The following is a 141,449-nucleotide window of genomic DNA, read 5'->3' as shown; positions in this document are numbered from 1 at the left end:
AAAAGTGTTTACCGTGGAGGCTGTGTATGCTGAGTGAAGCAGGCTGAGTCATGCTGGGTCTTTTCTGGGTTTCCCCCCTCTCTGATCCTCTGCTCCTCCCCCTCTGGTCTAGGAGCAGGCTCATACACCCAGCCGGCTGTTGGTGGCGTGTTGGAACATGCCTTGACTTGTACTGCCTGAGAGAAGGAGAGAGGGAGAGGGAGAGAGCAGAGGCTTGTGGTCAACAGTTTCACCATGCCAGCGTGTGAAGTGACCCGCACACCGAGAGAGATCCAGCACCAGTGGACAGACTATTGTTGGTGTCAACTCCAGAGTGCACTCACTGCAGACGAGCGAGGATGGAAGACCACAGTGCAGCCTCCCTGCTTGGTGAGTGTCAATATTACGTTTGAAGAAAAGCCTCGAACATATAGGCCTATAATACTGCAACTGTGTGTTAAGTGAACGTTTAGGTTAATTGTTAATGCATAGAGGAGTATGGGGCACCTCTACTTTGAATACAACTTCAGAAACTCTAATTAGTGTGGGGAAATCAAAACACGCACAATTGAGCTCTGCAGTCTAGTTTGCCGTCAGATAAGCTTAACAAGGCCTATAAGTTGATTGATGTAGAAATGAGAAAATGTTCCTTTGAACTGTACGATTTGCAGTATTGTGAAAGCGTCCGAGCTGTGTTTTGATGCTAAGATGATGCCATGGTAACTATACAAAAGGTTAGCAAATGCACAATTGCCGTACACCCAAACACATATTGTAAACAGCACACAGTGGCACAGTAACCTCCACACAGAGCAGCACCAGACCCCAGTGACTCGGTGATCATTGGCTGACCGCAGTTTGAGCTTATTTATGAACAACAGCTATTTTTGTTATTTCTTCTCCTCTGTTCAGCGCTGAAAGCCGGCTTCCATCAGCAAACCCAGCGGGCCTCCTCTCCTCTCCTGACAAACCAGGACCAAAGAAACACTAGGTAAGAGTTCAGAGTTCCTCATTTCTCAAAGCTGATTTTTATCTGTTGAAATACAGAAAGGAGAGGGAACTGATTTGAGTTTCTGGTCACAAAGCAACAGTCAATCATGACTCACAGTGTGAAGGGAGATTCAAATAGACTTCGTTTTCAGAGAACCAGAGGAGAGATGACATCAGCATTTGCTTTTGTTTTTTTCTCAAGGTGAGAAAGGGTCATAAGACTACACATACACAGAGAAGCAGATAAAGACCCCCTTAACTGTCCATGCTGTCATATATAATCACAATATGTTACTGATTAGCTCTACGGTGAAAACTGCTCGTCATATGGGCTTGTCAAAACTCAAATACATTAATCACTTAACTCAAGTGATAATCATTTAGTGTCCTGTGTACTATGATCTGTGTATTTTACCTGTGTGTGGTCAGGCATGCAGATAGTTACTGGGGCAACTCTGTTTTCTGGTAACCAGGGGTGGTGCGCACTGGGTGTAAAAGACTGATGCAAAACCCCTGAATTATTAACACATTGCAGTTTGACATACAATACTGATAGGTGAAGACTGATGCAACCAACTCACACCAAAAAATAAATAGAGGTTTTTGAGAATTGGACATAAAAACTAAAATTCAGAAAAAGTAGGGTCTTTCTTATTCGGCAGTACAGAATAAATGGCATGCCCAGGTTTTATTCAACAACGTCTAATTAATTTTCTCTCTACTTAAGAACCCGTAACCAGCAGTAAGCATCTGAAAGAAAAAAAAGAAACTTGCCCATGTGTGAAAAAAAAAAAAAAAAAATCAAGGTCCATGCTTGTATTACAAAAATCTCATGAGAAGCTAAGCTCGCTAAGCATGCCATCAGGGAGCATGTCATGTGTAGCATTGTTCAGCAACATGGCTCTACAGTAAATACTAGATGTCATTGTTAGACCATAAGATGATTAGGTCTGTGGAATGGGACCGGAGCAGGGAAGCATGACTGTTTGAGCGTTGTTAGCTGACACAGGAACAACCAAGAAATGCATAGCAGAAGGGAGGGAGGAAGGGAGAGAGGAGGGGCGGAGGGGTGGAGGGCGGAGGTCTGAAGTAAAGTGCACAGGATTGGCTCATCCTAGTTAGCTGGGTGTGTGTTTTTAGCACACATCTGGGATCCTGGGCATATTCAGATAATTAAGGTGGGTTGGGGTGTATGTAGGGCTGGGCGATACTGACAAAATCAAATATCACGATATTTTAGACCGAATACCTCGATATGGATAATGTGACGATATTTTGGGGATGAGTATTTGTGCTTTCAAAAGATATTTACACACAAGAACATTTTTAGTAGTGATCATTAGTAATCAGTAATGTGTAGTCAGTAATGAGTAATGCGGATATGATGAGCTGGTAAAGCCAATCATTGCTCATTTATTACAATAACCAAAATCCAAGTGTTATATCACGATATCGCTATTATCCGATATATATCGCCCAGCCCTTTGTGTAAGTGTGTGTAGCCTATGTGCGTCCGTATTTGTATGATGTGAGATCCACCGTGTTGCCGAGGACAACTGTTGCCTGTAGGTTGAACTTGTCATAAACAGTAGGCTTATTAGGGAGCACTGATGTTGTATTGTTACAGCAGAGTCCCATGGTTACTGAAACAAATGCCACTCCTAGAGAAATCACTATGTGCGGTATGTGCATATAGTTTGACAGCATGGATGTTAGAGGTCGTCGTTCTATATCAATAACTTTACTGATACCTTGACAATAATCAGTTTTAAAGAAAGACTACAATATCATCGGCAGTTACACCTTTTGATGACTATTTTGATCATTTGTTTAGTTTCTGCTCATGGTTGCAACTAAAAACAAATGGTATTCATCATCTAATGTCATTCATTCAAAATCTGGTTATAAACAACAAATCCATACTTCAGAATCTGTTTATAAACAACAATTCCATACTCAACGCCATCAACTATAACTTTCATAATGTTGTTTCGTCTGGCTATCTCTCTAGCTCTAAATCCAAATTAGGGCCTATATCCTGCTCATCTGCCCACTCTTACAATCTGATGAGTACTGGCCCACACCATTTACAAGTTACATGTGTAAAGATTTGAGAAAGACAAATACAGCACTACCCATTTTCCACATTGACATCTGTAACCTCAACCAATACAAGTGTCATGTACCCACCATTAGGAAATATCTGAAAACCAGTTTGCAGTACCTTCCTGTAATCCAAGATATTCTGCTCTGGCCCATACTAAAAGAAGTAATACAATATAACCCTCAAAAATCAGACCCAGCCTAACCCAACCTCTGGCCTGAAACTGTATTATTGGAGTGTGTTTGCCTCGGCTTTGTGAGTGGAGGCTCACTGCTGCTGCTGCTGCTGCTCTATGTGCTGTGTAAAGCAGTCAGGCAGCCAGGCATTCAGTTAGCAAGCAGGGTGTTGTTTTCACCGGCATTCTTCAATCCTGTATTAGGGATTACATCAAGCCGTGAGCAGGAAGGAATTCCTGTCATCATGTGCTCATTGCAGCCAGCGTCTGGCTCACCACAAAGACACACAGGGACACGGACGCAGCCATTTAGCAACTGCTGCAGAAAGCAGGTCACGAGGTGTCCCTGTGTTTGTGTGTGGACATCACTTGTGTGTGTGTGTGTGTGTGTGTGTATGTAAGAGCGGGGTAGACAGAGAGATACTGTGTATTAATAGTGAGCTTGTGTGTGTTGTGATGGTATTCCAAAGAACATTGATGCATCAGAGCAGTACAGATGTTTTTCTAAAGAGTAAATTGTTTCCTTGACATCAAATGAGGTCAATGTGCCCCTACCAATCCCCTTGCATGGGAAATGACAGTATCTCCAGTTATAAAACTAGCATTCATCATAAAAAAAAACACCAGCCATCGAAAACTGTCATGGGGCGACTAATATGCACGGCCCAGCTGCGGATTCGAACGGCAATGATTCACTAGATAGCGCGCATTCATCATATACTTTCCACCTCATCTCTCTAGGATTCTATACTACCTCGACCTGCATCTCCTTCATAATTCTCTCTCTCTCTCCCCTCACCCGCTAGGTGATGGCAGAAGGCTCTCTAGTATCCATGTTGTCCTGTCAGCAAAGCATATTCCACAGGGAGAGGACAGTATGGAATGGTCAGCCGGCCCAAAATAGCACTGCAGTGAGGGAGAGCAACTGATAGCAAGAGGGATTCAGCTTCTGTCCCTCATGTACTCGCACACACGAGACACTTGCATATATGGCGCTCCTGTGAATCAGACACACACACATACACACACACACACACACACGCACACAGACACACACACACACAAATAAATGAGAGCTAAATCAAACCGAGCTTTTTGTTGCAAAATCATGAGTCATGGCAAGTCTATTCTTAGTTCGGGGGTGTTTGTGTTTGCCCAAGTTGTGTGCACTTAAAGTGATGCTGCACAAGAGGCCAGACTCCCAACAATCTCTTTGGGAACACGCTTTGGGTCACTTTGGGCAACAGATTGTAGACTCATCTATGCATCACGGTTATATAAAACTCAGGTGGGTAGGAGAGGACCGCGATTCTTAGACCTCTTTAATTTGTAATTTAAGATTCCTCAAGAAAAGACTCAGGAGGTGAATCCATCCAGAAAGTGTTTCATTGTAATGTGGAATTTTATCAAGCCATGTTAGGTTTATTCCATTAACTACTACCCAGCGGATTCCCTGTTATTCAGCCATTATCTCCCACTTCTCTTTCAGAGTTTCCGGGCCGTTGGCACAGGACCTGGTGCTTTTAACGAGGCCGCGGCCTTCCAACAACAACCACAAAGCTGGCCGTGAAAGTGTGAACATCCATAGTGCCAGACTCACAGGTGGAAAAGCGTGGCAGAGACACCAGTGAGGATCCTGCGGGCGGAGGGAGCCGGCTGGACGCGCCTGTTGTGGGTGTTTCTCTGGCAGTGTCTTAGCTGGTTGTTGTGAGGAGTGAGAACGAAGCAATCAGCAAGTATACTGCCGCAGAAACTCTTCGCACTAAGAGGCCCCGGGATCACACCCATCAGAGGAAGAAAACACTGAGAGAAAGTGGAGAGAGAAAGAGAGAGAGAGGGGAATGAAATGCATACTGTATTAGCATTGTAACTCATGGGACGCCTGCATTGTTTTCACGTGTGCTGACACAGTAGAAGTGAACGCTGATCAGATTAATAAGAGCTGAGGAACTGATAGAGAGTTAAGTGAAGATACTGTGAGCGTGGCGTTTTGTTTACAGCTTCTACAATATTCACAGTGGGATCAAACTTATGATACTACAATATGTGTTATACTACTATGAGTCTCTGCTGCCATCTTGTGACCGAAAGCACACTTGAGCTTTTGTGCATCCAACACTGCAGCAATTTGTAACACCATGTTCATACTGTTTTTCCGTTCAGATAGCCGACGTTCCCTTTCATTCAGAAAACATGGTTTGCCAAATTAGCCATGATTGGGATGATTTATTTATCAATTATATTGCAATTGCATGTACTGTAGACATTCATTTCTGTTTAAATCTATTTCAAATGTATTTTTGTGTCATGAATTGTAAGCAGTTGTCTGGTTGCTAACATGTTAATAATAGTTATGTATTGTTAATTATACTTTTAGATTAATAATTTATCACCTGCTATGTCTCTTCAATCATAATTTCTTCATGTCAAAATTATAATTGTAAAAAAAAAAAGAGAGAAGGAAATAAAAGTCAAGGACAGATTATTTATTTCTTTTCTTTTGTTCGTCCCCACATTGCACATTCTATTTGTAATTATGTGGATAACTTGAGTTGTATAAAAGCACTTGAAGTCCTTGAAAAACTGCCCTTGCCGTGCCTAGGCAATAGACCTAATTAGTGCAGGTGGGCCAGAGAGGACCTGAACGCCAGCACACATTAATTTAGACTGTAAGCTTTTCACAAACACACAAAGCAAGCACAGGCTCAGTTTCGTATACGGTCTGCTGTTGATACTGAAGACAGGCTTAGTAATCAGAGGCTCCAAGAGCAGCTTTCGCCTACAGAATCACAGATCTGAAGTTGATTTATGACGGACACTGGACAGGAACTTAAGTGTACTGTAACATTGATTTTGAGTCTTGGGTGATAATGATGATGATGCAGATGTGCTTACTGCAGACTGAAGGAAAATGAAACACTGCAGTCCTTTGTAAGGCACTATGCCACTGCATTGCTGCAAACACAAAAAGGGGTCGCAGTTTTACTCGGGTGCAGCAGCACAAGAGCAGTAAAATCCTGCTCTCACACAAGGTCAACGGTTTAAAACATGGTTTTAAATCTCTCGAGTCCTGAAGCACTCTTTGTCACACCACAGATACAAGGCCACCAAAAAATGAATGACTGCTCGACACAAGGCGTACCAGATACTATTGATTACTTGGAAATGTCAGAGAAGTTTATTTTATAATGGAGGGCAAGCAAGCCGAATGAAATGTTTGACAAGACACAAATTGCATTACCTTCAAGGGAAAAGGGTGAAATTTAGTAAAATTTGTGTAATATATTTGTTTATGATCAAATTCCCTCATTTTTCAAAATGTCAAGACAGACCTGAGCTTTGCAGTCTGGCTGTGAATTGATGGTTTTACTGCGCAGAGGAAAGCTTCTATAGGACGGACAATGCAGTGTATTACTCTGAAATGCACTGAATTGAAATTGAATATGTGCTAGATTTACATACTGATTAAGATAAATATAATGTTGCACATATTTTTACATTAGTTACCAATATAGAGTGGGTCAGTTTGTTACTCTCTTGTGACATTAGAAGGTTTAAGGACACTTAGAGACATTTAGTCTTATATTAGTTATATTTTGTATGTTTTAATGTTAAATAACCTTACTATTACTATTGTATGTGTATTTTTGTAAGGGAATAAGTGGCATAACAGGATCAATAATCCAGCCTGGGACAAATGATTTAATCCCTTTAAATCATCTGCTTGTGTGTTATAATGTGACATACATTCACTCGGGTCTTAAACCTCTTAGGGGCTCAACCAGTAAAGATCATCAGGGCCAAAAATAGACAATAGTGAGTCTGCCTGCTGTACCAGCTGACTCTGAGTTCTTTCTTTGGGTTCCGCTTGGCTCACCAACGACAGACAGGGAGGGGTTAAACACCGGGAGAAAGTTTTGTCTGGTCTGCCACTCCGTAGAAAGCACTTGCGGACCAAGTTTGTAAAGTCATATGGCTCGACTCGACATTCTGTTTTTAATGTCGCCTGACCTGAAGGGAAAATAATGCGGAGAGAAGTTGGTTGTGTCCAAAATAACAGAAGGACATGGAATAGTCTGGTCGTCCGGAAGACTGTTTGGAAACACTGTTGCATGTAAGAAACTAACAGTAACGAGGTGAACGCGCAGTATCTACTCTAATATATGTAATGGCAAGCGGAAATCACACTGTTGTGTACCTTTCTGAGCAGGTCGTTGTTTTGGTTTCATGCGCTCTGTCGTTTCTGGGGTCTTCGCTGATTATCTGCACCTACATCGTCTGGTCCGATTTGAGGACAACTCCGCGAAAACTTCTGGTCTATCTCTCGCTTTCTGACTGGCTGTCCGCGGTCTCTTACGCGTATGGAGTTTGGAGAGTTTTTGACACAGACTCGGCGGACTGCGTCGCCCAAGGAGCAATATCCACTTTCGCCAACACAAGCTCTTTTTTCTGGACGGTGGCCATCGCCGTTTACCTGTACGTTTTCATCGTGAGGACTAACCAAAGACTTGCTGACAGCTTGGTGTTGTTTTTCCACATTGTCAGGTAAATGCATGCGCTGCACTTTTTTTTTTTTTGTCTTTTCGGGGATTTATTTCGCTATGCTGCTTCCATAAATAATACGAGCCATGAAGAAGTGAATTCTTGTAGGTCGAGGAGTCAAATGAAATCACTTCGGATGGTGTTTATAACTGCAGCTTAACCAGTTGTGCCAGTTAGAGCCCCGAGGCATCATGGGATATTTACCTGATGTTGACTGCCTCCACCTTTATAAAAGAGCCTGGGTATCAACAAAACTTTTCAGGAGCAATGGTTCCCAAAACCCCGAGTCATTTACAGGGTTTAAAGCTAAATGGAAAATAGTTTAATTTAATTTCACCATTATTTCACTCAATAGACTCAGTGACAGAGTGTGTAAGGATGCCTGTTTTTTTGGGGGGTTTTTTTTATCATAGATTTCAGTTATCACCCCACCTACAATACAGACAGTTATGCACTTCTACATAATTAGGAAAATCTTCTCAGTTGGGGTTCCTTGGAACAAAATCTCATTAAATAGAGGTCCATGGTCTAATAACTTTAAGGGTTCTTGACATTCAAATGTTTGAGAACCAGTATTGTAGGCTAGATATTTACTTCGAATACTCTCAATCGGCATATACTGTATGTCATCCTTTGTGTCAGTTTACACGCTGCACATAAACGAGCTGTTCATGATGATTATGAAAAGGTTAGGTGGAAGTTGTCTTGCTGTGTTTCAGCGCTGTAATTGCTCTATTTTTGGAAATAGAAAAATTCTTCCCTTTGTGTACGCCTCATCACAATGTCTGTATTTGCCATTCTAATTTTGCTTTTGTGAATTCCCCGTTGTACTGAAGCTCACACAACAGAGCCATTCATCGAGGCTTGTATACATAACACACAACTAGGACTTGAGCATGATGGTGTTTATAATGAACTCATGGCAATTTGCCATGAAAAGTCAAAAGTCAAAGAGTGCGCTTTGAGAAAAGAGGTAATGGTTAAAATGACAAGATCCTTCCCAAAGTGCTGAAATCATTCTTTGGTCTGATGATGTACAGAGGTAAAGCAACACAACTGATATGAGTTGGCAGTGTGCCTTATGCAACACATAAGCTGCAAGCTCAAGATTAACATCACATGATGACCTTCGCAATATATGTAAACGTTGAGTCTACCAAACATGTTGACTTGGTGGAGCTTTTTATAAGATGACAAGTTGACTCAGTCAGGAAGTCAGAAGTCAAGGTTGGAAGTTGTTTGTTAGCACTCTAACACGTGGTTAAAACGGTCTATTCTGTGGCCTAGCTGGGGCGTGCCTCTAGCCATTACAGTTGCAGCCCTGTGCCTGAATAAGATCGGCTACAATGCGTCAGAGGTGTCCGTGGGCTGGTGCTGGGTCAGGATCCACGCTCCGGACCGCGTGCTGTGGATGCTGCTCACCGGAAAGATCTGGGAGTTCCTGGCTTACCTCACCCTCCCTGTCCTCTACATCCTCATCAAGAGGCACATCCATAAAGCGGTGAGGGTCAAAAACACTGAATACATTTCATGTTACTAGTGCTTATGACAGCCATTGTAAAACCATATTATGGCTTCATTGCAGGGGCATCAATGGGAGAATGAGCCATTTTTCACATTTCCCAAAAACACTTTTTCGAGATACAAGATTATCTGAATTTGACTTCAGTCTAAATTCTGTCTATCCCACAATGTCTTGAAATGATTTTTACCAGTTTACTATAAATCTAACCCATGTTTTGTGTCTAACGCAGCATGCGGCCCTGTCTGAGTACCGTCCCATCTTGGCCAGCAGCCCTCCGTCCCACTCCTTCTCTTCCATGGCTGATAGGAAGCTGACCCTCATTCCCATCATCTTCATTGTCCTGCGCATTTGGAGCACAGTGCGCTTCATACTGCTGCTAGCCGGCTCCCCCGCCAGGCAGAACCCGGTGCTGGTCACTCTACATGTGAGTCTAGATAAAGTGTTCGTTATTTACCCCAGGGTGTCCAATGTAGAGGATGTATGCTAATCCCCTATAATCCACAATTTACCTCTCGTGTAAATGCTGCCTCATCCTATGGGGCGTGTGTGTGTGTGTGTGTGTGTGTGTGTGTAATGAACTTGTGATTATGTGATTGCTTCTGTAATCATAGTGAATCAACATCATAATGTAATAAGTGACAGATAATGTAAGAACTTGTCAAAATGTTATAATATGTCCCTCTAAATGGGCAGAAATCAAACCTGTTAATGCAATAAATTTACGGATAATGTAATAATACACTGTTAACTGGTGATTATTCATTCATAAGGAATGTGACATATTTTTAACTGAAAATGTAATAATGAAATGACTCATAATAAGAAGAAAATATGTTGTTTAATTATTAGTCAATATATCACCAATTACAATTGTTACACCCCAATAAAGTAACAATCACCAGCTAATGTAATAATGTGATGCTGTCACATTATCCAGCAATTAATTACATTAACAGATTTTATTACCTTTTCAACCCATTTAAACAACATTTTGACAAGTTATTAGATTACCTGGCACTTACTACATTCAGTTGCTACACTCCCCTTAATGATTACTCTTAAATACACCCAAAACAAACACTGCGTGCTTTTCCTCTGACCCACCAGGGTATTGGCAACACATTACAGGGAGCAGCCAACTGCATCATGTTCGTCCTGTTCACCCAACCCATCCGCACACGGCTCTGCGCCGCGCTCTGCTGCTGCTGCTCCAAGTGCCGAGCGGAGGCGCCACACTCACAGGACCCCGCTCACAGGCCGCTGCTGGGAGGGGACGCCCCGACCCAGAGAGAGGACAGCGGCGGCCGAGCCTGGGCCGATAGATGATCCTGGATGCCGGGGAAGAGAAGGTCAATATGTAGAGAGCGGAGGATAGTCTCCCAGTCTTCGCACCAGCCTCATTACAGCAAGTGCCTGCAAAGAGGGTGGGAGATTGTGCAGGTGCATGCACATCGTCTCACAGGACGAGTCACACACATGCACTTTGGGTGATGAGGATGATTGAGCACCCGCTGCTTGACCGTCCACCAGCGTTTGGTGAAGCCTTTGAAATGTTGCACATTGACTGTACTGTACATACATATTGTGTGCTAGTTTTTTCATAGATGCCAGATGCAAGTGAAACCGCTTTAAAGTGCATTTGCACTGTGAATTGTTCTTTGTTCTTTGTATGTGTTTCTTTATGTTTGCATTTTTGAAAAACAATACACTCCTTGGTTTACAGTTTAGAAACTTTATCGTGCACTGTATGTATTCATTTACATTCTGAGGTGATTGTTCTGAAGTGAGTAGTAGTTCAGTATTTTTTACTCCTGCTCAGTGTTCTGTTGATAACTGTGTTCTATTTATAAAAACCTAAACCTAAATTTCATTGTTTGAAAGAAAGTGATGATGATGAACCATTGGATACATACAGTATATAGCATTCATACCATGGATAATGATATGAATTAGTTTAAATGTTTCACGTTTCACAGAAAGTTGGAGAAATCTGCTGACTTTGACATCAAAATAATGTTCTTTTCTATATTTCTTAACTTGGTTTTGGTTTGGCTGTGTGCTAGATTTTTTTGTGCAAGAAACTTTTATACACATGACCACTGATCAGTTGAAATATAATAAATGAAATGATGATGTGGGCACTACTATGCATGGTTTGCAGCTACACAGATTGCTGTAACACAGTGTTCAATTCACTCAAATAAATACATGGAGTTAAATTAAAACAGAAAATTCAATCACACTATGAGGCTTACATCAGGTATTGATTCCCTTTATAGTTTTTCTTCAAGATTTCTCTCAAAACCCATCGATTCTTGCATAACCACAGAGTTGCAACTTTTTTCATGCAGCAGTTGCAAAAGCCCATCAGCTTTCCACATAACACCAAAATAAACTTGCCATCGTTAGCTGTCATTGTGGTCAGGATGCATGACGTGTCATCACATGCGTCCACCTTCCTTGAAACTCGAGGCTTTTTGAGCGAGCCTCACTTCTCCTTTGACCTCCTCCTGTTGTTGGCTCCCGTTCACCCGACTTAGCTACAGGCCACAGACCGGGCAGAATGCATTCCAATGAGGAGGATGAACCCACTGAACCCCTCTGACCGCGGGGTCCCGGGACCTCACATGTATCACAATGCTACCACACGGTCTTTCACAGCTCCCTCAAGTCTTTACAATCTCGTCTCAAGATCCAATGAATCTTAATGAGCCTGTCTCGGAGATGATGAGCTACAATCAATAAGATTCATTAGCATGGGGGCCGGGAGAGAAAGGGGGAAATTCCACTGTGCTGCGTTGCACGGTCAATTTTCTTTCATCCACAAGTGATTATTGTTTACTCGACCCTCTCAGAGGTCAAGTGCTCATTTTAGAATTCCCTTTGTGGAGGCATGGTAAGTGGATTTATATATCTTTTATGTTCTCTGTTTTAATTAGGCCATGTATAACCATATGACATTGTTGAAATAATCCTTTTTCTCGGGTCAGACTAAATGCTAGGCTTGAGACTAATCACAGACTTTTCATTACACTGCAACTACACTGCATCATATGAGGACAGTTAGTTGAATGTGACAGCACTATTACATTTCCAGAACGTGGGGATTTATGAAGTCAATTAATTGAATGTTTAGACTGAAAATATTAAATGGAAAAATATACTCTGTTTTCTTTTAGATGAAGAGTTTTCCCTCAACTCTATCTAATTTTATCTGGCATCTAAAGTAATGGTACGCAGTGCAGAGGTCCTTCTCCTGGGACCATCAGTAACACTGGGAAAATGGGGGAAGAGAAGGCAGTTTATGCTGATGACGTCCAAAAAAAAGGCCAGTAAACAGTTTTTTGTCCTTGAGGACAGTATAGACCGTATGGAGAAATGACACATACCTTCATTCCTGCAGGAGTTAATCCATTGTATTGGTTTTGGAGATTTGGCTGACATTGAAGCAACTTTAGCCTGTGGAAACACTTAAGGATGGGGTTTCTGCTCTCTCCTTTTCTGCTGGCTCTCTGCCCGCTTAATTCATTAACTTAAGAGTACTAGAGGGCCACGCTGCATGCGGTGACCATTCACCAGGCATGTTAATGGAAATCCTTTATTCAAAACATAGGCTGTTCATTTGGCTGTGTTGATGGCCCTTGGAACCAGTGCCAAAACACATTAACCACCAAAGGTAAGGGGGAATTTATTAGGACATGCAACTTGACATTTGAATTGGTAGTGCGGTACAGTGATAGAGCAATGTTTATGCACATACTATTACCTAACCCAGGAAAGATATTACACACATCCAGACAGTGGTTAATGTTTGATTCCCAGAGTTATTCAGTTTGTGAATGCGGTGTGCCAGTAAGTGTCCACTTTGACAAAGCTCACATGCTCTATAAGCCCTTCCTTGCATTGTCTATAGTAAGCCTATGCAGGGGATCTTGCAGATACATAGCTCCATCTTCTGGAGCAAACTTCATTATACAAGGTTTCACTGCCAGGAATAGCTGAGTTTCTATTTGCAATGTCAATATAGTCGACTGTCGTAGTGAAAGGCCCCATCCAGAACTAGAACACACCACCAGCTGTGATCCCACAGTCATCCCACTGCTGGTTTTGTTTATGTTTATTCCACTGGATTAAGTACATTTTTCACATGGTCTTTTTTAGCTTTAGCTTATGATTAAAGAACTTACAGGATGTGACAGCCAAACATATATTTTATTTGACAGCTAAACATATACTTCATTTTTAATGTGAATAGTTTGATGATAGTTGTATTATTTATAAACACTGGAACAAAGTTGATTTATATTTTGAGTTATGGTGATCTTAAAGTTGGAGAGGTTTTTCCTATATAAGTCTATGTGAGCATGATTTATATACATACGCATGCACAAAAATCCAGGTTGGGTCTTAAACTCTTTAACTACAGTGTTTTTTTCAGTTGGAAGAATAAAAATAAGTGGGCTACAAAAACAGGTTGAAACCCTGACCCTAAAAAATTCTAAAATATTTTGTTTTGATGATACCCACCAGGTCATAGTTGACCCTGCTCTATTTCACTGGTTACAGTTTATAGCTACATATCTGTAGAACACCACACTTTTCCTTGAAATTATCACATGATGTTTTGCTCTGAGCCTTGTTCTGAAGTGCAATTATTCACTGTGCCCACCAGCAGTATCAACTCACAGATCTGCACTGTAGCAGCTCCCTCTTTTTGCAGCGGGGTGGCTCGAAGCAAACAACATGCAGCTTTTAGATCAAACAGCCCCAGGGCCGTCATATTGACAAACAGACACAGCATTAGAGATGAGAGGCAATGCAGCACATGATAAAAACAAGAGAAAGCAAAAAAAAATGAGGCTCACAGCTGTGTTGCTTTTCCAGAATATTAGTCTGTTGTCTGCAGCGTGAGAACAGATAAGTCCCTCAAATTTCACAAGGATCAGAATGCAAATCGACTGTTTAATGTAGATGTTACCTCTTCTTGTGTCGTCATTTTGTAATAAAACGTCTTCAGTGATGCAGCCCTCAGGTGGGTGAGTAATAAAGATACTCATCTCTCAATAATTTTTTTTATGTTGATAACATTTATAACGTAAGCACTTTCCCGGCACCTGTAGACCTTATCAATTGAACCTGCCAATTTACCTGACTGTAGAGTGTAATAAAAGTATCAAATATCAATACTCAGCACATGGCTCAGTATTTATATTCCCGGAAGTTCTTTCAACAGTAAAGTCAACAACATGAAAATTATGGCCATGGCGAAGCAGTAAACTACTGCTACGCTCTCTGATCTAAGATTTACTTTTATTGTCCCCTTGGGGAAATTTGTCTTGGTGTCACTTCATAAAAACATCAGTTCCATACTTAGCATATTTCACAATAAACATACATATTCCTACATACCAATAAAATAAAATAAACAACCCATTGCCCCACCCCATCGCCATACTGTTGCACTGAACGCACTGCTGCTATAGCCTATTTCTGAGAAATGATTGCACAACGTCTCCAGGCACATTTAATATAATATTGCACAATAACTATAGCCTCACACTACACTGCTATTAAGAATTTTAGTTGAGCTAGGCACAAAGGAATGTTTAAAGCAGTTGAGTTTACAGCGAGGCACTCCAGAGGGTAGGAGCTGATCTCATGTCCAAAGGGCAGCTGGAATGCAGCGGTGCAGCAATAACACTGCTGCACTGCTATTATTGTTGAAAGTGACAACAGGATCAAGCACAGCCATGACGGAGAATGAAGACTGGGGAACACCTGTGGAGAGGAGAGGGGTGAGTTAGAAATCATCATCGCACCATGATCACATTTCAAGTCTTATTCTGTCTATTTTGTGTGACAGTGTGCTAATAGTGTAATCATGACAGATGATGTTTATGTTATAAGAAGAGATTTTAAAATGTGCACTGATGTCCCTGGCAGAGATTAACTGCTGTCCTGGCACTGGCAACACTCATATCTGCATTTGGTTCATCCTTCCAATATGGTTACAATGTGGCTGTGATCAACTCTCCATCACTGGTAACCCAAGTTTTATTGTATAGTAATTGTGTGATTACAGTAACAAAAGCTACACAGTATTGCACAATAGTATAGGGGGGCAGTATCATGGCTCCAGTGTACAAAATATCCAATGATGATGACATTCTGGTTTGTCCTGCTCCGTCCAGTTCATGCAGCAGTTCTATAACTCCACCTACCTGGAGCGTCATGGCCGACCGATGGAGGAGAACTTCCTGACTCTGCTGTGGTCCCTGTCTGTGTCCATGTACCCTCTAGGAGGCCTCTTTGGCTCTCTGATGGTTGCCCCTCTGGTCAACAAACTGGGGAGGTAATACTGCATTGTATATCAGGTCACATTCATGCTGAGTAAAAAGTGTGTACGTTTGTACGTTTGTACGTTTGTTTGATGTGACTTGATGTGTTGAATCGCACGGCAGGAAGGGCACGCTCCTCTTCAACAACATCTTCTCCATCGTTCCTGCTGTGATGATGGGAGTGAGTGAGATTGCCAAATCCTATGAGATCATCATTGTGGCTAGAATTATAGTGGGCATCTGTGCAGGTCAGAAGAACTAATGCATTCAACTATTCAAGTAATCCAGACTGACTAGGCACAAGAGGAAGTTGAACTAAAGTCATTAATGCCTCTAAAGTTGTTTTATTGCACCTGCAGGTCTGTCATCCAATGTGGTGCCAATGTATTTGGGCGAACTCTCTCCAAAGAACCTGCGGGGAGCGATTGGCATCATACCGCAGCTCTTCATCACCATTGGCATCCTCAGTGCCCAGGTGCTGGGCATCAGAAACATACTGGGCAACAGCACAGGTAATGACTGGAATAAACGTCTGACATCCTTTGGCTCATTTGTCAGAAGTTGAAGCACATTTGACAGATGTTTTAGGAGATCTAGGAGAGTAGGAGAGTCTTTGGATGGGTCCACTGGTCAAAAGAGGTGTCTCTGTTCCCTCTACACAGGCTGGACCCTCATGCTGGGTCTGACCGGTATCCCTGCCCTAATAGAGCTACTGCTGCTGCCCTTCTTCCCAGAAAGCCCCAGGTACCTGCTCATCCAGAGAGGAGATGAGAAGACCGCAAGGAAAGGTGAGAACACAAAACAGGCCTCACACGGCTGTTGGAGAGAAAGACAGAGAGAGACCGAGGCAGAGAGAGTGGTTGGTAAATAATAAATAGTAGCAATGATGTGAGAGACAGATGGACCTATATTGTGATGTTCTGATGCCGCCGACCCCCTTAGCGCTACAGCGCCTGCGTGGCTGGGAGGACGTGAATGAAGAGCTGTCGGAGATGCATCTGGAGGACCAGTCGGAGAGGGCCGAGGGCCGCCTCTCCGTCGTCACCTTGCTGTCCCAGCGCTCCCTCCGCTGGCAGCTGGTCTCCATCATCATCATGAACATGGGCCAGCAGCTGTCGGGGGTCAACGCGGTGAGACACGTTGTCCCTGACCCTGACCCACAGTAGCCCACACCATGTTTCAGCTACAGCACCAGATGAGACTGTTGTGTTGTGTCAGAAAGTCAGTTTTTCTTACTGTCTTGTGGACAAAGCATCAGGATACAAAACAAGAGCTACTTTCACTTCTTTGGCTTCATTCTTTCCCTGACTCATGTAAAATACTGAGGCCCGATGATAGATCTAACCCTCCCAATGTCTATTTTAATCCATTATTTATATAATCGTCTCTCCACTATTTCTATAACCATACTGCCTCTCTCCCTCCCTCCCTCCCTCCCTCCTCAGATCTATTACTATGCAGATAGCATATATGCCTCTGCAGGAGTCAAGCAGAATGACATCCAGTATGTCACAGTGGGAACAGGAGCAGTGAATGTCTTCATGACCATAGCTGCTGTAAGTACAGATTCAAAAGAGTTAAGAATTAAAACCTCTGAGTGGGAAGGAGCTGGAATCTATGAATATATCGCTCAGTAGAAGAAGCTCTTTGCACCTGATAGTTTTGTCATAACAGTGAGTTTGTAATCCCAGGTCTTCATAGTGGAGGCCTCAGGACGGCGGCTGCTCCTCCTCATTGGTTTTGGGATCTGCTGCGGAGCGTGTGTACTGCTCACCACAGCGCTCAACTTCCAGGTACCATGTGAGAGCTACAGTGAAACTCACATCCTCAAAATGTTACTCTTCTACCCTCTAGTGGCTGTTGTTTATCACACAGCAATAAAAATATGTGCTATAGGTAACATGACTGTTATACAGGACATAACCTGTGCTGCATCCCTTTAATCTCACCTGGATCCAAAATCATTGGACTGGGATCACGTCACTTTAAACAGCACCACGGTTTTAAATCTGTGCCTGCTGATGGGAAAATTGAGAGGATTATGTTGCATGTTTGTTACTGTTTGAAATAAACCTCATCAATACAGCTGCTTGATAATAACAGCAGCTGTTGGTCTGTGTTGACAGGAGAGTGTGTCCTGGATGCCCTACGTCAGCATAGCCTGTGTCATCATCTACGTCATAGGACATGCCATAGGACCCAGTAAGACTGGCCGACCCAATGGGTGTTTATACACACACTGATTACAACAGGGTGCTCCATTAGCTGAAGTGTTGTTTGGATGTGACTAGACACGTAATGATATATGTTGAAAAACTCCAGCTCAGTTGTTTGAGATGTGAGCTTCTTCGACGTAACCCGGAAGAGTGATGATGTGTCTGAAGTGTTTTGGTTGTGGTTAAACCTCATGTGTGTTCCAGGTCCCATTCCTTATGTGGTGACCACCGAGATGTTCAGGCAGTCGTCCAGGCCGGCCGCCTTCATGGTGGCAGGGTCTGTCCACTGGTTGTCCAACTTCATCGTCGGCCTGGTCTTCCCCTTCCTAGAGGTCCGTCACACAACTTCTTGTAGCTCTTTCATTATTTTCAAAATGTAACTGCTTACAGATTATATGTTTCAAAGTGTAATCAGCAACATAATCCTTTGACGTACTCCAGCTCCTTAATGTACAGTAAGATCATAATTTTCAGTTATTATTGGATTAGTTTACTACAAAAGGTCACACTTTAGTTGGATAGTCCAATGTTGATACTCAACTTCCTATCAAGTGACAACAAAATGTCACTAAAACGTCTACTGAGTTTCAAATGATACTCACAATTGTGTGAAAAGTAGTCTTGTATAGATAGTCTAGTATAGATATTCAATGTCTGGGCTAGGGTTAACTTAAAAAGATGGGGTTTGAGTTAGAAATATGGCCAGGGTTAAGTGAACCTTTATTGAACATCTACTTTTTGAGTATCAACACTGGATTATCCAAATAAAGTGTTACCATAGAAATGTATTAAACATGAAGTTAAATGGGGAACCATCATGCCAAGTGTCAAATGATAAAAAGAGAGCAGATAGGCGAGCTCAGCTGAATTCCAATGTATGTAGTAAGCTGCTCTTTGGGTACAAGACTTGGTCATCAAACAAGGGAAAAAAAAGGATAATTGTGCACTCCAAAAAACCAAGGCAACCAAGGCATTCTTATGTGATAAAAATAAAAATCATATAAGTGGGGATGTCAGTTAGACGTCCCTCCTTGTTGGACATGCCAAGATAATAAAAGCATTTTAATATACAAGTAAGAGTGCCTTGGTTTGGAGTGCACAATTCTCCTTTTTTCCCTTAAGTGTCAAATTATGTTTCTCTGTATAGTTTTGCAATCAAACTTTCAGTTTAACCCAACAAGCAATCACATTTTAAGTATCCATGATCTGATTACTATATTTTTAGTAACTAATAGATTACAGCTGCTATTTTTGTAACCACATTAATTTAACACATGTAATCCTCTACTACCAAGCTCTGTTCTTACTCTTACCAAGGAGAACTAGCTACAGTTTGGTCTAGGTTGATAAAGAATTAGTCACTGGCTATTGAAAACAGTTTTGTCATTTTGGACTTTTTAATGGATAGATGCCAACAATGGTGTAACCTTAACAAGAGATAAACATAAACACCTCCTCTATCAAATCTTCATCTGCAGCCCAAAAAAGGACAGGAGGAGGCTGTGTATGATGGAAATGGCGATGTTTGAGTAACAGAAACCACATTTCTTGGAAAAGCATTCCAATAAGAGCACCGTCCAACATCAAACCCCCCTTCACCTTGGCTGGTGTTTATGTCCCCAAACCGTTTCTGGCTACTTAGAACGTTTAATATTAAGAACAGGCTGATCCCATTTCTGTCCCTGTTCCTCCAGAGAGGCCTGGGCTCCTACAGCTTCATCATTTTTTCCGTCATCTGCCTGGCCACGCTGATCTACATCTGGCTGGTGGTCCCAGAGACCAAGAACAAGACCTTCCTGGAGATTAGCCAGATGTTCGCCAAGAGGAACAAAGTGGAGATCAAACTGGGCGACGGGGACCTGCCACTGAAAGAGAGCAAAGACAGCCTAGAGGATGTAGTGAAGGTCACCGCCTTCTGAGGAAAAATGAAAGCATTCAGAGGAGAGGAAGTCTCCTCTCTGGGGGGGGATTGTAATGGAATGGAAATGGTTTAATTTAGCCTCCATTTGTTACATCAAATCTCTACACAATCTCTTTTTATAGTTTGTTATGTGTCTGCTATAAAAGATCAAAGAGCTTTGAACACATTTCTGCACAGACTAGGAATACTGTGCGACTGAACAATTGTGGTTTACACAGTAAATGCCAGTACAATCATTAAAACCTTAAACAGGTGTTGGTGGGTGCTTAAAGTAATTAAATAAGCCAACAATTCACTTTATAGGGCTTTATTGATGATACAAAGATATGAATACAGTACAAGGCCGATGCTGTGATAGATATTGCTTAACTGCTGTTGTGCATTAAATATTGACTTACAGATGTCTCAGAGATATTTGTTATCCTTCATTTCATATGCAATACACATGTTCCATCACTGCCATCAGCACTGATATTTTGGTATAGATTAATCAATGGCTTTCTCAAATCCACATCTCCAGCTAAACCACACAGTATATTGGCATGGTAAAGCTCATATAAACAGAGCCACTATGGACATCTGTAGTCACTCTCCAGCTGCACCCCTCCATACAGGCTGAGATGTGTGACCCCCCAGCTGAACACGTTGCCCATCACTGTGCCGTTCTTCTCACATGACATCTGCTCCCGGATATCCGCCGTGGTCAGCACATAGTCCCACACGTTGATGTCCGTCATCTTACCCACAAAGGCATCTGAGTCAGAGATGCCCAAGAAGCCGTCCTGGTCTTTACCCAGGATGAACACACCGCCGGGGCTGACCGTATAACCGCCTCTCAGGTACTGCTCCTCCCCCACCATGCCGTTGATCCACAGCTCCGCCCCTCCGTTGTGGGATGACCAGGTGATGCAGTAGTTGGCCCATTCGTGTGACTTAAAGCTGTGCGGCAGGTTGACGAACTCATTGTTAATCCAGAGGCCCACTTCATAGCCGATGGTGATCATCAGCTCGTTGTCGTTGCCGGCACTGGAGTAGGAGAGAACAGTGTGGATGCCGCCAGGCTGAGGATGGACGTGCATGCAGACAGTGAAGGAGTGAAGGTCCATGGGATGGTTAAGGCGGGCCATCGCATAACTGCCAGCATTCCTCTCTGGGAAGTTGAGCACCAGGGGAAACAGAGCGCGCGGATCTGAGGAAGACAGGAAAGCTATAGCGCTGGACTGCAGAGATAGAAAATACCACTTCCTACGCTTATACATACAGTCAAAACTATGAAATAACACAAATGGAATTATGCAGTGACCAAAAAAGTGTTCAAATCAAAACTATCTTATATTTTAGATTCTTTAAAGTAGCCGCCCTTTGCCTTGATGGAAAGGCAAAGGCTTTGGAAAGAAATTCATACACAGGCATCAACTTCAATGTTTATATTTGTCAAAAAAACAAATTTCAAGCATTTAAGCATAAGAGCTTTAACATAAGCTTTAACATAATGAAAAACATGGGGGAAAAATGGAATCACACTGAAAACTAACCACTCACCATTTCTGGAAGGCCTGGAGTCACGAGGTCCACCTAAAGGGAACAAGAAATAAGGAGAAAAATCAGCCGATTCTGCAGAGTAGCTACATATGGAAAATTCATTTCATATTCAGCCATCCGTTGCAGTTTCCAGGATATAGCTCACACTCCACTTACTTGAATGTATGTGCTTTCCAAGAGACGTTATCAGACCCTCAATCCTCAGGAGCTTGGACTCGATTTCATCTTGCCGACAAAATGCTGAGAAGAAACGGGGTGAATGAAAATGGCCTCTCAGGTACTTATTTGGAAAAATGTTATTTACATCAAGGATCAGGCCTTTTATAGTGCTGTAGCTCAGTTCCAAAGATATTGCCCTGTTGTGTAATATGATTTCGTATGTACGAAGTTACAACAGGCTACATACTTCCTTTCCCGAGGCGTGGCAGGAAGGAAGACTCCACCACACGGTCGTTCAGAGGCTGAGCCATGCGGTAGTCATTCCACAGGGTCTTGTTGTCGTGGTCCATCAGCGTACTCTCCAACTTCTTGATCTGAACACAACAGAGAAGATGAGAAACACACGACACGGCAACACCACCATCACCGACCCGCTTCCATCACATGGAAACAGTTCTTTTCCATACATGAGCAAAAATGGAAATTGAAGGATTACAGAATCAGGAGGCTCTTTCGGTTGGGTATATACTGAAATAGTTGAGACAGATGCGGGACGCATCTGTCTCAACTATGATGAAAAGTCACGCTCCCAAATAATGCTGCATGAAATTCCCTGCTATTCCATTCTCAAAATGCTACCATTTTGTAAGTAACTTTAATTTAAACTTTTAAGATTTACTTTCTTTGTTAGATGTATTCTTAAGAAGAGCCGGTGTATGTTTTTTTCAAATGGCAGAATTTTTTTAACAAAACTCTTCATGTAATGACTAATATTGATGCAGCGGATGTCTGCTGTTACCTGGGTGTGGGAGAGAGTGATGGGCGTATCGAACACAGTCCAGAGGATGCTCTCGTAGCAGGGCGGCGTGGTGAGGGAACCCTGGTATCTGAAGAAATGGTTGAGGTTCTCGGGAAGCATGTCGCGCACATTGATGCTGGATATGTTCATGGCCTGACCTGGAGGGATCGCATTAAAGTCATGTCAGACTCAAAAAGGAAACACGGCTCATGAAACTTCAGTAGTCAATTCCAACATAATAGAGTAACTCACCTGCATACTTGATTTTGGCCAGGTTGGAGATGAAATCGCTATAGTAGGTGTTCTCAAAATGCCCATCCTGAAAATATACCAAAACTAAGTTAAACACTGGCAAGCTAAAAGGCTCAGTCAAATCAGAAGACTTTATTTGGGTAAAGAGCACTGGATGAGAATCTTTTTTTTTGTTATTAAAGTTTTTATTTATTTAAATATACACAAACAGACAGTATTATTACCTTTAGCTATAAAACATCCAAAGGCCCATGGTAAATGCACATATTTAGAGCAACCAAAATAAACATTTAGCAGTTACAGCAATACAACCAGATCATCACCGTGTCCCAGCAATACTATGAGCGAAAAAGCGATCCCATGACCTCTTAAAGTTCTCACCTTCATCATTGACTCTAGCTAACATGTGTTCATATGATACTATTTCTAACATAGATTCTACTGGATGAGAATCTTGAACTTAACTTGCTTGAATATCAGTTGGGAAAAAGTGCACCAATAACTCTCTGCCTGAGTCTCACTACACTGCTATCATGGTGGATGCCTGCAGTAGTGTTGCTACAGCGATGACCTCTCACGGCAGAGAGCCACTGACTGCCCAAGACCCTGGGCATTCCTTTGGAAACAAACACTCATTCAATATGCCGTCACGCAACCGCCCGCTCAATAGAGCCTTTTACCCACCAGGATGACCGACACAATTACAGTATCATACACTGGAAAGGGCATTAGGTCATTTGGCAACTTGTCCATTTTCACCACAAAGGTTTTTGTGTCACATACAAGTTCATATTATATACTACCAAAGGCATTCATGAAGGTCAGACATCAGAAAAGGCCCTGGATTTCCCTAAATGCTCAAAATCCCAGCAGTGCATGAAAGAGGGGGACAAGAAGAAAGGGAACAAAAGTACTTGTGGCATACATCACCTCATAGAAAAAGGCAAGTACTGCCAACCCATCTGGTTTGTCTCTGGCTTCAGTAAAGCTCTTGTACTTGTCAGAGTTGTAATGGACAACATGGAGCTGAAAGACAGGGTGAAAATGCAAAACAAGTAAGCTGCCAAATTATGCCCACGAACTGCTTTCATAAGGTAAACTCTTTAGAGAGAGGCAGGTCATCTAACAACAATATAAAATATAAGAAATTTCAATTCAATTCAAACCTTAATTTAAACAGTGAGCACACAAACTCGATTTTACAGCAGTGTTCTATTTGACATGGGCAGCAAAGAGATATATAAAGTGAAAATGTCCAATACAATGCAAAGTTAATCAATGGCATGACAGGACAATACAGAGAAGTAACACAACATTAAGGACCTTACATAAAACAAGAACAAAGGCCTGTGTCAGATAAATTTGCATGAACTATGCTCTGAAATGGGGTAGCAGAAGGAGTGAGACTAGGTTTATCCTTGAGTTTGTTCAACTTATAAGATGCATAAACACTAATACTGATTTTCTTATTAACAAATTGGAATTCCAGAGCTAGATAATCCCATGATCTGGTTATAGTACAGGAGTGAATCGGGCTACTACAGTAATTTCTGTAGCAATGCTTGGTAGATAAACACTAAGCAGCAGGAGATTGTGTTGCCTGATTGTGTTGATGTCCAGTTTAGTCTCTGATAGCTACACATTACATATTTGTGTATAAAAACTGTCACCATTTGATGAAGCTGCACTCTGCTAGAGAGAATCCCAGAGTTTTAATGTATAAGATGTTTATATTGTAAATTGTAGGCCTAACATCACTGCACTGCTGCACCAGGGCTTGTATACAGAATTAGACTAGTTGTTTTCTGTCCTGGGCTGGTGCAATTGTTTCTTGCTTCCCAGAAATGAGTCTATTTTCTGGCCAACCTCTGCCATGTAACGGATGCCGTCTATTGTGTGCTCTGCCCCGCTCTCCTCCAGGTCCCAGCCGCCCCAGTGAAGGTGCATCTGGACAGCGGTGTACCGTCCTGGGAGCCCGCTGGTGATCACCATGGTGGGAGGCAGGTCAATTTGGACTGATGGAAACAGGACAGACATTCAAGTGTCTATTTGAATTACTAAAAATTTAGTGAAAGTAAATACTGCATTTTAAAAGTAGGTCTATTTTGAGTTTGAACACTTTATGCATCATCCTCATCTTGCCGTCCCATACCTGAGTGCCCGTTGTTGGACATGAGGAAATTCCCTTTCAGTGCTTCATATCCTTTGAGCTCCAGCTGTAACATGTGGGGGTTGTGTCTGACGCTGCGCCGCTGGATGTCTATGGGAGACTGCTTCTTACCGCCGCAGTCAGGATACTTCATTGGCCAGTGCATCTGGTCCAAAGCTCCCTCTATATAGTGTGGCGAAAAAACAACAACATATGAGCAAAAATCACACTACACACATATCTCCATCCTAACAAATCATTTAGTCTAGTTGAGTCCTAAAATCGTAAAGCAAGTGAAAAAATGCCAATGGATTGAGATAACTTCTTATATCACTTATATCCGACCTCTTGAACAGCATTGGAAACAAGTGAATTTATCTCACCCCAATGGCAGAACTGTAGCCTTTATTTGTGTTCACTGACTTGTCAGGATGGATATCTTTGCAGCGCAGAGCCAACTTGACTCAATTACCCCTCCTTATTCACTCTCCCACAACTATTTGATTTGGGGCCATCAGTAAATAATTGCCTACTGTAGGCTATATAGGTCTACTGTTCTCTGTGTGTCTTCACAGCCCCTTGATGTAACCAAAGTCTGACCGGTGGGTATCCGAAATATTTTGTCAACGCAGCGCGTCACTCAGAAAGCCCAGAAGGCAAATGGCAAATCGGCTGAATGCTGTATGAAAATAACTTGGAAGAATGTTTGAATTAAAAAAAAGATATGAACATGATGGGTAGCGAGACTTCTATAGAAATTTTACTCTGCTTCTCTCTTTTGTTATTTAAAAATAAAGGAAACCAAGAACCAAAACATGCATTGAAAAGTGTGCTACATTTTACGCATCAAAAGTTCTCATTGGTCGGTCGGGCAGAAGCGATGCATTTGCATAAACTATTTCTAATAAGTTTTTGCAATCATTTGGTGTTTAACATGCTCAGTTATACTCATAACAAATTTGAAAAAAAAAATCTAAATCCTCAAACACAAAAGCCTACCTGTGTATGTCCAATGAATTCCATCATGCGGTATCCCGGCACTGACAGCACAGACCAGAACGGCAGGGACGAATAGAGAGAAAAGCTCCATTGCAATAGAAATTCCTTTACTTTGACTTAGGACTCACACTTCGCAGAGGTTTTCTCTCCAAACTCCAACTGCAAGTGAAAGGAGGTGTTGAAACTTCTGCTGAAAACGCCCCAAGCTCTTCCCAGCAGCTCGATGTGCCAAGAGAGAGAGCAGCTCTGACCGACTATCGATTATATGAAAAGTTTTTACCCCCCTGTGTCTTTGAATACGGAGGCGTGTGTTGAAATTGTCTGATGAGATGTCGGCACGAAACAGTTGAAAATCCCTGCAGGTTATTCTACTGTTTCAGTATTAAGTTATGGAGACAGGTAATGTGGCATTTTCTGTAAATAACCACAAGTAACCATTTGTTTACTATGAGGACAGAACTTTGATATTTTTTTCTGGGACATGCTTTCTGTATACAGTCGAGTTCATTATCATGACTTTTTCCATTATAATTCATATAAGCTTGGACAATTACTGTATGAAGCTGTAGAGGAGCTATAGACCCAAACGTAATATCAATATCTTTTTTTTTCTAGTTGTTTTTCATACATTTGGCATGCAAAATCATTCTTGTGTATCCAACAACATGGTCTTAACACTGTTTTTAATACTTTAAGTGCGTCATGTAGGCCTATTCATGCCCTTTTATTTGTATTCTCCTCAAATCCCCTAAAAGGAGCTGCTGACTCACTGGTGATCAGGAAATCCAAACAGTTTATCTCCATTCACAGGAAATCCTGATACAAGTATGTTCATGTCACTGTCACTTTGGGTAAAGCTGGAGGGGAATTCGCCCACTGCAGGAAATCATACTGAGATGAATTATAAGAATCTGAGAGGGAATGGAAATACATAATAGGATAACAGGTATCACCTGCTGAAACACACCAGTCACAACACGTCCCATGCCCAACCTCAAATGCCACAACTGTAAACCTTTGGGGTGTGTGTACATGTATGTGTGTGAGGTATGTGTGTGTGTGTGTACTTGTAAGGACCAAATGTCCTGGCAAGCATAGAAAGATGATTTGCTGATCCTCACTTCTTTAAGGGGTTATTTTAGAGTTAAGACTTGGGTTCAGGGTTAGGGTTAGGATTAGGGTTTGGCTCATCTTATGGTAAATGTTAAAGTTATAGGCTACAGTGCAGAGGGATAAGGGTGGGGTTGGGGTTAGGGGATGACTTAGGGGTATGTGTGTGTGTGTGTGTGTGCGCAAAGAACAGATTAAATTACAAGATGATCAAAGGACCCACTTTGATTTAAGACGTTCATTGTTCCCTTCATGTCATTCCTTCCTCGACTAGAGTTACTACTCCTCTAGTTACGGCCTAACTGATAGATACCAGTTGTTTTGACTTTGGCTATCAACACCCACGGGCTAATGGAACTAATGGTAGTTTAAACAAGGCCAGTTGGTGTAATCAGTATTGACCTATATGGGTGAAGAGACAAGAGAGTGTTTAGTAAATGAGTAATGTCTGAGATCATGGAGAAGGCATGGATTTCATCCCCCCCGGCTCTCAACTTGCATACTCCAGCACTTAGAAATGAACCTTAGCCGTCTTCTTCCTCACTAAATCACTAGGTTTCTATCTGCCCTGAGGGAAATCATAGTTTTTAAGGTCCTGGGGACTTTAATGATGTAATTGCACCAGCCAAGAGCAAGCCTAGTAATTTAAAACCTGTATATGGTGAGCCCAACATATATCATTTAGACTTAGACCATATGTATGGTGCCCTTCCAAATTATTGATGCTCTTGGTGAAGGTGAGTCAAAAAGGCTTTAGAAAATAAACAACACAAATAATTAGCTAAATTATGTGATTTGATTTTTATTAGATGCAACTGCGCAGAATTGTTTAAATTTTCAATATGGGATAACCTTTATTCTATAACAGGTGGTTGTCCTGATGGCTGACACCACCACTGCAATGATCCTGAGTTTGCCATTTAGTTCAATAAATTTCACTTACATTCAGTCCAGCTGATTAAGGTTTGAACCACTGAGATTCTGAGACACATTTTCCTCCTTTTGAGAGCTTTATCAAGCCTTTACAGCTGCCTCCTGCATTTTATTGAATTTCAATTAGCTTTTGAGAATTATTTACACTGGGGGTTCCACTTGCAATTTCTGCCTAAGGCCAATTAGAAGCCTAAAACATTTTACAATAAGGTATTTTTTGATGTGTGATGGTAAAGTTATTCACTCCACCTGAGTCCCAGTATCTTGATATTTTATTCATTAACCATGAAGTTCACACCAGCCAGCAGAGTAAATAATAGCTGAGTCTGATCCAAAGGCCTACCATCAAAATTCAGACCAGTTATCTCTCACAAAAACAATAAAAAAAAACTCATCTTCTAAGCAGAGAACCCAGTTCTTTGCCTGTTTATATATTAGAACCTTATTTTACCAAGGTTGCCAATTAATCTGGTGTGCAGCATATGCTCTCATTCACAAGCTCATTCAGCAGAGATCTTTTTAATATTATCTTTCTATTATTTTTTGTTGATGAAACAATTATTATCATGGGATTAGTCACTACAACAAATATTAGAGATGGGTCTTTGAAGCTGTATTAATGAGAGTATTTTTTAAACTTATAGGATAAATATTTAGAGTCAATACTGTGATTCATATAACGAACTCCATCCAGACTTGCAGAAATGTCTGCTCGCGGGACTTTCTGCTGTTACGTTTCAGTGAAAGCAGCGGGGCGGCAGATGGCGCAGTTGGATGTCTGTGTGAGCCCAGCGCCGAGCGAGTCTCAAGGTCACTGCGCCAAGCTCTCATCACACTGGAGCTCCAGCTCTCATCTGCCATGGATGCTGCTCTCCTCTGCGCAGCCGCAGGACATCCACGTCTTGTAACGGTGAAACGTCAGAAGTCTGGGGAAACCCACAATTCACTCATAGTCATTTTGTGATTCATCAGTCTACCTCTACAGAAGCTACAGATGCAACCGCCGTGCTTTTGATGCATAGACTAGTCAACTTTTTGGTCATACAGATGCAAACTCATGCAGTAGCCTACATGGGGTACTGACAATTTTTAAATTGAAATATTTTGGGGACATAGGCCTAATCTAAGCAGACAATTCCCAGTTGAAGGTCTATGAATGTTCCTCTTCAAAGGAACAACGTGAACTAAAGTGTTGATATTATATTACATAACAAAGGTAAATATTTAAATACTTGGGATCACATACACCTTTAAACGAAGCTTTGTTTTTGCTGTCGTGAGACCCACATACACTTCTCCATCACCAACAGGACGTGAATTCATAGGATGGGAATAGGAAAAGAAATGTCAATGCCAAAAAACGTGACCGCAAGTGACATGTGACCAATAATGTACCCACTGCATCATAGATTTGTGTCTGCTTCTCTGCACGTACTCATCTCTGCGTCACATTCCGCATCACGCTGCTTCTTTCCTCCTTTTTGCCATAAAAGAGCATAAGCTACACTTCCTATACATTCACGTCCTATATATTATATGCATACTTATCCTGCGTATGTGATTATCTGTTTAGATGTGATGCACGCGAAAATAAAATCCGCATCCTCCTTCTCTAATGGGAAGTCTAGGGTGCTGGTGGTGAACGTGCAGTCCTCCTCGCACTCGGATGCCTCGTGAGCCCGTCCCGGCCAATGACATTGCGAGGACTGCTCGTTCCCGTTCCTTCCTGATTCTGCCCACTTATCATCGAGCCGGAGCGTCACGAGCGCCTTCTCTGCCTGCCCGCACGAGAGAGAGCACTACCCTTGCACACAGTTAGGCCGGAAAGGTAAGTCAAATACCCGTATTCCTGTGTGTTATCTGGTATTTATGGACCGTGTAACAACTACCAACACTGAAAATAGTAATTTTAAGACAACGCGTATTACTTTTAACTACCTTTCTTCATTTTTAAGATTCTACAAGGTGTTCCTCATCCTCGACGATAACCTCAGTGTTTTGCCCTTGTATTAAAATTTTGCTCGGTGTTTTACAGTTTGGGGAATGTTATCAATGACATGATGCCTTGCAGGATGGAGTAGGCTCCTGTCTATTTTTAAACCAGACCGTCAGCTGGCGAGATGTCACTCCATTTAGAGCTGCAGTGTGTGAGCAAAGGGCGTCAAGTTGCAGCCCAGCTAGAAAACAGTTTCTTCCCAACCGTGCTCATTTGTAAAAGAATTACTATCAGAGTCATTTTGGTTAATGTAGGAGGGATCTCTGTGTCAAATGGTGCCACACACTTGCTAGCTTGAGCAGTGTGCTACCAGTTGCTTGCAGTAGATATGGGGGCGTGTCCATATTTGAACATTATGTTGCAAACTGTTGCATTGGATTCAGGGTTTCTTTTCCATTGGTTACTGTGTTAGTTAGTCAATTCTGGCCTTCAGAGACGCTCAGTCAGATGCCAGCAGTGGTTTAACTTCATTTACTCAATGAGGAGATTTGAGGTTTATTACTGCAGCCTTAAAACTATCTTAACAATTATTAACCTGATTATTAATACACAGCAGTGACTTGTTGGTAGACCGACATGAAGCCTAACCGATGGACCTATTGTGTATTAATAAGGTGTTTGGCTGCCAACATATCCAGTATCCATCCTTCATTATTTATTTGGCTGTGGGTGCCATTTTGTGCCACCAGCTTACCTCTTTGCTTTCCAGGCTTTCACATTACCTGGCTGCAAACAAATGACCAAAAAGTGAATACTGTGCTGTGTGACATTCATGACAGAAAATTGTTGTAGGCTGTTGTTCTTTGTGCTACCATTATTTTGAAGTGCAGCATGTGCTCTGTTGAACTGTAAACAGGGAAAGATGGTGTTTTGACAGCTACAGAGGGTCTGTGTGTGTTCGGCCACTTTGGCCCCTTAGCTGTGTAGCCAGTGGCAAGTTTCCACACAGACATTTAAGGGCAGAGGATTTTCCATTGGTTCAGCAGGGCTTGATGCAGTTGCACTCTAGCTTTGGAGGCTGAACTCAAGTTCATTCATGCATTTAAAGCGGGTAGATGAGCAAGTTAGGGCATGGAGGACAAGTTAGATAAAACACATGAAAATCAATAGCGCAGTAGGCGTCACGGCCAGGCACAATCTGGCTTAAAACCTCCCCTGACCTCCAGTACTGCCTGGAATTTGGAGAGATAACATAGGCTTTCTGAGATTAGACCACTACTCGGGCCTAACCCATATCAGTGAAGTGATACTGAGACAAAGAGGAGCCGAATATGTATTGTACCAAGTCACTGACGTCTTGCCACTTATTGTGACTTTTCCCCCATTGTTATCATGGCTCCTTGCTTAACCGTTGGTTACTATAGTTCTCCAAACTCAGTTCTGCAAGCATGTTGCAATGCTGTTTTGTAATCTGATAAATTAAGTAAACTCTCTGAGTTGACCTGGAGAGATTTCTTTGCTGCATAAGCCACGCCTTACTGTGACTAATATCCCTGCCACCCTGACCAGGCCACACCAGTTGGTTTAGTTGGTATTCACAGGTAACAGGCCACATCAGTTGGATTAGTTGGTATCAAGATGCACAGGTAACGTTTGTCTTTAGTAAGAGAATTCATGAGATGGCTTATTGCTTAGTGTCTAAACCCAGTTTCCAGCTGTAACAGTTAGGTTTCATTGTGTGGTGACTTTGTCCTTGAGAATTCCAGTTTTTGCCAAGTCACTGTTCTGGCTCGAAGCTTCAATTCAGTAGATTACAATGCAGGATAACCAGCGTCTGTCTGCCTGGTCTCTGGAGCTGCTGTATGCTGATGTCTCTTCCCTGTCTTCTCTTCCAGATCCAGAAACATGTCCATCCTGAAGATCCACGCACGTGAAATTTTCGACTCCCGTGGCAACCCCACTGTGGAGGTCGATCTGTACACCAAGAAAGGTACTGTAAGGCTCAGCTGGTGTAGGGATAGGGACAATGTGGATTTATTTTAGACTGATCAAAGATGTCTACAAAAAGTCAGTGATTTCATATACTGTAAGGCTTTAGAAAAGAAGCTCATGGATTTGCTAGGGTGGAAGAACACTTTTGGTAAAACTTTAGCTGCCTCACTAAAGTACATCCTGAGCTAACAAATCAACCTTCACTGCTTGTCAAATTTCCTGACACTACACATTGATTAGAAGGTTATGTGAATTCAACCATAACTTTACACAGGTAATTCTTGCACTGTATGTGTAATAATGCAGTAACAACATCATATCGATAGTAGTAGTATGCAGTTGCATTACAACTTTTGCCACATAACTCAAATTATTTCTGAATTTCTGTGTCTTGCCTAAATCAGACAGAGCCTAGCTAGCAAAAGGCAGTTCAGTTGTTGTTGCCTTTCAGGATTTTCAAGCCAGTGTGCCTGTTGTTCACATACGCCGGTGCCAGCTCCAGGCCCAGAGAGGGTCAGATCAGATGGTGGATGTGTCAAAATAGCTTCTGTAATATCACACTGCTTTTACAGCACTCTGTTACTGTAATGATTCCTATTAGAGAGCACAGATAGCTCATACAGTAGGTAGGACTACCAGTATTATGAGTTGAATCCTTGATAGTTTTGTACAAACTGGAGATGTGTAAATTACAGCCATGTTCCCCATCGTTTACTGTATACTGGACCACATATGAACTGTTGCTGTTGACAGTCAGGGTGGGGCGCAACACATCTCAGCCCTGCACTGTTTGATATGCCTAAGGTTGAGATTGATTGATTCAATCAGCTAATGGGTCCGGCTGTGAACGAGGTTGTGGAGCCTGGCTGAAGCCCAGTTCTCCTGTTGTTCTGCTCTGTGGACTGAAACAAAGGAGTAGCTCAACCCAACTAAATGTCCTGGGAATGTTAATGAAGCTCCCTGAATAACCACTGACATGGAAGTGAGGGGTGGACAGGAGGAAACTTTATTAGATACATGGCCTTCAATACCCTGCAGGGAAATGGGCTGCTCTATTCTAAAAGGCTGCTCTATTCTAATAGCCCTGCCTTCTTTTCATCAGTTAAGCATGGTTGCTAGGTGCTCCAGTTTACTGTAAATAGCACCTTCATTCTTGTTTTTTGATGAGATTCCAGCCATCAGCAGTCAGCCAGGCCTGTTTTGGCATCATTCAGTGCAAAGACCAACGGGAGAGTGCAGCACCCACAGCGAGTCAGTCACACTTAATGTGTTTCATTGTGTTACATAACTAGATTGCCTCTCAGTTTTACTACAAGACCTCCAATGCTCATTGTTGCTATGGTCTATTTTCAGATTCTCTAGTAATCTGCTGAGTCACTGTGACTATTATATCTTTTCAGTGGTGGGTGGAGTTATTAGCACAAAGTTCAAATCTATGTGAACTAGGGATGGGACGATATGATTCGATATGATATGGGACATATCAAACATATATGCCATATAAAAATGTCATTACAAAGTGCAAATAATATAATTTTGATGGCGAGCTTGTGAAATCGTGATGGGCAAGCCGTCATTTGTTATTACTACAGCAGAATAAAATGTAGGCTAGCTTATATCACGATTCATTTTTCTGCCCCACGATATGCATTGTCACGTTTTTTGTATTGCAATATATTGAATTTCGATATATTGTCCCATCCCTAATGTGAACTGTATCTATTTGAGAATTGGTCGATGAATTGTGTGTCAATAAATACCATCTCAGTAAGGTCTAATACTACTAGTGGACCTTTTGATTGTATTTGCTCTGACGGTCTTCATTTAGATAAAATGCTTATAAAGCAGATATGCTGTCATAGCACTACATTTCAGTTTATAACCTGAGTGATTGTTGCCAGCATCCCACAGCTGCAGGCAGGTGATGTCTTGATGCAGATGATTTGGTAAGCCTGAACTCATGGCCTAGATAGCGGCAGTGTCCTCCTGGTTAAGCCTTAAATCCCCTGCAGAGCACTGGTCACACCATGCCTGCCGGTCCAGTGAGCAAACCGAATAGATTTTGCACATCCCCAATTTCTCCTCACATGGTTGGATCCAAAATGGCCATCCTGTATTAATGGGTGGGGCTTGGCATCCTTCCACAGATCTACTGCACATGCTCAGTTGGCAGCTTGTCTCCCCCCGTGTTACATCACGCCGTCTGCAGCATAGTCAGTATGACTTGCTCTGTCCTTTCTTCCTCCCCCTCTCTCTTTCTCTCTCTCGCTCTCTCCCACTGTTGGTCAGCTGGACAGAGAAAAACGAGTACGATGGAAGGACATGCTGCTTGCTGATTGGATTGCATCTCACAGTGCCTTTTACTTGCTGTTGCTCCTTGAATATAAAGCAACCACTACTGCACTTAATGCCCTAACAAACATGTTTTATATGCAGATTTTGCGTTGTATTTGTCAAATATTACTCTCAGTAATCACATAGAATTCAAAAGAATGGATTGGCTGCCATGACAGTGACTGAAAAGTACACTGAAAATTACATTTAAACATTTATCAAACTGCAGTCAATCCTTTGCAACCTTTCTTGGACATGACACAGCACTTTAGGGAATGACAATGGCAAAACATCCTCTGTGTTTCCCAGGTCTGTTCAGAGCTGCGGTGCCCAGCGGTGCTTCAACCGGCATCTATGAGGCTCTGGAGCTCCGTGACAATGACAAAACACGCTACATGGGCAAAGGTAGGACTCCTTCACTGATCCCCCCTCTGAACTACCTAGTTATCTCTATTCTCATGTTAACTTTTACTATGAGGGAATTTAATCCTTTTCCTAATTTTACCTACTTATGTTCCAGATATGTTATGTCAACACTCCTATACGTCCTTTTTCTGTCCTCATCTCTTCTTCCTTCATCTCTGATTCCTTCATCTCTTTTCCTCCTCTGTTAGGGGTCAAAAGAGCAGTTAAATATATAAATGAGTTCTTGGCCCCAGCATTGTGTAACCAGGTAAATACAGAGTGTGGAATAACAGGAATGATGCAGCGACTCTTTTTTTACGTGTTGCTGTGTACAGCAGCATGAGGAGTGGGTTTGCCTTTGGAAACTAACCTCGGCAGGCACTAACAGACGATCACAGATCTACAAAAAAAAAACTAATAAGAGCACAATTATAGATCAATGTAAGACCTCTTCAATTATTATGATCATCGGTATTGTTACTTGATAGTAGGGCTGAAAGATATTGACAAAAATCTAATTGTGATTATTTGACAGAATATTGCAATTACGATTTAAACAGTTTCATATCATCACAAGTTTTTCTTGTCATGCATTTTTTAGAACTTTAAAATTGTTTAAAGAAAAGTGATTTTGTTAATATTGTCACCAATATTGTAGTTGATTCGTGGACCAAAGATTACCCACAGCACTAAAATACCTTGTTTAGAAATCCATTTTGGACGCCCCTCTCTCTTAAGCAATTAATTGCAGCCTCTGCGATATGGAAATTGCAGAAGTTCATATTGTGATTTAGATTTTTTTTTTCGATTAATTATTCAGCTCTACTTGATAGTCAAATCTTACCACTCAAAATCGTTGCTTGTTACACATAACTGTGGACGGATTGCTCTGTGGTCGTCTGTCTCGCCTGCTCTGCATGGCTCTTCTTCTCCCCGGGTCAGTGATGGTCTGCTTGTCCCTTGCAGGTGTCTCAAAAGCTGTTGAGCATATCAATAAAACAATTGCACCTGCACTGGTTAGAGAGGTAGGACCATTTATTGTTTGACTAATGTGACTGTGTGCTAGTGTCAAAAGCCTCAAAAATGTGCACAGAATTGCAGTGAAGAATGAATTGATCAGTTTGTTTAATTCTCTCTATGTATCTTCAATAAAAAAAAATGATTACAGAGAAAGATTAGCCTAGTAATAGTTGCAGCAGTAGTAGCAGTATCCAACTGATCATAACTGTAAATCTTTAAAACAAATGGTAAGATATTATGTCTTAAGCAGTCTTTCTTATGTCTTTCTGCAAGTATTTTATATTGAGTTTATTTGTCTTTTGAATGTTTAATTTATGAAGGTGACACATCTAAGGTATATGATGAACATACTGTTGCAGTAACAGACCTTTAATGGTGCTATTCTGAGATGCTGTGATTACATTAACATCATTGGAGTGTGGTCTTCTGAACTAACCAGTTAGAATTAAACCTAAAAGTTGCCTAGGTTATCCTTCAGTTATGTAACACTTGTCTTATGTCCTGTCCAGAATGTGAACGTCTTGGAACAGGAGAAGGTCGACAAGCTCATGTTGGACATGGATGGCACAGAAAACAAGTGTAAGCTGCTCCTTTGATGTAAATCACTTGGGACTAAGAGTACGCAGTCAGAAATTAGTGCTTTTGGCCTCTTTAGCCAAGATGCTACTCTGTCTCCAAACAATGAAGAATATTGTTATGAGGAGACAACAGGTAGAATTGAAGAGATTCCTTCCAAATTGAGCCATACACCATTTCAAAAAAATGACACCTACTCCTGCAAAACGATTGCTTGTACCAAATGAAAACAAATTATAGTAGTTTTCAGTGGATAGTAGGTAACTCCAATCTTTGTTTCACATAATGATAACATTTTTATAGACTGGATCCTTTATATTTTAGATAAATGTAATGTTGAACCCTCTGTAATGTTTTGTAAATGTTTTATAATGTTTTATAAATGTACAAAAAGCTGTGTTACATAATATATTGACATATTTGTGTTTGCCCTCCCTCAGCTAAGTTTGGTGCTAATGCCATTCTGGGCGTCTCCCTGGCTGTGTGCAAGGCTGGTGCAGCAGAGAAAGGCGTGCCCCTCTACCGCCACATTGCTGATCTGGCTGGCAACCCTGAAGTCATTCTCCCTGTCCCTGTGAGCACATTAATGCAATTACTGCAGTCATATATCACAGCCGTTTGCTAAAAGAGACTTGTAATATGAGTGGCCCCAGGAGACATGTACCATTAATGATGGATTCAAAGAACCATATTTACCTACGTATGATTCCATCATGGCTGAATGCGGATCCTCTGTGCTTCTCTTCAGGCTTTCAACGTCATCAACGGTGGCTCCCATGCAGGCAACAAGCTGGCCATGCAGGAGTTCATGATCCTGCCTGTGGGAGCCAGCAGCTTCAAGGAGGCCATGCGCATCGGTGCTGAAGTCTACCACAACCTGAAGAATGTCATCAAGGAGAAATACGGCAAGGATGCCACCAATGTAGGAGATGAGGGAGGCTTCGCGCCCAACATCCTGGAGAACAAAGAAGGTGAGAGGAAGCAGGAAGTCGGGAAGCCATATCCACTGTTAAACAATAAGAGTTTAGTTTGAAGCCAATAGAGTTGAGATCCAGCTGAATAAAAGAGTTATATTTTTAAGGAGACTCATAAGAAGTTTTTTCACTTGGGCTTTGATGAAAGATTTGAGAATTGAAAGTTGGTAACGTTTCTATTTATATGCCTTGGCCAGTTGTCCAGAGATCAATACATTCCTAGACCTCCCAGGGCAGCACTTCACTTAAGAGTCTCATCCCATCCTTAGACTACTGCACCCCCTGTTGACCTTAGATCCATGCTGCTCAAGCCAAGAATGTCACTCCTGGGCCAACATATGGTTTCTAAATTAAGGCAGAGCCAGTGTCAGATCAAGGTGCTGATATGGCAAATGCCCCAGTGGGGCACAGGCTTAAGTGGTGATTCATGGGGGAAAACCTTATGTATTGATTTTATTAGCAACAGCTGTAGTAACATTGTCAACTCCAGATTTAGAAAAATTCTTATCTGCACCCAGTTGTTTGTGTTTTTGATTTCTGACTTTGTCATTTCCCTTTATTAAAGTAAATTTAAGAGCATCATTAAAAACCTAAGTCATGTCTCAGTTCATTACTATAAGATGTATTGCTAATATGCATCAAGGAATTTCCAAAACCCCAAATGTCAAATTTCAGACACTATACACTAAAGTGGTAAATACCCACAAATCACTAAACAAGCCAGTTCCCTCTGTCATTCTTCTGTATACACGGTTCTCTCTCTGTTCTCAGCTCTGGAGCTGCTGAAGAACGCCATCGGCAAGGCCGGCTACACTGACAAGATTGTCATCGGCATGGATGTGGCCGCCTCTGAGTTCTACAAGGGCGGCAAGTACGACCTGGACTTCAAGTCACCTGACGACCCCAGCCGCTACATCACTCCCGACCAGCTGGCTGACCTCTACAGGAGCTTTGTCAAGGATTACCCAGGTGGGCTTCCTAACACATACCCATCTTCACCACAGCCCAGAAACACTAATTCTCTCTTCTTGCCGCCCCCAAAGATAGAAAGCTTCCAAGATACCATAGAGATTAATTTAGTATAGATGAGAAAGTGCAAAGCAGGAAGGATGGACTCAGAGGATTAGAGTGTTAAGGAGATTATGAGAGTGATAAGTGCTCTATTAGTAATAGCCGCATTTTAATTGCAACTACATGCTTAACAGTATGACCCAATTCAGCTGTGTAATTGGATTTTCTCGATAGTTAAGTTGTTTATTAATCCTTTGCATTTCAAAAATTGTGCACAATGTATGTAATTTAGATTAATAACAACAACAAACAAAATATTGTTAAAGGATAAGGCTGGTGTTTTTTAATGCATTGCTTACCATCAACAAATCCTGAAAATAACAAAATCAGCAATGATTTTGTTTTGCCAACAAGTCTCGTCCATGTAGCCGGTGCCCAATGAAGCCATGTCCCAGCAGCCATAGAACTCCATTGTATTAAAAAAACTATTAAAAACACACCAAAGAACCATGCCGTTGTTCCGGGCAGCATATTTCATCATCGCGATGCACCGGGCCAGCCGACTTTTTCCTCAAACAATTTAATAAGCCGGCTGTAAACACGTTTGCGATCTCAGGAAAGTGGTTCCGTAGCACCAAAAGTAGTCCCCGGCGTAATGAAGAATTTGTTCCCATTTGAATTTGATTTGGTAATAACTACAACAGCCTGACTTTTCGTGGTAACAGTTAGCAATTTTTAAAATTGAACTATGTCTTTGTGAGCTGTATTTCAAGGTTTTTAGCTTACAATTGGAGCCAATGACTTCCGGGTTGACGGCTAAAAATGGTACGTGGGAAGTCAGAAAGTAACGGGAGTAGAGCAAACGCATTGTTGATTTTGTTATTTTCATAGGATTTGTTGACGGTAAGCAATGCATTAAAAAACACCAGCCTTATCTTTTAAGGTCTCTGTAGATAGTGACTATTGACTAAATTGGCTAATTAGGCCACTGAGATGATTCGACCTCCTGCAGCCCCAAAATTAGCCCATATCTACCAAGCTAACCAGTGTTTCTTTGTATGCTGTACAATCAAATTTTTATGCATTACACATTGCAGCATGCAGAGTTTCCATGAGCTCAAAGTTGTGTCAATAAATAAGCCAGTTGAACTATGCTGACTGTATGAACGGCTTTGACGTTGCTCTCCTCCCTCCTCTCCTAACAGTGGTATCCATTGAGGATCCCTTTGACCAGGACGACTGGGAGGCGTGGACCAAATTCACAGCCAGCACCAGCATCCAGGTGGTGGGCGATGACCTCACAGTCACCAACCCCAAGCGTATCGCCAAGGGCGTGGCCGACAAGGCCTGCAACTGCCTACTGCTCAAGGTCAACCAGATCGGCTCCGTCACAGAGTCCCTGCAGGCGTGAGTGTCCGTGAGGCGGCCATTTTGGCTCAAACACAATGATTGTACTTGTCAAAAGCCAATGTGGTATGCATCAGCTGGCTAACAGGGCTTGTGTGTGTATTCTAGCTGCAAGATGGCCCAGAGCAACGGCTGGGGTGTGATGGTCAGCCATCGCTCCGGAGAGACAGAGGACACCTTCATCGCTGACCTCGTGGTCGGACTCTGCACTGGACAGGTAAACTTTCTCACGTAACTATGGAGAAATTGTTCATTCCGATTTTGAGTTCATAGGCTAGGTGTAAGTACGGTTGTGTAGATTTTTTTTATGCAGACTATAGTTTCTGGATGATTGATTTGGTCTTGCATGTTGTTTGATTCCTTTCCCAGATCAAGACAGGTGCACCTTGCCGATCTGAGCGCTTGGCCAAGTACAACCAGCTGCTCAGGTGAGTCCATTCAGAAAACATACACTATCTATGTAAACAAACACCTTGACATTGTCTCATTGAACTACATTAACAGTATGGGTTGTGTGTTCCAGCCAATTTAACAATCTGTCATGTCTCTCACCCAGGATTGAAGAGGAGCTTGGCGACAAGGCCCGTTTCGCCGGCCAGAACTTCAGGCACCCCATCTGAGCTGGTCTTCCTCCTTGGGCCTTTGTGTTTTCATTGCGCATAAATAATCCCCACACATATATACGCCACGCTAGGTCGCCTGCCCTGTCCGGAGAGAAGATGGAACGCCACTGAAATCCAAGGTCCAAGTCTGTGGTCTGTGGCATGGAAAGCTATGTCCTGAAACACCACAGAGCAGCCCATCCTCCAACTATGCTTTGGCTCCTGAATAGTATTTGGTCCTCATGTTTGTGTCCGTGTAACTGTGTGAGAGATCTTTGTTTCGCTTCTTGTGAGTTGTAGTGATTCTTGGTCCTCTCCTGAGTATTTTAGTAAAGAGCTACTGTAAGTTTAGTACGGTTCTGCCTTGAGCAGTGATAAGAGTAATGTATGTGCAATGTGTCGCGTCTGACAAGTTCTCGTGTTGCTGTAAGCGTTGGCAGAAATATGTAATAAACAATATAATTTGAAACTCCTTGTGCTTTCTTTCTTCATTCAAATGTGATATTGAATAGAATTGTGGGATTATTATTCTTATTCTAAGTAAAGCTTATAATGTGTTGAAATTCCCGTAGTAATTTGCAGCGTTGCAATTTAGTCATTAAAAGAGACCCAGGGGAGGATGATGGAAAAGAACAGCTGAAGGGAAACAGGGAAGAAACTCAAAGAAAAAGAGGGTTTTTGAAATCTCTAATTTAATACTACTATTTCCCAACTGCACCTAGCAAATTGGTCAAGGTCAATATCACAAATGATGAACAATTCAGCGCTATATTGTGTATGAATGAGACAGGAGCTATGTCTGCAGTATCTAGACTGCATGTTAGGCCTCCTCCTCGGGAGCTGCTCCTGTCCGTCTGAAGTGTGTGATGTAACCGGAGTGCCACTGAGAGGCAGAAACATGAGCTCGGTGCGGAGGGACGCCATTTCTGGCCCCCTGGGTAAAAGAATCCCGAGCTGCCTCGATGGGCATAGGAGGCTCTTTTTGTACTGAGCCTTGCCAAGACAAACGTGGGTCTATTCACCATGGTACAGTACCACAGGGGGCCTGCCAGCTGGGTCAGTGCCACACCAATTCATTCCTATAGAGCTTTGTGTGGAGCTGCCTCCATTGTTTAGCTGTCTTCAAGGCACTGTATTACAAATCACTGACATAAAAAGACCACTGCATATACATTACAGAGTCTATTAAACCCTTGTGGTTGTATCAGCTGTTGTAGATTTCATTAAGCAAAACCACTTTATTTCAAAACCAACCTAACAATTAATTTTTTTGCATCAGTTGAAACCAATATGAGTGTAAAATCTGGGTGAGTAAGGTGATACTTGGCGTCAATCAAAATCTAAAATAAATGCCTTTCTTGGAACCCTCAATGCTTAATTTCTTTTCTTTGACACACGCGCCATCTAGTGGTTAGTGCCATGCAGTACAGTTCCCCGATGTGGTCCTTTTAGACCGGTACACCGAAGATACAAATAAAACGTGCATGCGCTATCAAGCAACTTCCAGTCCTCAAATACCAGTAAGTGCGATTGCTATCTCAATTGCTCCAGTAAGTGATATTTGATATGAACAGTCGTGGCAGAATGTCGCCCATATCCATGCGTTAAATCAACAGCCTACTGAAAACAGGCTGTTGCTGCTGAAATTCTCAGCAACAAAACACACACTCGGAAATGAGAGACAAGACTGTCTGCCTCACTAAAGTCTAACTCTGAAATGCTCAGGGTGGGGTGCCGCACTGGAATTTTAGGATAACATATTTATTTAGCATATTCATAATATTACCTCTCGGGGATTCTATTCTATTCTATTCTATTCTATTCTATTCTATTCTATTCTCTCTTATTCTATTCTGTTCTATTACACTCGGATGTGTTCTGTTAATTATGTTTTTTTTTTTAATTATTTAATTATTATGTTAATTTACTCAAATTCGGTTCAATTCTATTCTATATTTATCCTTCTCTTCTCTTCTCTTTAATGTGTTCTAATATTTTATTCTACTCTACTCTATTATACTCTGACAGGTAAAATCTTTCTCTCGCTTTTATATTCGATCCTGTAATTTACTCAAATCGCCCAAGGGGAAATTCTGTTCTATTCTATTATATTCTTTTCTATTCTACTCTTCTGAAAACCGGTCACTGACAGTCCAAGTATCCAAGTATAGCCTGGTAATGTCATAGAGGTTTATGAGGATGGAGATAGACCAAGTGTTGCATAGTAGACACCCCAAGGGCACCATCAGGCACAGCGACACACTCTGTGGATGTTCCCGGTTTTGGCCAATAGGTGACGATATTTTACCGGTTGAACTTTGAGAACCCCAACTGTTCTCACCCCAAGATGAAGAAGGATGCTGTCATGCTGAGTGCCTCTCACACACACTAGTCTGAGCATCCCGGCAACGATTACTCCCTCTTTATTCTCAAGTCCATTATTTATGACAGCATTATCAAACGTGGTCCGTTCCGTTATAGCTACACAAGAAAGATATACAAGTGGCACTGCAGCTGCTGAGCTACTCCCCCTGTAGTGGCGATACTTGGCTAACTAACGTTAGCTAATTGCCCCTGCAGCTGCTGCTATTGTTTGTTGTTGCAGTCTCTCATCAAACAAATCACAGATGTTGTAGATCAAGCTCTTCAAGGTAAGTGTTGTGAGCTGTAGTCAACAGTTTTCTTTGCATTTGACGTTCATCAATAAACGGGAAAGAGATGACAAATATGAGAGAATAGTTTGTTAACGTTGGAATGCTAACGTCAACCGCTGGCTTGCTAGCTGGCTAATTTGTCCATTAGCATTAGCTAGCCGCTAGCTTGATAGACTTGTTTGCCACTTGATGTTGCTGGTTACCACGAACTAGCAGCTAACGTTAGTCACTAGCACTGATTGGGGATGCTAGCTAGAAGCGGTCTAATGCCTGGAAAGAAACAGCTCTTTAACACCGGTTAGCACAGAGCACATGCAACAAAATTGTCATGTTTTCATTTTGTTGAAGTGTTTGTAATTTTAACTCGCGCGTAACATTGCAGTACATCATAACATGCAGTTTGTTATCTTGAAATGCTCAATATATTATCTCCGCTCCAGGGAGTAGTCTGAGCCCATCAAGCTATTGTCACTAGCTAACGTTAGCTGGTTAGCTAACTTGCTGTCTTTGTGTGTTTGACTTGAACTCAATTATTCCGTTGTTATCGAGCTTACAAATTGTGGTTATTTATGAGTTTGGTCTGGCCCCTTTTTGACTTGACATTGGCTAACGTGATACTCATGTGGACTTTCAAAATGAAGATGTAAGGCTTGTATATTTTTTATTGGGAAAACTTGTCAACAAATAGAACCAGCAGAACTGGTATTACACTTGACCTGTGACAGGCTGAGGTTCAAAACAGTTGACGTCTGTGTAGTAGTAGTGATTGCATAACCCACAAGGAATGTAACATTTGCTGGAGTTGTGCTTTTGTTAGGGAAGTGGAATTTCTTACTATTTCTCATGAGAGTAGACTTATGTGAATTGTAAGTTTTGAAAACGGGAAACTAGAGATAATTAACATGATTCATTTGCTGCAGACATAGGACGCCAGTTTAAAGGAGTTATGCATAAACTCTCCATTAACTAACTTTATGGTTACATTGTAAGGAGTGTTTTATTGCATGATCATTTGTTATGTCAGCGACTTAAGAAGGCAGATTGGCTACACACTAGTGATTTTGCATTGCATTTTATTGGGTGCCTGTCTGCCTCTGATCTTTAAGTGTGGCCATTTAGTGTGCATCAGTCATGATTTCTTTACTCCTTGTGCCTCAGAGAACAGGCTATATAGCCCTACACAATTGTACACTTTCCATAATGAATGAATATATGCCATGTGCAAGACAGAATGATAAAGGGGTAAGACTCATCTGGTTGCTCCACAAAAGCTAAGCTATTTCTACCCAATGAAAGTATATAATGGAGACAACAATAGGCCTGAATTTGCTTACTTGTAAAGCAAATTCAATATAATATAATAATAATAGGCTTGGTATACTCTGTATCACAGAACTTAAGAAAAGATCTTCACAGTATAGCATTGTAAAACACATATACTCACCATACCTCACATTAATCCCTGTTATTTCAAGTGGGTAATGACACTGTTACCGTAACCTAACATGTGGACTAGGTCTTGGTACATACCAATAGACTACTACTGTACACTCACCATCCATACAGTCATTCCCACCTGTTCAGGTCTCCTGAAAATGACATGACATTACAGAGAGGACACTAAACTGAAGCACAACGCTCATATAGTATGTACACATCTCTTACAGCTGTAATCATTGTTACACACTATTATTTGGTATAGTCACTGAGAGTTGTTAAGTTTGAAAACATGCTTTGAATTATGTCATTAGAGGTAACTGGCAGGGAAAAACACACTTACATTCTCTCTCTCTCTCTCTCTCTCTCTCTCACACACACACACACACACACACACACACACACACACACACACGGCCCAGAATATTTGTGAGAATACTATAGGGAAAACTTTTTTTAAATAATGAGCCATTTAATGCAATTCAAAGATTTAAGATATTACATACCTAATGATCTAAAGATTTCTTTCTTTCTTTCTTTCTTTCTTTCTATGAGAAAACACCCCTTAGTTATTCTAAACCAAAACCCATTAATTCGGGCTGTAGATTTCACTGGACATATCCTGTATCACATTCTTGCAATTTTTATTTTGACTAAAGTGACCCTTTGATACAGCCTCTATACATCTATGGTACATGCAACATTTTGATGGCTTTTCTTGCTGCCAATAGCATAATCGCTGTGATTTTCTTTTCTTTAACTACCACTTAGACTTTAAACTTGCTAGGTTAGGTTACAGGAGTCTGCCATTACAGGCTATAGACAGAATAGCACCTTAATGTGTGGTTTAGGCTTCCTGAAAAAGAAGAATTCTTTAGATTGAGCCAAGAGGATAATTTAGTATTGCTTTAAATGAAATACTGGTGGTGTGCACTTTTTGCTTGTGTAATTACACCACTGTTTTAGATTATCCACAGGCCCATTATGTGGCTGTTTGTTTAAACATGCAAGGTCCCTTTAATTCATGTTATCTGTTTGGTTCAGGAGTCAGAAGAGGTCAGGGTATTTGATAGCTTTTCAATTTGAATGGGATCTCAAGAGCAGCAGTGGGTAAAATGACTTTGAATTATATATCCAATGACACACCCCGTCCATCGAACAACCATCTAGCTGGGTGGCTGTAGTAGCAGCAGAGAAATGATAGAGAGGAGCAATAACCCTGCTATTTTCCTTTAATGACTAATGTGTATTTGAGTAATGGCAGCTCCCTGTGAGTGATATTTGGCAAATGGAAGGCATTGCCCATGAAGTGCCAGACAATGTAATGGAAGATCCCTGTGCACTGGCACCTCTTTGTTGGCTGATTTGTCAATACACAGGCTTGGGAATTCAATGTTTATATGCTTGCGCTTGAATGGCATCTTGCTGTTTTTCACCTAGATGCCTCCACTAGATCTTACCTTCAACATGTATTATCGTGAAAGATGGTTCCCCATTATATAGCCCAGGCATAGTCTCAGTGCCACTCCATGCTGTGTACTGAGGCATTGTGTTGCAGTAAAAGATGGTAATAGCCTATCCTTTGTGTGGCTAGCCTGTTTTTTAAAAGAGGCATTTTACTCTTTGCAAGGCTATTGTGTTTCAAAGCAAGGTGATTAGACTGATTTATTGTTTTTGTTCAGGGATTGTTTTGCTCTGGGATCTCATGTGCAATATGAAATGATGTTGGCAGTAGAAGTAGATAAGCAGTGAAACCTTTGCTTGCTAGGACCAGACAGGAAATGATGTTTAATCAACATCATCCTTACACATCAGGGTTTTTATAAAAAAAATTGCTGCATTGTATTTGTATTCTAATGACTAATACAGAGTTGTTACACTGAGGAAGCACTGGACAATGAGGAACAGAGTGGGTGAACTGATTTAGCTTTTTTCCTTCCAGTGCTTGATATCCATTTCATTGGAGGATATCTGGCGGTTACATAGAAAATTAATGCTCCGAACAAAGGAGCAATGTTCGCTCAAAGACCTCTTGATGGGCCATTCAAGTGCTGTATATTCATTAAAAATAACAATCTGTCAGCACTTACTGACAGCACGCACAACAAGCCAAGCTCTCTTTATTGTTCTCCAAAGATGTTTTTCAGTTCCCGTGCCAAGAGCTGGGTAATTGGCTGTAGCAGAGCCTTGCATGTGTTGTTTTAAGATATTGGACTGACACACACAGGGCACACTGGCAGAAATGAGGCAAGCTCACTGCCCCCCCCTTCTCCTGGCTTATCCCAGCAAGTCAGAGGCAAGATGCTGGATGTGTTCTGTGTTCCCTGACAGCTTCCCTTCACCTCTCATAAGAGGAGATCCAAGCATGCTGCATCATATCTCTTTATCTTTGTTTGATACAGGCCTAGCTCTGCAGCTACACAATTGTGGCAAGTAGATAGTATCGGCAAATGCTATCCGTGTTAACAATTGTGAGCTGTCTTGCCACATACTGCTGGTGGTATTTGATGTACTAGATGTGATCAAATCAGTTTTCTCTGTGAGCTCAGCCAGGGTGAAGTCTTGTAGTCTCGCTTCATCCTTCAAATACCGTCTGTGTCTTGTTGGGTTGGTTTGGCATGGATTCACATCTTAACTAATCAGACACATTGTTTTTTTGTGTTGCCAGGCTCTTGGCAGGTCCTAGGTTTTGGGTACAGCAAAAAAGTTGTGGGATATTTGCTGCGTGTTTACTTCATATGCAGCTTTAAGGCTAAGTGTTGCAACTTGCTACATTTCAGTGTCGTTGATGATTTATGGTTCCCAAGTGATTGTACAATGGAGTGTGTGGAAACTGGAAATGGAGGCGAGGCTAACATTTGTATGAGTTGTGAAACAACACCAAAGGTAGGACAATGAATGCATTGTGTGGTTGTCATGATACTGCACGGCTGTGTTTTCGTCACAGACATTAGGATGTCTTACATATTATGTTGTTCGTGCGCCTTACTAAGTATTAGTAAAATCGCACACTAACATGCAGATGCTTGTCTATTTTATTTGGGTGAGATAATAATAGCACTTAGTCTATTACGCAGCCAAAAAGGATGATTGGAAGTGTTCAAAAATAACAGTCAGCCATTTGCCCTCTCAGTAAAAGAGGAAAATGAAATGGTGTAGGATCAGCTGGCTGGCCCCTGAGGAGAGGGAGAGAGGGGGAGAGAGAGATGAGGAGGAGGAGGAGGAGTGCTTTGCCGCTGTGTGTGTCAGTGCTGATTAGGTAAGAGATTGCCTCATGTAATGACACGGCATGGCGCTAGTGGTGCAGAAACACACACAATGCATACCAGTGTTTTACTGCACACCCCCTGCAGCTGCCTGCCTGCCTGAAGATGTTTATGAAGACATACACACACTCCTGGAATATTACACCATCTTTAGATGATGCCCTTTTCCAGGGGCACACACATTTATTCCATCCAGAAGCCAATAGCCTTTTTCACTGTGCAGTCCTTTTCTTCTGTAGTGCAGATGAGAGATGGAGGTGAATAAAGGAAAAGAGCACAATGGGTCCTGTGCAGTTTTCTACCAGAGCTTATTGTTACTATTGGCAGCAGAATTTCTCAGTGCAAATGTCCATTGTTAAATAGGCTACATAATCTGTCAAACCATTCGCTCTGTAAGCAGAACCTTTCAGAAGCATAATGGGAAATGCCTTATTCTTTCCCTGCGTGTGAGCCATTGAATGATGCAAGACAGGTGAAGTTTCCATCGACACATTGGGTCCTATGTACACAGCAGTGCCAATTGCTTTATCACATATTAGCTGGGCTAACAATAGACCTGCTTCAGGCTAAGTTGCATAATATTCTTATGTTAGACAAAATGATAGAGAAATGTAAAAATCTACTCTGACGTTTTCCTGCTGACACTGTAATTAAGGTAAATAATAGTCAATATCTGATCAGTAACAATTATCAGGGAGCTACCTTGATGAGCTAAATGATGCACCTGACTTAATTGATTTGTTTCGTAGAGAGAGGGGTCAACAGTAACTGTCCTCTAGGCAAACATATGTCTTTGTCATTGCTCAAACTGGCTGCAATAGCTTATTATTTCTGTACAGTCTTTTAGGTATAGTGGAGTGGACATCAACTTTCAATGTTCTGGATGCGACCAATCATACACACATCCTTTTACACTATGCTGATAGTGGTCATAAACCAGTCCGGGAGTTAGCTATGTGATTAGGCTAATGTCTGTAGTACATTGTACACATGCAGTCACTTGTGTGTGTTTGTAGAGTTGCAGAGTCCACACCTGTGACTGATGTTTTAATGGAGTCAGCATGCGAGCCAGTGGTAAGCTCAGGCTTCATGCAGCCATAAGGAAATGGCCCTGGTGGCATTGTGGGTCTCTTCTCAGCTCCGTCTCTCTTCTGTGCTCCCCTGCTCACTAGGAGCCTACGGTACACTGTGTCCTTGCTCGCCCTTGCAGGTTAGGCACACCTATTGAGCCTGCTGAGCCTTCAGTTCAGGTGCTGGGGCTAAAGGCTGGATTGACTACGTTTAAGAATGGACATCTTGTCTCTGCACCCCAGTTCCAGCAGCCAGCACAGAGAAAATGAGTTCTGAGGATTGGGTTTAGATTTGCCACTGTAGCACTTCCACTCTGATACACTCTAGCTACCATCAGGGGAAGGCTGTCAGAGAGAGAGAGAGAGTGAGAGAGGCAGAGAGAGAGAGAGAGAACAGCGAAGCACAGCAGTGCTATCTAATGGATCAATTTGTAATAAATCTGTTGCCTCAAGCTGTTGTTGTTCGCTTCTACTCAGTAAAAGGTGTCTGCGTTTCTCAGGCAAGAAAATGCTTGTCAGGCTGGGCATACAGAACTATCAGTGAATGAGACGCGCCTAAAGCACAGTAAATCATTTTCTCTGGGCTCAGTTTACATAGGTCCAACGTATTGCTCTCTTATCAGTGCATTCCATTGGTCAAAAAGGTGGGGGGGGAGGAGGGGTTCTAACCAATCAATAGGGCTGAGCACTGAAATGAGGAAGTAACGCTCCCCTCACATTAAATTTCCCCATTATCCAATATCAGCCATTAATCATGATGAAGGAGCTATTGATTAGGCTATCAGCCAAGCCTGGTCAATTTATTTGCCAAGAGTCATTTCACGATGTAAGGCTCTATTGAAGCAGCGCTGCCCTTTGAAAACCAAGGTTTCCGTTGAGCGGCAGAATTGAAATGGTCCCATTATTATGACAACAGTTTGATCTTTAAGGTAACAAAAGAATGGGCCTCTATAGGGACCACATGGGACCTCTCCTCCTCCTCCTTCACTAGCAGCCATATGGACCGTACTAATTGTGTTTTACGCCAACCATTTTCACTGATCCATTGGGGACTTGTGGAAGTGCTGTAGCTATAATGTCACCAGCACTGGGCTGGCTCATGAAAGAAACATTAGTGAACGAGATGAGAAGACAGGAAGGCAATACACTGCAAGTCAACACAATTATTGATTTTATTCAAATTAATTCCGCGCTTCTCTGCCCTGGATCTGTTGTTTGTTGGCTTTAAACTATGTTTTTATGTTTTGTTTTGTTTTTTGCAATCTTAGCCATTGTCTCTGACAAGCATTCATTTGTGACTCACATATGCACTTTGATAACTGGTAAAAGCTAAATCCATGCATGATGCCATTTTGTAAAGATCTAGCTGATATGAAGGCTTGTTATTGTAATTCAGTGTATCTCCAAAGTTATTTTATCCTAGTAGCCTAATTCTCTTGATGATTTTTTTTAGGAAGATACTGTTCCTTCTGTTTGGTACCAATCCCATATTTAGCCTGCTGTAATTGCTCCACAGAGCAATAATCTTTCATCTGTTTTGTTTTGTGACACAAATGCTGAGGTTTGAACATGGAATGTAAATGTGACATTCACAATGTGTTCTTTGCCCTTCAAGGCAGGGATTGGTTGTAAAGTGTTTGAAGTGTTAAGTGTGACTGAGCCAAATCTGTGTGTGTTTAAACGTGTCTATAATATGCAATCATGAAAAGGGCACATCTATGGAAATTAGATCTGTGAAAGAGGGGAGGGGCGTTGGAGTGGTGATGGAGGAGAGAAAAAAAGTGCGTTTCATTGTGTTCTCGCTAACAGTTTTCTTGTAATTATTGAAATTGATGTTTGCTGCGTAGCTGTAAATCTGCAAGATCTCCCGTTAATAAAGCGACAGAGGCAGCCGAGCCGTTAGGCTGGGAAATAAAAGGCAATCAAGCCTCCAACATCCTGTCCCTCGCCCCAAAATGAAGCAGCAGAAATCCTAATTAACTGAGAGGATGAGCAGCCCTGACTACAGTGCTTGGCTAGGCAGCGCCGGAGCTAGCTGCTACACTCTAATGAAGACGCTCCGCTAGCCGCCTGCAACGCCTCTCTCCCCCTTCCACTCCTCCACCCCTCTCTCTATCTGGCTCTGGCTCGCCTGAGGTATTTTCTCCCCCTCAGCTGCCCTCCTCCACCGCCTCCTCCTCCTTCCCTGTGTGTGAAGTTGTGGATGAGACCGTTCCAGTGATGGAGTGAGAGAAGCTTTGTTGCCTGGAGGTGTCTGGGAGTCCTGCACAGTAAATCGGTGAGCTAGAAGATGGCCTCTGTGATGGTTATTGCTGCTTATGTAAAGTGCTGTGAGAGTGAGGGAGAGAGCGACGGCATTGATCTCCTCCCATTGATTTCATAGATCCTCTTTCAGATGACAATGAAGTTGTCTTTCCGTGTCATCTTCAAGTGCTTCTTTTCAAATCAGCAGTTTGGCAAATTACTCCTGTCATCAGCCACCCATACTGAAACGGCATTGTGTGATCATTTGTGGAGTTGAAAGTCAGGTTAAATCTCGCTTTGCACACTTTACATTTGTTTGTGCTTGTGTCTGTTCAGCAACACTGTAAGTCTTTGAACGTGACATGCAGTAATTGTAGTGGGATGTTGGTTATGTGAAACCTCCTGCTTGTGTGTTAACCAAACCACTTTGACTTTATAGTAGGGCTGAACAATTAATCGAAATTTTATCGAAATCAATGTGGCCTACTGCAGTTTTCAAATCGCAGGAGGCGCAATATTTGTTAAATGTGTGTCAAAATACCATTTTAAATTAAATATTGTCATGCTGCAGAGATGTCCTGGCCTACACATCATATTCTACAGACTTAGCCTAAGAAAACATCTTTGTTTGGTACAGATCCCCGCAAAAATCACACCATAATCATTTTAATACGTTTTTCAGTGAAAATGAGAATAATGATGTAAAAATGATCATTCCCTCTAATATCACAAATCATATTGCAATTGCAATATCAGTCAACATAATCGCAATTAGATATTTTTTCAAAATCGTTCAGCCCTACTTTATAGAGCTGTAAGGTAAGATATGCAGCTCAGTGAGTTAAATGCCATGCGTCCAAATCAGAATGTTTGTAAACAAACAGATTGGCTATACTTCCGGGTGGATAACTCGCACCTGTTGGCAGCGGAAATCGTTTGTTTTAAGCAGTGGTAAATACAAGTCAACTAAACAAAACATTAGCGATTATGCCGAAATCGGGTTGTGTTTGGGGCTGTAATGCTAAATATAGCTTGGTACATAATGGATTAGGTTTAGGCTTTTTCCGCTTTAAAGCAACCTAACGGAATCGGTGGATACAGATAATAGTTTACAGGCCGTCTGCATCTACAGAACTGGGGACAGGCTGGCAGCAACCACTCATGACTGGGTTTTGCAGCAGGCATTTTCTTACAGGTCGGTAATAAAAATTATAAACGTCGCTGTTGGGTAGCATAATGTGCAAGTTTGCTTGCTTGTGACAGTCTCTTGGTTTTGATGGTCTTGTTTGGGTCTAGCACAGCAGTAGCTCCGTTGTGACTGGCACTGCACTGCCAGTCCCAAGGCGTTCCATTAAAAACCGTTCGGGTAAAATCTTTCACTTCATGTAGGTAAGGTTTCCTGACCGAAATGTTGCCGACATGATAAGCTTTCTGAAATCCTTGAGCCCTTTTTGTTACACGAGTAAAACATATTGTCAAAGTGCCACAAATGTTTTATCTGCACAGTTTTTAATGGACCGCGGTTCTAGCACAGCACAAGTAGCACAACACATGCAGTGGTTTGTGATCTGGCTTTGCTATCATACCCTGCTTTACAGTCAAGGTGCTTTACACTCGAGTCTGAAAGTAAATAACGAGCAGTCCACAGTTTCTACTATAAAGCAAAACACTAAAGAATGACTGGTTTGAGGTTGCTTTGTTAGATCAGCACTTGAATTTGAACTTCTGCTCGCTGAATCACACTAACATAGCCTACTTTGTGTCACTGGCTGTCACTGTCACAACATAATATAAAATAAAAACAGAAAGTTATGGTTGAGACAGTGGCCAAAACAGAACTTTTAAGCATTTTTAAACATTTTGGTAAAATATAGTAGTTTGTGGACACATGCTTAAATAGGCTATATATTTAGGTTATGTTATGTTATACACTAACAAATACCAACAGCAACGATATCAGGTCTCGTTTTCGATGGACAGCCAGAACTACATAATGTCTGTGTATTTATGTTGAACTTTATTGTAGGATAAACCCCTTGAGATGAATCATCTCGTTTTCAAGGGGGTCCTTGAAACACAAATACATCTACAATACAACAAACGGAAAGAAAATTACAGGTACACACAGACACGTACAAATACATATACAAAGGCAACCCACCTGCATTTCTAATCACAAGAGCTTAAAAAGGGGTCTTACTTTGGTTAAATAACACAAATAAAATACTGTAGTGCCGCCTTATAGGTACTAGGGCTGCACGATATTGTTTCAGCATCGTCATGCGATGTCAAGTAAGGCAAATTAACTCAAACACATCATGCTACAACTTTTTTGCTGCTTGATACAAAAATGACTAATCTACAAGAGAAGTCTGTCTGAGATAACATAATTTACTCCGATTTAAGGGTGTGTTATAAGAGTAGCGTATGTTACCTTTCCAGCTTTCGCGGCTCCGAACCGTAGTTGGGAAGCCTCTGGTGTTGTGCTAGCCTATTTTAGCTTAGCCTGGCTCGTAGCTGGTAACAAGCTTTTTATAGAGCTATTCAAGTCATTTGGTGAAAATTCCTGTATTTTTTCATATCGCAATATATATCGCAGAAAAAAAAATATTGCAATGTCAGTTTTATCCAATATCGTGCAGCCGTAATAGGTACCATTCCACGTCTTTGTTGTGGAGGAGTGGATGATGATTGACTGTTTGAAACCTGAGCTCGCCTCAGTTCCCAACCAGCTGCTCCTCACTATTTACCTGTAAACTTGTCTTTTCTGCTTGTGCTTTGTCTGTGGATGGCCGCGGAGCTGTCCTCTGTCGCCTCTCCCCCTTTGTTGTACCAAGCAGCCCAAACGCCTCCAGGGATGGACAGACAAATAGAGGAGAGGAGGAGGGGAGGCTGTGTCCCCCGTTCTCCCATCTATCTTTCTCCCCCGTGAGCACTCTGCCAGACAAGTTTCCAGGCACTCAAAAGCAGCAAATCGACTCACTGTAGGATTCACTGTCACTTAGCCGAGCCGGGGCATAGCAGCTCACTAGGAGGCCAAATCCTCCTCCTCCTCTTCCCATTCCACCGCCTTCTCAAATGTAGAAAATGCTATTTGGCACGGCATTGCCTAGGCCTGGTTCTCCGCAAAGATTAGCTTATTCCACTCTAACCACCCAAAAGCTCTTTTTTGCCTCTTCAGTGATACGCAAGTGGGTGCTACTGATGACGGCTTGATTAAGTGCTTGTCATATTTCACATAATTCCAACTGGATGGATCTAGTCGGCAGCATTCCATCTTGATTTGCTGCGGCTGCTTTTGAACGACGGCAAAAAATGGCAGGCAAGATGGTGCTGTGCTATTGGATGAATCTCTCATCAAGGTTGTGGGTGTTTTGTTTGTGTACAGATTTTATGATGGTGGTTCAGCTAGAGGAGAATGCTGTCGGAGTTTCAGTCTCCTCTTTTATGCTTGGCACAAAGCAAACGATCTGCTCGGCACAAAGCAAGCACTCGCTGCAAACACCAAATGTAGTAAGTAGAGGAAGGTGGCGTCTGGCTCCCTATCACGCTAATGCACGCGCACTCACAAGCATGCACAGGCTTACACAAGCACACAGAAACATATACTCGGTGTAATGAAAGCCAAAAAATTCTCCTGACAGCAGGAGTTTAAATTTCACTCCTCAGTGCGACAGCTTTGTCACAGCGAACAGATTCACCCACACCTCTGGCAGCCCTCAGAGACCCTTTCTTGGATAACCAGTAGTCCTTCCTTCTTTCTCTTTCTCTCCCTCTGTATTTAGCAGCTCAGTCTTTTCTTCTAATCAACGACAGGCTTGTGAAAATCTGTACATAAAACAATGCACAATGCTTCTTTATTTCTTGTTGTTTTTTTTCCCTCTGCCTGACTCTTCCCTAGAGTTTTTTTTTGTCTTGCCTGTGCAGCTGCTGCCGCTGCTGCTGTGAAGAGGATGACAACAGGCAGAGAAAACTAAAAGGACACATCGTCTTTGTCTCCCCCCTTTCTCTCTCTGCCTCTCTCTCTATCACTCTACCTTGCTAACGCAGCTGCTTACATTACACAGGGCTTGTCCACCTTGTATTTGCTGTCGCCGAGCGATAAAGACGATGAAAGTGAGAAATGCGCGTGACCTTCTCTGGGAATTTAGCTGAAGAATGTGGGTGTGTGCGGGGGGGGAGGGGGGTCACAGGGGATCGCATATGAGTGGATTTTTAGCTGTGTGTGTGTATAAGCAAGTGGAGAGTGAGGGAGCGTTCTTGCGGCGCAGGAATCGACAGGCGTGTTTTAATTGTTTGTGACACGTGAAATGAGAAACAATAATGTGTGAATAGTGGGCCCAGGAGATTACAATCTGGTCGGCCGCTTAAAGGAGTGTCAGGGAGATGCATTGCCACATCTCTGTCTCCCTCTCTGCCCCTCTGAGCCATAAACCACTCACTAGCATTTAGCCAACAGCGATTTCTCCTCTGTTCACCTCCTAGCCCTACTCGCTGTCCTGTGGAGCCGCTAGTGGAAAACCTCCCAGGCTCTTTGAATGAATCCTCTAAAGTGTGTGTGTGTGTGTGTGTGTGTGCGCGCGTGTGCATGCAGTGTTGGTTTCGGCAAATCTCTCTGCAGCACCACCTGATTTGACTTGGTAATGGGGCATTGATGAGTCTAAGGGGAAATCGGCCAAAGGAGCACAAAACCGTACAGAAAAAAAACCCCACTGCTGTGAGACGGCAGTAAAGACGGAGTCAGGTTCCTCAATACAAGCTGACAAAGGAGAAAAAAGGAGAGGGTGAGGTAAAAAAGGAGGACTGAAGAGATATAGCTGTCATCTGTTGATGCCTACGGCCGCTTGCTATTCCTCCAGGAGGAGAGAGAGGCTAAGAGGTGGAGATGGACTTCAGCACCCAGGCTTCAACCTGATTTGTATTTTTACTCCACTGCACTGAACCGAGCTGGTTCTCTCCCTAGGACGGCAGATTATTTACATCTTTAGTAGAGCTCATTGCTCAGCAGAGAATATTGAGTTCAGTGTGTGGAGGACATAAAAGGTAGCCAAGCCAAGAGTTGTTAGGGAGATAAAAGCGAGATCGCTTAAGTGCTCGATGTTATTTGAAGCACATTTCTACTGCTGTTGATGTAGCCACTAGCCTGATAATTCATCTACTCTTGTTTTTATCACGCAACGCACATCCACACGCTTATACACACATACGCACACACGCACACGCACACACACACACAGTAACTACTCACAAACACAAATTCCCCGCGACAGCAAGGGTTGGCCCATTCTAATATAGAACAAGATGATTCCAAGATGCAATGCTCATCATTCTGCCGTCTCACCATGGCCATCCAACAGATGAGTTGTGCTGCTAACAAAAGGCTGGGGCTGCCTGCGCCCAGCTCCCTCACAGGGGCATCTTGTCTGTGTTATCACTCCAGCTAGTGCCGCAATTAATATTAATGTGCTTTAAAGCACGCTCCAGCAGCCTCGCCTCTCTCTCTCGCTTTGTGTGTGTGTGTGTGCGTGTGTGTGTGTGTATGTATATGTGTGACTCAGGAGGAAGAGAGCAATAAAGCCAGCAGGGGATAAGAATCTAGGCAGGATATGACAGTCCTCATGTCAGCTGTCTGAGAGCTAGAAGGATATGTGGATAAAGACAAGGGATGAGGCTGAATCCCAGCCAGCCAGACAGGCAGGTAGTACTGCATGAAGGTAGAGACTACCAGCATCCACAACAGCTGGGCTGGGGGTTGCGAGCAGCCTGTTTATTTAGTCATGTTGTAATAATGCTTGACCTTTTCCTTCAAGTCCACGGCCTGACCTTTAGCACCTTACTCCCCCGCAAAACAGTGTGTGTGTGTGTCACGCACACACAAAAACACACACCTCCTTTTCAGAGGGCTTCATGGTCTGCCAGCTCTAGGAGTGGATTGTTCCAAATTAGTATGCATTAGGTGGTTAGTGCAAAGCATTTAATTATGCGAGATGGCACTAAACTGTCTATGTTATGATTAGCCCAACACGTTACAACCTTAATCTCTTCATTTTTTTTCTTTCTCTTTCCATGGGTGGGGTGGAGGTATGGAGTGAGAGGGGAGGGCTGGTAAAGGAGGATGATGGGGGGGCGGCTTTAGAAAGGCTCCCATATTCCCATTAGATGTTACAAGTATCCCCAGTATATCTCTGCAGCCAATGTTTTCTCCCTGGAAGGATTTTGATATTTTCCTCTCTCCCCTCCCTCACTCCCCGCTCTCCATGCCCTCAGATAGTTTGTCAGACGATATTGAATCAAGTCTTTTCCTTTTATGTGTGTATGTGTATGTCCCCGCTCTCTGTTTGCACTGAGCCGCTTTTCATGGTAGGCAAGGCTTTTTCATCTTGGGCAGCAGGCAGTGGCAGCAGCAGAAGCAGCCTGGGCAGAGCCGGAGCGAGCCAGGCAGCCATCCAGCCAGGCAGCCAGTCACTGCAGTGGAGCCCCAGCAGCTCCCCGGAGGAGCCCATTATACAGGAGAGATATCAAACCATGAATCATTTACGCCAGTCCTCCCCTCCCCTCCCCTCTCTTACCCTCGCACGCAGCCCCGACGCCCGGCCGGCCGCCTGCCCGCCACTGCCTGCATCTTTAATGAAGGATTATTACATTTCATAAACATGGGCTTTCAGTAATTAAAGTTATATTGATCTTTTCCACGTTGGCTTCAAGGTGGAAAAAAGTTTTTTTCCCCTCCTCTTTACACGTCTTTTTTTGTCACTGTGTCACATTGAAAGAGTCCCTCTGGGAACAGAAGACAATGATTTAGCTTGATTGTGTGATTTTTTTTTCCCTTCTTTTTTTCTCCTGTTAAGGCGTCTCAATTTTTAGGCGTTTCAAGAACAGCCTCCATTCAGGGAGGAGGATAATTATGCTGTGGAGTGGGTGGGCAGAGTCATTCTCACTGTGTAATGTGTTGTAAAGATTGTGTTGGAGTGTTTCTCTGTTGGTGTTTTGTGTAAAAGGTGTGTGTGTGTGGGGACACGGGGGTTAATGTGCTGGAAAAGAGTGATTTAGGTCAGTGGTCGTGTCTGCATCTGTCACTCTGACGAGCCGCCGCTGCAGGAGGCTGTGTGGCATTGAATAAAGGAGAGAGAGAGCGAGGAGAGAGACAAGTGAGATTGAAGGAGGGAGGGGAGAACCGGTTCTTTCAAATGGAAAAAAGGAAAACCTGACTCGACTGTGATTTGTGCTCTCAGCGACAGGCACCGTGTCACGAGCAGCCGTTTGATATAAACCTAATCAGTTTCACCTTTTTATTGAGGATCAAGACAGTTAAAGCCTCTGCAAATAAGTGCAGGTCTCAACTGCCTCCCACAATCTCTGTTTTTCTTTCTGTTTCCCACACTCCTCAACGCTCATGTTTCCTAGTCATTTCTCCTTGTCTCTCCTCTCTTCTCCCATCTTACTTCCACCACGCTTGTCTTTCTCTCTCTCTCTCTCTCGACATCTCTACCTCTTCTCCTCACCCTCCCTCTCCTCCTCTTTCTCTCAGGAGTGCACTTCAGTTTCTGCGTAAATATCACAATCACTGATGAGGAAAAAGTGCTGGCATCTCCACAAGGGGATTAGAGGAGCCATTTTGTGTATCACTTATTAATGTGTCTATCTCTTTTTCACGCTCGCTCCCTGTGAGCAGTATGGATTGTTTCCCCTCACACAGGCAAACATATAAATCTATCTGCAATACGCATGTTTTCACTCCCACATAGTTATCTCTAGCCAACGTTTCAGGATAACATTTCCCCTTAGTGATAAATGTCTCCCTTCCAATTAATTTCTTTCCTCTAATGAGTTTTCTTCAGAGGGTTACCTTTTGATGGGATATCGGTTAAACCTAATTATTTTTTTTTATGGTAACACTGTTATTTCTCTGCACAGATTTGTTTTAACTGCTCAATAATATCATCAGAAAAACTGCTTTGCTGAACACCAGGTGAAAATGTGAAAATTTGATTGATACAGCTTTCAGAAATGTACAAGAGTCTCTGTTAGCCAGTTTTAACTAGCCTGTGCTGATTGCTAGCCTTTTCTCTTTGCCCTACGGCTGGTTCCTTTGTTAGTGAGCCACATGGCTCATCACAGGCTTAGTCTAATCAGTGCTAAATATTCAATGGTAGCCCATAGCCTAATCAGCCAGAGCGTAATCATTGTCAACCAATTGTGCATTCCTCTTGACCTCCCAGATGGAGGTAAACTGTGCAGCCTCTCCATAGCGCCGCCTCAATTACTGCAGCACTAATGGTGATAAAGGAGACCACAGGCTCAAATCAAAATGGCTGATTGATGTGGACACACATGGCTCATAATTGGATTATAAGGAAGGACGTTAATGGTGTTAGGGGCACAGTGGTGGAGCTGGCTTCTAAACACTGACCAGGTATTTAGTGTTTTCCCCTCCTGCCCTCTGTGATTCGTGTCATGTGGCCGTGCATAGCAACAGTATCCTCAGGGGTCTTGGCCCTAATGGCCCCTCCAGCGCAACCCTCTTGTCCCACCCCTGCTGCACTGTCAAGGGTGTGTGTGTGTACATATATATATGTATAAGTAAGATGGCTATGTGAGCTGCCGGTGACTGGCTCTCTTATGCTAGTGACAGCTGTGGGGTCAGAACAAAAAGCTGTCTATTTCCAAAGCAGCAGCCCTCCTCTTCGTCCTGTCCAACACACACACACACAAACACACACACACACACACACACAGACACACACAAACACGGAGAGAGACACACAGTGAGTCAGTGAGAGAAATTGGTGAGACGGGACCTATGTGTCCTAGCTGCAATGGCAAGGTAGTGAGAGACTGAAGCCCAGCTCAGAGCTTCCCTTGTCCTCAGACTGCTCTGCATTTATTTCTCTGTTTATCCTAATGGGGGCCGTTAAGAGGGGGAGGTAATTAATTGACCCTGGCAGCTCAGAGGGGCTGTGGTCGAGACGGGGAGCGGGTGCAGACTGGGCTGCCCACTGTCCCCTATGCTAGTCCTAATCTGGCTGTTCATATCTTGGCCAAGTAGCCAGCACTTCCCGCTGACCGATTGGCTCCGACGGCTCCTGGTAAGTGCAATGATACTGGATGCCTGAGCCTGCGTGAGCGGCATAATACCAGTTAATGCCTGAAGGAGCGCTCTCCCCATTAATATATCGCCTCTCCTCTCAGCTGCTGCTTAGCCAAGCCCAGCCAGGGCAGAGCAAAGCTGAGTGCCTCCCTTTCTACTCTCACTCTGCTCTCCCTGGCAGTTTATTAAAGGGAATACTAGCTTTTTCCTCGCGCCCGCGCGTTTGATTTCGACAGCAGCAAAAGCTGTCATGGCAGATAAAAGGCAGCGGGGCCCAGAATTACAGTGCACACAGCATCTGTATTTACTGCGTCATTCTCCCTGCCTCTGACAAGGGAGGAGGAGAGGAGAAAATGGAGGACAGGCTGCTGCATTCATGTGTCTTTACATTGACATGTCTCATCAGGGAGAGAGGTGGACAGACAGTCTATGGTGAAGCCATCAATCACCCCTTTTCAATACGCCAGCCCAGCACACAGTAATACTCGCACATGAAGACGAACAAAGGACGGCATTATTGCTGCTGTTGACATATTTTTATAAACCCCCTTGTTCAGTTGGCCATTTCAGATGAATAAGCTTATGGATATGTGCAAGTGAAAAATTTATTGTGAGGCAAAATGGATTTCTTTTGAGTGTTATTGAATTAAGCTTGGTTTTTACCTTTTGGTTATTTCAAAGAATTCAGTTAAAAAAAAAACATCAATCTATATATTAAATGGACATTTCACTGGAAACGCATCTAAACTTACGTTCTTTGTCCTCATCTTGGGTGTAATTAATTCCTCATATTTTTACTGCAACCTTTAGTTAATCAGATAATTGGTTGTAATGATTTATTTTGATTTGAATTTCTAAAAGGCTTATTCACTCCACTAAGTTTTGCCTTGAACACAACTTATTAACAGAGAGCTCCTTCTTCCTGGCAGTATCCCTCACTGAGGCTGTGGGTCATGCTAATTTTTCATCGACATCATTTCATTGAGCTTTAATTAACACAACAAGGATTCGGTGTCCTCCAATGTCATCCACTCAGAGGGCTAATACAAACTCATTAGCTTAACCCCCAGTAACTCAAAAACCAAATGAAATGACACTGTTTACAGTTTTGGAATATGTTTGAGTTGATTATATTGATGTCTTCCGTCAACCACATAAACTACGTTTTTCAGATCATATCCTGTCGGCTGTTCCATTTTGTCCATTTAATATCAGAGATGTAACAAGCCTTTTGAGCTTAATACAAATCCTGATGCTAGTTTCTTAACCTGCTTCAGCAGTGTTTGAAGCGGCCAGCTGTCTGTCTTCTTCATGCTGCTCGGTACTCTAGCCTGTGGTGACAGCAAGACTAATGTATTCATGGCGCCGCCACGGTGAGAGGCATTACTTTACCTTTGCTTAATTGAGGGGAAACTCCCCTGACACCTGCTTAGCACAGCACTAGGCTAGCAGAGCGGCCAGACTCAACCCTAGGAGCCGAGGCCACTGAACCCTGACTGAGAAATAACATAGCCCAAGACCACCCAGGGACTGCCGTGGGGAGAAATGATTTAATAATGTTGATGAGATATTACACCAACCCGTCCTCCACTCCCTCTCCCGTCACTTCTTACCTGGGGAGGGAGACAGCTCTGTCTCGGTGCCTAAAGGTGTACTGAGATGGGGCTGCTAAATATTTCAGAGCCATAAGGACAGAGACTCTGAGCAGAGGAAAGAAATAGAAAAAGGAGAGCGAGAGAGGGGCAAAAAAAATCAGTGCAGAGGGTTTTGACATGGAGAGTTGAGCGAGGTTAGGGAGCATAGTCAAGGGCAGTCAGGGCAGGCTTGTAATTGGTTGACACCAGAATATAGTGTGGATTTCTCACTTTCAGTGTGTGTGTGTGTGTGTGTGTGACATATGCAGTTAGGCTATGTCTGAATACTGTAAGGCCAAATGTATTGCTCCAGCCAGACTGTATTGCTTTGAATGTGTTGATCTGCTGACATCACCTTGCACTAGAGTGAATGTTGATCTCAAGTACAACAGACATGCTATCTTATTTTCTTTTGGCTCCAATACTAAAACCCCCACCTCTGCAGCGATACAGGCAGAGTCCCATCTGAGACCCAGCATGACATCCGACTGAGCTCCTGCCTCGTTTTTAATTGTCCCATGCCCCAGGGGCTGCTGGGAGCTAAGTGGGCGGGGCAGAGCATTTTCTCTAGGGGATGAGGGAAAGGGGGTGACAGAACACTAGCAGTGTCAGGTGCAGGTGCAGAGAGGGGGATGGAGAGGGGATGACAAGCTAACCCTGGGGAGCCAAGTAGTGGGAAGCCATTCACCCAGATGGGAGAGTAGAGAGCTTTATGAAAGGGTAAAGCACACAGGAGGCAGGCAGCTCCCCACTCCAGCACCACTGCACTTGCTGATACATATTATCCAGCTATTATCGCCTGGCCTATTAACAGATACCACTACTAGGCTAGTAATCTCTGCAAGGAGCTCAACGTGTCTACAGCGCTACAACAGCAGTAGATTATTTTGTACTGTGACTGGTGGTTGGCTGTGCCTGTTATTTAGACAAGGTTTGTCACTTGGAAGCTTGCAGACCTCCTAGTGTGCTGCTTCCCTGTAATCCAGTTCATTCATGGCCTAACACCTCCCCTAATAATAGCATGTCTGCTGCACGAAGCATGAACCTGGTCACATTTTGAATCATAATAGCCTGCTCCCCTGTTGCTCTCTTATTTTCTACAACATTTGGTGCGAGCTAGATGGGTGTGATTGTGTCATTGAGCAGTGAGAGCGCTGCCAATGTGTGTGTGCTAGAAAGCGTCCTTTTGATTAAAAAGGCTGAACAAAGGCAGAGCTGCTCGGGGCTGTTGGACTGAAATGTTGTGTGAGAAGGGAGGAAGCGTCAGTGTGGTTTCTGGACCTTGCTCTTCCTGTGTCCCAGGCAGAGAGAGGTCATCCAGCCAGTCATGCTGGGGTCAGGGGCTCTGAAAATAGCCCTGAGGGGATTGGGGCTGCACTGATAGCATACCTGCTGTTAGTCTGAAATGTTATCCAGCCACCAGCCAGCCTAGGCTCCCTCCCAGCTGATGTGCTATGCTTCGGTTTGTTCTGCAATGCCTCACACAAAGATGGAGTGGGGCCATTATACCTCTGGCTCTGTAACACCCTCCCTGCAGACACACACACACACACACACTTATACACGCACGCATACTTACACACTCACAAACATGCATGCATAAACATGCACCATGCGCACGTTGCATGTTTGTGCATGCTTGTATGTATGTATGTATGTATGTATGTGTGTGTGGTTTTCCATCTTTGCACAAGTTCTCACACACATACACATATGCAACCACACACACACACACACACACATATCAAACCAGATTGCACTGTCACCGCAAAAAGCTTAGTAGCAGCAGCACAGGCAGGCTGGCTTTTCACAACAGGTCAGAGTTGACTGCAAATTACAGCTGGTGGCCGACCAAGGCCGGTGATGGATCTTGATGCACTCTGTGTTTACCCACACACCTGCACCCCGCGGATCGGAGACGGCGGCACAGCCGAGAGCACACAGCCATTTTGTAACACCTCAAGGAGCTCTCCCTCTCTCTCCCTCCTCTCCCTGTATGAGGAATAGATGAGGTGGTGCCATTAAGTGAATTTGCTGTTATTTCCCCAGGCTCTTAGCTGAAGATGTCAAGCCCAGCCAGTGAGGCAGCCAAGGATGACTGCCGACTCAGGCAGAGGCAAACACACACGCACACTCTCTACCATACACAAGATCAGCTTTCATGCTTCTGTGTAATTTATCAAATTGCTTGGGCATGTGATGAATGGGCCCAGATCTCAGAAGAAAAAAAGGCATTAGGTTTGCATTAGGTCGCTATTATGCCCACGTTACAGCTTAGTATTTAATTACAGTAAATGGTAAACATTGTATTCACATTTTGTAGCATTTTCTGACACAATAATTTAGTAGTCCTAATTGCTTTGTAGTTTCACAGACTACACTTGAGCGATTACACAAGTGGAATCGGCGTGTTAAACAAAAACTGTTCAATCCCATTACTTACACCATGAGCTCCATGATATAGCAATGGTAGACTACTATATTCTCTTAGTGTGCGGAATACGAGAGTAGGCTTAATGTTCTCTTCCCCAATACATTTCCTCACAAATGCCCGCACTCACACATCCTTACTGTAGAACAGGCTGGCTCTCTCCTGGTGATTTGTCACAGTTCCCCATTGTATTATACTCCGCCTCTCCTTCACACTCCAAATCCCCCCTTTTCTTTCTCTCTCTCTCCCTCCCTCTCTCCCTAAATCATTTCTTTACATGTGTGTGGGTGCCCCCTCTCGCTGTGATTCTGATACTTCATAACGGCAGGAGGAAATTGAGCTGACCTTGAGGCTGCCTAGCTCCTTTATAATGCTGATGTATGGGGCTGTGGGTGCAGGCAGCCAGTAAGTGAGAGACATGTTTTTATTTGCCGGGGTGCAGGGCCCAGTGTCAGGACGCATAACAAGGTTCATTTCTCGCCCACTTGAGCTAGCTAGTATGCCAGGAAGCTCAGTGTCAAGCATTCAAGTCCACCAGGTGCATTTTGCCTGCATTAGCCTTTGTATACAGAAATAAGTTGTATCACCACTGCCTATTTTCACCAGGAGAGGATGTTGACAGGGCATAGCTGTAGAGAGAGTTTAGCCTCTGAATAGATTGGCGTAACTGTAATGTAATTTAGATGGTGCTGCTACATCCCAAAAGTACCACTGTTGGCAAGACATTGGTCCAAGGGTTTAGATAAGCTATTGAAAATGAATTCATGCTTCATTGTATTTGGCCAGTTTGCATTTTGCTGAGTGGGTGCGAGGCATTCACTTGAAATTGATGCAGTCTCTTTGATGACAAGCTGAATATCGCCTGAGTTGTTATTGATGCCACTATTTATTCACTGTAAATGGGCCCCCTTTCTTTTCTTCAGTGGCTCTCTGCTCATCAGTGCAATCAACACCTAACACAATCAGGCTGCTCTCAAATTTCAGTCATGATTGAGACCAAGTCAATGGCAGGAAAAGACAGAGGGCTTATGTTTCAGACATGAACACTATAAATCAACAATCTTGCTCGACCATGGGAGCCTGTGCAAGAGATTGGGAGTAGGGCTGCAACAAACAATTATTTTGTATTTTTCGATCAGTTGGACAATTATTACAACAATTAATCAATTCATCTGCTGTATGCAAATTACCAACTTGCAAATGAGAATGACTACAGTAAATTATTCTTTTCATAGTCAAAATAATGAAAGAAAACAACTTTGAAAATGTATCAACTTCTTAATCTTACGTCTTATTTCAGCTGTCTGTCTTTTAAAAACAGAAATAGAAAAAAATAGAAAACACAGTTGCATGTTTGTGGGTTTACACTACTACACTTACTCCAGCCACACAAGCCTCTGTGTTTTGACAACAGTATTTGATTTTGAAAAAAAATAGACCCTCATGTTTATTAGTAATTACGTCTATGCAACATTTGCTCCTTAACATGGCTTCAACATAGCCAGCCTTACATACTAAGACTGAATAGGTCCTGATTAGAACAATTAATGAAAGTACTAGAGATGTGCATTCACACTGTTATGTCCCATACAAGCATACTGAAACAAACTAGCACAGTGCATTAGCCTTGCACAGTGTGTGCACTACATAATTATCCAAATTTTTCTTGTAGTGTTCCCACACTTTGCTGTGTTTTGATGTTTTTTTTCTTTTTAATGCTAACTTGCAGGCTCACATTTTGAAACTGTTATGTGCTTCGGCCATTTTCCAAGTATAAACAGAAATTGAGAGGACGACTTAGGCTTGAGCAGGCTTGATGACAAATCGACAACAGAAATATTATTCAATAATTTGATATTGTCGACATTGTTAATAATTCCAAATAATTGTTTCAGCCCTAATTTGGAGCTCGGAGTATTATGGTAGTGGATGTGGTTGACATTAAGATGACTGGAGGGAGCTCTTCGGCCCTGCCAGTTCAGCTCACTTCTCACATGGCACTGATCCACTTGCCTAACCCCATGTCTGGCTGCCTCACTCTGAAAACAGGCAAGGGCCCAATTCATTCACAGCCCATCCAACAGCACATTGACTGTACACAAAATATGTTTTAGCGGCTTAACAGCGGCAGGCTAATCAATTGATCCAGATTTAGCTGTCCATTGATCTTGGCCCAGCCTTGGTCCAGCCAATTACAGTGCATGTATGATAATGATATCATTAGCAGCCCATGGCCAAACTATCAGGACTGGGGAAATGCTAGTAAAAAACACCTGAACCGTGCATAAAAACATTTGCACAGTCAAACGCTAGGGAGACTGGTCCAAAACTGGTTTGTAAACGCCTTCCTGTCACTCCCCTCCTCACCTCACCACAATAACAGTCTCCCGGTAGTGAGGCAGGCTAGCCTGCTGGTGCTGCTGACTGGCATTCTGTGTGTGTTGATGAATGTGCCGGCCTGACGGCTCAATGTGCTTACCTAATGGGAGCTGCTCTTCTGTCACACTGCAGTTTCTCCCTCTCTCTCCCTCTCTCTCTCTCCCTCTCTCTCTCTCTGTCTCTCTCTCTCTCTTTCCCCTCCCTCTCTCCCTCCTACCTCGCCCATGTCTTTTTCGGAGATGGTAAGGAGAGTGTTCCACTTGGCTAGACACTGCAGCCTCCACACTCTCAGTTTCTCAAAGGTTAATGGAGCTGCCTCATAACGCACACTAATCACCAGGTAATCGTTTTCTTTTGGTTTGATAGGCGGCTAAGGTCAGCCATGATGACCAGTACAGCCATTTTGGGTGAGGGAGTCAGGTTTGTGCTGGCTACCAAAAATGGTTGCCATGCTGATTTAAGATAAAGATGGTGTGTTTTGTGGCATAATCTTATGAGTCCCATCGCATATGTAGTGGTTTTTACCGCCCCTGGAGTGTGTTTACCCCAGAGAGGTTAGCTAACATCACAGTGTGTAATGGATTAGATTGAGCGACTAAATGACTTATGTTCTCTCCTCTCTATCAGCCCCTTTGGAACCATGGCACATAGCCCAGCACATTTTCACTCTCCTTTTTCAGCATGGAAACAATGGAGAGAGAGAGAGAGAAAACAGGCTATCTTCAGTTTCGTAATGGTGGGATGAGGAGGTGTTTGAAGCGGCTAGCATGAGCCTGGTGTCAAAGCAGTGTCTTTTCTGAAGAGCATGTGGTGGACAGGCAGAGACACTGACAGACAGAGAGGCGAACTAAGTCATGAAAGCGGAGCGTTTGTCTTTGATGTCAGCAAGCTTCCAAGAGCTATGGTGGTCGGAGGGGATTGGGGTTTCAGCATGGGATTTTCGGATTGTTGTGTCAAAAGGGTCTGATTGGGACTGAGTGAATTTGTTTTTGTGTGTGTATGTGCACACGTCCACATGCACGGTCATGTGCATATTGGATACTAAGACTGAGACGAGGCAGCTGAAGAAGGAAAGGCCAGTTCGTCTTCGTCATCATCCACAGTGCCCCATGGTGCTCACATCTAATAACCCTCAACTCACTGAACATGGAGCTAATCTTGCTCTCGCACGAGCACATGCATACTAGAATATAGGAATGGACATTTCTAGGCCTGTTGAGCATGTTTTAGTTACTTGTTGTGACTAGTGGGAGAGACTGGATGGATGGGCAGTTTGTTAAAGGGATGATGTCTTATGCCTTGTGCTATTTGGGTGCAGCCTCTAGGCCGAGATATGAGCAGATTAAAATGGAGATAGGTTAGTCACAGACTTGCTTTAGTGGTTTTAAAAACTGGGAGACAGATGAGTTCCTGTGTGTGCCTGATGACCACATTGCCTGTCACTGTGGAAATCCCACAGCTATTGAGGGGCTTGCAAAATCAATGTGAGCTATTCATACACGGATCTAATCCCCAGATTTACTGCCATTTAATCTGTGGTTATGGCAGGGCTCTGATGGCTCTAATGCCATCAAACAGATGTCCCTGCTCAGCCAGCCAGGTTGGGCTGCACCTGGTGACACCATGGTCCTGGGTGGCCCACTGCACATTTCATTGTTTTGTCCTCAGATCTCAAGCATTGTATCAAAACATGTATTATGGTTTAATGGCACATCTAAAAAAATCAAACCAAATGAAAGCAAACCAAACGTTCGAATCACACATCCAGGACTCACTACGAACCCAATATATTCATTTTGGCAAGTTTGATCTTGTAGAGATTTCAAATATTATAGGCTTAGCTGAGTGGGTGTTGTGTGGGTTTGTGTTATTTCCACCAAGAATAAGACAACAATATACTCTGCACGTTGTGTTGTTGTAGAGTGCTCAGGCTGTGTGCATAGAAATACTTTGATTTTGTTCACTGCACACCTGGTATTATTTTAAAATTCAAAAACCAAACGGACCGTTTCACTTCAAAGTGCAGGCTGAGTTCAGTAGGTGTATGGAATCAGAATCAAGGCAGAAATGGCAAACAGTATCATTTTGTACATCTCTCAAACATCTAGGGATGTTGCTTTGTCTTGTCTGTGCCAAGAATAAGTAATTGGTGAAGCACTTGACCCCCTCCTCCTAAATGGAGAAACAGTTTGGCCAGAATCACTAAATTGTGAATGTACCCTCTATATGCACTAGGCACTTGTAATCTAGTCTTGTCTGTAAGGTGTTCTTGACTTTCTCATCCTCATAATATTCAGAGCTACATTTATTAATTAAATACAACAAGAACATATGCTGTTATATTCTGACACTACATTGATAACATAGCGAAAATTATCATTATCACCATTCCTTTCTGTTTAGCAACAGGAGTAGGTTCCCATTTATTCACATGAATAGATTAATGCAATTGATGGATGAGAACTGACTTGAACAATTGAATGGTAATTGTGTGATTTTCATGAACACAATGACGTAATTGTTATCACTCACATTATCTTTTATTCAGTGAGTGGTTGTTTTATGATTTCCTTGGTTAAAAATGCATTTGTAATGTCTAAAATTTCCCCCACAAAATTACTCCACTATGACAAAAAAAAACCCTATGGAAAAAAATATTATAATTTCCTATCCAGACTCTGGACTAAATATGCCACTATATATGTTTTTTTATGTTGCACATGCACTGGCTATTTACCCATGTGTGGCCCCAAAACAAAATGTGTACTGAACTGTGAGTTTGGTGGACTGTTACACTGCATACACGAATGGCTGCAGGCACACGTGCAAAAAACAGAAATGCACACAAACACACATCCCCAGTCTGTGCATTATTAAAATGCTTACATTGAAAGTGTAGGAGATTTATAGTGTGTGTGTCTTGTGTTTCTGGGTGTTAAAGAGAGTAAATGCAGGGAATCTCTCAGTGTGTGGATGCTGAATGTGAAATGTCAATGTTATTGAACAGGTGCTGCGAGGCAGAGCTGTGATGTTTTTATTTCCAAGCTCTTGTCGAGCGAGGCAGAGAAGAGAGGGCTCATGGGATAATGGGGGTGGTTCTGGGGTGGGGGACTGTGTGTGTATGTTTGTGTATGCGTGTGTGTGTGCGTTTTAGAGTGTGTGTAGCATATCAGGTATGAGTGCCTAGCTCTGTGTGTGAATGTGAAGAGAGTTATAGGAGAGTGGGAAATGAATGCTGGCTTAGAATAAATGCTCACAATCTCCCCACAGAAAATGTCAACTGCACTATGAATTACATTATTATTTTTTGTGCACGCTCATGTCTTTCAGCAGCTGCATTCATAGTGTTCAACATGATGCCAAATGCTGCAGCTTTCTTCATTGGCTCTATTTCAACCATGCATACACCTCTACTGTCAAGCTGTTATCACCTCATTTGTTCCATTTACACATCATTCATGTTTTTTTCTGTCCTCTGTGTGTGTGTGTCTCTGTTTTTTGTTTCCTTCAGTTTTTCCCTTCCAGAGTGTCGTTGTGTCAATACTTGTTGAGAGGCAGTGTGGCGGAGAGCTAGGAGGTGAATGCAGTCAAGGTTAGTCAACAATGCTGCGTGGCACTGGAGCGCCGACTAACGCAGCGTTTTCCTCCGTCCTTTCTTGTAACCCCCCCCTCTCCCTCCCCTCCCCCCAGTCTGTTTCTGTTCCTGCCCCACCCAATGGACCTTGATAATTCTCTCTACCTGCCTGTGGTGCTCTCAGCCTCGCTCCTCCATGTCCTCCTAACCCCTCAGCATGCTTCTTCCTCGTCGTCCTCCTCCCACTTATCTCTCCTGCTAGTCGCCCTCACACAGGAGAGAACGGCTCAAGCCTGTCAGTGTTCATTCATCCCCCAACTGGTAGCTCATGCTAACCCACTCTCATATTTGTCTAGATGTGCTATTTAATGTTTTGTTATCATTGCGCCTATGCTAACTGGCCTTTCTCCTTTCTTCATAGCCAGTCCACCATCATTTTGGCAATGCCTTACTGTCAAGCCAGCTATCTTTTTCATTGCAATTCTACTTGTGATTCTACATGCACTTGTAATTCCAGTGAACGCATGTGAAAATATGATTACGGTTTTGCTATTTCCGCTCCTCTCTCTAGCCATTTAAAAAGAGGTGTGAGACTGAGAGCAGCGCCTATCTGAATGTCCACAACAGCGGCGGAGAATCCAGTAACGATATGGAGGGGGCTGCAGTTCAAAGCCGACTAGCAGGTTACTTAATGAGTTTGGTAATTGGCTTGCTGTGGCCTCCGCGCATCCCTGCCCTCCTGCTGCTGATGTGTGCAGGAACACAGGAGCTACGGCTGGCGCTCCCTCCCTCGCTCCATCCTTCCTTCCCTCCTCCTCTCCATCCTTCCCTCCATCCATCTCTCCTTCCCTCCATCCCTCTGCCACTAGCTAACTTTCAGAGCTAGTGCCATACCACGCCTCCTCCATCCATTACCCACTGCGCCTATAAAGACAGTTAGTTTGGTGCATGATATGTTTCCACTCTGCTCAATATCGAATATCAACAGCGTTACAGTATCTCTTGTGCTCTCGTTCTCTCTTCTGTCTGTTTCTCTCTCCCTCTTTGTTGCTCTCTCTTATGCACACACTCACTTCCCTACCACACTCGCATATCTATTATTAGATAGATGCTGTATGCATTATACAGAACACATGCATTCAAACAAGCCATTTGTGGAATTTCCCATCTCCCACATCTGAATATAAATTCTCTGTGCATCCACAACAACATGACAGAGAGACGCTGCCATGCTGACTCGATACACGAGTCTTGACAATAAGGACATATGCAGTAATTTCCTTGGCTATCAGTCTAATCATAGATGACAACAACCACATTATTCTAAGATTTCTGCACATTACCTCCTCACCGGCGACAGAGCTGACATCAAAGGGACAGCTATTCTTCTTGTCTCCTCTCTGGTGTTATAATGTGTAATGGGAACAAATGTCAGTGTTACATCTGGTGTTATTCTCATTAACTCACATTCTAAACTATACTGCTAATAGCTTAAAAAAAACAAAAATGACCTTCATGGTTCAGTTGTAAATGAGAGAGATGTATGGTTCTGTGTCTTGATTGTTTGTTGCTGTGTTTGTTTATACCAAGCCCCTAGATGTAATGCCTATGGGGATCTGCACTAGTGAGGCTAAGCTAATATACGCTGGCTAATGAGCTCGCTTTCCACCTTCCTACCTATTCCCATTAATTTCCATTTTGTACCTTTAAAAAGCCATAAATAAAGCCTGCATGCATTAGTAAATGTAGCCGTCTTCAGATGCAAGGCTGCTGCCAAGCTTTTTATCTACTCCCACAGTGGCACGGTTGATTCTGAAAGCTGTAGGGGTTGGAAGGCCAAAGCACAGCTAAGTGGCTCCTCTTGACCTCGGCACTGATCTCCAAACTGTCTGCTCCGACTGCACACAGACAATTTTACCCATTCGCTCCCATGAAAACAGTCAAATCTCATAGCACAGCCTGAACACCCTGTCTGCGCGCCGTCTCTTTGAATAACACATCGTTTTCTCACCGCACCCAATGCTGACATGCTGACCGTACATTTGCCTTTGAGATTTACTTCTCTGTTACTATTCATGCCAACTGAAAAAAAAGGAATATGAGGAAAGTGAGGAGGAAAAATTCAAGACATGCAAAATTAGCTTGAATGACTACAGGATCTTGTTCCTCTGACCTATAATAGACGTGCTTATTCTAGTTATCACTATCTATCTGTAAACTAGATGGCTGAATCATTATCTTACACACTGAGAGCAGCCAAGTGTGACCAGAGGAGAATAATTGATTTCTGAATAAGCATTGGAAGTGGAGAAATAAAATAGATACAGCTATTGTGGGCTGTTCCACCATATTTAGCATCTTAATATACATTATGAATTATAGTGTATGGAGTTAATTTTGTTTTACACATTATCAGCTTGGTGTTTTTTTTTCTTAATTTATTTGTTTAGCACAGCAACAGCGTGAAGCTGTGCTTCCACCCAGTGTCCATGGGGTGGCAGTCTATGGAGGTGAGGCAGCCATGTGCTCTGTGTGAAATGGAGCAGACACTGGCTATCTGAGCAGATTAGCTTGGAGACAGTAACCACACAGGAATCACACACACCAACCGTCACTCTCCTTCCCCTGCCTTTATGCTCATAGTGCCCATTGGCAAACATGGGCAGTTCCTTTGTGACTGCTGATCACTTTCAAATGTGTGTGCCATACAGTTTCATCCTATTGGAATGAGGTCTTTCTAATTGGATCCAGAGCTGTTTATCAAACACATGCACTGTTTATTTTTCTTGCTATGTCTTTGTTCATAAAAGGATTTGCCTGAAATGTAAACTTCCTCTTTTGCACCAGAGCTTGCACCCTCTCTGTCTCTCTGTGGCCCGCTTGGAAAGTGTACAGTCTCATTCCTTAGAGTCTGTTCTCTGTGCAACCATGGCAGGCTGAACTGCTCTTTTATTCAGATGAATGCAGGCCTGTTTGCCTGGAGAATCAGACAGGCACAGACAGTCCATGTGAGTGCTTGAAGAATGTCTGTGGAAAATCAGGGGCTTAGTGAGGTAGCACCTGAGGTATTCCATGTGTGCATGTGCGTGTGTCTGCATTCACCTTGTGTGTTTGTGTCGATGTGTGTTTGTGACCATCTACAATTGGTTGATTAATTTAGGGTGTGTACACATATCACACCCAGATTTCTTTTTGCCATTTTGTTGAGCCTCTTTCTTCATGTCAGCAAAGGAGACTATAGACCTATCAAGTATGAATACAGAAGTAGTATGAGCCTCCAACAAAAGCAGTGTTTATGGTTAGGGTTGTTTGCTCATATACATCAGAGTCTGCAAATGAGCAATATAGTTTTGCTGTCTTCTGTTATAAAGAGAAAATGCTTGTGTTTCCTCTCACTTGTATTTGATCAATTTGTTTACCAGGTGGCTGCTACCTCCATCTGGAATATAGTTTACTTATGTTCATTTTTTTTTTTTTTGTAATATGCAATAGTTTTACCAAAGGGCTGCTGCAAGCAAGTTTCACTCTCCTGAGTAGCTTGTGTAGCTTGGCAAAGAGATTAGACATATGTATCCTACAAGTGTCTTGGTTTTCAGAGTGTTGCGAGGCTGCCAAATGTGACTGTGAATAGCTATGTAAACAAGATAGCTATGTGAGGCTAGACCTTGCACTGATTGCCTAAAGTGAAATACCATTCCTTGGCTTCCCTCACATTTTTACAACTGTGTTAATGATCCCAAATAAAGGCTTGCTAGGTAGCACCCTAATTAGTAGCTGTTGAATGGGCTAGTTTCTGCCTTTGTCTGCCTGGATTGTCTCCAACAGACATCTTGATTTCCAGTTAGGCTTTTGTCACTTAGGGCTGTTTGCTTGCATACAGAACAGTGTAACTCCTATTCTTTTGTTAGTCTGTTTTTCTTTTTGTGTTGATGGGGTTTGACTCTGCCTAGTACTATTCTTTTTAGCTGAAATGGTGGTCCTTGCAAATCCGAATCTTCATATCCACAAGCGTGTAGTTAACCATATTTAGTTGAGTAATTTCCCTGAATTACTTTGTTGGGAGATAGGAGAGGATTGTTTTATTGCTTCCCCTTTTCTCAACCGCCTCCAGGCGAAGTCTATGTTTTAATTAGTCGTGTAAGACCTTATTTTCCCTTTGGATTCCCCCAACTTGTAAAGTACTCTCTTAAGATACCATGAAGGCTAAAAGGGCAATGAATGATTTGAAGTCAGCTTTTTGCCTGCCTGCCAACAGAGAAGGAGGGCCTATCAGCACTTGCCGTCAGTCTGAGGAACAGCGACTTCAAGCAGCAGTCACACGGAGTCTTTGTTCTTTGTGGGTATAGGACCCATGGCAAAGAGAGTCACTGCTTTAAAACCCCTCGCTTATATCTGGAAAAGCACTGTTCTTTCAAAATCGTAGGTTTATGAGAAGAAACTACATTTCCGATAGATAATACCTGCCTAAGAATAGTAAAATAGCAAAATGGTCTCAAAGTTCAATGTAACACATCCGTTTGATCTCACCGTATAATGTCTTGCCAGAAAGGAAGTTAACTTGTTACATTGTTGAGATTTAGTCATGTGTTAGAGGAAAGTCGAGCTTCTGAAGTGCACCCCCCCCCCCCCCCCCTCCACCACCACAACCACACACACTCCCTCCCCCCACCTCCTCTTGGTTTACAAGACTGTTTTCTTCTCTCAATCCCTTTTTCCTTCAACTTGTCTGCTCATCCCTGGTGAATGTATTAAATGAAGTTACTAGATATGAGTGCTTAAGAGGCCAGGGCCTCTGAGGCTTGCCAAGTCTCTCAGAAGCTTCGCTCACTCATCCATGTCACCTTTTTCTGTTGTTTCAGCTACTGGCTGACTTATTTGTATTGCCGAGCACTTTCTCTCTCTCTCTTTCTCTCTCTCTCTCTCTCTCTCTCTCTCTCTCTCTCTCTCTCTCTCTCTCTCTCTCTCCTGCTCCCGCTCCCTCTGCTCGCTGCCTCTGAGCAGCTTGTTTTTCTCCAGCGTGGAGAAATCAGGCTAAAGCAAACAGTGTGTGTCAGCCCCTGCTTTTGTTAAGTATTCATTTTTAATGAGCGTAAGTGGCTACAGAATCCTATAAACCATAAATGGAATAGTCAGTCTGGGAGGGGGGGGGGGCTTGGCCTTTGATTCAGTGGCAGTGTTGCAAGCTCTTTTGTTTAGTAACACTTGTAATGATTATGTTTCGGATGGGATGTGGAAAACATATTTTTAAATGACAGCTGGTGTTGCTCTATTTTCCCTTTTTTTTTTTTCCCCATCCAGTTTCTGGTTTTGTTAGCTCTTACAAGGAATTGTTCTCCTTTTAATAATCTCCTTTAGGAAATAGGATGTCGCAGAAGGTGTCATTTTTCTCTTTTGAGCAGCACACGATTCTGTTAGATTTCATTTCCTCTGAATTCAGAGAGAGGCACAAAGTAACCAGTTTTTGTTCTGTGGGGATTGAAGGCACTGTAGCTGTAGAAGGGGGTGCTCGGGGAAAAGGTATTGTGATGGGCCGTTTGAATGCTGAACAGAATTGAATAGACACAGTCAGCTTCCCAGATACATGCTTAGGCCTGTAGAATGTGGAGTGCTTTGCTTGTAACTGCACCGGTTGTCTCCTTTCATTATCGGTTAATGGTGCCCAACTTGACAGAGCCATGTGATAAACAGAGGAGCTGTGAAATCCTGGAGGTGGAGTTCTCGTCTGCCTGATAATGGGATCTCATCTGCCGGGGAGGGGAGCCTGCCCCGCCAGCCAATCCAGCTTTGCTCTGCACTGCCTTAAGAGAGGATTCACTGCACTTACTCTTCACTGCTGTCTCGGGCCAACTTAAGCCCCGCAAACCTACTGAAATGGTTGGCGTTTGACTGGTTTCCTTTTTAAAAAAAAAAAATATATATTAGGTGTGAATTCTCTTCTGTAGAATGATAGGGTGAAATTGTCCTTTTTTCATGGTGTTCTTTTAGGCTTTGATTGTACTTCCACACTGTGTGTGGAAGAAAAATGTATCTTGATCTGGGGCGACGTGTATTTCCGCCTCCTTATCAATTATTGATCCATTTTATGTGTGTCTGAATAAGGAAACGGGACAGACTGTGTGTGTGTAAATATCATAAACATTGACCCTGTGAAATGTATACATACTGTGATAAGGGAGGAGCTGTGGCTGCTGTGGTGTTAGGTTACCATGAGGAGGGGGAGCAGGAGTTCTCAGGCCAGTCGCCTCAGGAGCTAGAAAAGGTTTGCCAGCACTTTGTACCACTGGGGAACCCACCCCCCTCCTATTGAAAAGAAGACAGCCAACATGGTTTGTAGCACAATGAAGGACCCCCGCACACCACCCTCAACTCAATTTCTATTGATCCTTACTGCCTGTCTCTCCTGCCCGTGTTTGGCTTTAGTGCAAAAGAGCCCAATGCGCTCTCTATTTGCTTTAGTTAATTGGATTTTGACAGTGATCCAATATCATGTTTTAGACAATGAAAATGTGTCAAGCTACTTGCTCAGTGAAATGAAAATCATCCTATTAATTTATAACTTAATGCGGCCCATCTTTGCTTTCCTACTCCTCTTATATGGGTGGGGGAGATTGTCAGATTTTCCATTAAGACTGGGAGGATTTAGATAAAGAGGAAAAGAGCTGTATCTTTCTAAGCAAAAAAAATAAAAAATACAAAACGTAGTAGTGAGACCTTGAAAACAGGCAGGGATCACATTTGATGATGATGTGCAGGCTAACCATTAAATCCGCCCAAATCAACTTGCCAAATATTGCTAATGGACTATTCAGATTATTGTCCCTGCTTGTTCCTGCCATTTTAATGGGTGGGGTGACTAATTAATTCATTATCTAAAAATGCAAATTAGCTCTACAAGCCTGAGCAGCATTCAATTGCCTACCTCTGTGTATTTTTCAGCAGATGCATCCCCTAATTTTTCTCTTTAGATATGAATCATTGGCCAGTGTTTTAAGAGGCGTCCCTTTTTATTTGTATTTAAAACTGGTTATTCCTGTATCGCATTGTAGCATTCAACAAATGTGCTGGGAAAATGTACTAAGCCATTTTTTTTTTTTTTTTACAAAGGTACTAGAATTGCTTTCATAGTGTCGCTTTAGCGTTTCAGTCACATTCCCATAAGCGTATCATTGATCGGTTGACGATGGTCGGGACACTTTGGTTGTTGAGCATCTTGCTTCCTGGTGCAGTTACAAACACAGCATTTCCCTGCGGGCTGCCATCAATCAGCAGCCCCATTGGCGTTCCTTTGTCCCGACGATAATTTGAATCCAGTCCATGTTTTTGTTTCGCTCGGCGTTTTTTTGAGTGTGGTGGGGGTAATTCTCCTTCACTAGTGTCTGGATAAAGAAAGACTAGGTCAGCCATGTGGATGCGTCTGTTGAACAGCTGAAGGGGGGGTTACAGAGACGGAGGGAGTGATAGGGAGAACGTGGAGTGTGTGTGCATAGGAAAGGGAGAGAGAGCGAGAAGGGGGGAGAGAGCGCGTGTGTGGAAAAAGGAAGCGGAGCCTGTAAACGGCGAACTCACTGATTTCCTACCCCTCGAACAACTACAGCGCTGTGTACTTTTCATGTGGACACTATAACCGGGAGCAACAACACGGCCAAAGGGAATAGAAGCAGTTTTCGGGGGGGGAATAGTGCCTTGGCGATCGGGACGTGAATCTATCAGTAAAGTGAAACCGTCTTTTGTTGAGGCAAGTGCTCGTCTGAGCACCTCCGTGCGGGCAGCGGCTTTTAAAAGGGTAAAGTGTCCGTGTTCGTATTGTTTAGTTCCCGGTTCTTGGATCTGGCCCAGGACTATTAAGTTCGGCGGGTCATCTGCGTTTTCAAGTTGTTTGCAGCAGTCTCTGGGACTCCAGAATCACCAGACTGGCGGGTGAGTAGTTGAATACAAAAAAAGATTGAGTAGGGGAGGGGGGGTGTAGGGAGGGGGAGCAATGTGTGGGGGATAAAGAGACGGAATGTGGTCAATAGTAATGATTAAAGCATGAGTTGCACTTACACTTTCAGCTAAAAGTGTTATGCTTTTGGTGATACCCGAATAGGAAGCGTGTGTGACCTCAAGTCAAATGTTTTTTGAGTGCTCCAGCGAGCTGAAAGTTGGCTGCATTGTTGTAAAACTTGGCTGTTCCACTGAGCTCTCTCTCTCTCTCTGGAGTGTGTAGCAGACCTTCAAGCAACCCCCATGACCTGGGCAGCCTGTAACACGGCTTCAGCAGCTAATGGTTTAAAGTCAGAATAATGAAGTAAACAAAGGGCTTAAATGACAGCATTGCTGCCCTGTAAACACTCATCGAAAGTGTCATTACACTGTAAAAACAATCCGTGTGCTTGTGTAATCAATCAGCCTCCAGGAAAAGTTAGTTTTGACAGGGACATTTTTTAAATGGATCTTGATGAGTCAGTTGCTCATAAATTTTGGGGGGAATTCCCCAAGTTTCACATAAAGGATTGGCTGTTGGATTTACAGCCTAGCTCATGTCATAAATTGATTATTGGACTGTTACAATGGAACATAGTTGACTGCTATTGAAAGAGTGGTAGTGAGCTGTGTGGGAGACTGGCTGGACCAGTTGCAAACTGTTGAAGGACCACCAAATTAACTTGACTTCCCTCTTCAGCACCCCAGAGGCTATGAACTCTGCCCCCAGCACATGCAGCTCTCACTGTGGGGGAGTGATGTGTGCCTGTTGTTAAAAAGAGCAAGGGGGACTGGCTGGTGGGATATGTGTGTGTGTGTGTCTTTCTTTTTTCTTTTTTTTTTGTCTTTTTTAGAGGGGGAGGGGGGATTTGGGATTTGAAAGCGGACTACAGTTATTTGTCTCATAGGCAGCTTATCTAATGTTTTCCAGTTACAGTAGAAGGGGGTTGGTTGTTTACTGAAATCACTGTAAAATTGGTCATAGTAAATCTTCATGTGACTGCAGTCAGAAGCTGAATCCTCAGGGTATTTGAACACATAAGCACAAAGATAGCTTTAGCCCTGAAACGAGATTCAAATCGAGGAAGGGGGAAGCAGTGATTTCCTTCAATCTCCGCCATATAAAAACAATCTCTTCCTGAAATCCTCCCCCTGCTGCTACTCTTTTTCAATGAGCTATTACATGGACTCAGATGTTGCGCCACTAATTGTTAGGAGCTAATCTCCACCATGCCCAGCTTCCTTTGGCATATTTTCTGTCCCCTGCTAACTGAGAAGTGACCTCTAGCTTAATGATTCATATGTGATTAATCCACTTGAGTGGGACGACACTGCCTGGGCTAATGCATGGCTCAAGCACTGCAGATAATGGATGATTGGGTGAATAAAAAGGAGACTTTAGTCCCTCAAAATCGTGTGAATGTTTACACTCTAAATACCTTTTTATAAATCTCACACAGGAATGCAAACACTAGTAATTTTATAAAGCCTGAAGTGCAGTCATGGTTGAAAACATAACCATAGTAGTCTTTGTTAGTGCTTTCATTGAGTTCTGAGTTACAGGAAAGAATGACTCCCAGATTAACTCTTTGAACTGTAAAATGGCACGCTTTTCAGGGCGCTCTAATCTTAAAGGGAGTGATACAGGCCAATTTCATTTGGCTTAGCTGCTTATCTTTGATTTAGTTATCATTAACAAATGGAGTGTAAAGATGTTACTGAGGAGAACCTCCCTACTGCCCTCCTATTCATTGCTCACTGCTTTGAGGGGGAGGGGGGAGTTTGAGCACTCCAGTCGTATGTGTGTGACACGGCGGCTTTCACTGGTTGACATGTAGGTTTGCTGAAACCGTGACCTTGCTACAGGTTAGTTCACTTTTTCACATTGGACCGAGAATGTTTATCTGTTGTTGGGTTGTTATTGAAACAGGAGAACGTTACTCTGATATATGAGCGATAAGCCTATAGCTGAAAGAGTAACCAGTAGTGTGACTGTAATCAGTATCTTTGTGGGGAGGCAGCACCTTATGGGTTAGGTGCAGTCAGAGTTTCAGATATAACCTACACTGTCACATGGTCAAATTGGTCCCCTCTCTGGACTTAAATAGCTTGCCTTTCTGAAAAGAAAACATTTTGAATTGGAGACTCCCCCTCCTTCCCCAGAGGTAGGATATCCATTTAGTTTCACTACTGTGGATTGAATGAGAGCGGAAGTGGTCAATCCTCTTAATGGAGTTGTACACAAGAGCTTGAGTTGTTCTGCAGTGAGTGATCTGTATGGGAGGAACGCTCTGAACATTTCACAATATTGCTGCTAGCAGACGAAAATATAAAAGTCTAAATCTTAATTATGTGTACACTGCCATTATGCTCTCTGTATTATTGCACATCATCTCCATTTGCAATACGCCGTACCCATGTTTGTGGGAAATGAAATCTGATGTGTAATTTGATCTGGGCCTGAGTCCGCAGTCTGTGTTGTCGATTCATGTAAACCCTCGGAGGCATAGTAGTGGTGTGAGTCACCTCTCATCACAAACACAAGTCTCACCACCGACAAGGTACAGAATGCTAGTAAACATTCAGCTCACACACACGCGCGCATGTATGAGTGTCACCTCGGAGGAATCTGAGGGGCGATATCCGGATCAAAGAGACTGTTTCTGACCAGAGAGAGAGAGAGAGAGAGATGCTTCATAGAGTGAGGCTGTAACGGCTGTCTTGCTGCTCAGAGGCGGCTGAATGTTTGACAGGGCATTGGAAAAACGTTATTTAATCTGCTCGCATGATGGCCCTCACTGGGATTGCACCACGCTGTGTCTCGGTCCCCTTTTTCCTCTCTGTGTCGGGATGATGGCAGCTCCTGGCTGGCAGAAAAACATTCAGTGGCTGTCTGTGTGTTGTTGTTTTTTTTAACTGTATGATGTAATGCGTAAAGAATCAGAGAAAGGCGAGTTGTAATTGATGTGATGTTGGCGGCCTTGTTTCAAATGACTAAGTCTGCTGGGGGATAGGTATCTTTTCCATTTGGGTAATAGCATGAATTACTCAACTGTATTCCACTGTACAAAGACATGACCAAATTGTTATTTTAATAAGGTATAAGAATGAAAACAGATGTGATTTTTGACCCATTGAAAAAAATACTTTTTGCAAGTTGCTCTTCAATGGCTGACCAGATCAACTTAGGCAAACCATCCGGGCAGCTGAAATTAAACCCTCTGGCTTTTGGGCCGTCTGAATGTGGCTTAGTGCACAGCTCTCACCCCTTCAAAGGTATAGCTCACAGTTACCCTCCCACCTCTCACCCCCACAATACAGAAATCTGAGAGCTGCCTGGTCATAAAGCCAGGCGGAAAATCAATGAGAAGTCATGGCTTCCACACCATTGTTGGTACCATTTTCATCCCCCTACACAGAGCCAGATTCAGGTTTTTGAAGACCAATGATAAATCTCTTCAGTGCTTTTTGATTCTTTAGATGGGTTTCATTTCTAAATGGAAGAGCCTAGCCTAGCTTGTCACTTCCTGACCTGTTATCCTTATAGGAAATCTTGTACCAGAGATTCATTTAGAATACATTAACGACAGATTGACATATAACATATGAAACAGTGATAGTACAGCCAAGGAGGCAGTACCCTCTGGTGGGTGGCTACTGAAATTGGGAGTGATGAAGGAGTGGAGAGGTGCTTGGATTTTTCATAGAAAATTCCATCTAATTTGTTGTATGCATAGAAGAAGGACTGTGATATCTTTAATTAACGTAAACCTCAGGAGCCAACGAAGAGTGAGAAATTGGGATAATTGAAAATAGGCCCTATCTTCTTTCCCCTTCTCTGTCTGTACATCCTTAAAGCAGCTGAGCCCATCGGAGGGCACTTTCACACATGTTAAGTGGGGGACATCTGGCCTCGTTAATTCAGTGCATGGTCATAAAGTGGAATGGCGGTCCCCACAGGGCGGCCTGCGTTGCCTGCTCTGAACACGGTCAGATGGAGCCTGTGTGTCCTCACTGCCTCCTTGTCCTCACTGTTTGACTGCCCCTTTGACACTGGCTTTTACACTAGCGGGAGAACTTCGACAAGAACGCCTTCACAATCCTGCTATGAAATTTAAACACAGATGCTGATCTCTATCCCCGAAGTGTGAGGGAGATAAAGTGACAGTACATAAATGGTGAAATATGTGCCGCCTCCATGTGCCAGAATATAAAAGCGCGCATCGTAAGGCTGTAATGTACGGTTTTATTGACCGGTCTTAATTTTCAATTTCTTATTACAACAAAGAAGCAAGGTTGGATTGCTAGCCTGCGTTGACGCACTGTGGGACTTTAGTATACACCACACCCAAAGAGAGCCTTCGATTTTTTTTTTCCCTACCAGATAAATTATATCTTTTAGCAATGCTGGGTATCAGTTGTCTGTGTCCATTTAGTGTATGCTTGATGATGAGTGAGCTGTCACGCTCTACATTCCAGTATCCACCTTATGTCCCTGCATCATCAGGAATGGAAACAAATAATCGAGTGACAGCAGCGGGGAAGCAGGCATGCTGCGCTTTCATATCCTATTTTAGCGAGTAAACATTTAATGTGTATAAATGTATCACAGCTTTATTTATGCATAGAATCTGCTGTTAAGTCTGAATTATACATTAGCCAATGAATAATGCATCAGTGCCATTCCTTAATGATTACTTGCCAGGCAGCGAATGGTAATATTTGCTGATAAATTTACCCATTGATCTTGCTTGTGTTTAACCAGTTGTGTAGTGATGGTGTTCACCCCATTTTGCATTTAGGGAGCTTTTTACCCAAGGATGTAATCAAAAGCAAGCTAATTGTCTGTTTTAAAAAATAAGTTGTCTTTTAAAATGGACAAGTCAGCCCCAAGGAATTAAAGCAAAAGGGTTACCATATGAATTCTCTGAGCACATGTTACTAAGAGCTAGTACTAGATCTCAGTTCTGCCATTTGCCTAACATCTTAGTAAGGTTGGTGTGTTTACATACTGTTCTCTTCTTGGCTGCCTTTAGGATGAGTTGTTTTTCCTTAGACCTCAACAGATCAATGTCCAATTACAGTTTTGTCTTTTTGTTGGCTTGCAGCCATTACAGGACAGAGTGTTTTTGTTTGAACTACAGAGTCTAGACTGTGTCTAGTGGGTTGGTGATTTAGCCCATACTTGGTAAAGGTCTTTCTTTGATAGCACTTCTTTATTGGCACTGTTCTTAACAGCCAGGCCGAGCCAGATTATTGGCACATTATCCGTATAATGCTGTGAGTCTAGTGTTGCCTAAGCCTCGAAGCATAGCCTGTTACTGTGCAGATGTATTGCTTGTCCACACAATGAGAAAATATTGACTTGTTGTCACTCACTCATTTGATTAGTCGTGCGGGTGATTCTGCTTTTCATTTGTCGCCCTGGCAACGTAAATGGGAAAACACAGCAACAGTCTCGTTCCATCCAGTAATGAAGCACTGGAGCATTGCAGACTATCACATCTGGAAAACCTCTCTTTTAAGCAGGAATGAATGTCTTTATCAGTCATGGTGTATCATTGGCACTTGTCAGCTCAGCTAGTATCCACAAAAATCCAACATTTGACAGCATTTTCTCTTTGCAGAAGGTGCAACTGCGTGGGAGTGATGTAGCCTAACAATTCCACTTTGATTTTACAGCTTAGTTGAGTGAGATTTATCTGTGTATATACCCACAGTGTTGGCTATCTACTCCATTTCCTTTGTCCGTAAGAAGACCAGCTTAAAGCAGTCCGCTGCCATGTGTAAGCCAGGTCATAATGAAAGCACCTTCCATTTAATCCGGCCGGATTCATCAGTGGCCTTGTTCTTCCAAAAATAATGAGGTAGACAGTAAGGGCTGCCCCAGGCAGCATGTAGGGAGATGATCTCTCTGAACCGGCAAATCATTCCAGTTTTTTTATGCTAAAAAGACAGGCTAATGACTATGCTTGATGTCTGTCAGTGCTTTAAGTTAACTAGCGTTAATTCACAGAAAGATCTAATGGGCTTGATTGTCAAGCTGAGCTGAGGCAGTCAGTGAAAGGCCTGTGCACGGGTGGGGGGAGTGTAATTGTTTTTGCTGGCGGTGATTCTCTCTGGAAGAGATGACTGCACAATCCAGATATGTAAACAAGAAGAAACTGAAAGGCAATATGCTGATACCTTGTCTGTTTCCTCTTGATCAACCTACCCATTGAAAGGAAATCTCAAAGCTGAGCCCAAACATTCTTCGGATTTAGCTTGGCAATACAGTTGCTTTACAAACCTGTGTCTGTTCAACTAAGCATTTCAAACATGCAAATCACATGTTGAAAATGGGGATCTTGAGGAAATCATTAACTGCAACGGCACACCAGAAAACAAAGGGAGGGAGAGTTAAAGACAACAGATGCTCAAAGTGTTTGATTCTGCTTATTGGAGCATGACACTTGTTTAGTGCAGTGGAGAAGCTCAATTTATTCATGCTAGACAATGATGCTCTCTCACCAATGCAAAGCCAGTCATCTGTTCTCCAGTGGCATTTAACACATTTGCAATATTCATTTAATGTTTATACATTTATCCAAACCTCAGATCTCTTGGGGTGCTCACGCCTGGTGTCATTTTCACGCACTTAGAGTCAGGTTGCTCGTTTGCCTGCACAAGAAGGCTGTAATGCTTATCAGGCTGTAGCAGAGTAGACTACCACCTCTTGTGTTTTTTTCATAAGTAACAAAGCTGCTCAGCTCTATGCCAGTATAAGAGGAAGATTGCCATATTAAAGTGAGCTGACTGTACTGTACTGATAAAGACCAACTTAAGTTCCACCAGGAAGCAGTCCAGTTTGCAAACACATGGTTGTTGGGGTTAGTGTTTGAGTCAGCGTCAGGGCAAGACTGGACATCTGTCTCCTAGTGATCTATAACGCCCACAATCCCTCCCACAGACTGTCAGCTTTGGCACTCCACCAGTACACCGGTTGCTATAGCACACCCAGCCACCCGCAACAGTCGCTTATCTAGCTAGCATAACAAACACTGGCCTAACAAAGAGGATGGAAACCAATAGGACACACGGCAACAAGGGACCTTAAGGGTACCCTGCCATCATAACTCCACTTCAAAATGGAGGCCTTTGTTCTCAGATTGTTGGGGAGGGCGTCATAGCACGGTAGCAGCTCATCTTTTCATCCTCAAACACACTCACTCCCACTCACACTCTCCTGTCGGCGGAGGAGATCCTCTGCCTGATAAGGCTTCACAGAGAAAGGTATTCCTCTGGGACTGTTGTTGAGGGATTTCTACAGTTCTGCCATGCGCTGATTAAAGGAACACTTGTAGATAATCCTTTTGAATAAATGGGTCTTTGTTGTGGCGGTGGTGGGGTTGGATGTGAGGGGCAGAAAAAGCCCCAGATTTGGATTTTTAAATGCTTATCACCTCAGTATGATCCGCCACTCTGCTAAGATAAATATTTAATGACAGGGTGGCTGAAATAGAGCTGTTACAGACTGCTGGTGAGAAATGGAGCTTCTATTTAGAGCCCATACTGTTCCATAAAGTCATGGCATTGGTAGACAGCCCAAGGTTATTAGTGTGGTATGAGAGCAGTGTGTGTGTGTGTGTGTGTGTGTATATATCTACTGAGGAGTTCTCACTCTTTTCTTACTGCAGTGATATGAAGGAGAGAAATGCACTCAGTCTGTTATTGAGCATTCGCTCATGAATCCTTGATGTGTGTGTGAGAGTGAATGAATGTGTGTGTCTGTGTGTGAGGGCTATGTGGGAGCACTATGGTAAATGCACAACAGCGATACTATCCAGGCACAGTTTACTTCAACTATTTCCACGAGCAAAACAGCTGTGTATTTGCCCTCTACTACCTTAGCTTTGCTCTATTTCACTTCACATGCTTTCTACCCTGTGGGTTCTTGTTTTATGTCATTTAGGCCTGTGTCATGCAAAATTGATTGCGAAGGCTTGCATCGATGTATGCTGCAGTGAAGTTATTACACTGTAAAGGTAGGAGATCTGAATGTCAACGTTGTGCAATAACATCTTATTACGCCATAGTTGATCTAGATCAATATGTCAGTTAATCAAGTGGCTGGTTGATTCTCCTAACCTTATGCTTGCACACTTGAGCGAATTGGACCTCTAAATTAATAGCAGCCTGGCTTTTAGTTTCTTGGCTAGCGTTATGAACTGAAGCCTATATTGGGGACTGAGTGTTATTGCACAGCTCATTTAAACACTGATCTAGACTTGCACTTGATTCATCCTGTTTACTCATTACATGATAGCTGTGGCAAAAGCAATTACTTTCTGCTTTCAAGCACCTTGCTTTTGGTCTCACTGCGGTTCTTATTCATTTCACTGGATCTCCCAAGGCCCCATGGCTTCCAATCAGTCCACTGAGTGGCATGCACTAACATCTTGCCTTTCTGTGTAGGAAATAGGTGGGTAAACACAGCAGAGTCCTTGAAGCACTTCCCATCCCTGCTATTGGATTACCAGCTGCCTTTCCGGGCCTCATCTGCCCAGATGAGTGCCAAGATCAATGGAGCTCTTAGTGCAAAGCTAATTCGATCAGGACTGGCTTTGCTACTGCTGATCAGAGATTATTTTTTTTTATGTGAAACAAAAACTTAATCAAGTCAAGCCCATGTCCAATAGCCCATATTTTCAGCTGCTCCAACTCCCATAGACATCAATTAGGAGGGATTTCATATTCATTATTGAATTGTTCGGTTGGCCCACTGAGAAGAGGTGTGGAGATAGAAGGGGTGAACTGCTGCGTAAAGTGATCCGGCCAGTTTTGCTGAGTGTAGCAGGAATGCTGCCTTTTCTCCAGCAGAGCAACTGGCATCATAAATAAGCTAAGAGCATGTTTTTAGAGGGATGAGGTGTCTCCTGCTTTGACGGTGAGCAGAAAGCAAAGGGTTGAAGGGCATATTGACCCTCTTGTTCTAGAAACTGAAAAGCAGACTCTCCAGTGCCCCCTTGCTCCCCATTAATTATTGTTTGATGCTAATAAAGGAGGGGGGATGGGGCATGTTATGAAACATAATTATTCATTGCAGCACTTCCCCTCGATGAGCCTTGTTCCCCCTCCCCTTGTGCTCAGTGAGGAAGAGGCCAGGGCTGTCAATTGAGTACAGCAGGCAAAGATGTCCCCTCAGCCTTTTAAGGAGGGGACAGGAGGGAGCAGGGTGAAGGGCACCATTTGCCCGAGTGATATATGAGGAGAGACAGCAATATATGTAAGGAGCTGCTGAAAGAAAGATAGGAGAAGGTCAAGGCACATTACACTCAAGCCATTTATTGGCTGAGCACATAGTCTGACCTGGACTGCAAATACAGTTGCTCAGCAGCAGCAGTTTTTTTTGTTTATATATGTGTGTGTCAATGGCCTACACATTTTAGATTGACACATGTGTATACACTTGGATGAATGCAGCACTGTGGCGAACATGCTCTCAGTGGCTTTTTATAAGCTTGCAGATGCAGTGGCAAGCTATTTTAACAGGACTCTAGCTCCACTAAACCTGCCCTCCTAGATTTTCACTCAGTGTTGCGATGGCAGAGACACTGGAGGCTGATTTCCTATGCATGAGCGCAGCATATGGTCTGCTTAAACACAATGCAAGCGGGGGATTAGTCAACGATTGTGTCGCATAACATTGTGGTAATTGAGTGGTGTTAAAGGGTTAGGGCAACTCCACCTCAGTGCTATATACAGGCTTCTTGTTCGCCTATGTCTTCCCTAAATATTAAGGAGAAAAATCATTAAGTTGAAATTTTCTTAATTTCTTAATAAAGAGTGTTTTCATGCAGGGCAATTAGTATTTTCATTGTCATTAATGGCACCTCACTAACAAATGAGGAGTAGAATTCAGTGAGATTGCCATGGTCAAAGCTTAACATTAACATTCCAAGAATATCTGAGGCTTATTCACTGCAACTCAGCCGAGCAGCTGGCTCTGTTCACCTTTGGTTAAAAAAAGACAACAGGCCTATCCCTTGGCCAAGCTATGTTGTGAGTCGGGAGGTATTTTTACTGCGCCATTGTTGTTGCACAGTGAAGGATGCAATATGTAATCCAATATATTGCAGTTGTTAGGCGTTATGAAAAGATGAAAAATATGCAGCTTGTGTTTGCTGGAGGCACAGCACACTATCAGTTAGGGATCAAGTCTCCATTTCACACATGAACGGGCAGAGTTAATCTGTGGATCGCTACTGTACACCGCTTAGAAACCAGCCTCTACTCTCCTACTTGCCCAAAAGCCCATTGTTCTTGGCCCTGCTGCTAATGTTTTCTGCAAACAGCTGCCTTTTGTAGCCAAAATGTATTTTTAGGTGACGACGTAAGCATTTGTTTGTGTTGCATGTAACCCATGCAGGTCTACCTCTTTCAAACTGTCCAAAATTAATTATGTGTATTTGTAGCCTACCTGTGTGTGTGGCCTGTGTGTTTGTGGCAGTGTCTGGGGTGCACTAAAATGCCACTGCTGTAAGAGGCCCAGTCCCAGTCACTGCATGTTTTATGAGCTGTCCTCAGAGGATATGGGAGCTCTGAGCTCAGATCCTGCTTGTTCCAGCAGCGTTTTCATCACTCCTGGCCACTTCCCCCCTAGCATTTTTTTTGATGAGGGAAAGGAAACGCATCCAGAATCAGGCAATATTTACAACATGGCCTTGTCTGTGGCTATAGTTTAAATAGCGTGGCTAGCTGCACAGAGGCCTCACAGACTCATGATTCATATTATTCTCCTCATGCGCACTGCAGAGGGTGCTTTCCCCTCTGTCTAGGATCACTGGCCCACACCACTGAGATGGTGGATGACAAGGCTGAACGCTACACTGAATATTCCACTCCCCCAGTCACCTCCCCTGCTGACTGCTTTCTAAGCCCTCCTCTTCCTTGAACAAACAAATCTCCAACAGGAGAATGTTCACTGACAGTGTCTATTTGCAGTGTTTACATATTGACTTGTGAGTTATAGCACCGGTTGTGAGAACGCTGAAATTAGAAGGGAGGCTAACAAACAAAGGGGATGTTATGCTTAGAAGACTATGCTTTATTTTTATTTTTTTCATTTTTTTATTTTTAAGTCAGTTGTGATGGTTGGTTAGGTGGTGGTTAGCGGTTACAGAAGAGGCGTTCGCCTATGAAATAAAAGCCCCCCCCTAATTAGAGGTAATACCATCCTGTGGTATCTAGAGGTGGAGGTGTTTCTGGCCTGAATCATTATGTGCCTTTGAATGGAGGGATTGTCCCCCCCCCCCAACCATCTGCTCGGGGATGGAGCTGAATGAGCCACCACATAGCTAAATAATTTAGGCAGAAAAATGGTTTTGTGCACTGACCTAATGCCTTTGTTGCTGGGAACTCTTCTTGAAGACATCCTTCAATGCTCCTGCTGGCCCGTGCTGTCAGTCTGAAACCTCGGAGCTGTCTTATCTGTCACTCTAATCTATTTATGTTAGTTTTTCCTCTGTGTTGGCACGTCACTCTGTATGGCATAGTGATTAGAGTAGCTGGAGGATGTAGGGCAGCCGAATACATTCCCTCCTCTCACACATTCATTTAGACTACCAGTTGGAGTTGAACTGATGGATAGGATCGTTAAGCTGATAGGCAGATTGGGAAGATGAGAGGGGATATTTGATTGCAGAAGATCACTGGAAGTGGTACATGATTGAGTGCTCAAATATTAAAATCTCAAGAGTCCTTTCATTGTAACAGAAGACAAAATCAAAATTGGGTGCAAAATCAAGCTTGTTTTTCCTTGGTGGTAGGATGTTATTTTGATTTTACAGCAAATCTTTTTTCATGCATCTGATTAAAATAAGACATATCTCTCCCCTGCTGGAATTATTTTCCATTTTATAGAGATAAAATGTTAGGAGGTATGTATAGGATAGAGATTTAGTCAGTACAAGTCAGGCTTCAATGTGTCCCCAGTGTGTATTTATGCCTTGCCTGACCCTAGCCTTACCTTTGGATAAATTTCATTACAACAACATAATTCACCAAAAAATTGAATTGTCAGTGCCTCTCCAGAGGTGAAAGATACTAGAAAGCCCTTCAAATCAGGCACTTCATTCACACTGAAAAAAACACCTCACAGTTCTACAGGGAAACTCAATTAAGCGCCAGATTCATGATAGCACTGTCGCCGCCACATACCTCACATTCTTCTGCTTCTCTTATCAATGACACATTGGGAGAAGTCCTCCACTGGACCGCCCGTGATTACATTTCTCAAGGGTGCCTCATTTAGAGGAAAGGGGAAGGGTGACAATGGACAACCTTGCCATTTCCCTCAGGAGCCATGTCAAAACACGATGCCTCATGAAGCAGTCAGAAGAGCTGAAATGGCCTTCAGCTTTGCTCCAGCCAGACAAACGTGGCAGACTGAGAGGTACTGTGTCTTGATGTAACTGGTATTAGGCTGTGAAATGAAGTCCTGCTCACAGGCCCTGTAGATAATAGACATCCTGGGCTGTGGAGCAGCCCCCTCAGGGCCATTTGGAGCTCTCACGGAGAGCACACAAACAGGGACTAGAGGAGGATTTAGTCCTCTTTTAGAGATGGAGTTGGGGCTTAGACCCTGTGGAGCGCACAGTCTGATCCTTATGTCTGTGGTAGTACCTGTGACTGTTGGACAGAGAATAGGTTTGGCTTAGTGACTATCCGTTTGTAAAAAAAAAAAAAAAATTACAGGGAACTATCATTAGCCAAGACAGATTTTGTTAGTTGTCTTGGCTAATCTTTTTAGACAGTGGTGGTTTATTGTTGCACACAGTGTCATTGTGCATGAGAGTCTCTTGTTGTGCATGAGAGTCTCTTGTTGTGCAGCAATGCTTTGCTTTTTACCAGTCTCTAGGCAGGTTTAAATGTTCATGTTGGAAAGCCCCAAGCTCTTTTCTTGAGCACGGCTTTTACCTACTAAACTAACCCCGGATGCCGGCTAAAAATAGAGCCTTTGTGAGCATAGCTTTAGCAGAGGGAAAAGATGTGGTTACTCATCAGTGAATTGAAGAAACAAGTGGAGCAGACAAGTGTCTTTGCCCTGCCAATGTGAACTAAAACAGAGAGGGCCTCAGAGAATAAAGCAAGCTATGATTTCACCAGGTAAGACAAAGCAGGCGGGGTGCAGAGACCACAGAGAATCCCTTATGAAGTGGCCTACCCCCTGCCTCCAGCTGAGCCTTTCATTGTGCTGTTGTTTCTAGGGGGCTTGGATGGCAGCTTAGATTAGATCGCACTGAGTAATGGATTGGAGCTGACGAAAAGCTGCTGCGGCTCAACATCACCACAGCTAGGATCCGTGCACTGCTGAGGATCTGGCTGGTTTATTCGGATCAATTTGAGTCGCCCTCATTGTTAATAACCCTGTGTATATTCATGCTAATATTGTTCTCCTCTAATCTGTATTCATGCGAGTATTTCATTCAATCCCTTCGCAAAGCCGGCCCTAAATCCTTGCCAATCACATTCTGCTACTTCATAATTCTCCAATTGAATATGCCATGAATGACTTTTCAGTCTCACCCCCAAAACTGAGTGGTTCACTGGGCTGGTTTTATCGTATTTACGTTCTGTTTTGCATTTAAATGTAGACATATCTGGTCTCTCTTATCTATTCTATGATATGCTAAAGAAAAAAATACTGAGTGGTTAGAAATTTATAACCCAAGATAATCAATTACTAAAATTTGGAGGGATAAAAAAAGAAACCCTACAGCTTTGTCCTGCTGTATAGCTACTCAAGCAAACCATGCTAATTTGGATGTTTATCCTTAGACAGGTTTTGATTGAAACTACAGAGATGAACATGTATTTGGGTAAACGTGGGAGTGATTGGAATGAATAAAACATGGCTTTTTAAAAGCCTGTTGGGTAAAGAGAGAGAGAGAGAAAAGCAGTGTTTAGTAACAGAAACCTGCTGTGTGGCCATTGTGGGGGATGATGTGTTAATCGAGCCACAAACTGTGTGGTTTTTCAGGCCAGAGGTCTCATTTAAACAGGCACGGAAAAGAGAAATGTATTTGAGCGGGGCCCGCTGGCTGCTAGCCCTTGACTCTATTGCAGTAATGTAAATGGTGGATTAGGTGCCGTTGGCTGGGACCCCCCACCCCCTCTCCAGCCACTGCCCCCTCCTTCTCTTTTCCATTAAGACAGCTGGTATCTTTCAAAGGGTCCTGGCCCAGTGATTGATGTGTAATAGCTCCAAGCCTCACCTGCCCCCTCACAGCGTTATTCATTGGCCAGGCAGCCAGCACTGCTTTCTACTGAGCACTTTGTTTCCCTGGCAGTGGGCGGAGAGCGTTCTCTCTCTCCCTCTGTCTCTCTCTCTCTCTCTGTCTGTGTCTCTCTCTCTCTCAGCCATCAATACATTATGACTTTTCACTGCCACAATATTACTGCTTCGCTTCACACTGAGTCACTGTTTTTTATTCACTCGATTTGTTCAACTTCAAATTGCTCTTTTATCCGCATCAAACTACGGTTACTGTTGTGCAACAAATTAACCATAGACACTTGAACATATTGCTAATTAACTACTAACATTCAATTTGAGTTTTTAACACAGTTGAATTTGGGCACCAACATATCCACATAAAGAATTCTTATTGCTGTGAGGATTAAAAAATACAACACAATCATGTAACATTACATCAGCAAGGTAATTACAGATACAGGATTAGGAACAACACAGTAGCGTTAAGTGTGTCCAGATGCAAACTAATAGCACTTAGATTGTAAAGGTGCTCATAGAGGCTTGTAGCAGTCCATAACATCAAAGGAGAATGGGCCAGCCCTCCATTTGCAACAGTTCAGAGTCCTCGTTGCTTTCAGTGGAAGAGGCTTATGTTACTGATTAGAGTAGAGAAGAGGTGCTTAGCTCATACACAGACTCTGGCAGCCCCCAGGATTAGAGCTGTGCTATCAAATGATACCTCCGTCAATATTTTCATGTTCCTCACACCTCCTAGACACGCTGCTGGATATGGATACCGGAGGGGCACAGTATGTATTTTGGCACACCGTTGGAGGTGTGTATACAAGGTGGGAGAGTGTGTTTGCGTGCGCGCGTGCATATGAGGACTCTCCTGAGCCTGTGTGTTTGTGTGCGTGCACATGTTCTTGTGTGTATGTGCTGGCAGCCCAGTGGTCGCCGTGGTAACTCATCATTAGGTGATTAATGGGGCTGTGACGAGGCTGCGGTTTAATCAGGCCCGGTGTTTGTGTTGAAGCCGACGACAAGAGCAGCTGCCCTGTCAGTTGGTGTCTGCTCACGAGATGACAGCCCCCGCTGCTGAGGAGCGCCGTTGTCAAACGCGCCTCACCGTGTGTGTGTGTGTGTGCGCCTGCCAAAAGCCTTTCTTCCACCTTCCTTCCTCTCTCCCTGTATTCTTTACCTTACACCCTTTTTATCTCTCAATAAACGCACAGCTCCTTGCAGACACGCTGCATAATTTTCACTTGAAGCTGGTTTCTGCTTTACCTGGCTCGATCTCTATCCCTCCCTCTTTTTTCGCTCTCCCTCTCCCCTTCTCAGGCTGCTATCATGGCCATGGCAACACGGGTGCTGATTGCCAGGTCTGGCCCCTCTGGGGGCTGTAATAGCTATTTCTAGTTAATCTGTAGTGGGGCAGGGGGGAGGCAAACACTGGCAAGTAAGTGAGAAGCCTCCTTTGTAGGCGTCCTGTGTAGGGGCAGTGTAGTGCAGACAGCTTGCTGCTATTGCTCTGCCCACTTCTCTGTGTTTATGGAGGATTTCATTATGGCCTGAGAAGGTGGTAGCTTACTTCTTTTGAGTGAATGATGATAGCTGAAAATGGCAGTGGACTGGGCATGGCAAATTACTGGCTCAGCCTCTCTCCCCACCAGTGGATTGCTGTGTTCTCCCCTCCAGAGCTGTCACTTCACATTAACACAGTGATGACTGTCAGCCAGGGCAGAGGGCTGGGGTGGAGTGCAGTCCAGCCAGCCAGAGTACACACACACATAGCCACACGCACACAGATGAGTAAAATTGAGCCTGGTGTCATCACAGCTGCTCACCAGAGAAGCTAGCAAGCTCCGTCATTGGGCTTTATGCTGTGTCTCTCCAGTGGCATAGCAGGCAACAAGCAGTGTCTTATGCCGAAAAGCCCCTGGACACACCATCTCTGAGGAATTCTACTGGCTGTAAGCCTCATATCCTCAACCAAAGTGCAGCACAGCCTTTCTGAAGAGTGCTCATACAGTTGAGAATCCCCTTTAGGTCATTATGTGAGAAATACATGTGGTGCCTGTCTCTTTCTACCCTCTCTTCGTCCCTCTTTTTCCATTCTCTTCCCCTTTTTAACTCCCTCTCTGAAATGAGGCAAGTAGGTTTGAGCAGGAGGCTTGAAGGTTGTGTTCTTTTGATAGAGCTGCTCAGTGCTCTCCAGTGTATACATGACTGTGGAGGGGAGCGCCAACAATTACTCTGATGTTAAAGGGAGCCAGCACATCTCATTGCCTGACCTCCAGGATCTAATCTCCCCTTTTCTCATCCTCAAAAGTTTCCTCACACCCTATTCACTCACAAAATGTAACCTTAGGTATAATAAGTGGAATGTTTATTGACTCAGCCTAATGCTAACTGTCCTTTCTGTCTCCGTTTGTTCTTGTCCGCAGCTTTTCTGAAACACTGGGGTTGTTGGTGTGGCCGAATTTTCCCTGGATTTGACTGGTAAATTCAGAAGACTGAAGCCCAGGCTCACAGTCTACCTTTCACGGAGGCCCAGCCGTGAGAGGACTGAGGAAGGCACGTGGCGGATCATGACGGCCGACAAAGAGAAAGAGAGGGAGAAAGAGCGGGACAGGGACAGAGACAGGGACCGGGACAAGAGGGAGGCCGGTAAGTCTCGCCGGCAGGACGGAGACCGGGGCGACCGGGAGAGCGAGAGCTCCAGGCCCCGGCGCAGTTGTACGCTGGAGGGCGGAGCCAAAAACTACGCAGAGAGTGAGCACAGCGAGGATGAGGACAACGACAACGGCAGCACAGGTGGAGGCAGCGGCACGGCTGAGGAGGCCGGCAAGAAGGGCAAGAAGAAGACGCCCAAGAAGAAGTCACGCTATGAGCGCACAGAGAACGGAGAAATCACCTCCTTCATCACAGAGGACGATGTTGTTTACAGACCTGGTGGTAAGTCCCAGCCTAAGCTCATCAGCATCATGCCCGCACTCATTGGCATGGTCACCAACTGCAGCAAACAGCAGGCAATCTCCATTTATCAATTTGCTCAGTTAGAGATAATTGTAAGCCAATTTTCTACTATATCTCATTTATTTTGCTTTATCCCATTTTGTTTTCAGAGCTTGTTTTAAGAAACAAGGCCAAATATTTAATTCCCTTAAATTTCCTTGGTTAAAACCCAGTCCTTTCCAGCTCAAATGCTCCAGATGAGCTGCCAAGGGGTTGCAGATTCTCCGAAGTAGCAGCTCTCCAGCAGCACAAGTACTCCCTTAGGCTACAGGCTTATGCATCATACAATCAATTCCAAGTTGACTCACTCCGTCCTTTGTCTTGGGATAAGTCAATAAAGCAAAGTGGTGCTTCACTAGATGATGCGATGGTGACGACAGCCATGATAATGATTTCATCCCATTGCCATCTGACTCACTGAAAGTATGCTATCACTACTGGGGCCAAAAGGCACTCTAGTTTCCTGGAGAGAGATTTGAGGTGCGGTACAGTGTCTTTATTACATCGGATGAATGAGTTTAAAAAGAGAAGTAACCTTTTCCGCAGCTGTAAACATGGCCTCTCTTTCACCTGCTGTTTATAAATTGGTTGTACTAGAGGGGGGAATGTCAACACTCACTGTCGGAAGGAAGCCAGGTTAGCTAGCCGTGTGTGTGTGTGTAGTCATGTCTGCTCTCTCTCTCTGTTACAGCTCAGCGCTATCCCCCCTGCACTTAAATCATTGCCGCCATGTCTTTTCATTTATCTAGCAGCCAGCGAAAGGTCAAGTAGTGGGGGGGCGGCCCACATTGCTCGGGTATTTAATGGGAAGATGTAGGAAATTGCAGCCAGTGTGTTAGGTTATCTTCCTCTCTAACTACCCACCCCCACACACATCTAGACAAACACCCGTCCCCTCCTTTTTTTCTTTTACTGCTAAAGAGAAGCCTTAAAGTAGGCGCAGCAAAACAGTCAGACCCCCCACCCCACCGTTCTAGCTGTGTAATCTTGTTGGCTAAATTATCTCTGCGTCGGTATCAGTGGAGGTCCTCAAGCAAGCAGTCACACTAAACCAAAGCCTTGTTCTTGCGCTCTCTCTCTATTTCTATCTCTCTCACTCTATGACATGGACTCCATTGAAGCCTTTTTTGCTCTGCATTTCATGTTTAATAGAGAGAGCACCGCCGCTTTGTCTCACAGTCAACCATGCGGAGAGGGGGGAGGAGAGAGAGGGGCGAAAAAAAACGGAAGCAGTCAGTCACTTCAATGAAACATTCAAAAGGCATATAAACAAAGTCGACCGTCTCAGTGGATTAGCCCTGCCGAATATTTATATTTCTTCATCCGAGCGAACAGTGGAGCCAGCCGCTGGTTGATGGGGAGTATTTATGTTTCCTGTCTTCTCCTTCAATTAGTCTGACAGGGCTAGAATGGCCTGAGTGTCGCTACCCGCTCTCACCATATAGACTGGAGCTGTTAGATTGGTTTGGATTAGGGATGGGCCAGGATTGGGTTGTGGCGGCCCCAGCCTCAGCGACTACCAGTGCCAGTACACTAGCTTGTCATTTACCTCCTATTGTCAACATGGGAGATCCTCCACCCCAACCACTGACCTCCTGCTGTCTCCTCCGCTTATTGTTCAAGTGATCAGCCGTGTGTATGTGTGTGTGTGTATGCAATGTGTGTTTTCCTCCTCCTGCTTGGTCATTGGTAGCAGCCTTCTTGCAATCAGATTTGATGTGCGCGGCTTAGGCAGGCACAAAGCCTGCAATGGATTATGCTTTGCTAAATGTTAAATCCCTTTATACCCGTCTAGTGACACACAATATGTAAAACTGACCACCCTGGGAGAGGGATTTGCGCCGCCCCAGACACAGGGAGAGGGAGGAAGAGGGTGGTGTAGAGCAGTAGAGAAAAAGGAAAGAAAATGTGAGCCGAAACACCTTTTTAATTGCTTTTGTCACAGAGAGCCTGACAAACATAGGCCCAGAACATTGCATCAAAAATAAGAGGTAAGCTAGTATTGAAACCTCCTGCACACTCCAAGTCCCAGCCCCCGTCCAGTCTCTCTGTTTAGCCTTTCTATCCCTGGAAGATGGGAGCAGGCGGCTTAGTGAACATCGATTGGATGGGAGACGGTGGAAGGAGAAGTGCAGTCAGCCAATAGGGGGGCCTAATAGCTAACTCAAGCTCAACTGCAGTTTTAAAGGGATGGAGGAGTGTCTCTGTGATGGTGGCCAGGGGAGAGTGGCCCAGGCCATTTGTATGGTCGGCTGCTGGGGTGGACAGCCTGTAGCAGTGCAGGCAGACCTGGCTAATCGATCAGTGCCCTGTGGCTGAGCTCTCACCGTTTCCCCAGGCCCAGGCCAGACACCTCCAGCTCTCTGCCCGCTCTCCACATTCAGCAACCCCCCCCCCCCCTTCCCCAGATTATAGATCCTCTCTCAGGAGATTATACACACTGCCATGGGGGGGATCAATAGGAGACACCCTAGAAGCACTGAGACACACAAAAAGACATTTCAGTACACACACATGCACACACACATATACTGATAACCAGCATTTGTGAACACTCACAAACTCATGCACGCACACAGTAACACAAACTAGGCACATTTGTAACAGATGTGCACATGGTCACTAACTCTCACAAGCACACTCATGTACTAACACACACAAGCTCAGTCTAAGACACACATACACAAACACACAAACACACACACAGCGCTATCCCTCTCCAGCTGTAGCCCACTCAGCTATGTTGCTCATCCCTTCTCTCCACTGCAGTATGGCTTGGTGTTGCAGGTGGCTGGCTGCCATAGCACGTCTCCTTCCCTCCTAACTGACTGGCTGGCTGGCCTGTTTAAAATGGAGAGAGCTAATGGAAACCACCTGCCCCCCCTCCCTCTACCTCTTGTTATCTCACACAACATGGCTGCCACAGCCAACCCGCTAATTATCTAATGGTATAGAAGAGTCGGGCGTCACTCTCTTGAAGAGGTAAAGAAAAGATTTGATTTAGCTTGGTAGTTTTTTCTTGGAACCTGGTAGGTTTGTGTAGCTAGTGCAGTGTTGCTTACTGCAGTGTATTGTACAGAGGGATTGCCAACTAGTCTCAGATAAACACCTCTTGTGTGTGTGGGGTGGGGGGAGTGGACGGGATGTGTGTTGAGGTGGACAGCTGGCACTTCTTGCCGCAGCCACCACAGAACCCTAGGGAATGTTGGAGTGTGTATGTGTGTGTGTGTGTCACACGCACACATAGTGAGCTGTGCAGCAGGAGTATGTCTGACACACACATGTAGCACTAGGCAACCAGCCCTCCCTCTCTGCCCCCCCTCCCTTCCTCAAACTCAGAACTAACTGTTGGCAGTCACACAAAACAGCCATGTCCTTTAAGTGTGCAAGGCTGTATCTGACATATCTCAGCTCTCTTAGCATATACTTTAGTTTTTTCTTCTCAATATGTCTGAACAAAGATCCAGGACCAGGTTTTACCTTATTTGGTATGGATGCTGCTTAAGTTAAAATTAAATAAATCAAATACTTTATTTTTTCCATACTTCTCCTTAACACTTATTAAATTAAACATTATTACTTGACATTCAAGCTGACATGCAGATGTTGTTAAAATTCTTAACGGCTTGTAGAGAGACAATTAGTCCCGCAGTCAGGTTAGTACCATTAGCTCTCACAGCCATGTTAAGAGGCCTGGCCTTTGTCTTGCACTGGCTGCTGTGTTCGGCCATGTTGACTACCTGAAACTGTGAACAGGCATAGAGGCTGCATCCATCTACTGTCACTAAGGCTCTAAAATGTAGAGGATGCAATCTGTTAAAGTGTTATTGTTTTGTCTTAAGGTACCTGCTATCCTTTAGTCTTAATTTTGTGCTGGCAATCACACCACAAGTGGGTGTAACCGTTTATGAAATAATGAATATCTCATTGAAATGAAACTAAAGTGTACTTAACATACAATACACCTGGCATATGAATTCTGTTTTCAGTATGGATCCTCTTAAAAAGCCAGTGTAATGCGCTTCAATGAGTCTTGCATTGTTTTTTATGGAGCCAAGACACCACAGACCAGAGCCTGATTAGCATAGTACATCCTCTCTGATACAAAGGCTACTTGTCGATCCATTTGCTGTTTCCAGTCAAGCCTAACATGAGGACAGTCCCTTGGAGTTGTTTAATATTGAAGCATAGCAGTGCGAATCTGTAGCCCGTCGCTAACTGAACAGATCTATTTTTAAAAAGCTCTCTCTGCTCTCCCATCTCTCTCCACACAAGAGACTCTGGGAAAAGGGCTTTTTAGTGAAATCCAACCACCTGCCGACTGCTAAATGAGAAAGCGTGGGCTAGTGGAGAGGGAAAGGATGGGGGGGGGGGGGGACTTGTCAAAGGGCCTCTGTTCTCCCCTAGGAGCCCAGTCAGCTGTAGGCCTGCCTATTGTAGAGGGTTGATGGTATCGCCTGCCAGGTATTTCCCTCTGCTTTCCAGTGAGAGGAAGGGAGGGCTATCAGGGTGATAGAAGAAGAGAGGAAGGGAAGTTGGGGAAGAATCAGGTGCCCAGGCTCCTCCAGGCCTTCACTGCTCATTACACCATGCCACGAGTAGCGTCCCAGCAGGAAGTGACACAAGGCGGCCTGGGTCATCAGTTGGGCTCCCTTGCAGGAGCACTGTTATTGGTGGTGGATCAGTAATAATACACACACACACACCAGTCTCTCTCTGAATCTCTCTCTCTCTCTCTCCCCAGCTCTCTCTATCTCCCTTGCTCCTCTAGTCCCCTCACACCCCTGCGGTTCCATTATTGCATTCCTTGTGCTATTTAATTTTAGGATCAGTAAACTCAAGGGGGGCAGCTTTCCTAAAGCCTTGCTCTACCCTGCTCCGTGTGTGTGTGCGTTGTGAGTGTGAGCTGGGCGCCCCTTTTAACAATGCAGGTGCGTCCTGCCTCATGGCTAAAACGCAACACCCCCAAGCATGGCTTAAGCAAAAGCTCCTCTCAATTTAATAAGCCTGCCCTGCATCTAAATATGCTCATATTCCTGCTGTGTTTTGCTGAGCTCATGCCAAAACACCCACCTTCACTGTTTACAAAACACCAGTATGTATGACCGTGTTCACAATGCGACTTTTTCCATTGTTGCTGGCTCATAAAAAGAAAGGCAAGCCGATATTACCTAAGAACTCCCCCACACCACCCCTTTAATGCTGCAGCAAATTAAACAGCAACTTATTTGCTTGATACAGAGAGAGCAGAGCAGGGCTGTTTTGCTGAGGCTAGGTGTGTTTTAGATTAGACATGCTTGGCAGCCGTAAGAGAATGGCTGGCTGGACAATGAGCTACAGCTGAGGAGGAGATGGTGTGTGTGTGTGTGTGTGTGTGTGTGTGTGCGCGGGGGGGTTAACAATGAATATTCAGGCTCTTGAACTCAGCAGTGACAATGTAATTGGAGAAACAATGACCGTCGGAAGATCAGGTTTCAAAGAAGAGCTCAGGTCGGAGGAGCTGATGATTATTTTTCTCTGCTGAAGTATTGAACTTTCTCTTGCTCTCTTTCTGTCTGGGTGGCGTGGCGGTCGATGGTGGATTGTAGGATGAGGGCGAGCAGTATGTGCTGAGAGCGTGAGAGAGAGAGGTGGAACTTATGGCCGCTGAGGGAGAGAGAGCACTCTACTACAAAGTCCCTGCTGTGGCTCTCCCTCCTATAGCGTAGGCTACATCCATCCAGCGAGCACACACTTCAGCCCTAAAAAAAAAAAACGCCCATCCCCCACATAGACCCCCACCACTGCCGCCACAGCTAAACCCCCCTTCCCTCCCCTTTCCACTTCTCCACTTGAGCGAGGAGACCCACTTCCAAATGCACAAAATGGCTGGAATGTTTAACAAGCCTGGCAGACCCTGGAGGAACCGTGTGGCCCACCCCGAGACCCCCCCATCGCACTGAGCTTTTGGTTTAAAAGGCAGAGTTTTAAGCGTTGCTCAGTTTTAACTTTCACATTCATTTAGCTTTGTGTTGTAGTCATTTCAGAAAATGCCCTTGAGGTAGTAGACTTTTAGCGCCCGGGATGAATTCAAAATGTGCTTTTGACGTTCGAAGAACAGACTCGCTCGCTGTCTGTAAATGATTAAACTAGATCCCTGTCTTTTTTCCCACCTATCTCTCTCTCTCGCTGTCTGTTCTTTGTGCCTGTTGATGTGCTCTGGTGTGTAGACAAGGGGATCCGGCCTCTCTAAATGAATGTGCCGGCGAGGTGAAGGGACACTAAGCCCTAATTCCCCCGATTTGACTCCTCCGAAACATGTCATCTCATTCAGATTAGTCTCTTTTGTTCTCGGCCCTCCCCCCACTCCCCTCCCTCCTGTTCCCTCCTCCTCCGCTACCCGCTCTCCCTCTCTCTCTCTCTCTCTCTCTCGCCCCCCCCCCCCCCCCCCCCCCCCCCCCCCCCACACACACACACACACTGTGTCGCTCACAGGTCACAATAGCACTGATGGATATTTTCATTCATGTTATCTTGTAAATGACTTCCAGGGATGGTGTAGAGGAGGGAGAAAAGGAGGGCGGAAGGGAGGGAGAGGGAAAAAGAGAGGGAAGGAGGGCAGTAGTGAGAGAGATACATGCGTCACTCAGAGCCAGCGAGGGCGATAAACCCCCTCCCCTTAGAATAGCTCATTCAGCCCACAGCAGATAACAAGCCCACCCTGGGGTTACATACACACACACGCACACACGCACACACACACACACACACACACACACACACACACACACAGCCTCTCAAAAAACAAAGCCCATGATGTCACATAGGCACACACATACACACAGCCCCTCTACAAATGGTATCTGGGGTGTCAAAGCTATTTAATATCTTTGCTTCCCCCCCACGGCAAGCAGGAAGATAAACCACAGCCAGATCGATAACTCTGTTGACACAAACAAATAAATAACAGATGATGCCACTGTCAGCCACTGAAAAGCTAGCCACACATCTTTTGTTAGGGAAAGCGTGGCTTAGTCCTTGAGCCCGGCTCCCTAACACCTCAGCACCGCTTTTGCTGAAAAGGGCACCGGCCTAGTCAGTTTGTGTTGTCAATGTAAATCCTAGCTATAGCTTTGTGAATTGAAGCTTACAGAGCGGCTGTTGGAGGAGAGCAGAGTAGCCCTCCTCCATGGCTGTGTATGTGTTGATGTTAGCCAGTGCGCCACGCTCCGGAGGCTGCCCAGTCAGTCATGGCAGCCGCTGGTGGGTAAAGGGCAGGCAAAACCAGCCCTCCGCTCATCTGGGCCCGGACCACTCAAATAAGTTTCAGCCCATTACATGGCTCCCATTTGAATTGAACATCCGCCCTCAGTGTGTTTGATCTATTCTTCAGTCAATTAAGCGTATGTGGGTATGTGTATTTGAATGACTTGCCTGTTCAGCCAGCAAGAACCCTATGTTACAGGCTATTACATAAACCAAGATCAATCCATTTTTTGCTTAGTTTGATCTCACTCCTGGTTTTGCATTTTGACTCAAAGCCAAAGTTGAATGGAAGGCCATTATGCTAATTTGACTCTTGTGAATTCAAATCTCCTTTTTTTATATAATAATTCTAACCCTTGGCTCTTTCTGGAAGGTACCGTGCCAGGCTAAGCAGTAACCATTAGCCTTGTGTACTTCATCCCCCGCCCCTCCTCCTCCTCTCTTCTACAGAAGTGGCTGTGTGTTTTTGTCCTGTGCAGCGTGAATGTTTTTGTTAAGGAGATGAGGGTTCACGACCTGGCCATACCACCAGTCACATTCAATTTAACAGCACAGCCGGCCCGGGCTTCCCCCCCAGTCACACACACAATGTGAAAGTGCCGCTGAGTACACTTGTAAGGGTTATGTAATTTGGCAACATTTTAAGAAATGAGTGAGAGGAAAGAGGGTGTTTTGGTTTTTTTTCCTTTTTTCTTTTTCATCTCAACACCAATCAAAAGTAAGGCTAACTGGACATATTTAGGTATGATGACAGAAGTTGTCTTTTTTAGGGAAAGGGGGGGTGTTCAAGCCAGTCTTGCTCGCTGGTGTACAAATGGAGTGGAACAATAACATAATTCCCCTTGGGCGTAATGTTTGCTTTGGAAAGGCAACCTTGTAGCGCTCCAAAAGTCCTTAATCCTATTACTCGCATTCCAATTGAATTTGACTCAAAGAGAAAAATGTCTTTTCAGCAGAGGTAACACCACGCAAAATAATATATTACTGACTCTGGCATCTCTTCGCAGCGCTGCATAAAAACATGAAAGCCTTGGGAAGTGTGAACATCTTCTTTCTAACCCACAAATTTTCTCTTGTTCCTTTTTTCTCTCTTCCAGATTGTGTGTATATTGAGAGTCGGCGGCCCAACACTCCCTACTTCATTTGTAGCATTCAGGACTTTAAGCTGGTGAGTAGCCTTTTGCTTCCTCTCTGCCCTCTGCATGTCCCTGTGTCCTCACCCTGGCCCGTGGTTCAGCACCCACCCACCCGTCCATCTTTGTCCTTATCTGCCAACCCCACCACAGTTGTTCTAGTGACCTGGGAAACGAGGGCCATAATTGCCTGTGCACCAGTGTTAGGAGAAAGATGCCGACTTGCACTTTTTTCCTGCACCATGGAAGTCGGATGAGAATTGAGCACAAGTTATCGTGGAATACACTTTGAATTGAAATGCTTTATATTCAGTTTTATTTATTTTTTAACGTTTCATGTAGAAAAAATACTTATGAGAATACGGCTTGAATATTAACTAGCCTCACAATCCAGTGGCAGTAAATTAATGCTCGTTAATGAAAATAAAGATGTTTGTCGAAGCACTTAATTGATTTAATGAAGGAGGCCTTCACCATTTCTTTTTTGAATTGATTTTTTTTTTACAACCTAAATTAGCCAAATTGCCTCTTTTGCCGAACAAAGAAATCAGTTTTTTAATTTGCTGCTGAGAAGGGCTGATTCATCAGGGCTGGTCAATTTAGGGAATAAAGTGACGCTTGTTTTCTCAGCAACAGGACACTTAAAATATATCACAGACACACACACACACACTCCATTTCCTCCCACAGCGTAGATTAAAGGCAGGGACTCCTGGAATATGTAATCTGTGAATGTAGGAGAGGAAACTCTGGGTCTAAGTAGCTAAATGAAGCAGCATCTAAGCCCGCTGCAGTGAGAATTGCCTGTCTTTTAACAGCTCCATTGTCTGAGCAGAGTGCAGAGGGCTTGGTGAGGGCCGGCCAGGCCCCAGGGGGCCCAAGTAATGGCTGCCAACAGCCAGGGTGATGATGGGAGGTCAGCTCAGGGGCCACACGCACCACTTCTGGTGGGAAGGTGGAATAGTGTATGTGTGTGTGCATTTGAGTTGAGTGTGTGTGCACTTTTGTTCTGTGTGTGTGTGTGTGCGTGTGCTTACATATCTTTGTGTGTGTGTCGGAAGGGCAGCGGTTTTGTGTAGAAGTGGTTTTAAGGTGGGCTGTAGGCCTTGCAGAGGGGAGAGCAGCCAGGCCCCACAGCAGCAGGGCTTTAATCGGATTGCTGCTAGAGAGTGCTGAGGACGGCAGGAACCCCATCTCATACACACACACACACACGCACCTGCACCTTGATTAAGAGCGCCAGCAGAGGTCTGGGGCCGACAGAGGTAATTGTCCAGGGAGAGAGAGAGAACACTGGCTCCATTAGCTGACCTCTCTCTCTCTCTGTCTTTCTCACTCTCTGTTTCTCCCTCCCCCCCATCCATCTGTAATTAATGAACAGCCATCTGCATGCCTGTGTGTGTTTGAGCAGACTGTACCCTTGTCCTCCTATGTTAAAACAACAAGCCCTGCTGGCTCTTTAAACAAGTACAGCGTTTTCAATGAGCTCACTTTGTTTTGGGGCTACAAATTACAAAAGGTTGGCTCTATCTAGCTAGCTACTATGCAAACACTTAATCTCTATTTACGAAACTACACAAAATCCTCTTTGAGGATGATAGCTGATGTGGATTGTGACTGCACTGGCTAGAGTAAACTACCACCTAGCTGGCCAACCTTGACCCTACTATGTCACCGCACACTCATAATTGGGGCACAAACTAATGCCTTTGGGAGAAGAAAAATGCTCAGTGTAATCTCACTCCCATCCCTTTCCCACTATATTTTGAAAGGGACAGAGAGCAGCCGAGTCGAGAGCCATATAAGCGAGCCACTCATCGGACGTCAAATCGTTTTCTTTATTTCCCATCCACTCATCCCTCCCTCCCTTCCTCCCTCTCTCTGTCTCCGACCCCCACTTTTGCTTGCCGCGCAAATTATCGATCAGCCCCCTTCTGCGTGTGGGGGAACAGAGCTTTGGAGACGCAGCAGAAGGGGGAGGAAATTGCATCGGTCCTGAACCAAACAACCTCATCAATATCGGCCCCCTCTCTTTCTTTCTCTCTCTCTTTCTCTCCTCCCTCAGTCTTTAGGCTGTAACAGTCTCACCCGTGTACTTTATCTAATGACCTGTGAATCCAATTAGTGGTGTGTAGAAATCCTGAATGCAGCCATCAATCTCCCTAGCGTGGGGAAGAACAAGGATTGAAGCCCTCCTCTCTGTCTCTCCATATCTCTCTCTGTCTCTCTTTCTCTCCGTCTTCCCCTCTGCCTTGTAATGATTCTCAGACTAGCGTTGTTGCATGCACGTGTGCTTCCTTGTTCCTTCCATACACACACTGCACAGTCATTCTGCAATATGCCATCATGCAAACAAAAATCCATTCTGCAACATTATTGGGGTCATTCTGGACTTGGAGGACAATCATTTTCCCTGGTTTGTTTACTCAATAGTGGCAGCCTTGGTGTCCACTATGACCTGTGTGACATATTGATCCAGCCATATGGATTTCAGTCTCCTGCCTAGCTCCTAAAATGTCTGCCCAGATACAGAAGTGACCAGTGGGAGGCCATTTTAACCGGTAGAGGTATTAGACGAAAGCGGGTGAGGGTGGGGGGCATCGAAGAACAGTCCTACATTAGCATTAATTCGCTGCTGTGCCCATGTTCAGATCATTACATAGCACAGTATTCCTCTGATGTGAGCGATCCGGTCAATTAAGTGGCACAGTGCATTTAGCCCTAATATAGCAACACTAGCAGTGGGCTGGTGCTCCTCCTGTTAAAACTTCCTCCCCTCTGCGTGGAAAATAGCCGCTCTCGTCACAAAGCTTAACGCTAATGCTCCACTGTGTTCTCCACAAGGGCTAGTTTCAGTTTACACCTGGTGCCGTGACCTTGAAATGTGTTTACAATCTATATTTGATGAGAGTGATGCAGTGAGCCTGCCTGCCGCAGACGTGTTTGTGTGTTTTGTGTGTGTGTGTACATGTTTGCGGATGTTAGCATGTTTGTATTCTCAGCGATCATCATGCAATTTGTGTGCGTCTGTACTTGGTGATGAACACAACACACACTTACCCACACCTGTGTGAGCTGATTGTTGGTGTGAGGGAAAATGGGGGGAGAAGCTAATCAAACAACGAGCGAACAGTGAACAATCTGCAGCCGTATCTGCCCATTGGCCCCTTGGCTTCAACAATCTATCCTGCTTTCCTCCCTCGTCGTCCCCTCTGTCTCTATTTCTCTTCCTCATCTATCTGCTTCTGCACTTCATTCCCACTCCTCTCTTTATCTGCTGTCACTCAGCTCTTTCCCTCCCTCCTCTCCCATCCCATGTTCTAGTCATTGTGTCCATGTCCTCGACGCTCATTGACCCCCCTACACCCCTCTCTGCTCGTATCTAACCTCATTTGCTGTTATTGGTGAAGTCAGCTGTGTTCCACCCTCCCTCCTTCCCCATCCCTCTCTCCCTGCCTTTCTCCCAGCATCCCTGTCTCCCTCCCTCTTTCTCTAATGGAGTGATTGCAGTGTTCCTCCCCCCGGGAACGGGGCCGCACTGCTGGAAGGGATTGAGGAGCCCAGCACACACACACACACACACACATGCAGCATTTTCTCTCTCTCTCTTTCTCTCTCTCTCCCTCTCTCTCTCTCTCTCTCTCTCTCTCTCTCTCTCTCTCTCTCTCTGACACACACACACACATACACACACTCCTTCCCTTGGATCCCTCTGCTTATGGACATTTAATTAGATGCCATGTACAATGCAATTATCTGCCAGGAGTCCAGCTCATATGTTGCAGGCCTGATCAGCTTAAAAGGATGAGGGATTTTCTTTGTCATATAACCAGTATACGGGGGGGGGGGGGCAAAAAAAAGATGTAGTCAGTGGTTTTCATTATGTGCCCCTTGTTGTCTTGGCGTCAGTGTAAGAACACAGTGTAAGATTGTAGCCATCTCAAGGTTGAGTAAGCACAGTTTGCGCTGTGAGATGTGTGCAAGCAAATCTGTGATAAGGTGTGCATGTGTGTCCAGTGAAAGCAGGGATGCTGTGATGGAGTGTGTTTGTCTAAGCGTCCAGTCCTGTCAAGTAAACACACTCACACATGCAGATTGTGTACATGTTTGTTATTGGAGGTAGCTGTTATACATCAATCCAACTGAATAGGTGTGTGGAAACAATAGGTGTGTCTTGTGGGGGAAATTAATTGCCTTTTAAACCTGAATTCCTATTGATTAGTGTTTTGCCGTGTATCATCTAGCCTACAAGATTTGTGTATGTGGGTTCGCATGGCCTCTGTATGCCTGATCATTAGGGATACATGTGGTAAATAATTTTCACTCACATTAACAAACAAAATATCAGGGGCATCCTGGTAGCTATGTCATATCCCTCTCTCTCACCCATCTTTCCTCTCTCTCTACTGTGAACTAATAAAACAGAAATACCATTAAAAAGACGTTTAAAAATCAATAATCACTAGAAATTAATCTTTTGGAAAAAAACAAAACAAAACACATTTTGACTGCTCTCCCAACAAAAGAACTGAAACGTTTTAATCTTTAAAGCCAGCCAAACCAAATTTTGTACACTTGGCTACAATTTGTAAGTATTTGCCACTTTCTTCCCCTATGAAGTGTGGCTTCCTCTGGTGTTTGTAAGGTGCTGTCACTTCCTCTACGTTCTGGGAGCCATCGTGCTTTAATTGATTGATGAGAGGGCCACGTCTCTTAATTTGCATACAGTTTGAAAATCAATGATGAAAATCACAATTGCTGATTTTCAGTATGCTACTTTTTATTTTCAAATTCACTTAATGTTTCTTTTTCTATTTATATTTTCACTTTTACTTGGTATTGTGGCATAATTATTCTTGGGACTGTAATAGAAAATTAGGCATTTATGATTTTGCAATTGCATTTTAATTCTGCACAAAAACCCTTCCAATTTTTATGCCAGAGCCATTCCCCAAAGTAATCTATATACCCTCTTGTTCTGCAGATTTTAAATGTTGCCATTTTTTTATATTGATAATAATTTGTTAAATTAACTTTAATTTAAGGCGTCATTACCTAACAAAAAACATTTGAACATCAACTGTTCAACATCCATAGTTCTGAGCATGCAGCCAGGACATATGCACTGTCCATGTGTGGTTACACGTGTATTCGAATACATGTTTATATTAGCATATAACAGACAGGCATATAACAAAGCTAGTTTTCCTAGTTGTCATGTAAACAGCATGTGTACACCTCCGGTACATACACAAACCCACATACACACCAAATGCTCATTCTATTTCACAGAACTCTTTCCTGATGGTCTTAACTGGTGCTTGGAAAATGCCACCCATTCAAAGCCCTTAATTAAAAATGTTTGATAAAGATGCAAATATATGTGCATAAATACACATGCACAAAATGGGCAGTTATTTGGTTTTCTATGGGCCCTGAGTATGGCCCTAATGGAATCCAAAGTGCAGAGAATTAGCCTAACAATTAGATCCGCTAGCTAATTAGGCTGCGTCTAGCTTGTCTGCGCATATTCAAAACCTTCACTTAATGCATGGCCTCGCATTGGCAAATGGAGTTGCTTGCCATCCCTCTGAGCCATCTTCAGATTTCTGTTTATGTAAAGCCACGGAGAGCGTCAAAGTGCCCTGTGATGCATGCGTGTGTTTTTCACCAAAAACCCTCCCGTCGGTGTTGAGCCGTTGAGATGGTGGTAGGAGGTTGACTAGACAGGCATCACTAGTCTCTACTCGCTGCCTAGAAAGCTGTGTTCTCTTTTTATCTTCCCGTTTCTCCCTTCGCGACCACCCCCCACCCCACCCCCATCGAACATTTTGAAATGCAATTATGGATCAGTGAGCACCGCCATCAGTCGCACTTCTTGTTAATATTTATCGAGTGGAGCGGCAGCCGCTGCCATCTCTTTAGAGAGGGGGGCTGCAGTCATTAGGGGCAATATAGTTGTGTGTGTATGTGAGGCTCCGCTCTCCCTTTCATTCCACGGTCCACTCAGCTGCCGTAAGCGAGCTGGTACATTTCACAGGCATGAACATGTGGAGGTGCAGCTTTTCAGGATTGTGTGTGTGGCTGTCTTAAGTGTCTGCTTGTCTTTGTGCTCTCTGTGAGGAAGCAGCTTTGACAAGGGCATCTAGGCGTCTATAGACATGGCTGGCCAGCCGAGCCTGCTGAAAGCTGTTTGATTGAAGCATTCTGCCTGTGATGTTCCCCACTGAGTACCAGCCTTAAAGCCATAGAATCGCAGCGCAACACCCACTAAACTCCAAATAGCCATTCTTTGTCACTTACCTACAAACAACAACAAAAAAAATACCAGACCAGAAACTGTTGCTGACATCATACTCCTAACTGTTAACTGTGGTAGGCTAATACATGGAGTGGAATAATTTTTCAATTTGGACAAATTAATTCTGCTCAGATTACCCTTCGTATATTTGACAAATAACCCCCCTCCTCCTCCCCCTCGCGGTTGGCTGTGACTAGCTCCTGTGAGCAAAGGCTTTTTTACTGCTGCTTATGCAGTATCAGGCGACTCCCCATTATGACCATTTTGATTAATGCTCCTCAATGAGGTATGCTGCTTGCACCCCCACTCCCCTCCTCCTCCTCCTCCCCGGACCCAATCCTGCCTTCCTCCTTCATTCCCTCCCTCCCTCCGCACACTTGAAATTTCATTGAATGAGGCATTAATGCTGTTCTTTGTAATAACATTAGGTCATTTAGCTGAGGTGCTGGGTCACTTACTCTTAGCTGCAGCAGCTGCTGTTTCCATGCAGACGTATTCTCAAACAGAAACAATCGGCTAGACTCACAAGAGCTAGTCGTACTCTGGTGTCAGTTTGCTAGCTTGGTGCATTTCTCAAATTGGATGGAGACAGGCACGCATCTCTCAGACAGCTACAGAGCCCTGTCTCTCTTTGGGGAGGCAGGTTAGATTGATTGTCCACACGAGCGCAGCGATGAATAAATAAAGCAATACAAATGGCAAGGTTGAGATAACAACACAGTTCAGGCCCGATGAGTGGAGGCGGCTGTATTCAGCTCAGCTTGGGGGTATAAAACCAACCTGCCAGACCCTCTCCTTAGCTCCTCACCTCTCCTCTCTCTCTTATCCCCCTCTTTTCATCTTTTTGGACAGATAACCTTTTTTTGTCTCACCCTCACTGCCCTCCCTGTGCATTAGTTAAATGCTGCTATGGAAACCGGTTGTTCAGCCAATAGGATTATCTCTTTCTCTAGTATAAAAGGAAGGGGAGGGAAGTGGAGACGGGCTAGAATCAAAATGGAGTTTTGTGTGTGTTTTTGTGCGTGGTGATTACCTTCCCAGATGGAGAGGGTGCAGCCTCCGGACAGAGGGGGTTGGTATAGGTGAAGGGGCCAGGCCAGCCGCCATAGCATTTTCATAAGGCTCTTTAAAAGCTCAATCAATAGCCACCTCTTTGACCCACCACTGCTAAATTATTCAGCAGAGAAGCCTTTTGCTCACTCTCCCTCTTGGAGTTTCATTAATTGAGTTTACCTTCACTGGCTTGGCTGCATCTCACGCACACACAAGCATGCAAATTTGTCAAGTCATTTTCAGGAGTCATTTGGGCCTCCCAAATCTGAGTGTTAATTTCACCCCTTGTCACTGAGTCGTTGAAATATTCAGCAGTGCCTCAGCCACTGTTTTTTTTTTTTTCCTGGCACATCACAAGTGAAAATGCCTCCTCTGATGTCTTCACTAACATCTGAGGAAAACTCACTGTGCTCCTGCATCAAGCGGCACATTTTATCTTTAAAGCAGGGGAGTGAACAGACACTGCTATCTTCTTTGGCACCAGCTTTGATGAGAAAGAGGGAAAACAAATGTAGCAAAGACATAGGTCTAGATAGACAGGCAGGTAGGAATGACACGCTTACAACTTACAGCACACCCAACCCAGATGTCGTATATGGAAATAATGACGGGGCCTGTTTAATTACAATGACCAGGTCTTCCTGGCGCACTTAAAATGGCCGACTGCTCTGGAGGGGGTTGCACACTAAATTAGAGGGTGAAGGGTCCTTTGAAGTAGGCTAGTGTTCATAGCGCCAAACAAACACTGGTGCTACATGGTTTCCATTGGTAGTCTGTGCTCCATAGCATTAAAGATAAGTCCCACCCTTTTTTTCCCCCCCAGAGCCTTCCTTTCCTCAACATCGGTTGGCCGTTTGTATCTCAGGAAATTAAATCTGATCCTGTGACTAGTTGTTATGAGTGTTGTATTTAGAGGAGAATCTCTTGTCTTTGCCAGGCCACCCAGTGCTGAGCGGAGCAACCTGACACTAAACACATTTGCGTGGATTGGTCAAGCTTTAATTGGATTGGCCCCTGCTCTGACATGGACAGCTAATTTTACCCCCCTTCCTCCTGTTCCCCCTCTCCATTCCCCAGTTTCCATCGCCTCTTCCCTCTTGTCCCCTATTTTTCTCCTTTCCACCCTCCTCTTTTCCCCTCTCACAGCTTAAGTGGGTATCTGGCGTGCCTCACCACTGGTTCTCAGCTCAGCACAGTGTAATTTCCAGCTTGTCCAAAGTGTGACATGCCAATAAAAAAAGAATGAGAGAGAACAGGAGAGAGGGAGGAAGAGGGGTGGGTGGGTTGGGGGTGGGGGGGGGCGCTGTGGAAGTGGAGATTTACAGTGGTATCGGGTTCACACGCTTCCACCGTAGCCCTCTCTCTTATTTTTTTCTTTCTCTCCCTCTCTCCATTAAAGAACACATGGTGCAAATTAACTCTCACCAGTAGAGAGAGAGGAAAGGGAGGAAGGAAAGAGGGAAGGAGGGCAGGGGCATCGGTCAGGGAAAGGAGAGGAGACGAGAAGAGGAAATTTCAGGGATTGCTGGAATGTCTACACTTTGTACCTTGGAACCCACTGGCTCACACAGCCCTTAAAACAACAGCAACATCACCATGGGCTGCCAGCTCCTGTGGCTCCCCTGCAGCAGCACTGCATTTTCACACAGGCCCTCTGACATTCTGTACTGTTCATGCACTGCAGCTTGACTCACTGCTAGCTTTGTTATCTGTGCTCTGTCTCTGATCGCTTGTTGATCTAATGCAACGCAACTGGCTCACATATGCTCGCGCTTTGCTCCTGAAAGGGGAATACCACTCGGTTTAAGAATTCACATATGTCATTACTGTAGCCCAGGGCCGTCCAATTTGTATTTGTGAACAAGAACAGCTCTTTCCCAAACCTACAAACCAGAGAACCAAGAGCCTTATCTGTCATGTCATCAAGATTTACAGACTGGAGCTGCTCCATAACAAATGAACGAGAGTCTGAGAGCTTACTGCTCAAGGTTTTACACTCAAATGAGCATTTTTTTTGTGGTGCTGTCTGAACAGAACCACAAAATATACCCACATCCCCAGAGACTCATCCTGTGTAGTCTCACCTTCTGCAAGACTGGCAGCTGAATCTCTGTGGAGGTGTACATTGGCATGACAATATAAAACACACAAAAAAATCAACTTAAAATGTAAAAACAAAACACAGATTAGGGGCAAGACAAACTGCTCTCTCATTTCTGGATTTAGGAGATTTTAATTAATGACCGATTTAGACTTGTCTTTCCTTGGATACAGAAGAAGGATTGTGTGTTTTCTGTTCAGTGCGTCACATTTCCGCCCACAGTGGCTGTGACTGGTGTTGCATGTACGTTGATGGGCAAGCCTAAATTGTGTTTGCCTGCCTGTCACTGCCAATGGATCACATGGACTGAGGGAACCACAGCTGCGAGGTCTTGGAGACGCTTCACCACACACGCACTTCATTTATTCTGCACATAGGTGTTTGTGCATTTTGTGACTCGCATGCACAAACACACACAAGCACGCACACTTCATTATCCCTGGCTTGTGTAACCCTGAGACCTCTGCCGTGCTTGCCATAAACCAGACAGTCCCACCCTCCAAATTCTCTCTGCCTCTACCGTTTCCTTTACTCTTCTCCTTTGCTCATCTGCTGTTCTCCAGCGCATACCTCAGCCTCTCTCTCCCTCCCTCCCTCCCTCCCTCTCAGCCCCTTCTCTCCTAAACATCATTTCCACCGAGATTTCACGCTACTACCAGTCGATTTTATTGTTGACTCGATCTTAAACCGTATGCCATGAAGCAGCGTAAACACTATCCGCGATGGTAAAGACATTTCCTGGCATCAAAGGGCCGAGCTGCGCTATCCCCTCAGTAGCTGTATTCATTTCTGCTCCCGCCACGCTCAAACGCTCTTTGTTCTTCTCTTTATAGGAATGTACTTAACAGTTTGTCAGTGTTGTGTTTGTGAACTGAGCTGCCTTTGTTCCAGCAGGCAGTTAACACTTGTGTACCGCATAGAGGGAGGAAAGTCGGCGTTATTAAGCCTACTGTTAAATTAGGCTAAGCACTATCTTAATGGAATGATTAAGAAAATACCGAACTCCCTTAAGTCCCTTTTTTTTCCAGTAGTCAAATCCCTATGTCTTTGATCAAATGGGTTCTCCTCTACCCCTATGCAGTTGTTAAGGCATGCTGCTGCCCTGCATGGCAGTCTGTGTTGAGAGCTCCATCTGACGTGCAATTTTAATCCCCCCTCCCCCCCCTTCTCGCTCTGGAGCTAATTGAAATAATCAGAGCATTTTAAAGACGGGTTTTTGATCCAGATGGGACTGGCTGGGTGTTTCTGGGAGGACTAATACAGTCAGCCATGTAGACTAGCACTGCAGCACCACGACAAGCTAACCTTGGGCTATTGAGCTTAACAGCCCATTTATAAATCGCCGTAATGCCCTCCCCATTTGAGGGTGAATAACTCTTTATAGGCGCCCATCATTTGCACTTTTCATATCTTGCGCCTTTCCTCACCTTATACCTCCCTCTTTCTTTTTCTCCTCTCCTCCCCTCTTTTCTTCCTCTCCTCTACTGTCTGGTCCTTGTGATGAATCTGTGCCTCAAGGCATTGTGGGACGGGAGGGGGGGGGGGGGGGCTGAGGAGGCCCGTTATTGATGGGGGCCCAGCACGTGGACACGCGTGTCCGAATCAGTTCACACCCCAGCAAGAGAGAGAGGACGGAGAAAAAAAAAACACCTCTCCCCTCTCCCTCCCACCTCCCTCTCTCCTACCTTCACCCCCCTCTCCAGGTGAAATGGAATGATTTAATGTGCGGCCCTGTCGGAGAGGGTAATGGAGTTGGCGGATGAGTGCGAGAGGCTCTCTCCATCAGCAAGCGGAGGAGGGAGGGGGGTTCAGGGTGATTGAGACCCCCGTCTGTCTAGGTGTGCTCCCTGTACAGACAGTGACTTCTCGTCCTCTCCTCCCCACAGAGCCAAGATACACACACACTCACATACACACTTAAAAACACACACCTCATTTCTTCAGCGTGTGCACTGCAGTGGAACCTGTGCTTACACACTTCTAGCTGTAGTCTTGTGACAGGACCTGTAGGGGACTGATGGAGCTTGCTGCTAACAGATGGCTGAATGTCTCTCAGAGTAGTTTTTGGCCCAAAACGCCATGTCTGAAGATGCTTCACTGGATCATTACAGGGTTATTTGATAGTTTGAGTGATAATGAGACATTATGTTTTGTATTTTTTTATAATGAAGCGCTGCTTGATGCAGCTGCTTTTGAAGCTGCTGATAATTGAATGGTGTAAGTAGGTTAATTTTAGATTCTTTGTGTATCAGATCACACAGTTCAAATAAAGTCACTTTGAGCCTGACTAAGGAGGTTCTCTTGCAGTGCAATAGAACTGCTAATTCAGACAGTGAAAGCTACAGAGGGAGAATATTGATTACTACTATTGATCACACTCACGCTGTCCTTGCTCTCCGCCTCATCTTTGTCTTTGTTTGGACTGTCCTTACCTGTTAACATTTTACACGGTAGAGATATAGAGCCCTCTCTTTCAGAATCAAACACTTGCGTCCAGTCCACTTCAGCATTAAGCCTAAAGGCTGAGGTATTGGTTAACCTTAAGGGAGCAGATATAACAGCCCTACCATGGTGTGGATGGCTTTTTTAGACTCCCACGCTACTCGGGACACAGCAGCAGCTAGCCATAATTAGGCGCAAACTGTTTGCTGCCACGCTAAAATGGCATTTAAATGCCAAATGGCAGCAAGGGCGTGTATAATATGTGGGTTCTCTGGCTTGTTGCTGTAGATTCTCTGCTGGATTGTTGCTGGCGCTGGAGTAGGCCAGAGAGGGGTTACATAGAGATAAGTGGTTGCACTTGCGCCAGGGGCTCACACTGCCCTTGTTAGCTCATCAGCTAGGACTTCCCATTCAAAACCTTTAGAGCCCCGCCAGCTATTGTTAGCAGAGATGCTATCTGGCAAATGGGAGAGGGTAGGTATTTAACTAATTAATGTGCAAGTGTGTACAGATGAGCCAATGGTCCGCCCCCGCTGCTGACACAGTTGGGGCTACCTCAGCTTTTGGTGTGGAAATTCACTGAGGCAGTGTAGCTTTCCACTCACCTAGGAAAGCTGTTTTATTCTCAGTCTCAAATCCCCTATCACAGTACACAGCTGATTTTGCTCTTTGATAAAGTCTTCCAGGCCGTTGTCTATGTAGCTCTGACACCCACTCTTTGCTCTTTCATTTTAACTGCTATGGCTTTAGCTGGCTAGCTGCTAGTCTTTTGCTGGAAAGCGCAGCGCCGCAGGCCCATATAAGGAGTGTGTATCAGCTCTGTGGTTCTGCACAGAATCACAAGGTGTCTGGAAACCCACCTGTCAAGTCCCACCACAGCCATCTTTAGCACCAGCCTGAGAAAAACCACCAGAGCACACCCGGGCTAGTGCCAGCCTGTTGATGTGCTATGCTAACATGTTACAGCAATGATGTTTATTATGGTAATATGTCATGCTAAGCTTGCAGGGTTAGTCATTGGTTGCCCCAAATGAAAAGAAGCAGTGTTTGCACAGGGCTGGAGCAGCAGCCAGCGAGCTTCATAGGCTTTAAAGCAAGGCTACACATCCCCACATCCCTACTAAAGACTATGTGTGTGTATGTGTGCTTGCATCCCTGTGTGTGAGCAGTGTGTGTAATCACTCCTAGCTGGCAGGCTCAGAGGGAGAGGTAGAATCGATGCAGTGGGCTATGAAGAGAAGAGAGAGAACGAAGGAGAGAGGGAGGGAGGAGGCTGATCAATATCATAGCAGCAGGGTGGGGTAATATCCTCTTCATGCAGGGCTGCCAGAAGGAGGGAGAGAGGGTGGGAGTGAAGGGGGGGGGGACATAGCGAGGAAGAACAGAACAGTGGAATGAGAGAAGGGGAAAGGGAGGGGCAACGGTAAAAAGATGCAAATCTCCGTGGCGTCAGTAAACAAGAGGCTTTGTGTCAATCACCAGATGAAGTGGCACATTTAGCATTCTCCTCTCTCCCTCGCCCCCCTCCACCACTACTGGGGATTGTTTGCTTGGCAGCCGCCTGCTCATTGGACCAGACCGGTGAGGGGGCGTGACTGCGCGGCGATAATGTATGGGCTGCCATGGCAATGATACCCGCTGTTTAAGAGAGAGTCATCAATAACCCCGCCCTGTTGTGTTCCACAGACTGTTAGTCAATGTCTGCTGGATCATTCCATCATCAGCCTATCATATCACTCAGCCTACACAATCTATTACACACATCCACTCTGTTACAAAGACCAGCTGGAAGAAAACCTAATCACCTCAACCCAAGGACAGGTGGTTGTCAATCACATTACCACTGTAGGGGAAAAAGCAAGAATCTATCAATGAAACGGGCTGAAGGCTGACTAGCTTCACACACACAAGCTACAAAGAGCTCGTTCTCTCTCTTTATATTGTTAGTGCTTTGTTGTACTAGCTTGCGTGCGCCCTAACCAGATCTCATGTTGATGCTGATTGCATGGTATAGTGTACTGTGTCTCCTTTCTGCTCGATTGGACTTCAAAGCCATGACGGGACTGAGCCGAGCAGGCTTCAAATGACTGTTTAAGAGCTAGGAGACAGGATGTGATGGTCGACAACTGAACTGTACACTGTACACGGACACTTCCTCTGTGGTGGGTAGGAAGTCCCCGCCAAACCATATGGTCACACTGGGATGCACAGGTCATGTGTGTGTGTGTGTGTGTGTGTGTGTGTGTTTGTGTGTGCACATGCATTCCTCAGTTTTCTCTTTATGGGTTTCTGAACGCTTGTGCATTTTATTCCTCTCTGTCCCTGTGTTTTTGTATCTTGCTTGCTTACATTGACCTGGGTTCTTATCCAACAGACTCTACAGCTACTTTTAAAGACAGAGGTAGACACGCTCTTGTGTGTGTGTGTGTGTGTGTGTGTGTCTGCGCACGTGCTTGTGTGCGTGCACGTCACCTTGCAAGGACAGTGGCAGGGGCAAGTGAGGGGTGAAAGTGAACTGATAGGCGACACACAGAGAAGAAAGCACTGCCTCAGACACAGCACTGACCTTTCACCCTTCTCTCTCTCTCATTCTCTCTCGCTCTCTCTCTCCCTCTCTCTCTGTCTCACTGTCTCACACAGCACTGCGGGTAAACAGTCATCCCCCTCTCCTCCCTGACAGAGTGAGCTGAAGCGAGTAATTCCCCTGTCTACAGCAAAATCCTTTACCTCCCCTACCCAGCCCTGGACGCTGCTTCACAAAGCAAATGCAGTCTGAGCACGCGTGTGTGTGTGTGTGTGTGTGTGCGCGCACAAAGTATGCCTTTTGATTTACAGGCACACACACAGATAAATGGGAGGAGAAGGCTTTGATGTGCCTGGGTTGCAGAGAGGAGAGATGTTGGTGTGTGTTGTTCAGCCTCTTTGTCTCGCTCTCTCTCGGTGGGTGCTCTGTATGTGTGTGTGCGCTTGTGTGCGTGGGTGAGCGTGAATGATAACCAATCTGTTTGACACAGTATGCTCATCATGACTCCCATGTTTTTCCCATGTTCTGCATTAGTGAGCAATTGTTTATTTAAACATATGTATTTTATTGTATTGTAGTGTTGGGAATCAGCAGCGACCTTGCAATTAGATGCAGCTTTGACTCAGAGGTTACAATACAATTATAAAACGATTCAATGCATTACAATTCAAGACATTACTTTTTTTTTTCTTCAAAAATTGTCACCCTTGATGATTAAATACTAGGTCAATTCAATGTTCTCTAGGTGCATTTCCCCTTATTGTGTAAATGTGCAAAATGAGGAAAAACTGCAGAAAATATTCAGAACATTGAATTAAGAAAATCAATGTTGATTCTTGCACATCAGTGCAGAATTTCAAAAGGCAGAATTGTGATACTTAAAAGGCCTTTTTTCATCCCAGCTCCACTGTTGCCTCCCTCCTCTGTTGGTTATTCACACACCAAACGCACACACACACAACACCATACAGGGTATCTGCGGGTCCTTGAAAAGACTGGGAAAATAAATCTTAAAATAAATTATCTAAATTTAAGGCCTTTAACAAATATTAAAATGTCTGACATACAACTATTAGAGGACTTATTTTTTTCATGTCCACTCTTGGATAAATACAAAACGGAGTTAGTGGTACAATATGCATGTTTTTTTCATTGTATTGTAAACACAATGAGACTACATGTCCATTAATAATATCTTGTTGTCATTTTCTTACTCATTTATAGTTTCAGAACATGCTTGCTTTGCTCTTTGTGCTTCATTTTGGTTTTTAAATTGGTCTCAAATTCAATTCCAGCTAGCATTAAAGTGGGTTCAAAAAGACACAAAATTTGACTTTCTGAAACTTACAGAAACCCTGACTATAACCATGTTACAGTATGGCGGCTGTTGTTCCCGGTCTAGACTAAGAGTCATGCAGTACAGCCCCTTCTAGCACTGGGCCAGCCTTGTTATTGCAGCTGTGTTGTCTACAATACATCTCTTGTTGCAGCGCAGCAGGAGGCTGCTCAAAGCCTCTGGCCCGTTTGTGTGCATGTGCGTGTGTGCGTGTGTATGTGAGTGTGTTGTAATCACGGCCAAAACATTGGAACATTCTTCCCCCAGCACTCTCTGTACAGTTGCTGCGAGTAGCCAGTTTCTTTGTCTGAGGTTTAACTCGCTGTTTTGTCACAGGCCCGTAACATTTCAAATCTTTTGTGAACATGCAGACACACCTGATACCGCATTTGCATCCACACTGATATATCATCACACACATGGGTAGGTAATTTGCATGTGATTATTTGCATACTGTATATGTATAGAGAAAGCGTGCTAGGCGGACCACCCACTGCTCGGCTAGTGCAGCGTCTGGCTGATACACAGCTTACATGATGTATGACTGATAGGAACGGTGTCATCACTAGAGACTGACAGACAGACAAGGTCACCTTCAGACGGAGAGATAGGGGGAGAGAATGAGATGGATATCTTCAGAGGCAGTGGCCAGATAAAACAGTACAATTACAACCCTAGTTGTGCTCATGGTGATATAAGCACTTCAAGGCAGCAGCAGGCTATCTCAGTTGCTCTCTGTCCCATTTCACACATACACAGCGCTATCTGTTTGCATGCTCGCTCTCTCATTCTGTCCTCTCTCTCCTACTTATTTGCTCTTTCTCTCCCGCTGCGTATCGCTACCACTCTGTCTCCTGGGTGTGTGTTTGTGCACGTAAGCAGCTATATATGTTTGTGTATGTGTGCGGAAATGGGTGTGTGTGTGTGTGTGTGTGTGTCATAAGGGTCATAAATATTCCTATCAGCTGTGCATCAGCGTGAGTAAACTGACCAGACAGACCAACAAACACACACCCTGTCTCTGTCTTGCTTTCTCTGTATGTATCTCTCTCTCACTCACTCTCTGCCCCCCCACCACACACACACACACACACACACACACACACATACTTCTGAGCCCCTAACAGCTGCTCTTACATGAAGCAAACCCTCAAAAACATGCTCACACACACTGCTCCTTTTTTATCAACCCCCCGTCATCTTTCTCAAAGCACACACCCCATCAGTCTTTGGAGACACACACCCACACACACACATACACACACACACACACAAAAACAAACACACGCAGCACCTTCAGACTCCCCAATGAGATAAATAGTTGACATGATTTACACGCGCAACCTGTACAACCTTCACACACATACCCTGCCCTTTACCAAGTGTTACTCATTTTCCACTATTTCACTACTGCATTCAGCTACACCTTAGCCAAAAAGCTTAATGTGTGTGTTTGTGTGTGTGTGTGTGAAGGAGACGGAAAGGGAGATCGATTAGCCTTGGCTTAAGCAGGCCTTCTCATTTCCTGTCTTCCATTACAGCGCTCAATCAGCCCACAGCTCCTTCACTGCCACGCCACGCTCAGGCTGCCACTGGTCGTCGCGTGCACACACACACACACACACAAGGTCCAGATTAGCTGGCTGGGCAGACGTCCAATGACAAGTCGACACACACCCACACACAGCCTCATATTCATATCCTTCTTGCTCGTCTCTCTCTCTCTCTCTCTGTGCCCCTCCCTCTCCCTCCGCAGCAGTAGTCCAGTCAGTATTAGTAAGATGTCTCATTAGCTCACCAGGCTATGCTAACAAGGCAAAGCTAACACAATGGACCACAGGCAAACGGCCATCCAAACAAAACACCAGGCCGTTTAAACACTCTGCACGCTACAGTCTACAATACAAAGGAAGCCTGTGTTGTGGCAGCGCTACCAGTCCAAAAAAATACTGGAGTAACATTCTGCAGGGTTTTTTTTTATACTGTGCGTGTGTGTCTGTGTCTGTGTGTGTCTGACTGAGGAGAGCTGAATCCTGACTCATGGTATTACCTGGAGACCAGACTAGTCTCTCAAGAGAATCTCCCCCTGTGTACACTCAAGCACACAGACACACACACACACACACACACAGGAAGCCAGGTATCAAAGAGAAATGGCTTTGAAGCAGCTAAATGAAAGTCTGAAGGCAGAAATGACAATGTTTTCTGGCTGGCTATAACGGTATGTCTGGCTGAGAGGGAGAGCTTGGGAAGTAAAGACAGTATTATGATCTGAACACCCAGATATGAGCTAGCTAACCGCCTCCATCTGTCCTCGCGCAGCCTGCGTTTGAAGTCTCACTTGGATCTGCATTCTAGTCTGTACCCTGCTAGTACTGCAAGGATTTCTGACTGTGTTCTCAGAAAAAGTGCCTGTGTGTGTCAGTGTATTTGTGTGTAGTCTAAATCACTGAACATAAGTTGTCAGGTCCCTGGTGCTCTCTGTCTGTGTGCTGCAGATAATGATCATTATTAGTGAATGTATTCTTTATATCTCTCTCTCCTATAAGCTGCTTTCTGCACCATCACTGTACTCGTCTTAAATGTCTCAGCCAGAACCACCGTGCAGCAAAAGTGTGTTGGAGGCAAAGACAAATATTTAAGTTGGACACAACCAGGTCATTTTATGAAGTGAGCAGGCGAGGCTAGTACTCTTGCTTAGCATGCATTGATTCTCACAGCCCACCTCTGTCTCAAAGAAGGGCATCTGGTCAATATTGTGTATTTTTCTTAATGTTTGCGCCATTCATTTACTCTTCCCCAGTCAGACACAAATAAAGTCTGGAAGAGATGAAACAAAGACTGCTGTAACAAGCCGTGTTTATCGGCATGGAGTGGAGCAAAGCACTGAGCGAGCCAATCCACAGATGTGGCGGTGGTCATGTGCGGTGCTTGTGACTCTCCACTCTGTAAAGTGTGCCTGTGGTTGGCAGTATGATTCCACCAGCAGTGGCCCTCAGCCCTCAAATCTTAATTAGTATCATCTGTGAGCTCCGCGTGACTCAACCCCTATTCTCTTCTCCCTTCCTCCTTCCACCCCTCTTTCTTTCCCTCTGCCTGAAAGATAAGAGAACCTGTTAACATCCTCAGATGTGATGCTGTCATGTCGTCAATTTGTACAGTGACACGACTTGGGAGTCTATTGAAAAGTGATTTATGTGTGCCTGCTCGATTCCTTGAAGGGACTTTTAAAATTAAAGCGTGGGTGCGCATGTTCAAACGCGTATACACACACACACACACACACACACACACACACACACACACAGAGCAACAACAGCAAATCTGCCCACTTTGAAACAGCTAATGCTCATCCAATCCAATATGGAGCCGGGCTGACAGATGGGCCCAGTGTGTTCAAAGCAGAGGGCGCCGATTTAATATCCAAACAGGTCGGGCCAAAGAGAGAGAGAGAGAGACACCCCTGTGTCGGCACAGCGCAAAGGTCCTGACAGCACCGCCATCACAGCTGGGACTCACCTCCTCCCCCTCCCCCTCCCCTCCCTCCTACACTCACTCCATTTGTTCTTGTTGCCAGGCGGGGAAGCAGAGGCTATACACAGTCCCTTGCAAACATTGTAATCAGCATTTGTTTAGCGTTATAATATGTGCTTGCCTAAGAGAGGTAGGCTAGAGGGGCAGGTTTCCTTTCCTTCTTCCAAGGCGCCAAGTGCACACTACAAAGCCCATAAGGAGAGGAGGATTGGAGAGTGGAATCCTGCTGCTGCTGGCTCTGACAGGCTGATTTAGAGGTGCTTTCTCTTACCTCTGACACAGAGTCCCAGCCTGCCCCGCTGTACTGCAGGGTTGGGAGAAGAATAGTGGTGCTTATCCTGAAAGCCTATTATTTGTGTGTGTGTGTGTGTGAGGGAGCGAGCATTCGCTTGTATGTGTGTTTGTTCACACAGCATGCTGGCATTTCTTTTTAACAACCTCCTTTGTCAGTCACTGAGATGTTGAAGATTGCGTGAGCACAGCAGATCTCTTGTACCTCGCCAGTGTACACACACACACACACACGGTTTGAGTGTGTGTGTTCTGTCGTCCAGATGGAAGTGCTTATTGAGTGCTGGTGTGCTGGCAGATCTCTCTGTCTCACAGAGAGATGGAGAGAATGAGGTAGAGAAAGAAAGAGAATGAGGAAGAGAGAAAGCGGAGTTGAAAACCCTTCCAATCAGATCCATCATCTTTTTTGTGTGTGTGCGTGTGCATGCGTGGATATGTGCGTGCATGTGTGATCTTCCCAGCCAGCTCTTCCTGCCTCCCCTCTCTAATCTTATCATGTCGAAGCAGCAGATTAGTCCTCCCAGATCCCATCTCTGCCTCCCAATGCTACAATCAGCCTTTTGTTCTTTGGTTGTGCTCTCTCTCCCCCTGCGGCAGGCGAGGTGAAGACTCCCCCAGTCCGCCCTCCATGGCATTTTGAGCCTCTGCCTGTCATTGTACCACGGCTACCAGCCCCGATCTACCATGCCCAAGCCTCCCCCTGCCTGGGGGCGTTAGCTAGCTAAGCTGTTAGCTTAGCAGCCTGCTAGCCTAGCTGAACTGCCTGCCATTCCTGGCTAACGTTTAGCCGCCACTGCTGTTCTCTTCCGTTTGACCTTCCCCTCCTCCCTCCCTCCCTTGCTCTCTCTCTTCTCCTTTGTCTGGGTTTGGGATCTGTCTTTCCTTCCTTACTTCTGGCCACCACCTCCTGAAGGAAGTCATAGATCCTGGCTGCTGATGTCACCAGTGAGGGAGGAGACGGGGGGAGGGGGTCAATAACAGGGTTAGCAGAGGAAGAGGAGAGTGTTTGAAAAGCGGGGAAAATAAACAGAGGTTTCCTGTTAACGAGGTGCACTGGGGGCCTGTCGTGTGGGAGCGAGGGTGTCTGGTTTTGTTTAAAGCTAAGCTCTAGTGTTACAGTATTGGGAGGAGGAGGAATAGGGCATTAGGTTTGAGGGTTACAGGTTGTAACAACGTTCCCTTAGTTTTGTCATGGCTTGGGTTGGCTGAAAGACGACGTCCATATTGTCAAAGCCACTGTGAGCAGATGTGGGCTTTAACCTAGCACTGGGAGAAAGTTGTGTTTAGTCTCTGTCACTGTCAGTCTACTCTCCCCACCAATGAGAGATCTCAGAGGGAGGGGTCAGTCCACTTTGTCATTGGTTTTGCATTGAAAAGCACTATATTGATTTCACACTCTGAGTTGAAAACATGGAATTAAGCCCACGCACTTGGTCCATTTTTAAGTATATACCCCTACAGATTTCCTCCCTTGGATAACATGGACCTGGTTTCTTTTCACACTTAAAGCCTTTCCTGGTAAAGGGAAAGCCTGCCCTCTGTATTTCTCTCCCTCTCCCCAGTCTTTGTAGTGGTGTGGTCGTACACAGGGGCCCAGCTCCAGAGTTGACTGCACACACGCAGCCACACAAAGAAAACTACACAGCCATTATGGATCCAAGGGGCCAGCCACCTTTAGCTAGTCACAGGGAGAATTAACCGATTGACACAATGCCTGGTCTGTCTTGGCCACATTTAGAACAGTGATGAATGCAAGGATCTGGTTTTTATTTACAGAGATTAATTTTTTTATTCACTTTACAAGACACATATTTGTATTACTTAATAGCTTAGTTGTTTGAAACATTTCCCAACATTTAGCCTGTTGAACAGTGGCCCCACCATCCACCCCCTAGTCTAGTGAGTGTGCCCAAGAATGCCATAGGCCAGGCTGAGCCACTGCAGGGAGGGGGGGGGGTACCATTGTGCTCAGCCCCAAAGCATGACTCTCAGATTTATATCTGCTCAATGAATAGAGGGCTAGCCTCATACCCTGGGGGCTTCAGTGAAGCAGGAGGAGGATAGTTGTAATTTTAAGTCTGAGGAAATGAGAAGGTCTGGCCCCTCCTCCTTTAATTCACCCCTTTCTCTTTCCTTTTTTTGCTCTCTTCTATCTCCTTTGCTCTTCTCCCTTGTGCTTTCTTTTTTTCTTCTCCTGTTTCATTTCTTTCTCTCGGTAGTGGGTTAGTAAGTCTTTTGGCCTCTCCACAGAGAGCAGCATTCCCAGGGTTTAGGGCCCAGGAGGAGGGAGGGCAGGGCCATGTTTAGCCTCTGGCAGGACAGACAAAGATGGCCGACATTGTGCTGGGCTCAGCTCTGCTTAGCTCTCTACAGGCAGCTTGGAATGTCCCTAATCAATTCAGCATTGTGGCTGTCTCTTATATGTTCTCTCTCTCAATTATTTTCTATGACTGGCTTGGTTAAACCCTGACAATACAAGCAGTATAAGTTTGTGTGGAGAGTCTGAACTGTCTATCATTCCCTCGATTTTCTTCTTGCATTATCTTCTCATTATTTTCTACCCCACATGTTTGTAAAATTGTGATAATTGAAAGCTATGCTTCACTCCCACGACTTGCTCCATATTTTGCACTCTCTTTCTCTCTCTGTCTCTCTCTCCTTTGAGAGGGCTTAACGCCACTGTCGGCTTCTAAACAGCAATCTGCAGCAACTACTCTGTAATGACAAGGACACTGATGATAGTTGATGTACAATTCAGTCTTTGCTTCAGTCTCATGTTTCGTGCAAAATTATGTAGGATCATGGATGAGGTGCAGAACCTGTGTGTGTGTGTGTGTGTGTGTGTGTGTGTGTGCCTGCCTGCCTGCCTGCCTGCCTGCGCTTCTCTGTTTGCATCAAGCACATAGCCTCTGTGTTCCAGCTCTCTGAAATCCCTTTGATTTTGTGGTTTTACAGGCAGAAAATGAGATGTTCAGGTAGCACACTGGCAGCGTTTACAATCTCCTAAAAGCATTAATTATGTATAAGCACTGGATGACTACTTGTTCTGCCGCGGCAGGCAGCCTGTCTATCTAGAAGGCAACAGTCTCTGTACACTGGATAAATGAGAGGTTGGGATGGGTGGGCTAAAGTCTTGGAGGGAGGGGGAGGAACATGACGTCATCTCACACATTTCTTCACACTGTGCGTGTGTGTATGTAAGTGCTTGGGGTCTGTGTCTCAGCCCTCCAGTCCAGCCCTCTGTTGAATCACGAGAAGTGTGTGTGTGTGGTATGCGTGCGTATGCACACAATCAGGCAGAGCAGAAAGGCAGCTGACTGACTGTGTGCCAGCTGCTGTTTAACACGTCCAGGCTCCCTCACTCACTCCCCCTCCCTACTCAAGGTTGGAGAAACAGGGAGAAGGAGAGGAGCGGAGCAAGAAAATGGAGGGTGGAAGAGGTGGTGGAATGGAGGGTTGGAACGAGAAAGATGGGAAAGGAAGGTGCAGAGGGAGAAAGAGGAGAAAGGGTCAGACAGAAGAAGGGAGGGAAGAATGGGAAAAGCAGAGGTGGGCTTGAGGGTTTGGGAGGTGATGATTTGCTTGGCTGCATGTGCACAGCCTCCTCCCCAGTGACATAACCGAACAATGTACTCTAAAGGCTTTAAATATCTTTACACTGACCTCATGTTCCTTTACATGGTAACACACACACACACACACACACACACACAGCTTTTAGATTAACAGTCAAGCCTGCAAAGGGCTGATGTTGAGCTGTCTTAGATTAACATAGCCAGTGCTCTCCTTCTTCCCTCTCTCCCTCTGTTCCTTCCTTCTTTGGTCCTTGTTTGGTGTTAGTGGTGGTGGTGCAAGTGTCTCAGTGGGTTAGTGCAATGCAGTGCAGTGGAGCCCCTAATAAAGATGGCTGTGGTCGATGGGACCGTGTCGCAGTCCAGCACCCAGCCCAGCCTAGTCTCTCTAATGTTCTCTTAAACCACGGTGACGGTCAGTTGGGCCTGTGTGAAGGCACAATAAATATTTTATAACGTGGAATGAAAACAATATTTTGCCCTTTTCATCCCTCACCCCAGCCCTGGCCTCAGTTTCCACGGTTTCCTTTTTTTTCCCCCCCTCTTTGCCTCTCTCTTTTCATTGACTGGCCCTGGAAGCTCCCTTCTCACCTCAGTGCTGCCACTTGCTGGTCACCTGGAAGAATTACAGGCCCTTGCTTACTTGCACTACATCAACAGCCCAGTGGATGGCAGCACTTAAAGTGTACTATGACCAAGCCAAGGTGGAGGGGATACTGTACCTATGCAAACTAGTTTGTAAGCTTTAAAAGATTGATAGCATGTTGAAATCACTTAATAGGTCACTTGAGTATTGTCATTAAGTGTAGGGATATGTGGGTAGAGGACTGCTTTATAGAAGGTAGAGATTGAACACTCATTCACCCCCTCCCTCCCCTCTGGTTCTCCCCTCTCTCCAGACTTCTTCCTGCACCGGCCATCCCACTGTTTACTTTATTAAGGCTCTAAATGCTCTGCAATCCCTTTTTAATTGACTTGGTTTCACTGCGGGCTTTTTGGCATCAGCCGGTGTGAATCATAAACAACGCGTCTGCACAGAGCTCTGTTTGCCAAGAGGCCAATTTGTGACGTCGTTAACAAACAAAATGATGTCTGTTTATTTTACTGTGGGATTTTTTTTTATCCTCCTTCTCTTCTCCTCCTCACTCATTCTGTCTCTCACTGTGTTGCAGAGTAAACGGGACCATCTGCTGATGAGTGTGAAATGGTACTACCGCCAATCAGAGGTTCCCGACTCTGTCTACCAGCACCTGGTGCAGGATCGCAACAACGAGAACGGTGAGGCCGCCTTGTGTGCATTGATGCACACACACACACACACACACACACGCACACAAAGTACAAATACACTTACACACATACTTGCTCTGTGACACAACACTCGATTTCTCTATCTAACAAACAAACACACACACACCTGGCTCTGCTCGCCAGACTGTAGGGGATGTAAGAGCCAGCCGTGAATTGCATTTCAAACAGAAACCAGAACACAGAGTGTCCCAGGCAGCCGAACCAATCCCATGGCTCTGTGCTGTTCCCTGGGTAACACTCCTTCAGGCTAGACAGCAGCACTGTCAAGTGCTAATAACCTGCAGTGTCATGTGGCCCTTGAGCACACACTCTCAACACCATCAGTAGCAATGGACTCATCACTCTCTCTCGCAAGCACACACGCATCCGCACACACACAAGCCCTGTCACTTTTTTTTTTTTCCAATAATTGAATTTCAAATCTCCTGACAAAAAATAAATTTTATGGAGGAAAGTCAGATTTGATGTAGGAATTCCTCTGTTGTCCTTGTGGACTGCCTCAAACCCACTTGCACAATTACATTTTCAATTTTGGTTTTCTCTGTGTGGTACCATAGAAACAAGGTGATTCAAATATACCAGCATTTCACAACAAATCTGACTTATAGTTTGTATTTTCACTGGTATTTGCTGTTCTGTTGTGATGAATGAGAGCTCAGTGCTTTTGTTAGCTTTACTTTGAAATCAGAACCCTGTCAGGAAAGCAGGTCGCTTGTGGTTTACAGCATATTTTCTTTATATTACTTTCAGCAGTCTTGAAAATAATATTCTCCTGAAACTGCTGACCTGTGATTTGCATTACTCTCAGATGTAGAACTTGCCTGACATGGCAGCAAGTAGGGCTGCAAATAACAATTATTTTCATTATTGATTAATCTATCAATATTTTTTTAGAGTAATCATTTAGTCTGTAAAATGCCAAAAAATGACAAATGTCCATCACAAGTTTCCAGAGTGATGTCTTAAAGTGAGTTGGAGTGATTGCTTACTTAGTCTGACCAGCAGCCAAAACAAAAACCCAAGTATTCATTTTATAATGATATGAAACAGAGAAAAACAAATCTTGGCATTTATGAAGCTGTAACCAGCAAATGTTTGGTATTTTTACTTGATAATTGACTAAAACAATTAATCAATTCGATTAATTTTCTGTCAGTCGATTAATCGGCTAATCATTTCAGCACTATTAGCAAGCAAACTAGTCTTCATCCTATCAACAAGAAGTGTGGAGAATGTAAGGATACTTAGATGAATGATAGTGGTTATGTTCAAACTCTCAAACTTTTGAGAAAAAGTGGCAGTGCACACACACTTTGGCACACATACACACATTTTGGCACAATACACACACTCACCTGTTGACATCTCACCTGTTATCAGTTATCAGACATACCTGTTAGCAGTTGCCAGTTCTCATTAGCTAACATGCCCCAAATGGGTGAGCAATAGTCAGTTTTCCATGCATTCCCCACACTGTGCCATACCGAATACAGTCACTACTAAGTGCATACTGTGTAACAACTTTCTTGTATCCAGACAACAAATACACATGCATTCACAATTCCAAATAAACAGGATGTGATGCTGCTTGCCCTTCCCTCCCTAATCCAAGAAGCAGAAACCCGAGTTAGTCAGAGGGAAGGGTTGAACGCTTGTGTGTCACTGAGGTTATCAAGAAAACGCCACAAATGCTGTTTCCTCTCGAAACCCAAGCAGTCTCAGTGCAGTGCGGCATACCGATATCTGCAGTCTGTCCTTGCAACAGGGACTCAGGATTATTAGAATTGATGTCACAAGGCCGGAGCGCAGTGGCCACAGCACACTACAACTCAGGTCATTTGTCAGCTATGAGTCCCGGCTCATATTTGGTGCCGCTGATGCGCCTTAACCCCCACAAGGGTCATTTCACTGGAGAACCGAGCATTATGTCCTCTCTTCAGGGGACCGCACTTTATTGGCTTTATTGAATTATGTGGCATAATATTGACCTCTGTGGAGGTACTTGTTACTTTGGGTGTACGCAGCACTGTGCACATGATTTTATTAGTGACTTTGAATACCCAGGCTACTTTATCTTAGCAGTTTGTTCTGCCTTGGATTAATGTGTTTGGTTATCTTTGACATAAAATGTGAATATACTCCGGTATAACTGTGTTTTCTTTCCTCAGACTCTGGCCGGGAATTGGTCATCACTGACCCAGTGGTGAAGAGTCGAGAACTCTTCATCTCCGACTATGTGGACACTTACCATGCTGCTGCTCTCAGGTAAACACACGTACTGTATATACACACACATTAGGGATGGGTATCGGCACTGATCTCCTGATTTAATTTCGATTCACATAGTCCCGACTCGATTAAATATCAATTAAATTAGGGGTACATCACTTAGAATACCAATGCTGGTTAGATATTAAAGAAATTTTGTGAGACATGCTGTGAATTACCCTCTACAATATGTTGCATTACTAAAAAGCTTAATGTTTAACACTGACAATTGGAGGAGGGGAGGCCCACTACAAATAACATTTTGCATATATCTACACACATCCACTGAAAAAAGGAATATATTAAAAGACTGATCTCTGGATTTCAAGAATCAATATCGGATTGTCCAAATGAAAATAGCAATTAATCAGAAAATAGATATTTTTACCCGGCCCTAACACACATAGTCTGGAAGTTTTATGTGCTGAGCTCTGGCCAAGATATTTCAGAACCTGCAATTTGAAGGAACATTGTAACTTCCCTACAAGCTCCTCCTAGAGCAAAACTGATAGCAATCGCACTCTGACTCTCTGTGCTTAGCACCAGAAAAAAGGCACACAGGCATAATTATTGTCTCGGTCTGAAATCAGATATTCTCCTGCGTGCACGTGTGATTCCTCCCTCTTTCTCTTTATCCATTCCTGGCTGACCACCTCTCCCACTTCCCCTTTCCTTTAACCAAAACCATGTGTGAGCAGCACAGCGGCGGGTAGTCGAAGCCATGTCTCCCAGAAACCACTGATTTCAGGGCAAATTAGCTGCAACTTCTCCTGCACAGAGCAGCCTTTGATTTGACTTATTCTCAAGGCTTTAGATAAACGGGAGGGAATTCCAGTGGGATGCTGTAATGCCGCAGCTCTCCAAAGGCCGCCCTCCCCAGTTCCCTTTAATCTTTTGAGGGGAGAAAGGTACGGTTTCGCAGCGAGGCGGCCTTGCTCCACACCACTGTGATGTCTATTATTTTGATAGACCCAGACACCAGGGTGCTGGAAACAGACATGGTATCAAGATGTGGTTGGGGTCCCAGCCCTCTCAGCTCATTGGGGGGTAATCATGTCTAGAGAGAGACACACAGGTTGAATTCCTGTCCAAATCTCTGCAGCGTCTGTCTGCCACACCTCAACTGCAGCAAACGAGGCAGGGCTGACAGGTTCAGCTGGTGTTTACAGGTTCAGTAGCCAGAGCCCCGATGCCTCACAGCAAAGTCAACAGGCACTGACAGGGACTAGATACCTGCTGCGGTATTTGTCACCTCCAATAGATGAACATGCCCAAGAGCCTCCTAATTACGCGGGCTACTCCTCCTGCTAGGTTATCACTTTGTCGTACGCCTGTTTCTCGTCTAATAAAGCTTATTTTCTCTCCTGCAGGGGGAAATGCAACATTGCCCATTTCTCCGACATTTTTGCTGCCAGGGAGTTCAAAGCCCGCATCGACTCCTTTTTCTATATCCTCGGATATAACCCAGAGACCAGGTGAGAAACAATTTCTCCAATCAGTTCCACTGCTACAACTCCCTTCTTTATCCTCCCCCAGGACAGAAATACTGGGTCAAGTCTGCACAACAAAGACAAATGGCACTAACTACTTCTTGTCTGTGTTTTAATGGTCAGTGGTCAGGATTTAGATGTAATATCAACAAAAAATGATAGCCATAAATGTTATTCAATTATGCAGTCCACTTCTGTACCAATAATAGTTTTGTCAGTAGAGGAGATAAACCTAGAAGTTATTTTTTCTCAGTTTCACTACTCATGAGGTTGCTGCTCTTTGTCTTTGTAAGGCAGGAGTGGTTGCACAGTGCCATGTCAAATGATGCTGTCTGCTCATTACTGCAGGCAATGTTATCAGTACAGCAAAACACAGGGCGCATGATCCAATGTGTCATAATTATGGAGCCAGCGAAGCCCCATGGCTTTATCATTGGAAGGGCTATTGTGGTTATGTGTCATATCACATGTCAAGCTTTAATTAGTGTTCTTCTATATCTGTTTAATTCGAGATTACAGTGTGAAATCCACAAGGAGCTCTTTTATTTATAATATGAATCACTTGTTTGATTGGGAGGAGCCTCTCTGCTAATTCCAGAGAATTTCCACATAATTTTTGCCTATAGCTAAGTGAAGAAGTTCTTTCAAAACGCTGTGTAGTGGCATCATTGGTTAAAGCAGTAATTATTTTTGGTGAACTTGATGTATTCATTTTTTCTTTCTTTTTTTCTTTTTAAGTTTTCAATAAATATCACAAAGGTCACATTTTTATAGTACCAGTGCAATTTGATGTTATAAATACTAGAGATGCTTACATCTTTCTTTGTTTTATATGTTCTGGGGTTTTTTTTTAAATCAGATTTTCTGTTAGAAAAAGTGATTCACACTCAATATGATGATACTCTTATTATTACACAACTTGGCTCGCAATTAAATTGTGATGCTGGTGGTGATATGCTTCAAGAAAATGCACTAGATTTAAAACAGTCTTATCATGGTTTATCTTTAGTATTCCTATTCAGTTCATTGGCATAATTGTGGAACGATAACATCACTTTTGGAAAAGCGACATGAACTCAAGACTATAGACTCGCGACTTGAGCAAACCCCATGGATAGGAGTATGGCTACCTGTAACAACTTTCTGCTCATGAAACTGCTGAAAGACAGAGATTGTACATGCCATTAGATATTTCAACTTATGTTTAGGCCTAATGCAAAAGCACAGTGGCTAACAATTTACATTACTTGAATATATTATAATGCTATAATCCACTTGATAATATTACAGCCATTATTTGGTATTTACAACTTTATTTTAAGATTTCATCTTTATTTCTGTATGTTGTAGTTGCCCAGATTTTTATTTGCTATTTTTCTATATTATCTTGGCTCAATTTCCCCACAGGGATCATTAACATTTAATATAAATCTAAAGGGCATGGGGGGGGTTATTGCATAAGAGTTGTTGAGTTTTGCTCAAGCGAAATTAACAATCAGTAGAATTATTGTATTATATTGTTGTTTTACACTAGTGGTTACAGTGCCTCACGTGTCGAAGTGACAGCGGTCCCTGTTATTCGCACTGAGGGTTGCTGGTTGGGAACCCCCCACTTCAGGGCCCCGTTCAATCTCAGTCTCCCGCACCCCTCCCTCCCCTGCTCCGCTTGTTTGGTATGCCGAGCGGTGCGTCTGCAGCCTTGCAATTTCAGTCTTGTTTATTATGGCGCAGACATACGAGGAGAGATGAATTCCGTATCCTGCATGAGTGTCTGGGTGTCTCTGTGTGTGCGTGTGTGTGTGTGTAAGGTCGCAGCACATGCTCAGTAGTGTCTATAGAGAAGAGAGCTGGCTACGCTGTACGTGCATGCTGAGGTCACAGCACAAGCTCAGTGAATACCTCTCCGGAGCGAATGCGTGGTTCTCCATTTTGAGCACCTAGAAATAGGTGGGAGAGGGGAGTTAATTCCAACGAGCATTATACACAAAGTGTCACCACCCAACCTTAGAGCTTGATGTCAGAAATGGACGATTTGTTCAGTCCGCGGAGGTAGGTTTGCGATCCTATTCTCGTGCTTAGCCGTATTAGTTGCTGCGCGAGTATTCACTCGTCTCATTTGCGACTCGCATTCCGTCTGTCTGACAAACTGTAACATGTTTTCAGGATACCTGCATCAATGTCATTGTTTTTGCCGACTGTCTTTTGTCGGTGAAGGCGAAAGCGAGTCCTCACGTTTCGTTACAACATGGGAATTGAATGCAGCTGAACATACAGTCGCTCACTCCATATCACATACCGTTACGCGTTAACGCTACCGTAAAGGTAATTCGAAAGGCATGAGATAGTTTTTCCCCATTAAATCTTAATGCATTGGGTTTTGTAATGCATCCGCGCAAATTAGTGTGGACATGTATAATGTGTATTGTTGTATGACGAATAGAAGAGAGAGAGAGAGAGAGGCTGCCCTGGCTCCATTTTGCAGTAGCGTCTGTACGCTCATGTTTACAATCGAGATGACATGGCGTATGGAGCAGTGGGATGCTTTGTGCACCTTCACATAAGCAAGACTGGTTGTGCCACTTCTCTTATAAGATGTGTTATATAGAAGCTGCTCCATATTGTATTTATATGCTGAAGTTGAGTCTGTTTTTGTGTGCTACAATTATGTCAGTGTGCCACAGGCTCGTGCAGTGATTGGCTGAAATTGATGGAAGGGGCGGGGTTAGCCTTGATTGCACACAAAAAGTTGACCAGACAGTCACGTTGTTGTTTGGGTTTAATAAGTAAGCCTGTAATTACCTTACAGGATTGTAGGTTAATGCTTAGTTAGATCAGAACTTATTTGTAAATGTGCTAGGTTTGTTTCAGATTGTTTGTTGTAGGAGGCAACATGCTTTGAGAAGCTTATTTTAAAAAAGAAATGCTTTTTTTTTTTTTTTTTTACCAGAATCAATTGTTATAATTGTTTAGCCAGTCCAGCTCTCTAAGCTCATGCTTGATGGATTCCTTTCAATTCAGTTTCTGGCGTACCTACCTCAAGAATATTTTCAGCATTATGGAAACTCCAATAAATCAGAAAAAATAAAAATGTCAACTTCTCTTCGATTGCTCCTGTCAAATTTGAGTCATTTATTTCTCCTGAAGCTTATACACCAAATACTCTTAAGAAATCCCTACGAGCAGGGTAGTTCTGCAGGATGTGTCATTATTTTTACTATAGGCCTAACTTCATCACATGCCTTTTCGTGCTTTGCTCATTCAGTAGGCTTTATCTGCTCAAGTATACCTGTAGTCCCTATGAAAACCCCAGAGAGCTTTCTGCTGGGATACATCTGTATTCAGCCTCCTCTCTCAGGAACATTGCAGCATTCCATCTGAATGTCGGCCGTCTGCTCTCCGGATTTTCTTGAGTAAAACATGGCAGTCTTCAAACAGTGTTCTTATTCTGGTGCACACGTCCTCATTTGTCATCCTTACAGCCTCCTGCCAGACGCACTGTGGACCTGGCCGACTGCACATTGTCGGGAACACGTTTGTAGAACTTTCTCCCACAGGAGCACAGGCTAGATGTTCACCCACTCAATATATTTCACATTTTTATTTCAGTTGACTACCTGCGCGAATGCAGAGAAATGATCAGATTTTTTACTATGGTCCCCCCTCCAGGAGTAGCCCCTTTTATTATTCTTTTGTTGTTGGTGTTGTTTTTTGTGTGTTTTTAATAAACATTCAGGGTTATAGGGGTATATTGTGTTTTATGTGAATATATGCTACCAGAATTCCTGTTGGTTTGCCCTCTGTTTGGCTGGCGTGTTTGGAAAAACAGAGGATTTTTTTTAATTTGTTTGTTTCAAGGTTCATTCATCTATCATAAATCCAGAGGAATGGTGCTCAGTTCCTAAGCTCCTCTCGACTAGTTCTGTGCTACTCACTTCTAATAACTGTTTCAAAAGTTTCATGTGAAATAGTGATACAAGAAATGCTCCTGATAATTAGATTTGATCATAATAAAATAGTCATGAAACCCTCTCAGACACTGATGGTATAGTAAAATACCACATCTTAATTTTACCATTCCTCACGTGGGGTTTTTGTAGTTTTCTACATTCTGATTGCTTTAGGTTTAGTTTCTGTTGCCTCTTCAGAACCTTTGTAATGAAATGTTATAAAGTATTTTTTTAACAACAACATGAACAAGCTGTCATGGTAGGCCAGGGGGTCGCCTGCTGCTGTTGAAATTCACGTTGGCCTGTGCTGATATTGTCTGTGCCATGCTTCTGCTCGTCATATTTTATTACAGTATGGATTATTCTCCAGACAGCTCTCTCCTGCCTGTCAGGGCGGAGGGGAAGGAGGTCTGTTGAGAGGGGGGGGAAAGGGGAGCTGGGTCAAATATGGACCCGTCACAGGGCTTTGTGGTTGGAGGACTGTAAAGCGACCGGAGGGACCTGGCCTCTCAGGTTTCAGCCAGGTCTCCTCAGCCAGTCCCCATGATGGAGTGAGAGCTTCTCTGGGTGCAAATCATGCTGACAGTTTCTGGGCCGCCCCGCTCTTGGCTCTATGAAAATCGGCGCTGTTACCTAGGCAACAGAGGGAAAGGCTTTTCAAAAGGAACATCTTGTCATTTTCTTTAATCCACTGCAGCTGGAGATTCGGAACACTATTATTAAATTGCAGTTGCTATGGCTACCAACATTTGTACCAGCAGCCGTTTCGGAGGCTCTCTCCCTATTCCCTGCATAGCCAAAGCCAGCCCCCCACCCCCCATCCCCCCCACCCCCTCTTTTAAGGGATTCTGTTTTATTGCTGCATCTACAATATCAGGCCTGCAAATGTGCTCTGCTCAGCTCGGTCTGCAGGAGCATTGTACAAGGAGTATTCTCTTTATCTTTTTTTGCTTTTCAAGATAAAACACTGTGTACTTGTCACAAATGTGAATTTCTTACAGATAAAGATTTTCACAATATAAAGTATAGCCCCCGTGCCTTTGGTCTTGATTTGCTTTTGACCTGGTCATGAATTCTTAGCTTCTGACAATTTCTTTCTTCCCTGCTTTGAAGCTTCAGTCAGTTATGATACCCAGCTGTGAGATTGTACTTTTTGCCATTGCTGAGCTGGTTCACCAGGCACACCCCGGACAGATTTCTTTGAGCTAGTTTTGAAACACTGCCAAATAAGTGTTGTTTCAATCTGCTATTCTTCTCTCTTTTTCAGGCGACTAAACAGCACACAAGGGGAAATCCGAGTGGGCCCCAGTCATCAAGTAAGTCATCATACAAGTCGCACATCCTCCAGCGTTTGACTTCCAGTGGACATACAGTCCTATTTGCCTAGAACTTTGCATGTTTTTTGCATGTTTACGGTAATCTTTGCATCTGCTGTCCTGTGCTCTCATTTGAAATGGTGCAACAACTTGTGTACTTGTACAAGCTTCTTTGTGTTTACATAGATTAGAAAGTGATTTATTTTGTCTCACAAATCAGAGAGGATCTACATGCTCTATTTTTTAGACGATTAAAAAGCAAACATTGAAAGTTACGAGACAATCTTGTTTGTCTGCCCTGGGGCAAGGACATAAAGTAGTATAGCTCTGTGTCGAGTCTGTTAAGATATTGAATGATTGTGATTGTAACTTGTCCCTCTTCCCCACTGCCACCACCCTCAGCCACACAGTGAAAAGTAGATGACAGGCGTTTGAAAGCTGATATTTTCTTCAAGCTTGTGTGCTATTTGTAGTGTGACATCTGTCCCTCTCCTTCTCCCTGGACCTAATTAGGCCAAGCTCCCAGAGCTGCAGCCTTTCCCCTCTCCTGGTGGCCAGGCTGTGACCGAGAATGAGGAGCTGGTCTGGATGCCAGGGGTCAATGACTGTGACCTTCTTATGTACCTCAGAGCCGCAAGGTGAGCTGGAAGAAACACAGGAGATCTGGTGGGGCTGAGTGCACCTGCAAGGGCAAATCTGTTGGTTAAAGAGAAAGTTATCACTGATGAGCTTTAAGTTAAATTAAAGCTCATCAGTGAATAAAACTCAATTAATATGTAACCCAAATAGCCATGATAGTCTTCCCCCTCTCACTGGAATAATAGTGGGGGTGGCATGACTTCAGTAATAAAAAAGTATCAAGATACTAAACCCTTACAATATCTGTGTTACTAAAGCAGTATCTTATTATCCGCATTTATGGTTTAGGATTTATGGTTTATACAGCAGCTTGTATTTGTTGCATTAATATATGATAAAATGCCCCCCATGTCCAAAATGATGAAGATATAATCCAAGATGAACTAGGTAACAGCTTTTTAGCTTGCCAGTTTACACCATTAGCTTGTTTCTAAACCTAGGACTGGTCTAACCAAAGTACTGTAGTTTCTTGCAGTCTATGGAGTGGTATTGTAACACTGCCTGGTATTGTTACATGTGGTCAGGTGTGGTATCGTGGGGTAAAATCATAGTATCCCGAGAACCTTGTAGTCGAGTGTCAGTGGCTTTTTAAATGTTGAGAGGAAGTTTCCTCTTTCAGCTGTTCCTCTGTGTTGTTTCCACAGGAGCATGGCTGCCTTTGCAGGGATGTGTGACGGAGGCTCAACAGAAGACGGGTGTCTAGCAGCCTCTCGAGATGACACTACATTAAATGCACTTAACACTGTAAGTAGCCACACACCAAGTCTGGCACTACAAATCAAGTGTAAATTATAGGAAAACAATAATCCATCTGAGTTTCACAATATTATTTTGCGTTTGGAATGCAGGGATTCCACTGCAAGATTAGCTATCATGCAGCTCTACAGTGATGGGCGATGATAAGAGCTCCTAAGCCAGTGGAGTAGCCCCCTCTAATAAACCTGGCCTCTGAAGCTTACAATACATTAGGCGTAATGAGAGATTTGTCCCTCACATTGAAAATGAATGCTGAGGAATCAAGCACAAGAAAGAGATTAGAATCATCATAAACAGGGCATTTATATTCCGACTCTATAAACTGGAAAATTAACATAGCTGGCAGGTCATTGTCTCTCGACCTTCTCTGTATTTGCAATTCCAATGAGCAATGCTTGTTTATTCTCTGTGGAAGAGCTTTTGCGCTGCCTGTTTCACCCAATTGAATATGACACAGGGCTTAAAGCTGTGCACCGATTTCCTTTGTCACTGTGTTGTTTATATCCACACTGGGTCTTAGATCTTTGCATGGCATTTCCTCTGGCACTCTGCTTTAGGTTGAGATTTCCAGTAAAATGCTCGGCCTCTCCTGAGATTTTTTAATACTGTAATTGGATGGAAAATCTATTCGTATTACATCTGAGCTCAATAAAATGTGTTCATACAGCTCAGAATGTTCCTCTTGCACCACTCTGTAAAAAAGTAGGCACCTTAATAAATGTTCTGCTGAGTGCATTCAAGCATTGTTTTCATATTTGTAATGATGTGATTGTCCACAGCTTCACGAGAGCAGCTATGATGCAGGCAAGGCCCTCCAGCGCCTGGTGAAGAAGCCTGTACCCAAACTCATAGAGAAGTGCTGGTCTGAGGATGAAGTGGTAAGAGTGTCATGCCTTTAAATTGGAAATGATGAAGTCACTATGCCATAAAAAAAAACATAATTTATAAAGGATGTAAGTCTGTATTTTTTACCATTTTTATCATCATTTTTATCGTGTTATTTCAGGTTATTCCATGGGTTTCTTGATATTTTGTGGTATTTCTTGTAGAGCTTCCCGCTGTGAGAGCTTGGTTTGCGTCTTTAGAGGGAGCTGTTGAGAGTTAAAACAGTGCTGTTGGACTGAGCTCATAACACATCAGTAAAAACATTCGTCCGTTTCCAGCCCCTCCAAGGCTCAAGAGCAGCTGCATCCTGTTTATCGCCCACAGAATAAATCTTTACCGTGAAAGACTGGAAAGGGAAAAGATTGAGGGCTGGTAATGTTGGCCTCCATTTGAATTTAGATTTGAATTTCACCACAGCTGTTGAAGGGCTGGAATCAGAAAATGGCAGCCTTTCTCTCTGATCAAACACCACATACAGAACGGGTAGGAGGGAAATGAGAGCGCTGGATATCACCATGTCAAAATGATGGAGAGCTGTGGCTGCAGCCTTGATGCTACATGACACACTATACTCCGTGTTTGTATACCCACTCTTTTTTTTTTTTTTAAAGATAAGATTACTACACATATGTGAATGTACATTACAGATTTGTTCAGTTCTTGATCTTAGAAAAACACAAGGCTCCACCACTCACGTTCTTGTGTGTTGGGTTTCCTGGGTGAATCATCCTCTTTTTTTCCACTTTGATATTGCATGGTAATTCTGATGCCTGGTAGCCTATTGTTGAGCAGACAAGCTTTGAATCCAGCAGCTCCGATCAAATGGAAGTGAATGGCTGTATTTGTCTTGTAATTGAACATGATGGGCACATTTGAATACAGCCAGAGCCCACGGCAGGACCACAGCGAATCACAACAAATTAAGTCAGCCATCCTTTTGTGGACTAGTTATGAGTTCCTCTTATTTATGCATGCTTGCTGGCGCCGGGCTAAACTGCCGTGCAAAGATGATCAGAGCGGGGGACAGGCATGTTGATGGGAGACTTTATTTCCATAGCAGACCCACCACAAACCACTTGTCAAAGAACCACTCTAGTGACCCAGCAGCACTAAAAGCTGTAAATAACCCGATTCAGTCAATAAAGCGATCAATTCAGTAATTCAGTTGAGGGGATTTTTTTGTGTTACATAAAATGTTGCATGACTGTTAATTATCTGGAATAATAGACCCTTAAATATTATATTAGAAGCCCTTAAACATTACTGAACTCAATAACACAAGTAAGGAAAAAAGGCTGACTATCAACTTTATTTTCTTTCGCATAGCTGATATATTCCTAACCTTTTAAATATTGTAAATAACTTGGGTCAAGGCAACTACTTTTTACTTTACTCTTCGTTTAGAGCATGCACACTTGCAAGAATGTGTTTCATAATGTTCAGACAGCACTGTTAAGCTGAAGTGTAATACGCTGTGTTAGCCATGTGCTGTGCTGGGTGTGTTTTTGTCTGCGGGTAGCGGCGGTCAGCAGGCTGTCTGCTGTCATGCCCCACAGTGTCCACAGCCTGTGTAGGCTGTCCTTGGCAGGCCAGAGCCAGGCTCCCAGTGATCTGATCACCAGTTGTGCCTTTTCAGCCCTGCAGCCTTGAGGGACAGGTGTAAATGTAGCCCCCGACCTTGACGCACACACAGACACCAACCCTGCTGCTCCTCATTTATTTATCATCCCTCGCTCGGCTTCTCCTCTCCGTCTCCTCTCGCTCTTCCATCTCATCCCCTCTAGGACTAGCCTCATTATTCCTTCCTGCTCTTTTTTCCCCCCTCCGTTCTTTTGGAGATGTGAATAAAAGTGACAGCAGGGGCCACTGAAATGACAGAATCAGCCTGTCTGCAGGGTCACTTGTCACCTCCCCTCCCCCCGTTGACTTCTCTTGCCCCCCCCCCCCCCCACCCTGTCTTTCTCTGCCTGCAGCTGCTGCCACATACCACATGAGCCTGGACCTCCTTGCAACTCTTGAGCATTCTGCAAATAGGTCTATACTTTCTCTCCACACTCGTCCCACAGAAAGATAAGACCAGCACAATGATCATTTGTAAATCATTTTATTAATACTGGCGAGAAAGTGACAACACTGCAAAGCAGAGTGTTGTTTCATTTTTATCGTCCTGTCACCGGCACAGAAAATGATCTCGCACCAGCAAGATTTGTGACAGCCCAGTGCTCAGTCAACCCCCATGCGATATTTTACTGTGAAATTATTTTGTACATCTTTCAGAGACTGAAAATCTATCACCTTGATGTGAACATCAGTCACAGTATT

General features: G+C 43.9%; 5 protein-coding genes across 7 annotated transcripts; 4 read left to right on the top strand and 1 right to left on the bottom strand.

The window, feature by feature from the left end:
* The first annotated feature begins 7,168 nt into the window (after positions 1-7,168).
* Positions 7,169-11,528, top strand: gpr157 (G protein-coupled receptor 157). Of its 2 annotated transcripts, none has more exons than XM_071543580.1 (4): positions 7,169-7,793; positions 9,078-9,291; positions 9,545-9,739; positions 10,444-11,528. In XM_071543580.1, exons 1-4 carry the CDS (start codon positions 7,417-7,419, stop codon positions 10,639-10,641), a joined length of 984 nt encoding a protein of 327 aa, XP_071399681.1. In that variant the 5' UTR covers positions 7,169-7,416; the 3' UTR covers positions 10,642-11,528. The 2 variants fall into 2 exon arrangements, with proteins under 2 accessions (XP_071399681.1, XP_071399680.1); XM_071543579.1 differs by having other exon boundaries at positions 10,423-11,528.
* Positions 11,529-15,065: 3,537 nt separating this feature from the next.
* On the top strand, positions 15,066-19,864 carry slc2a5 (solute carrier family 2 member 5). Its single transcript, XM_071543552.1, has 12 exons — positions 15,066-15,110; positions 15,259-15,357; positions 15,507-15,667; positions 15,777-15,901; positions 16,013-16,165; positions 16,316-16,441; positions 16,596-16,783; positions 17,099-17,209; positions 17,345-17,446; positions 17,780-17,855; positions 18,074-18,201; positions 19,564-19,864. The coding sequence occupies exons 1-12, from the start codon at positions 15,066-15,068 to the stop codon at positions 19,786-19,788; spliced, it is 1,539 nt and encodes a 512-aa protein (XP_071399653.1). The 3' UTR covers positions 19,789-19,864.
* Positions 19,865-20,086: 222 nt separating this feature from the next.
* ca6 (carbonic anhydrase VI) lies at positions 20,087-25,959 on the bottom strand. The gene is made up of 10 exons (XM_071543551.1): positions 25,691-25,959; positions 24,695-24,874; positions 24,409-24,557; positions 23,473-23,568; positions 22,543-22,609; positions 22,291-22,448; positions 21,739-21,865; positions 21,489-21,572; positions 21,333-21,365; positions 20,087-20,979 (listed from the first exon to the last, which is right to left on the bottom strand). Exons 1-10 carry the CDS (start codon positions 25,779-25,781, stop codon positions 20,360-20,362), a joined length of 1,605 nt encoding a protein of 534 aa, XP_071399652.1. The 5' UTR covers positions 25,782-25,959; the 3' UTR covers positions 20,087-20,359.
* Positions 25,960-29,473: 3,514 nt separating this feature from the next.
* On the top strand, positions 29,474-40,459 carry eno1a (enolase 1a, (alpha)). 2 transcript variants are annotated; one of them, XM_071543549.1, is made up of 12 exons: positions 29,474-29,561; positions 31,565-31,659; positions 34,305-34,400; positions 35,367-35,425; positions 35,930-35,999; positions 36,437-36,570; positions 36,745-36,967; positions 37,742-37,939; positions 39,187-39,388; positions 39,497-39,605; positions 39,758-39,816; positions 39,945-40,459. In XM_071543549.1, the coding sequence occupies exons 2-12, from the start codon at positions 31,575-31,577 to the stop codon at positions 40,006-40,008; spliced, it is 1,299 nt and encodes a 432-aa protein (XP_071399650.1). In that variant the 5' UTR covers positions 29,474-29,561; positions 31,565-31,574; the 3' UTR covers positions 40,009-40,459. The 2 variants fall into 2 exon arrangements, with proteins under 2 accessions (XP_071399650.1, XP_071399651.1); XM_071543550.1 differs by lacking the exon at positions 35,367-35,425 and adding an exon at positions 34,610-34,668.
* A 36,748-nt stretch (positions 40,460-77,207) lies between these two features.
* rerea (arginine-glutamic acid dipeptide (RE) repeats a) lies at positions 77,208-139,120 on the top strand (the record flags this gene model as incomplete). Its single annotated transcript, XM_071543565.1, has 10 exons — positions 77,208-77,684; positions 94,413-94,923; positions 103,326-103,396; positions 127,688-127,793; positions 129,995-130,091; positions 131,465-131,569; positions 136,799-136,847; positions 137,361-137,485; positions 138,131-138,230; positions 139,022-139,120. Coding segments are annotated over exons 2-10 (1,119 nt in total), but the record flags the coding sequence as incomplete, so codon positions are not given.
* Between the last annotated feature and the right edge of the window lie 2,329 nt (positions 139,121-141,449).

This window comes from Centroberyx affinis, unplaced genomic scaffold, assembly GCF_046629955.1.
Source record: "Centroberyx affinis isolate AG114_WGS23_722 - 3 ecotype Tasmania unplaced genomic scaffold, CSIRO-AGI_Caff_v1 ptg004352l_1, whole genome shotgun sequence".
NCBI lineage: Eukaryota > Metazoa > Chordata > Actinopteri > Beryciformes > Berycidae > Centroberyx > Centroberyx affinis.
Note: the sequence above shows the minus strand (reverse complement) of the source record. Positions and strands in the feature narration are given on the sequence as shown.

What these genes read in the sequence shown, in the direction of transcription:
- gpr157 (XM_071543579.1), top strand. Translation starts at nt 7,417, where the DNA reads ATGGCAAGCGGAAATCACACTGTTGTGTACCTTTCTGAGCAGGTCGTT. An exon ending in TTGTTTTTCCACATTGTCAG is followed by an intron (nt 7,794 to 9,077) that starts GTAAATGCATGC and finishes TCTGTGGCCTAG; the next exon opens with CTGGGGCGTGCCTCTAGCCA. An exon ending in CGGTGCTGGTCACTCTACAT is followed by an intron (nt 9,740 to 10,422) that starts GTGAGTCTAGAT and finishes CTGACCCACCAG; the next exon opens with GGTATTGGCAACACATTACA.
- slc2a5 (XM_071543552.1), top strand. Translation starts at nt 15,066, where the DNA reads ATGACGGAGAATGAAGACTGGGGAACACCTGTGGAGAGGAGAGGG. An exon ending in AGGACATGCCATAGGACCCA is followed by an intron (nt 17,856 to 18,073) that starts GTAAGACTGGCC and finishes TGTGTGTTCCAG; the next exon opens with GTCCCATTCCTTATGTGGTG. An exon ending in TGGTCTTCCCCTTCCTAGAG is followed by an intron (nt 18,202 to 19,563) that starts GTCCGTCACACA and finishes CTGTTCCTCCAG; the next exon opens with AGAGGCCTGGGCTCCTACAG.
- ca6 (XM_071543551.1), bottom strand. Translation starts at nt 25,781, where the DNA reads ATGGAGCTTTTCTCTCTATTCGTCCCTGCCGTTCTGGTCTGTGCTGTC. An exon ending in GCCACGCCTCGGGAAAGGAA is followed by an intron (nt 21,573 to 21,738) that starts GTATGTAGCCTG and finishes GTTTCTTCTCAG; the next exon opens with CATTTTGTCGGCAAGATGAA. An exon ending in TGGAAAGCACATACATTCAA is followed by an intron (nt 21,366 to 21,488) that starts GTAAGTGGAGTG and finishes TGTTCCCTTTAG; the next exon opens with GTGGACCTCGTGACTCCAGG.
- eno1a (XM_071543549.1), top strand. Translation starts at nt 31,575, where the DNA reads ATGTCCATCCTGAAGATCCACGCACGTGAAATTTTCGACTCCCGTGGC. An exon ending in CGATCTGTACACCAAGAAAG is followed by an intron (nt 31,660 to 34,304) that starts GTACTGTAAGGC and finishes TGTGTTTCCCAG; the next exon opens with GTCTGTTCAGAGCTGCGGTG. An exon ending in AACACGCTACATGGGCAAAG is followed by an intron (nt 34,401 to 35,366) that starts GTAGGACTCCTT and finishes TGTCCCTTGCAG; the next exon opens with GTGTCTCAAAAGCTGTTGAG.